This window comes from Lytechinus pictus, chromosome 9 (genome assembly GCF_037042905.1).
Source record: "Lytechinus pictus isolate F3 Inbred chromosome 9, Lp3.0, whole genome shotgun sequence".
NCBI lineage: Eukaryota > Metazoa > Echinodermata > Echinoidea > Temnopleuroida > Toxopneustidae > Lytechinus > Lytechinus pictus.
This window is the reverse complement of record NC_087253.1, coordinates 20,325,442-20,469,620: the sequence shown is the minus strand read 5'-3', so window position 1 is coordinate 20,469,620 and position 144,179 is coordinate 20,325,442. Positions and strand designations below refer to the sequence as shown.

Genomic DNA, 144,179 nt, shown 5'->3' with positions numbered 1-144,179 from the left:
CCGGTCAATCATGACCTTTGACCTTTGGGTACGCGGTAAACAGGAAATTGGATAATGGAGCGCGGGAAGCGATTTTAATTGGATAATGAAGCGCGGGACGCGATTTTAATTGGATAATGACTCCGCGTGGGGACGCCATCTTAATTGGATAATGAAACGCGGGACGCGATTTTAATTGGATAATGACTCCGCGTGGGGACGCCATCTTAATTGGATAATGAAGCGCGGGACGCGATTTTAATTGGATAATGACTCCGCGTGGGGACGCCATCTTAATTGGATAATGACTCCGCGTGGGGACGCCATCTTAATTGGATAATGAAGCGCGGGACGCGATTTTAATTGGATAATGACTCCGCGTGGGGACGCCATCTTAATTGGATAATGGCCAGCCACAACGTCACCATGAATCGGTATTACGACACAGTTACGCAACCACGGCCGTGATGTCATATCCCAGGGAATTACCCTTTACCCGGTATTGCACCACCGTGGCGTCATCACCGCGTATGGGTGACCTTTGGTCGACCTCATAACACGATGCAGCGACGTTGCACGGGCATATGATACGATGCACAAAAAACATTTATACATGCAGTTTCCTATCGAAAAAAGGATCTTTCTCCGCCTTCCAGCGGATATGTCAACCGCCTCGCATGACGTCACCGGCTACGTAAGCACCGTGATGTCATCCCAGGGAATTACCCTTTACCCGGTATTGCACCACCGTGGCGCAATCGTCACGTATAGGATACGATGCACGAAACAGACGTATGATTTCTACACAGTTTCCTATTGAAAAAATTATCTTTCTCCGCCTACCAGCAGGTATGTCAAGTGCCTCGCGGTTCACGAATCGATCGCCCCATGCACGACCAACGCCCGTCATTGAACTTGGGATATCCTATTCAAGGTGAAAGCCGGCTCTCTCTGTCTCTTATTACAACAATTATTGGTAATCCAACATGTGATTATAATCATGACATCTCAAGCTCTACTCATTCCAGACTTTCCCCCATCAAAACTCTCTGACTTTTCCATACCGTTTTGTACATACTTTTCCTTTAACTCACATGACCTGCACGGCTCTCTGACCCGCAAAAGTATGTATATTGAAACCCGTAGACGACTCCTTTCAATCAACTTCATTCATCCGCAGTACAGATGGTGATAACATGAAACACTATACAGTCAAGGATGATTCTTTATTATTACTATCATTTATTCTATTCCATTTCAATGTAGATAGGTTCAATTAGTGTATAAACAGCAGATTTTGATACAAAGGTAAAAATAATGTAAGATATGTTCTCAAATTACGTTGTCACAACAAAATAATTAACTGGTCATTGTTAATATTAAAGTGAAGTTCTCGTTTTTTCTTTTCCTTCGCTTAACTTATTGGATTGTAACACATGTCTATGGATGGCATTCAGAAAATATGAACACAATGAAGTTCAAACTGTCATTTATGCCCGCATTTATGTTGACGGCGTTTTCTTGGATTATTCGACAAGCTGATGTTTGTGCCTTTAGTTGTAGGTTCCATCTTCACCCTCCGTTTCTTCTCCACCATCATCATTATCGTCATCGTCACCTTGATACTGGAATAAACCATCGAATTGTGAACCATGCCTGGCTAACACTCTCTGTACGGCTTTCCGGAATTCCATGCCATTCTCTAATCTTTCCGTGAGATCGGACACGATTTCACGATTGATGTCAGCGTCTTCGAGGTACACGTTCTGCTGCAAGAACTGAGAGTACAGATCGAAAAAGATGCGTTTGACTGCCCACATTAGTTTCACGTGAGCCTTTGCTTTAGCGTCTTCTTCTTCCATTCCTTCTGAGATGTATTTCTGATATTTTTCGTCTCTCAAGTCCTTGGTGGCCGTCATGGCTTGCTCTAACCATCCTCGATAAGCGAGGTTGTCTTCAGTTTCTTCCATGTTTGCTGTCATTGACGATTCGTGTCCATCGCTTTCTGATACGCTCGTTTCGGAATCACCGTTGGATTCTTCAACTCTTTGCATTTGAGAGGATGGGTCGGATTCTTCATCTTCACTCGTTTCTTCTCCAGTATCATGCTCAATTTGTTCATGCCTCTGCATGTTATATTTCCTACTAAAAGTTTTATCGCATCGTGAACAAGCGTAACGGTTGGACATATCCAATATATTCATGCTGACTCGATGATTATTTGTTGGGAAATGAAGAAAATTAACGTTCAAACTTGTAATTATACGTAATCATGAAACGCGCGCGAAGGTACTTTGATTCTTACGGATGTTTACGCATTCTTACGGATTCTTACTCATTCTTACGGATTCTTACGGATGTTTACTCATTCTTACTCATTCTTACTCATTCTTACGGATTTTTTACGGATTCTTACGGATGTTTACGGATTCTTACGGATGTTTACGGATTCTTACGGATGTTTACGGATTCTTACGGATTCTTACTCATTCTTACGGATTCTTACTCATTCTTACGGATTCTTACGGATTTTTTACGGATTCTTACGGATTCTTACTCATTCTTACGGATTCTTACTCATTCTTACGGATTCTTACTCATTCTTACGGATTCTTACGGATTTTTTACGGATTCTTACGGATTCTTACTCATTCTTACGGACTCTTACGGATTTTTTACGGATTCTTACGGATGTTTACGGATTCTTACGGATGTTTACGGATGTTTACGGATTCTTACGGATGTTTACGGATTCTTACGGATTCTTACGGATTAATCAATGCTTTCATATAATCTCAAGGAAAATATGTTCATCCACGCTAGAATGACCCATGCAGCATGGGTCATTCCAAATAATCTCAAGGAAAATATGTTCATCCACGCTAGAATGACCCATGCTGCATGGGTCATTCCAACGTGGATCCGTAAGGATCCGTAAACATCCCTAAGAATCCGTAAACATCCGTAAGAATCCGTAAGAATCCGTAAACATCCGTAAACATCCGTAAGAATCCGTAAACATCCGTAAGAATCCGTAAACATCCGTAAGAATCCGTAAAAAATCCGTAAGAATCCGTAAGAATGAGTAAGAATCCGTAAGAATGAGTAAGAATCCGTAAGAATCCGTAAACATCCGTAAGAATCCGTAAACATCCGTAAGAATCCGTAAACATCCGTAAGAATCCGTAAAAAATCCGTAAGAATGAGTAAGAATGAGTAAGAATGAGTAAACATCCGTAAGAATCCGTAAGAATGAGTAAGAATCCGTAAGAATGCGTAAACATCCGTAAGAATCAAAGTACCTTCGCGCGCGTTTCATGATTACGTATAATTACAAGTTTGAACGTTAATTTTCTTCATTTCCCAACAAATAATCATCGAGTCAGCATGAATATATTGGATATGTCCAACCGTTACGCTTGTTCACGATGCGATAAAACTTTTAGTAGGAAATATAACATGCAGAGGCATGAACAAATTGAGCATGATACTGGAGAAGAAACGAGTGAAGATGAAGAATCCGACCCATCCTCTCAAATGCAAAGAGTTGAAGAATCCAACGGTGATTCCGAAACGAGCGTATCAGAAAGCGATGGACACGAATCGTCAATGACAGCAAACATGGAAGAAACTGAAGACAACCTCGCTTATCGAGGATGGTTAGAGCAAGCCATGACGGCCACCAAGGACTTGAGAGACGAAAAATATCAGAAATACATCTCAGAAGGAATGGAAGAAGAAGACGCTAAAGCAAAGGCTCACGTGAAACTAATGTGGGCAGTCAAACGCATCTTTTTCGATCTGTACTCTCAGTTCTTGCAGCAGAACGTGTACCTCGAAGACGCTGACATCAATCGTGAAATCGTGTCCGATCTCACGGAAAGATTAGAGAATGGCATGGAATTCCGGAAAGCCGTACAGAGAGTGTTAGCCAGGCATGGTTCACAATTCGATGGTTTATTCCAGTATCAAGGTGACGATGACGATAATGATGATGGTGGAGAAGAAACGGAGGGTGAAGATGGAACCTACAACTAAAGGCACAAACATCAGCTTGTCGAATAATCCAAGAAAACGCCGTCAACATAAATGCGGGCATAAATGACAGTTTGAACTTCATTGTGTTCATATTTTCTGAATGCCATCCATAGACATGTGTTACAATCCAATAAGTTAAGCGAAGGAAAAGAAAAAACGAGAACTTCACTTTAATATTAACAATGACCAGTTAATTATTTTGTTGTGACAACGTAATTTGAGAACATATCTTACATTATTTTTACCTTTGTATCAAAATCTGCTGTTTATACACTAATTGAACCTATCTACATTGAAATGGAATAGAATAAATGATAGTAATAATAAAGAATCATCCTTGACTGTATAGTGTTTCATGTTATCACCATCTGTACTGCGGATGAATGAAGTTGATTGAAAGGAGTCGTCTACGGGTTTCAATATACATACTTTTGCGGGTCAGAGAGCCGTGCAGGTCATGTGAGTTAAATGAAAAGTATGTACAAAACGGTATGGAAAAGTCAGAGAGTTTTGATGGGGGAAAGTCTGGAATGAGTAGAGCTTGAGATGTCATGATTATAATCACATGTTGGATTACCAATAATTGTTGTAATAAGAGACAGAGAGAGCCGGCTTTCACCTTGAATAGGATATCCCAAGTTCAATGACGGGCGTTGGTCGTGCATGGGGCGATCGATTCGTGAACCGCGAGGCACTTGACATACCTGCTGGTAGGCGGAGAAAGATAATTTTTTCAATAGGAAACTGTGTAGAAATCATACGTCTGTTTCGTGCATCGTATCCTATACGTGACGATTGCGCCACGGTGGTGCAATACCGGGTAAAGGGTAATTCCCTGGGATGACATCACGGTGCTTACGTAGCCGGTGACGTCATGCGAGGCGGTTGACATATCCGCTGGAAGGCGGAGAAAGATCCTTTTTTCGATAGGAAACTGCATGTATAAATGTTTTTTGTGCATCGTATCATATGCCCGTGCAACGTCGCTGCATCGTGTTATGAGGTCGACCAAAGGTCACCCATACGCGGTGATGACGCCACGGTGGTGCAATACCGGGTAAAGGGTAATTCCCTGGGATATGACATCACGGCCGTGGTTGCGTAACTGTGTCGTAATACCGATTCATGGTGACGTTGTGGCTGGCCATTATCCAATTAAGATGGCGTCCCCACGCGGAGTCATTATCCAATTAAAATCGCGTCCCGCGCTTCATTATCCAATTAAGATGGCGTCCCCACGCGGAGTCATTATCCAATTAAGATGGCGTCCCCACGCGGAGTCATTATCCAATTAAAATCGCGTCCCGCGCTTCATTATCCAATTAAGATGGCGTCCCCACGCGGAGTCATTATCCAATTAAAATCGCGTCCCGCGTTTCATTATCCAATTAAGATGGCGTCCCCACGCGGAGTCATTATCCAATTAAAATCGCGTCCCGCGCTTCATTATCCAATTAAAATCGCTTCCCGCGCTCCATTATCCAATTTCCTGTTTACCGCGTACCCAAAGGTCAAAGGTCATGATTGACCGGAAGGTGGGGTCACGGGGTCAACAGTGACCGGAAGTTGGGGTCAAAGGTCATGCGGTCAAAGGTCAAAGGTCAATTAGGTATGAGGTCTCTCCCATAACTACTCTGTGTATAAATAATTTTCACTGTATTTGATGCGGAAATTGTTTGAATTACACTACTACTTTTTTAAAGTATATAGTTCAATGCAATGATAATGCAATTATATGGAATAACTCGATTATGAAATAAAAAATAACTTTATTGTATTTCAGACAATGGCACAAAAAATGTACAGTAAAAGTATAGACGTAATGAGTTAAGGGATGTCATTTTAGATCATCCTCACAGCCTGATGTGTTTATAGGTACACCATTATTATTATTTTTATTGTTCTGTATATATTTCAATATTGTGAAAATTAACGAATTCAAATGAAACGGAAATAAACGAAATAGATTTTGACATAATATTCAGCATTATGAGATATTTAACAATGTAATTTAAAATGTCTGCATCGGATTTTCCCTTTTAAAGAGGATTCTCACTGAGTTGCCATTTTCTTTTAAAGTAAGCCGCTATTATATAGAACTACAAGAAACCGTTGATGGATCATTTCTTTCTCGTTTCTCGCCCATAAAAAGCATTTCGCTCCTTACAACTTTTTATTTTCAACTTTGCATGTAACAAGCATTATCTTTATCATGTTTATCCTGTGTGGGGAAATTCTAGTACTTGCATATCAGACATAATGTTGATAAATATTTCATGACAAACCAAATGATGCTATACTGTTTATGCGCGTATACTTGTATTTTTATACATAAGTTGGAATATATCGTGATTCTAGGCTATGATTATATCTAGACATGATTATAATGTGTAAATATATAAATATTACCTTCATGGAAATGGTCTGATCAACACTCTTCAATTTTTTGCGAAGTACTTCAATTTCAAAATCCTATTATATTGAACAACTTGAATGTGAAACACTAAAAGAAAAATATTGCCGGCATTTCAGAAAATGGCATAAAAATGCATATAAAAGCAATGTCAATTGACCTTAATTTTTTTACTTTGACCTTTAATATTATCAAGCATCATCTTCATTGTGTTTATCTTATGTTGGGAAATTTCTAGTTCTTGTATTTCACGCATAATGTTATTAGACATTTTATGAGAAAACAAGCGATTCTCCATTCATGTACATGTAATATGATATTTGACTTGTAATGACCATGGTGGCGGTAAGATGTTTACAATTGATATAAAAAGTGTATATAAGTGTTTATCTATGTATAACTCTAATCTTTGCAGAAATAGAAATAATAATTATCATAATCCTTACAATGTATTTTGTTTTTCTGGTAGAAGTACGTATATGGATAGGCCTAGTGTTTACAAATAAATTTACCTGCATTTGATACAGAAATGGTTTGAACTACACGACTACTTTTCAAAGTATATAGTTCAATTTGATAATGCAATTATTTGGAATAAGTCGACTTTGAAACGCAAAAATAACTCTATTTTATTTCAGACGATGGCGCAAAAATTGTACAGTAATAGTATAGGCGTTAAGATTTACATGTAAATAATGTCAATTTGGTCCATTCACACAAGTCTGATGTTTTTTTTTTTATAGGTACACCATTATTTTATTTTTAATATTTTGCTTTGTATATAGTTCAATTTAAAAAAAAAATCACGAATTCAAATGAAACTTAAATAATCGAAATAGATTTTGAAATAATATTAAGATTATGATATCTATTAAATAAGGCTTGACTTGTAATGACCATGGTGGCGGTAAGATGTTTACAATTGATATAAAAAGTGTATATAAGTGTTTATCTATGTATAACTCTAATCTTTGCAGAAATAGAAATAATAATTATCATAATCCTTACAATGTATTTTGTTTTTCTGGTAGAAGTACGTATATGGATAGGCCTAGTGTTTACAAATAAATTTACCTGCAATTACCGGCAATTTACAATTTCTAAATCAGATTTTCCCTTTTGTAGAGGATTTAATTTGATAGAAGATCCCGTTAGATATGACTTGTCATTTACACGGAAAAAAAATCAAACTGTATATCATTATTTGTTGTATTGTCTGCATGTAAACTTATTTTAGCAGAAATTATCTTTTATTAAGAATCGTGGAGTATAACCTGAATATCCAGGTTGAAGAGAAAACGATTTTAATTGGTCTTACCATTGAGAAGGAAGAGATTGTCCAACGAACGTAGAGGGCAGCAACACTGCCGAGGGTTGCTACCCACTACGTTCATTGATATGGTCCTTATGAATGCAATGTTTGATCCTCGCACAAATATGATCAAGAACAATGATATACAAATCTAGGAATAATAACATTCAACTTTTTAATAACCCTGCTCACATGAGCTCTACAGAACAAATTTATCCGTAGAATCAGTTTATTAAAAGATAAATCAATTATTACAATAATTTAAAAGAGATTCGATCACCAATTTGACAATTCCAAACCTGTGTGTATGATATTCTTGAATATATAATTTTTAGAAACTTGCTTTACGTTTTATTTCTTAAGATGTACGAACCCCCAAAATATATTGTGAATTTTTGAAATTTAATAAATGAAATGAAATTTCGCAATCTGGAAGAGTAATAATATGAAAAAAAGCTTATGTGTTATAAAACACAATTCAGATCCATATTTTATTTAATTTGGCTGTTATTATTACTGTTGTATTGAACTGTATTTTTTTTTCTCAGATTTTAATGAAATAAATACCTTAGATGAGGACATAACACATTCTTCTTATGTACTTGATAAATCAATGAAGTGTTTTTGAAAAATTGGTGTGCCGGTAGTTTAGTATTGACTTGTTTAGGAAAAAAAGGTAGAGACATGGAAGGAAAGAAAGAAAGAAAGAAAGAAAGAAAGAAAGAAAGAAAGGAAGGAAGGAAGGAAGGAAGGAAGGAAGGGGGGAAGGAAGGAAGGAAGGAAGGAAGGAAGGAAGGAAGGAAGGAAGGAAGGAAGGAAGGAAGGAAGGAAGGAAAGAAGGGAAAGAAAGAAAGAAAGGAAGGAAGGAAGTAAAAAGGAAAGAAAGAAAGAAAGAAGGAAGGAAGGAAGGAAGGAAAGAAAGAAAGAAAGGAAGGAAGGAAGAAGGAAGGAAGGAAGGAAGGAAGGAAGGAAGGAAGGAAGGAAGGAAGGAAGAAACGAAGGAAGGATCGAATAAAAGAAAGAAGGAAAAGAGAAAATAAATAAGGAGGGAGGGAAAAAAAGAAAGAAAAAAATAAAGAAAAAAGAAAAAAGAAGTAAAGAAAGGAAGGAAGGAAGGAAAAAAGATAAAGGAAGGAAGGATGGTAGGAAGGAAAGAGAGAAGGAAGGAAGGAAGAAGAAATAAAGGAAGTGAGGAAATGAATAAGGAAGGAAGTAAAGAAAAAAACAACGATGATAATCTATTGAAATGCCTGTCAAATTACATCGGACATACTAGAGGTCATTGTCGAAAGTTCGTGGACCGTGATAGTAGGCCTACATCGTCCTAAGACTGGGACCGGACGAAATATAACTAATGTGTCGTTTGCCTTTAAAGAATCCAGGACGACACTACTGATTCGATTCACCAATTTTCGACAAAGGTTGTTTTGTTATGAAGAGCTATGGTCAAAAGATTCCCTGTGTTATATAAAGCGTCTGCGATTTAATTGCAAGAATGCCCAATCAGGTGCGCCAGGGAGGAGGAACGCCTCATATGCTATCTCGTCTTTTTCCAATCCAACATGTCCAATGGCATTTCTCCTTACAAATACAGTTTGATTTGCTTCATTTTGTTTACCTCCTTTTCTTCTTTTATCATCTCTCTCTCTCTCTCTCTCTCTTTTAAGTTTCTGTTTCTTGCTTTTTTCTCACTCATTTTCTCCTTTTCTACTTAATCCCTTTCTGTTTTACCTCTTCCCTCCTATTCATCTTTCCCTCCTCGGTCTTTTCTTTGTTTTCTCTTTGTTTGTTACTCCTCTATCTCTATCCACTTACTATCCTTACTACTTCCACCCTGACTATCTTACAAAATAAGCCAAAATCAGAAATCAATCCCATTCTTAACATTCTTGGATTAAAAAATAAAGATTTTATACATTGAAAAAAATACACAAAAGCGGAAAGATGATATAATCGGCTTGATCAATGCACAAGACGACATGTATAAAAAAAAAACTGTTTCACCGAAATACTGCAACATTTAAAATGTCATAACGTTGTATTTCCTCGTGCGCTTTTGACGAGATTTCCAGTATGTTCTTTGTCTAAACTTCCCTTATTATTTTGTTCCAATCGTCGTATTTTAATCCTGGAGTATCACCCCTTTAAGAACTTTGAAGAATGATGTAGTCATCAGTTGATCAGGGGCGGATCCAAGGGGAAGGGGCCCAGTCGGCCCCGGCCCCCTATTTGGGGGCAACCTACAGAAAAAAGGTGTCCTTTTTAAGTAGAGAGAAATGTTTAAAACAGAAGGAATGAGGTACATACCCATGTTTAATTTACGACCTCGTAACGTCCGGCCCGACCCCACAGGCCTATACTTGCAATGGCACCGCTTTCCATTTGTTCATATGAACGCAAACCACGCTACCGGACAAAAAACACAACTTACTCATCACTAAAAACGTGTTTTTTTTTAAGAATTAGTGACATTATACATGTATATGACATGACTATATTGGATTTATTACATTTGAATATTTCATTGATTGACAGCATGCATGAATGTAAAGAAGAAGACTTGGTTAGTCACGCCTACTCTACCATATTTACATTGTATAATGCGTACCACAATCTGTCTTTTCTATTTCAGTCATCAAGCCCCTAGCGTCAACTTTAGGTCATCATAACGCCCTTTTCCTTATGAAATCGATTATTTTTGACATAGAGTGAATGATCTCAGAACGCTGAAATCGCGTACGATAAGGGGTTTAATTTTAACAAAATTGTCTTGGGGAGGGCCCCAGCTAGATCCCCCGGCAGGACGTACCTATGGTGCCTGTTACGCCCTCCCCCCCCCCCCCGCTTTAAAAATTATTGGGATCCGTCCCTGTTAATTCCATCTTGAAAAGACAAAATGTCAAATCAGGATTTTCAGCTTTATTGCCTCCAGCCAAATAAGATTAATTTCTGCTTTTTCATTTCTCTTTTCTTTTCTTCTTCTATTTTTCTCCTTTCTTATATTTCCTCCTCCTTTTTGCCCATTGTTTTCCTCTTGTCTCCTTTTATCTCTCACTTTCCCCTTTTTGTACTATCATGTTTGTCTTACTTTGATCTTTTGTTCCTTTCTCTTCACGTTTTTTTTTTATTTCATTCTTTTTTTCCCACCCTCTTTTTCTTATCAATGTCGACTCTGTTTCTTCTTCTTTCATCTTCTAATTGTTCCAGTTTTTTCATTTTCTTTGCATCTTCTCTTTATTATTCCTTTCTTTCTTTGCTCCTTTCTGTCTGTCTTTCATTCTATTTTTTTTTCTTTCTTTATTTCTTTATTTCTTCCTTTGTTCCTTTCTTTCATTCTTTCCTTTTTTACTCTTTCTTTCTTTTTTTTCTTTCTTTCTTTTTTTTCTTTCTTTGTTTCTTTATTTCTCTTTTTTTTTTAAAATTTCCTTTCTTTCTTCCTTCCTTTCTTCTTATGTTCCCTTTTCAGTCCTACCACTTATTTCATTATTTCCTACTTTCCTTCCTACTATTTCTTTCGTTATTTCTTTACTTTCTTCTTTCTCTATCTTTTTTTCGTTCTTTTCTTTTTTTCTCTAAACAAGTAAATAATATACTACAAACATTCCGATTATTTTCAATCAGGTAAACAAAAACCACACCATCAAACAACCGTTACGCTGAATTGAAGTACATGAATGCACAATTGAAACATGTCAAAGGTTACTGGGAATTCCCAATCACTAAAAATAGTTTGATATTGAACTAGAATTCGTAAACAACTGTAAATTTGCACACATTCAGTATGCACCATCATTATTAATTGATGTAGCCAAAATATCTAATACTGCTACTACTAGACCCCGTATAATATTATTGCTTTGATCAAACTGAGAAACGTCGTTTTTTATGGACATTAGCAGATTGGGGTAAGTATATTGAATAATTCATGTATTTTCAATTGATATTCTGTATCTATTTTACATATTGAAATACCATATCTATCAGAAACGTGTCGAATTTGAAATCACACTCTGATTGATATGGCTTGTTTAATGATTGTATCTTCAATATTATTGGATTGTCCTTTTTCTTTAATAATAACGCAAATATTACCAGTGAGAAAATTGTAATATTCCTATCTATGAACAGACAGGATCGAAACAAATAAATTCCATAAAAATCGGTGTTTAGGGGTGATCATACTTATTTTAAACCCGGAAGTAATGGGGGAAAATGAGAAGGTAAATTGCCGATTCGTCTAATGCCAATTCTTTCACTCATCACATGGTCTACCTTAATTTAGTCTAATGCCATTCCGTCAATCAATTTTTCGTCTAACAACCAATTGGTCCAATCATCACCTCGTTTAATCACAAGATCGTCTATTACCATTTCGTCACACAACCAGTTGGTCTAAAATCCATTTTATTTTTATTCATTTTGTCCAATTAACACTAAGTCCAGTTAGATCAGATGGTGGACTTAATGGCTATTGGACCAACTGGTTATTATATAACTTGGTGATTGAAATGAATTGCAATTAGACAATGTGGATAGTGGACTAACTTATGTTAGACCAAATGATAGTAAACGATTTTGGAAATTAGACGAAAGGACATTAGACTAATTGGAAATAAACCAATTAAATTACATACTTTTTTTTAAAGCAATATTATTCCTATTTCTCTTCTTCTCTTTTCTTTCTTTCCTTTCACCTTCGCAATTAATTCCCATCATCCCAAGCTCCTTTTCCTATTCCCCTTTCTCCTCTCCCCCTCCTTTTATCATTCCCAATTTCCCCTTGCTCCTCCCCCTCCTTTCCCTATTCCAAAATCCCAGGTGATCATTTTATTACTCAGTGATGTAAGTCAAATGACAGATTCTATGGTCCTTACGTGTTTATCATTTTTCATTGTGTTCTGTAATAATTATTTTTCAGTCTTATAAAAATCTAACCATGGCTGAAGCATTAAAGACTGTCATCTCCCAGAGTACAGAGTGTCCAGTGTGTCTTTCTACCTTCACCGATCCCAAGATCCTGTCTTGTTCCCATACGTTCTGCAATGCGTGCCTGGACAACCTCTTAGAATGCCGCGGTAACTCCCAGATCCGGTGTCCTGTCTGTAGAGCTGTAACGCAGGTCCCACACCAAGATGTTGGCAAACTACAGGTAAATATTGCTTTGAAGAGTCTGATAGATGATATGAAGGGCCAACCTCAGATTTGCACAAATTGCAAATCAGATGACAAGCCCCATGCTGATGTCTACTGCCAAGAATGCGGCAAGTATCTTTGCACATCTTGTCTTAATAAGCACTATCAGTTGGAAGGCTCCATCGGCCATGACGTCATTGCCATGAGCGATATCTCATCAGGCAAGGTGCCTGTACGTAGATACCGCAAATGCAGGAAACACCCGAAAAAAGATGAGGATTACTTCTGTTCCACCTGCAGGAGATTCACATGCTTCAGATGTATTGTTATGGAACATACGAGAGAAGGACACACGGTCATCGAGGGAGCTGCTTATGAGGACAAATACATGAAGAACATCGAAGATCTAAAATCAAAGGTGGACAAGAAAAGATCATGCTTTCAGAAGTACATTGATTTCATAGATGAAGAATGGAAGAGTGCTGACAATGCTAAGAAACGGTGTACCAAGGACATAAAAAAAGCATACGATGAAGCAGTCCGGCAGTTGACAGACAGGAGAGAAAGCCTACAGAGAGAAGTCAAGGAATCGACTGAAGGAGTAGAGACAGAACTGGAAAGTATGAAGACCACGGCCCAGGAGCACATCAATCAGTTGACGATCATTGCTGACATGGTAACGAAAAGAACGAAGACACCGTTAGATATGGATACTCTGGCTGTACACGACACTCTGTGTGAAGAGTTACGAGAGGTGTTGGATCAAGATGATCCTGACTACAAGCAGCCGAGAAAATCAAGCAAGAAGGGGAAAAGTGTATTTAAGAGAAACATTGGAAAGAATGAGCTAGGCCTTGGCAAAATTGTTAATGAAGTTGGAAAATATGAGCTAGGCCTTAGTAGGATTATTCATGTAATGATTATAATAATAGTAGTTAGTTTTTGTTTAGTTGGCCTTGGTAGGATTGTTAACCTGGACACAGCTGAAAAGTACGTCGGTTTGCCTACTTATAATATTGATAATGTGAAGAACGTTGCTTTGCCAGATAAGAATAGCATGAATTTCATGGTTAGTACACAAGACGGTAGGATGGCAGTAGTACATAGTACAGGTGGCATCTCCATCATCTCCTCTGATGGTAAGCTTCAGCAAACAGTTCTGAAGGATGTTAAGATTTTTGGGCTAGGGTTCCTCTCTGATGGTCGACGTGTTGTGATTGATACTTCAAACAACATCAGATTATACACACCAGAGTACACAAAATTGAATGTGATGTTTAAGACTCTAAGTCGAGATGAAGGTGGGATTCCTAGTCTCACTGTTGATGGTGATGATCTGATCTATGTAAGCTACAGGAAAGCCATGAAGATCCAGGTATTTTCAACAACAGGTGGGCAAGCAATCAGGGAGATACCATGCAACGGGTACATAGCACATCAAATCACTAGCTACCATGGATCTCTGATCATTTCATCAGGGTATGTTATCAGATTGATAGACAAACAGGGTGCTGTACAACATGAATTAAAGATACCGGGTAGCAACCATTACGCTGCTGTATCTCAGTGGAATACAATCCTGATAGCCAAGATGAAGCATGATAAAGGTTTGGTGAGCATTGACGAGTATACAAACGAACTAAGGCACATCCGAAACCTTGTTAATGATCTCAAGATTGAGAAGCCTGACATGAATTGGTATTACCTCCAGCAGTACCGATCAGGAGAGATCGCTTTCTGCACTCCGGATAGACTCTATATATTCTATTCTATATTATTGGATTGCCCTTTTTCTTTAATAATAAAGCAATAATTACCAGTGAGAATATTGTAACACCACTATCTATGAACAGACAGGATCGAAACAGTTAAATTCTATAAAAATCCGTGTTTAGGGGTGATCAGACTTATTTTCCAACCCGGAAGTAATGGGGAAAATGAAAAGGTAAATTGCCGATTCGTCTAATGCCAACTCTTCCACTCACCACATGGTCTACCTTAATTTAGTCTAATGCCATTCCGTCAATCAATTTTTCGTCTAACAACCAATTGGTCCAATCATCACCTCGTTTAATCACAAGTTCGTCTATTACAATTTCGTCACACAACCAGTTGGTCTAATATCCATTTTATTTTTATTCATTTTGTCCAATTAACACTAAGTCCAGTTAGATCAGATGGTGGACTTAATGGCTATTGGACCAACTGGTTATTATATAACTTGGTGATTGAAAGGAATAGCAATTAGACAATGTGGATAGTGGACTAACTTATGCTAGACCAAATGATAGTAAACTAGTTTGTAATTGGACGAAATGGCATTAGACTAATTGGAAATAAACCAATAAAAATACATACTTTTTAAAAAGCAATATTATTCCTACTTCTCTTCTCTTTTCATTCCTTTCCTTTCACCTTTGCAATTAATTCCCATCATCCCAAGCTCCTTTTCCTATTCCCCTTTCTCCTCTCCCCCTCCATTTATCATTCCCAATTTCCCCTTGCTCCTCCCCCTCCTTCCCCTATTCCAAAACCCCAGGCGATCCTTTTATTACTCAGTGATGTAAGTCAAATGACAGATTCTATGGTCCATACATGTATTCTATTTTTAATTGTGTTTTGTAATTATTTTTCATTGTGTTTCGTAATTTTTTTTTAGTCTCATAAAAATCTAATCATGGCTGAAGCATTAAAGACTGTCATCTCCCAAAGTACAGAGTGTCCAGTGTGTCTTTCTACATTCACCGATCCCAAGATCCTGTCTTGTTCTCACACTTTCTGCAAGACTTGCCTGGACAACCTATTAAGGTGTCACGGTAACTCCCAGATCCGATGCCCTGTCTGCAGAGCTGTCACGCAGGTCCCAAACCAAGATGTCGGCAAACTACAGGTAAATATTGCTTTGAAGAGTCTGATAGATGACATGGAGGGCCATCCTCAGATTTGCACAAATTGTCAATCCAATGACAAGCCCCATGCTGATGTCTACTGCCAAGACTGTGGCAGGTATCTCTGCACATCTTGTCTTAATAAGCACTCTCAGTGGGAAGGCTTCATCGGCCATGACGTCATTGCCATGAGTGAGATCTTATCAGGAAAGGTTTCAGTCCGTAAATACCGGAAATGTAGGAAACATCCAATAGAAGATGAGGGTTGCTTCTGTTCCAGCTGCAGGAGATTCACATGCTTCAGGTGTGTTGTTATGGAACATACGGGAGAAGGACACAAGGTCATCGAGGGAGCAGCTTATGAAGACAAACACATGAAGGATATCAAAAAACTTAAATCAAATGTGAACAAGAAACGATCATGTTTTCAGAAGTACATTGATTTCATGGATGAAGAGATGAAGAGTGTTGACAATACTGAAAAACAGTGCACAAGGGACATCAACGAAGCATATGATGATGCAGTCCGGCAGTTGACAGGGAAGAGAGAAAGTCTACTAAGAGAAGTCAAGGAAACTACTGAAGGAGTAAAGAAAGAATTGGAAAGCATGAAGACATCGGCTCAGAAGCACATCAGTCAGTTGACGACCACTGCTGAGATGGTAACCAATAGAACGAAGGCACCGATAGATATGGATACGTTGGCTGCACATGACACTCTATGTGAAGAGGTAAGAGAGGTCTTTGAGCAAGAAGATCCCGACTACGAGCAGCCGATGAAATCAAGCAAGAAGGGGAAAGGTGTCTGTTTTAAGAGAAATGTTCGAGTGGATGAGCTAGGCCTTGGAAAGATTGTTAATGTAGTTGTAAAGACCGTCGCTTTGCCTCCTAATAAGATTGTTAATGCTGTTGCAGAGAACGTCAATTCGCCTACCATCATGAATACTACTATTACAATGAATCAAAGGCACCGGAGGAGGATGCATAGGGGCAGAAGGAACTATACGTCGTTGAGCGATTATTGAAATCACAATGGCAATTATAGCCGACATTTGTTTGAAGGAATTCATGAAGAAATGTTGTTACGATATGCAACCAAAAAAATAGATAATCAAAAGCAGTTTTATAGTTTCTTCTTTCTTACATACAACAAATAGCAAATTATTAAAACAAAATAATAAGTTATCTTGCATATACTGAAGAGTCAGTATTGAGAAATGATATCCAAGTTGGCTGGCAAAGTAACATTCATTAGATTAATGTCCACAATGCTGGCGATGATGGATTAGATGTTGAAACGTGATGGATAATTAGAGCCCCTTTAGTGAGTTAAAATGTCCGTGAAGGCGAAGTTGATGATAATAAACACTTAATTTCAGCCATCCATGGGTTGACAGAATATGTTCTTAAGAACAGGTTGATAATCTTGATGAAAACTGAAAATTCCTTTCTCAAAATAACTGTTAATTGATGGTGTGCAAATAATTCCACAGTGCTCTGACATGAAGACTGGGGTGAAAATCTGTGTTCTGATATGATCCTCGGAGAAACTGTCAGCTTATAAATATGTATTTTAACTTTTCTGGAAGCTTCTAGTATTGTCTTAAAAAGATCATTCTCCTTCTTTCTTGAAAAGTTCAATGCTGGAAGAATCTTAACAATGTAAACAACAAAGCTAATCCTATTGTCCTACTAGCAGGCTCTATTGTCTGCCATTGGACATTTAAAAAATACCACACATTACTGAGCCTCATGTAACAAAGCTGAGACATTATGCAATGAACTTCCATAAAGAAAACATACCTACATGGATGAATGTATTTTCTTTTTACAATTATTCTTATACATAGCATCTTGAATCTCACTAATAAAATGCCAGCGAGTAGCATGAACTGAAAAATCTCCATACTGACATGAAACAGGGACAAAGCACTGTTTTGGTAGGATTGCTAATAAGATTATTTTAAAGAACGTTGCTTTGCATACTAGTAGCTTCACGACCATGGTTAGTACACCAGACGGTAAGATGGCAGTAGGATATAGAACAGGTGGCTTCAATATCTTTTCTCCTGATGGTCAACTCCCGGAGAAAGTTCTGAAGGATGGTGGACTTTTTGGTGTATGGTTCCTTTCTGATCGATGGTCGATGTGTTGAGATTAATACTTCAAGCAACATCAGATTATACACACGAGAGTACACAAAATTGAATGTAATGTTTAAGACATTAGGTCCCGGGGGGGGGGGGGCACTCAGTATATAATGCATAGTGGGTATGTGCCGCGGAGGGGATCGACCCCCATTTTTACACTCAAATTTCCGTTCCAAGGCATAGCATTTTTGTCTTATTGAGAAAAAGAACAAAGAAAGCCGCTCCAAGGCATAGCATTTTCTTCTTATCGAGAAAAAAAGAAGAAAGATACCCGCTCCAAAGCTTCGCATATTTTCCGTTACGCCGTTCCGGTCGCATTGATCTGCTACGATGAGCCGCAATTTTTGTGAAAAGCGACCGGAGAGCGCTGTGCAAGCATCGCCTCTGCGCTGGCGCCCGTGCGCCGTGCTAGCTGCATGCACGTATGCTCGTTCCATTGGGATGCACACGCAGGTGACCCGTTCCAAGGACCCCCGTTTTCACAAACATTTGTAGTTCCGAAGCCCGTTCCGAGGACCCTCCTTTTTACAATAAGCCCGCTCCAAGGCCCCCGTTTTTTGTCTCGCCCGCGGCACACCCCTACCACTTTTTTGGTCGAGTGCCCCCCCCGGGCATTAGGTCAAGGTGGGATTCCTGGGGAGCGTTTCATCAATATTTTCATCCGACAAGTTGTCAGATCTGACATCTTTCCATGATTTTGATTGGCAGAGAGGCACTGTTCCTATGGTAACTGTCGGATAAAATGGGACTTGTCGGATAAAACGTCCGACAAGTCCTTTCATGAAACGCTCCCCTGATCTCACTGTTGATAGTGATGATCAGATCAATGTGGGTTACAGGAATGCCCATAAGATCCAGGTATTTCCAGCATCAGGTTGGCAAGCAATCAGGGAGATACCATGTATTGGGTATCAACCACAGCAATTCACTAGTTACCATGGTTCTCTTATCACTTCATTAAGGGATACTATCAGATTGATAGACATAGAGGGTGTTTTACAACATGAATTAAAGAAACCCTATAGCAACCTTTACGCTGCTGTATCACAAGAGGATACAATCCTGATAGCCAAGGTGAAGCATGGTGAAGGTTTGGTGAGCATTGACGAGTATACAAATGAACTAAGGCACATCCGAAACCTTGTTAATGATTACAAGATTGAGGGACGTTGGTACATGTATTACCTCCAGCAGTACCGATCAGGAGAGATCGCTTTCTGCTCTCCGGATTGACTCTATATATTCCACAAAAGATAATGGATGACATCAACTCTGATGTACGATATTACAATATCACAGAAGATGGGGGGGGGGGGGGGGGGGAGTGATACCCACTGAATTGCCCTTTGCTGCTAAAGTAAGCCGCTATGTATATAAAAATGAAAAAGTTATTTGATTATTCCTTTCTCGTTTCTCACCCATAAAAAGCATTTCGCTGCTAACATCTTTTTATTTCCAACTTTGCATGCATTAGACATCATCCACCTCATGTTTATCCTGTGTGGGGAAAATTATCCTACTTGAATATCATACATAATATTGTTAGATGTTTTATGAGAAATTAAATGATTTTCGATCCATATACATGTATAGTCTGTCGAGTAATAATCATGGTGGTAGTGATATATCAACCATTGCTATTAAAGGTCAAGTCCACCTCAGAAAAATGTTGATTTGAATCAATAGAGAAAAATCAAGCAAGCACAATGCTGAAAATTTCATCAAAATCGGATGTAAAATAAGAAAGTTATGACATTTCAAAGTTTCGCTTATTTTTAACAAAATAGTTATATGAACGAGCCAGTTACATCCAAATGAGAGAGTCGATGATGTCACTCACTCACTATTTCTTTTGTTTTTAATAGTTTGAATTATACAATATTTCAATTTTTAAGAATTTGACGATTAGGACCTCCTTGCTTGAACCACAAAATGTTCAAATAATGGAATTCCACGTGTTCAGGGAGGAATGAAACTTCATTTCACATGACAATGACGAGAAAATAAAAATATTTCATATTTCATATAATAAAATACAAAAGAAATAGTGAGTGAGTGATGTCATCACTTCCCTCATTTGCATACTGACCGAGATGTGCATATAACTGTTTTGTGAAATGAAGCGAAACTTTAAAATGTCATAACTTTCTTATTTTACATCCGATTTTGATGAATTTTTCAGTGTTATGCTTGTTGATTTTTTTATCTTTTTACTCAAATCAAGTTTTTGTTGGGGTGGACTTGTCCTTTAAAGAGTGTATGTTATACTGTTTATGCGCCTATACTTGTATTTTCATGAATAAATTGGAATACAGTATGTGAGGAAATTTCTCGTGCTTCAATATCAGACATATTATTAAATATACATATTTTATGGGAAATCAAATGTTTCTCTCTTCATATGCATGTATATGATATTTGTCTAGCAATGACTACGGTGGCCATGTGATATTTACCATTAATATTAAAGAGTGTATGCTATACTGTCTATGATTTTATATATCGTGATTCTATGCTACATGTATTATTCTATCTAGACATGATTAAAATGTGTTAATATATAAATATTACCTTCATGGAAATGGTCTGATCAACACTCTTCGATATCTTTCGAAGTAGTTCCATTTTTAAATGCAATTATATGGAATAACTCGAATAAGAAAAACAAATATTGCATTTCAGAAAATGGCACAAAAAAAACCTATTCAATGGATCTCAATTTTTATTTTTTAGCTTTCCAATTATCTTTATCATGTTTATCCTGTTTGGGGAACTTTTGTTCTTGTATTTTAGAAAAAATGTTATTAGATATATCATGATAAATCAAATGATTCTCTCTTCATATACATGCGTATGATATTTGACTACTAATTGCCATGGTGGCGGTAAGATTTTTACCATTAATATTAAAGAGTGTATGCTTTACTGTTTATGCGCGTATACTTGTATTTTTATGCATAAATTGGAATATATCGTGATTATATGCTATGATTCTATCTAGACATGATTACCCTGTGTAAATATATAAATATTACCTTCATGGAAATGGTCTGATTAACACTCTTCGATATCTTTCGAAGTAGTTCCATTTTTAAATGAAATTAATATGGAATAACTTGAATGTGAAAAAAAAATTATTGCATTTCAGAAAATGGCACAAAAAAGCCTATTCAATGGATCCCAATTTTTATTTTGAGCTTTCCAATTACCAAGCATTATCTTTATCATGTTTATCCTGTTTGGGAGAACTTTTGTTCTTGTATTTTAGGCATAAGAAATCAAATGATTCCCTGTTCATATACATGTGTATGATATTTGACTACTAATGGCCATGGTGGCGGTGAGATTTTTACCATTAATATTAAAGAGTGTATGCTTTACTGTTTATGCGCGTATACTTGTATTTTTATGCATAAATTGGAATATATCGTGATTATATGCTATGATTCTATCTAGACATGATTACCCTGTGTAAATATATAAATATTACCTTCATGGAAATGGTCTGATTAACACTCTTCGATATCTTTCGAAGTAGTTCCATTTTTAAATGAAATTAATATGGAATAACTTGAATGTGAAAAAAAATTATTGCATTTCAGAAAATGGCACAAAAAAGCCTATTCAATGGATCCCAATTTTTATTTTGAGCTTTCCAATGACCAAGCATTATCTTTATCATGTTTATCCTGTTTGGGAGAACTTTTGTTCTTGTATTTTAGGCATAAGAAATCAAATGATTCCCTGTTCATATACATGTGTATGATATTTGACTACTAATGGCCATGGTGGCGGTGAGATTTTTACCATTAATATTAAAGAGTGCATGCTATACTGTTTATGCGCGTATACTTGTATTTTATGCATAAATTTGAATATATCGTTATTCTATGCTATCATTCTATCTAGACATGATTATAATGTGTAAATATATATATTACCTTCATCTGATACGGAAATGGTCTTATCTACACTTCTCGATATTTTTCGAACTAGTTCAATATGGAACTGCACTTTTATGGAATAACTCGAATGCGAAACACTAAAAAAATATTGTATTTCAGAAAATGCCCCCCCCCAAAAAAAAAAAAATAATAAATAAAATAAATAAATACATAAATAAAAATGAATAAATAAAAAAGGACAGAAAAAGCATAGTCAATGAATCTTTTTTTTTTTTAGCTTTCCAATTATCAAACATCATCTTTATCATGTTTATCCTATGTGAGGGAATTTTTAGTTCTTGTATTTTAGACATAATGTTATTAGATTATCATGAGAAATCAAATGATTCTCTATTCATATATTTGACTAGTAATGACTATGGTGGCGGGGAGATTTTAACAATTGCTTTACTAAAGAGTGCGTATATTGTTTATGTACATATACCTGTTTTTTATATTTAGATTGCAATATTTCGTGATTCTATGCTGTGAATCTAGACATGATTATAATGTGTGAATATATATATTATCTTCATCTGATACGGAAATAGTCGGATCTACACTCTTCGATATTTTTCGAAGTAGGTCAATTTGTTAAATGCAATTATATGGAATAAGTCGAATGTGTATTTCAGACAATGGCACAAAAAAAATGTATAGGAAAAGCATGGTAAATGGATGTTAATTTGGGTCATTATTTTAATTTTCTAGTTTTGAAAATGATTTCTCAGCAAACGGTATTACATTTTTAACATGATACATTGGCATCTGCATTAATAATATATAACTCAATTAATCTGTATGAAAAACTATTATGTAATAGAGTATAATTTCAAATAACTTCATCGGATTTTGCCTTTTAAAGAGGATTCAATTCGATAGAAGATCACGTCAGATATGACTTGCTATTAGTGTGATAAAAAAAAAAATGAAACTGTCTATCATTTATTTGTTGTATTGTCTACAGGTAAAATCATTTTCGCAGAAATTGTCTTTCATTTAGAGTCATGAAGTATAACACAAATATCCAGATGGAGGAAAAAGTGTCATTAATTGGTTTTCCCATTGAGCAGAAAGATATGACTATTAAGAATTGAATCGTTTATCTCTGCACAAATATGATAAAGAATAATGATATACAGATCTCCTGAATGTGATTTGGATCTTTACACGAATATGATCAAGAACAATGACGTACAAAGGTATAAATAATAACATTTAACTCTGCAATAACCGAGTTGACACTATATATTTACAATACGATGTCGAGTTAACACGTAGAATCAGTTCATAAAAAGATAAATCAATCATGTCCTTTATCCTCAGACTAAGATAATGATGTACAAATTTCAACAATGTTATTTTTTTTATCTTTGTACAAATATGATAAATAATAATGAAATATGGGTCTTCTGAATGTGATTTTGATCTTCATACAAATATTTATGATAAAGAATAATGAAATACGAATCTCCTGAATATGATTTCGATCTCCATACAAATATGATCAAGAATAGTTATGTATAAATAATAACATTTAACTGTTTAAGAAACCAGTTCACACACTAGCTCTACAATACGATGTCGAGTTTACACGTAGAATCAGTTCATTAAAAGATCAATTAATTATTTCATTTTCAAGAAATTTAATCGTCAAGTTGATCAATTCAAATATGTTTGTATGATATTTTTGACTATGTCATTTTTGTAAGTAGAAATTTATTTTACGTTTTATAGCTTATATCAAGATGCACGAAACCAAACACTATATTGCACACGTTTTTAGTGGAAATTGAATAAAGGAAATTGAATTTCAAAATCTGGAAAAGAGTAACAAGATTAAAGTAACAATATCAGAATATCAAAAGCTTCTGTATACTGACGATTTATATTTGATGCTTTTTGCTATTATTACTATGCTACTGATTTTTTTTTCTGATATTTTTAATGAAATAAATACAGTACGTCTGATGAGGACAAGATGAATTCGTCTTATCTAGCCTACTGTATTAATCCATGTAGTGTTTCTAAAAAAAATAATCGGTTTGACAGTATAGTATTGACTTGCAAATTGCCTGTACCTCGATGTTCGTTACTCAAAAAACGTAAAAGGGTTCGTTAATCCGAACATTTGTGGCGTTATTCCGAAGTTTCGATAATCCGAAAACGGAATAAGGTTTGATGTTCCGAAGGTTCGTTAATCCGAAAACGAAATAAAGTTCGTTGTTCCGAAGGGCTACACTTCGTAATTCCGAAGGTTCGTAATTCCGAAACACGCAAATTGCCTATACCTCGATGTTCGTTAATCCGAAAACGTTATTTAAGGGTTCGTGTTACGTTTTCTGGTCCTGACAAGCTCTTATTGTTACCTGTCCTGGACAAACTCCAACGTAAACCTCCTGAATCTTGTTCTCCATTCAGACACTCCTGAATTAGCAAACAAGCCACGCCGTGTCAAATCGTTTAAAAACAGTTTATTTACAAAATGTACACATGACGATTCAGATTCACCAGTCCGTTGTTCACATAGCGATATATCCTTTTTCTAGTCTGTCCTCCAGACTTAAACGTGTATTATTATCTCGTCACACTCCCTTCCTTAAAAACATGCTTATAATTTTTCAAAGAAATTGCAATAAGTATGTTCGCAACTCAAATTTTGCTTGTTAATATAAACGAACATTATCACAATGAATATAGCCCTTAACCAAACACAGTTAATGCATTAAAACATATCGAAATGCCTTATTTCAATTTCACGCTCTTTGTGCAGCAATTTTGTATACTTTGGCAAAGATAAGCATAATATAAAACATAGTATATATGAAATGAGTAAAACAGACATGTATTGATAGCGCATGCATGTAGTAAAACTTATTCATCAAAAGGTACACGCATGTTCTGAAATACATGTATGTTCGTAATAAACATAGTCATAAGAAATTTCATATGAATAATCAACAGAGAAATACATGATATTACTTCCAAGTGTTATGAGAAATGCAATATAAAAAGCATTGCTTCACTGAGTCCAAAAGTCAATAATATGAGAAATCATTCAAGATGTAAGTTCAAACTTCTGATTTCCAATATCTTCTTCCAATTATAGTTTCAGTTCAACGAAGTTCAACATCATCGCTTCAGTTAGGGTTCATTGAATGTTCATGAAGATTCACAGTAGGTTCAGATTACTTGATCCAAGATATAGTGTAAACATGAGCACAGTTGGCATCCAGAAATCCAGAAAAAACACAAGTTCAGTTCACTTTCAAATCAAACATGGTATAGAGTCCATTCCGGAGTATCCATTAAGTTGAGATGACAAGTAAGCATTTAGGTATAAATTCACATGATGAAATAAGTTTCAAGTTCCACAGTTCACAGAAAGTGCAGTTTCCAAATTTCACCTTGATTATACACAATATCAAACGTTCACAGTTCAAATGTCACGATGAATTAACACGCTGTCAAACGTTCACTGCTCAAACGTCACGATGACATAACACGATGTCAAACGTTCACTGTTTATCACATTGATGATATCAAACTTTCATTGTCCGAATTTCGCATTGATACACACGACGTTAAACTTCCATTGTCCAGACTTCAAAGTTCACACGAATTCGAAGTTATCAAATTGTTCAAAGTTAAGGATTCAGTTTACACTCGCGACAATGTGTCTGCAATAATGTTGTCTTTTCCCGGTAGATGTCTAATGTTCAAGTTGTACTCTTGGAGCAGTAGACTCCACCTTGTAAGTCTTTGATTTTTGTTTTTCATCTTACTTAGAAACGTCAAAGGATTATGATCTGTCCATATGTCCAATGCATGTTGAGATCCACTCACATACACTTCAAAGTGTTGCAGTGCAAAGATTAACGCCAAAGTTTCCTTCTCCACAGTGGAATAATTTCTCTGACTGCTCGAAAACTTCCTCGAGAAGAACGATATGGGCCTGTCTGTTCCCTGTTCATCTTTCTGCGTAAGAACAGCTCCGGCACCCACATCACTAGCGTCAACCATCAGAGAGAATGGCTGACTAAAATCTGGAGCCACCAGTACAGGATTGGTAGATAGGAGTGCTTTCACTTTGTCAAAAGCACTCTGACAGTCACTGGACCAGATGAACTTCACCTCCTTCCGTAGTAGATTGGTCAGCGGGGCGACGACATCAGAGAAGTTATGGCAGAATCGTCTGTAGTAGCCTGCCATGCCAAGAAACCTCATCAGTTCCTTCCGGTTGGTTGGAGTCGGGAACGCCAGAATAGCTTCTACTTTCGCTGAGAGTGGTCGAACATGACCTGAACCAACAACGTGACCCAAGAAATTAACAGTAGCACCTCCAAACTCACTCTTTGCCAAGTTGACTGTCAATTTGGCATCAGACAATCTCCTGAACAAATCTCTGATTCTTTGTACATGAACTTTCCAATCTTCACTATACACAATCAAGTCATCTATGTAAGCTTCACAGCCTTCAAGACCAGAGACAAGACTATTCACAAGTCTTTGGAATGTAGCCGGCGCATTTTTCATACCGAATGGCATCACAGTGTAATGGAATAGGCCTTGGGGTGTAGCAAATGCAGATATTTCTTGCGCTCTCTTAGTCAACGGAATCTGCCAATAGCCTTTAAGCAGATCGAATTTGCTCACATACTTCGCCTTGCCTATGCGGTCAATACAATCATCTACGCGCGGTATCGGGAAAGAATCGGTCTTTGTACTCGAATTGACTTTTCTGTAGTCGGTACAGAAACGATACGACTTATCCGGTTTCGGAACTAAGATGCATGGTGACGACCATGCGCTGCTACTTGGCTCAATGATGCCATTCTGCAGCATGTACTCTATTTCTTTTTCAAGATTCTTCATCTTTACTGGGTTAACACGATAAGGTGCCTGCTTGATTGGGGCGGTATCTCCCACATCAACATCATGTTCAACAACATCAGTACGAGATGGGATATCTGCAAATAACTGCGGATACTCATTCAACAGCTCTTTCACATCCCTCCTCTCCTTCTCAGACAAGTGGGTTAGTTTGTTATTGATGTGTGTTAGAACTTCTGAATTTTTCAATTTCACACATGGTTCATTTCTCTCAATGTTACACATCTCTTCACTTTCATCATTCAGCTCAGATTCTACAGCACTCAACACTGGTTGTGCTCTCTTTTCATCATCTCTTCGAACATAAGCTTTTATCATATTCACATGACATACACGCTTTTTCTTTCTTCTATCTGGAGTTTTGACGACATAGTCAACATCACCAACTTTCTTCATAATGGTATACGGTCCAGAAAATCTAGCCTGCAAAGCATTACCAACTACTGGTAACAAAACCAAAACTTCATCACCTGCCTTGAAATTCCTTTCCATGGACTTCTTGTCATACCAAGACTTCATTTTCTCCTGAGAATCAGACAAATTCTTCCTAGCAACTTCACAAGCACGATGCAATCTCTCACGGAAAGACGATACATAGTCCAACATATTCACATCTTCCTCATCTGACAACAACCTTTCACTCAACAACCTGAGGGGTCCACGGACTTCATGTCCATACACGAGCTGAAATGGGCTGAAACCAATAGATTCTTGAACAGATTCTCTCAAAGCAAATAGCAACAATGGAATTCCCTCATCCCATTGTTTCTCTGTCTCCAAACAATATGATTTGAGCATGTTCTTAAGTGTCTGATGACATCTCTCAAGTGCTCCTTGCGATTCAGGATGGTATGCACTAGAAACTACATGTTCAATCCCTAACTGCCCTAGCACTTGCTTAAAGACTTTCGACATAAAGTTTGATCCTTGATCAGACTGAACGGTACGCGGTAATCCTACAGTCGTGAAAAACTTGATCAGCGCCTTGCTCACATTGTTTGCGGTGATACGTCTAAGTGGAATCGCTTCGACATACCTGGTACTTGCGCACATAATGGTAAACAGGAATTCATTACCCGCTTTTGTCCTCGGAAGCGGACCTACGCAATCTATGATAATTCTTGCAAACGGTTCATCGAACGCTGGCACTGGTTTTAATGGCGCGACTGGTATTTTCTGATTCGGTTTACCTACTACCTGACATACATGACAACTTCTGCAATAGTTTGCAACATCCTTTTGTAAACCCGGCCAAAAGAAATGAGAAAGGATTTTCTCCCGAGTCTTATAGACTCCCAAGTGACCTGCAAGTGGTGCTTCATGAGCAAGACTAAGTATTTCCGGCCTATAAGTAGAAGGAACTACAATCTGGTGAACCTCTTTCCAAACTTCATCAGCAGGAACATCTATCGGCCTCCACTTTCTCATCAAAACACCTGACTTCGTATAATAACAAACAGGCACGGTCAATGCCTCCTCCTCAGAGATCGCTCTCTCAAACATGGATACTAACTGAGGATCTTTTTGTTGTTCCTCCAACAACTTACTCTTACTTATCGGCATTGGTTCACATTTACTTTTCTCTTCTGTACTTTGAGTTTCTCCTGCACCCTCATTCACATTTGATTCACATTCATCATCAATCAAACGACAAAAGAAAGAATCTCCCAAGTTAACCTCATCTATCTCACTAGACTTCGATTCAGATTCTACTTTCTTTGCCATCGAACGAGTTACAGCACAAGACGGAAACACAGTAGGAAATTCTGCAACCAACTGCTCTGTTTTACTACTCTCACACGGAATAGCACTCACAACTGGACATGGCACAACTTTATCACCAGCAAGATCATTCCCTAAAATGATGGAAACATCTGCCATCGGAAGTGATGGTCTCACAGCTATTTTCACACTACCAGAAACAAGGTCTGATTTCAAGTCTACCACATGAAGGGGTGCTTTTACAAAGCCATCTCCTATTCCTTGGAGCAAAACACTAGCTCCAACACAAGATTTCTCACCAAAAGGCAACACACTCTCCAAGATCAAAGACTGAGAAGAACCAGTATCACGCAACACTTTCACTTTTCTTGCTTCGACACTACCAGCTAGGGAAACATATCCTACAGAAACAAACGGTTCATATTGCTTTTTCAATTTCTCTAAGTTAACTGGCTCAATCCTACTCTCTGAACTTTGCAAATTTTTCACAAATGCATTTGGATGTGCATTACTTGATTCACTTGTTTTTCCTTTAAGTGTAGGACACTTTGCTTTAAAATGACCAACCTTGTGACATGCATAGCATTTCTTTTCTTGCTCGTCATCTTTAGATTGTGATTTTACTTCTTTCTTGTTGTGTGCTGAAGCACCATTTTTGTTTTTGTTTTTCCACTTTCCAGATTTGTTTGTCTCATCTGATTTTTTGTTTGTGATTTTGTGCGTTAGCGCATAATCATCTGCAAGCTTCGCTGCTTCATTAAGCGTTCCTATTTGCTGCTCTTCAAGATGCAACCTAACATCGAAATGCACACTACGCTTAAACTCTTCGAGAAGAATTATTTCTCTAAGCTTATCAAAGCTATCTGCATGGAGTGACGAACTCCATCTATCAAACAACTGTTGTTTGCGCCTAGCAAACTCAAGATGAGTTTCGGTCTCATCTTTGCGTGTTTTCCGAAATTGTTGACGGTACGCCTCCGGTACAAGCTCATAAGCACGCAACACTGCTGCTTTAACAACGTCATAACGACCCGCATCATCAACTGACAAAGCTGAATAAGCATCTCGAGCTTTACCCTTCAACTGAGATTGTAACAAGTGTGACCATTTTTCTTGTGGCCAACTCAAACTAACAGCTACCTTTTCAAAGTGAAGGAAATATTTCTCTATCTCCTCCCCCTCCTGAAAAACGGGAACCATTCGAACATGTTTCGCAACATCAAAATCAGACTTTACTTGCCTAATTTCTTCTCTTTCTCTAGCATTCTCATGCTCCCTTCTCAAAACTACTTGTTCTCGTTCAAGTTCAACTTTCGCTATCTCTAATTCCAACTCCTTTAAACGTAATTGCTCTGTCAAGTCCACATTTACAGACTCAATCGGAACCTTAGATAAAGCTTCAAGTGGCAGAACGTCTTCTTCTTTCACTAACCACTGAATTACAGCTTTTAGAATTTCTAATTTACGCCAAGTAGTCCTTACCTCAGCAACCTGGTAATGATGAGCAATCTCCAAGAGATGAACCTTCTTCAGAACCAGCAACTTCTCAACACTGGGAGAATCAACGAAATCGTCCAAAGAAAATTCCGCCATGGTCAACAAAAGACCCCTAATCTTTAACGCTGAAAAGACTAGAAACAGCTAAAGAAAACCTTTAATTCTTAGCCAAGACAATAACCAATATGGTTATCACAGTTGAAAATTATATCAACCACAGAAGAAAATGTCAACCTGACCTGGCTGACCCTGTAGATATGACCTCAACCTACAGAAACGGTAACCTGACTCGGTCACCCCAGTTGAAAATTTTTCCAACCACACTGTCAACTTGACTCCAGTCGACACTGTCAGTTTCCATTAACCGACACAGCAACCCTTAAAAAATGGTTAACCAGTTGAAATATCATCAACCCAAATTTCATTCAACACTACGTGAACAAAACACATCTCACAGCGAGACACACTGAAATACACGGAATTGCTTAAGGGACAAACGGCACGCCATACTCAACCTTGTGCGCCACCACACAGCGTCATACACAACACTGATAACGATATCCACACACTGGCATTACATCTACGTGTACACACACCCATGCAAATGTCTAATGACAATCCTCACGTTGAATACGATCGGACACGCATCGATAATACATACGTTCATGCGACTTTGGCTTTGCCGGCGCTAGCATTATACGGTATACGGTACTTCGATATAACTTACGCCGAGAGTTCTGGGTCGACTCTCATCAAGCCCCCACTGTTAGGCGGAGGATTGAATCTCGGACAAGCCCCCACTGTTACATTTGCTGGTCCTGACAAGCTCTTATTGAGCCTGTTCAGACCGGCAGAGATAGCGCGATCTAGCGCGCGCTAGATCGCGCTATCTCTGCGGTGTGGAAGGTACAACGTCGTTTCGGTCCGCCCAACAGCGAGCCACGGCGAGCCAAAACGGCGTGCCACTGGAGCACCTCTTGGGGGTGGTCCACGAGAGATAGCGCGGTCTAGCGCGCGCTAGATCGCGCTATCTCTGCCGGTGTGAACCCGAGCTACGATAGCACGCCGGAAGTCATCGTGCTGCGATCCTCCTGTGATCACGTCCACAAACACAGTTAAAATACAAGAGTCTAGAATCTAGATTAATCAAATTAGAAATACATGCACAATGTATACAACGCCATGAAATAAACGTAGGCCGGCTAGCATAATAGGCACAGCGATATCGAGCTCTCAACTAACTAGTACGGGTTCGTAATAGCGCGCGAAATCTTTGACCGCTCTGACCTCATGACGTCACGCGTCATGGCAACAGGACCTCTCAAAAAAGGGGGTGCTACGATAGACCGCGCTATCTCACTGCGGTGTGAATCCGGCGAATGCCAATGGGCGGACCGTGGATCGCGCTACGATAGCGCGATCCACGGTCCGCCCACGGTCCCCCCTTGCGGTGTGAACAGCCTCATTGTTACCTGTCCTGGACAAACTCCAACGTAAACCTCCTGAATCTTGTTCTCCATTCAGACACTCCTGAATTAGCAAACAAGCCACGCCGTGTCAAATCGTTTAAAAACAGTTTATTCACAAAATGTACCCCAGGACCAAAATCCAGTTTAAACCAATTAGGGCAATACCAATTGAAACCAGTTGGCCAACTGGTTTCAATAGGGAAATTGGAACAACTGGTTCCAATTGAAAACCAGTTGCCAATTGGTTCCAGTTAAAACCAATTGGTTCCAATTGAAAACCAGTTGCCAATTGGTTCCAGTTAAAACCAATTGGGCAACTGGAACCAGTTGGCAATTGGTGCAGTTGTTCCAATTTCCCTATTCAAACCAATTGAATCCAATTGGAGGCAACTGGTTTCAATTGGTTCCAGTTGAAACCAATTGGAGGCAACTGGATTCAACTGGAACCAGTTGAAACCAATTGGTTTCCAACTGGATCCAATTGGAACTAACTGGAATGAACTTAATTAGTTACAAATTAATTAGCATTTGCATTAACTATTGCTCATTTGCCAACACAGAAGCAGTGTTATATGTCTATTAATACCAATGTAAAGGGCATTGATAAAATACAGACTTTCATATGAATATATTGTATGGAAGATCTTCAAATATATGTATTTTTATTTGATGTAATTTGGTAACAGTTAGTGGTGTACTAATTATCCTTTAATCTGTTTTAATTATAATCTATAACATTTATGAACATGGTTTTCACTGCTAAGTATTCTAAATACTTATCTTTAAAAGGTGTGGCACTTGAAATTGAAAAGAATTAAATAGATACATTGTTAATGATGATGGATCTCATAAAACATTAATCTGTGCACACTGGCAGATATTATGCAAATTAACTGGTTTCAATTGGATCCAGTTGGGTAACTGGAAAATTTCCAATTGGAAACCAATTGGAAATCATTTCCAGTTACCCAACTGGTTCCAGTTTTATTTCCAGTTACCCAACTGGTTCCAATTAGAATTCATTTCCAGTTACCCATCTTTCCAGTTAGAAGTCATCTCCAGTTACCCAATTGGTACCAGTTAGGACTTCCAGTTACACAACTGCATGGTTCAAGTTAGGATTTCCAGTTACCCAACTGGTTCCAGTTAGGATTTCCAGTTGCCCAACTGGTTCCAGTTGGGATTTCCAGTTACTCAACTGGTTCCAGTTAGAAATCATTTCCAATTGGAAGTCATTTCCAGTTACCCAACTGGTTCCAGTTAGGATTTCCAGTTGCCCAACTGGTTCCAGTTGGGATTTCCAGTTACTCAACTGGTTCCAGTTAGAAATCATTTCCAATTGGAAGTCATTTCCAGTTACCCAACTGGTTCCAGTTAGGATTTCCAGTTACCCAACTGGTTCCAGTTAGAAATCATTTCCAGTTGGAAGTCATTTCCAGTTACCCAACTGGTTCCAGTTAGGATTTCCAGGTGCCCAACTGGTTCCAGTTAGGATTTCCAGTTGCCCAACTGGTTCCAGTTGGGATTTCCAGTTACTCAACTGGTTCCAGTTAGAAATCATTTCCAATTGGAAGTCATTTCCAGTTACCCAACTGGTTCCAGTTAGGATTTCCAGTTGCCCAACTGGTTTCAATTGGTTTCAACTGGAAATTGTTAAATTCCAGTTAAAACCAATTGAAACCAGTTAAAACCAATTGAAACCAATTGAAACCAGTTGGAAATCCAACTGGTTTCAATTGGTTTCAACTGGAAATTGTTAAATTCCAGTTAAAACCAATTGAAACCAGTTAAAACCAATTGAAACCAATTGAAACCAGTTGGAAATCCAACTGGTTTCAATTGGATTTTGGTCCTGGGACACATGACGATTCAGATTCACCAGTCCGTTGTTCACATAGCGATATATCCTTTTTCTAGTCTGTCCTCCAGACTTAAACGTGTATTATTATCTCGTCACAGTTCGTTAATCCGAACATTTGTGGCGTTATTCCGAAGGTTCGTTATTCCGAAGGTTCGATAATCCGAAAACGAAATAAGGTTCGATGTTCCGAAGGTTCGTTAATCCGAAAAATAAATAAGGTTCGTTGTTCCGAAGGTTTGTTAATCCGAAAACGAAATAAGGTTAGTTAATCATTTAGTTTTCGGACTAACGAACCTTTGGAATTACGAACCTCATTTCTTTTTCGGATTAACGAACCTTCGGAATTACGAACCTCACTTCGTTTTCGGACTAACGAACCTTCGGAATTACGAACCTCATTTCGTTTTCGGACTAACGAACCTTCGGAAATACGAACTTCGGAATAACGAACCTTCGGAAATACGAACTTCGGAATAACGAACCTTCGGAATAACCGAACCTTCGGAATAACGAAGCTTCGGAATTACGAATGTATGCGGTTCCGAAGGTTCGTTAATCCGAAAACAAAATAAGGTTCGTTGTTCCGAAGGTTCGTTAGTCCGAAAACGAAATAAGGTTCGCTAATCATTTCGTTTTCTTTTCGGACTAACGAACCTTCGGAATTAGGGACCTCATTTCGTTTTCGGATGAACGAACCTTCGGAATTACGAACCTCACTTCGTTTTCGGACTAACGAACCTTCGGAATTACGAACCTCATTTCGTTTTCGGACTAACGAGCCTTCGGAATTACGAAGCTTCGGAATATCCGAACCTTCGGAATAACGAAGCTTTAGAATTACGAATGTATGCGCCCCCACACACCCTCACACGCATACATCCACACTCACACACTATCTCACTCACCCCACCATCCCCGCACCCACACACACACATAAATATACATGGGTATATATATTTTATATTTCCCTTTCTTGTTAAAAGCACGTATTATTGAGGTGGCAAAACTAAAAGAAAGAGGGGGTGGGGATATCAGGATAAGCATGAAAAGCAGAATAAAGAATGGGGGAAATGAAAATAAAGAAAGAAGAGAAAGAAGAAGTAAAAGAAGAAGAAGAAGAAGAAAGAGGAAAAAAGATTAAGAAAGAAAGAAATAACGAAAAACGAGTCATAAGAATAAGTAATTGATAGAGAAAGGTGTGAAAAAAAAGAGGCTTGTGGGTGGGGAGGAACAGTAACGAGAAAAGGAACAAAAAACAGAAAAGGTAAACAAGAGGAAAGGAAAGAGAACGAATCTGAACGAAAGTCAGCCCGTACTTATTGAGGTGAACAAAAAAAAAAAAGAGGTGGTGAGAATATCAGAATAAGCATAATAAGCAAAATAAAAAGAAGGGGAAAGGGGAAAAAGGAAAATAAAGTACAGGAAGTAGAAGAAGAAAAAGCAGATGAAAAAAAAAAGATAGAAAGAAAGAACGAAAAATGAGTCATAATAATAGGTAATTGATAGAGAAATGTGTGAAAATAAAAAACAGAAAACAGAAAAGAGGCTTGTGAGTGGGGATCAACAGGAACAAGAAAAAGAACAAAGACAAGAGAGAAGGTAAAAAAGAGGAAAGGAGAGGAATCTGAACGAAAGTCATTAAAGGTCAAGTCCACCTCAGAAAGATGTTTATTTGAATCAATACAGAAAAATCAGACAAGTATAATGCTGAACATTTCATCAAAATCGGATGTAATAAGAAAATTATGACATTTTAAATTTTCTCTTATTTTTCACAAAATAGTTAAATGCACAATTTAGTCACATGCAAATGAGAGAATCGATGATGTCCGTCACTCACTATTTCTTTTGTTTTTTATTGTTTGAATAATACAATATTTCAATTTTACAGATTTGGCAATATGGACCAACTTGACTGAACCATAAAATGTTAAACAATAATCATTCCACATGTTCAGGGAGGAATAAAACTTTTTTCACAGAACAATGAGGAGAAAATCTGAATATTTTATATTTCTTTTAATAAAATACAAAAGAAATAGTGAGTGATGTCATCAGTTCCCTCATTTGCATACCGACCGGGATGTGCAATTAACTATTTTATGAAATATAATCAACTTTTTCTTGTGGTGGACTTCTCCTTTAAGAAAGAACCCTCACCTGGATATGGCTAATTATTTCAATGGTCATTAGTGTCTCATTGTCAAACATTAATGATAATCGGTCCTTTTTTGTTGCTAGAATGAAAATTCAGGGCCTGTGAGTTGTACCCATCCTGAATTTAGATTTCGATTTACACGAGAGGGAAAAATATTAAGAAAAAATAATCATCTATTATCCAAAGTCCAACCATTATAAATTTATATTCTTTGTCTTTATCATTACTCATTGTTATCCTATTATCCAATGTCGAACAAGTGCTATTTGCAATATAATTACAATTATTATTATTATTAAATTAATTTATTCATTTATTTATCTATATATTTCATTCTTTTGATTAATTCTCATTATTTTGGGAGTAGATGTTTTCTTTGAAGGTTTCGAAGGGGATCATTTTACCAATCGGTGCTTTAATTGGGATTCCCTCGGAGAGGACCTTAAACCTTCGGTTCTCTGGTGTCTTATTTACAATCAGCCTTGCTCTTTAGCAGTCAGGTAAAAAAAATTACCACCAAACCATCGTTCCGCTGGATTGGAGTATACGTGAATAAACCACGTCAAAGGTCGTTGGGAATTCCCAATCACTAAAAATAGTCTGATATTGAACTCGAACTCGTAAGCAACTGTAAATATACACGCAATTCAGAACACGTACGCTAAATATTATGGCTTGACGAAGCCAACTATATCAATAGAGCTAGACTACACCCCGTATATAATTGCATTTTACGGACGTGAGGAGAAAGAGGTAAGTTAGTTTTAACTGCACATACATTTTCAATATATATTTTCTATATCTGTTTGACACATAGACGTGTCATTATGAACCTGATTGACATGTTTGATACCGGGTGGGTGTTTCATAAAGCTGCTCGTAAGTTAAGAGCGACTTTAAGATCGACTGGTATCCTTTCTTGTGGTAAATAACGGTTCACCATTATATTCATTGGCAATGCTTTAGCGCGTAAGAAAGGTTCACCTTCTTAAAGTCGCTCTTAAATTACGAACAGCTTTATGAAACACCCACCAGGTTTTATAAACGTGTTGGATTTGAAATCACACTGATTGATTGACCTGTCTATAGGATTATCTTCAATATCACTGGATTGTTTCCTTAATACCAAAGGCAAAAAATTACGGGTGAGAAAATTATAATATCACTCTGTATGATCAGACCTCATATAAAAAATAATGCTATCCGATAGCCACCGGATAGTCATCCGATGGTTATCGGATAGCATTTGTTTGGTAGCTATCAGCAATCATCAGCTACCGGATGTCTTATTGCTAGCTTCTTTTTCAGTTATCAACAGGACATCGGCTAGTCGATGCCCTGCTGATAACCATTATAGAAACAAATCATTCATTGTAGTCCCATGCCTTGAGCTTTGTGTAGCTGTATAGTCATACCAGTGGAGTGTTGAAGTTGCAACTTACAGGTTACAGGTTACTTATGTGTGTTGCATGGACTTATGTATTGGTATTTGGGGTGTATGTGTGGCATCATATGCGATTTCGATGGTGCATTGCATCCAGTAAAAGAAAAACGGGCAATGAAATTAATATTCCCTCTTTAAAAACAGGATGAGTGAAAATATGACGCCATTCTAAGCTCTACACAAAATATTACAGATATGGGTAATTCCAGCGTTATACCCCGGCGTTATACAGACATTACATTTTGCGTTCAGCTTGGGGGCTGACTGTATCATCATGGAGCTCCACAGTAATCATTATCGTTCTTTGAACGTTATATTATATAAATCGTTCAGGGCTGATAACTATAATGGAATGAGCGAGAGACTCATGCATTTTCGCCCTTTCTCGACCCAATATGTTCTTTGAGATTGCATGCATTCCAAAGTTATACACGCATTTCGACCCTATATGGGAGTCTCGTGTAATTTCATTCACTGACATTGGCAGCTCCGAAGTGCACAGTTTGAATTTGAATTAGGTTTTTTTTATCTTTTGGTAGTTATATAAAGTTTACCCTTACATGTTTGTATACACCCGGTCATTGTGCCAGTGGATGGCTTGCCAATGGAATTGAATTATTTACATGTGAAATTGCCATCCGATAACTATTGGATGGCATCATCCGATTAGCCATCGGATGGCCACCTAGTTACCAGGATAGCCGGATAAAACACCATTGTAGATTAAATGCCTTGTTCACGGGCACAAGTGCCGCGCCCGGGGTCGCGGAACGGTCTTCAAAATGGGGGGGGGGGGGGGGGGGCTGACAATGCTGAAAATCACAATCATATGGTCGCTTTTACGTTTTTGTACACGGTTTTGGAAAAAAGTGGGGGGGGGGGGGCCTGCCCCGGACTTTCCATGTATAGCCAGGCGCCTTAGACCACTCGGCCACGGCACCACCACCACCATTGGATGGCACCATCCGATAGTTATCGGATGGCATCATACGATGGCCCACCGATGGCTAGCCGAAATCCATCTACAATGCATGTTTTTTTTTTGCTAATGGGACAGGATCAAAACCGTTAAATTATGTATTGACGCCGTTTTAAGGGGTTATCAAACTTTTTTTTTTACCCGGAAGTGGATTGAAAAAAAAAACGATTGATCATTAATTTGAATATGCCTGGGAACATTATTTGGTAGCATGTACTTTTTTGGAAGCACTAATATTTCTATTTCTCTCCCCCTTACTAAATCTCATCTCCTTTCTTTCCCATTCTTTCACTTTCACACTTTCTTCCCATCTCCCTGAGCTCCTTTTGCCATTCCCCCAGCCCCTCTTTTCTTACCTCTCCTTTTCCCAGTCCCCCGTTCACCTTCCCCCTTTCCCCTCCTTTCCCTACAATAATAATAATAATAATAATTCATGATAATAATATTAATCGCAAATACCCAATACGCGCAATCTATTGATTGACAGTCAAGCTGTGATTAATATTTTGAGTTGGGTAAGGTCGCAACTTTTCTGCAACAGGCCAATAGGGAAATGAATCGAATCTACGGAAATCTTTTCTAGTTTTAATTTGTCCCCCGGTGATCATTTTACTACTCAGTGATGTAAGTCAACATATTCTATGGTCCATACATGTACATTACTCTTCATTGTGTTTTGTAATAATTATTTTTCAGTCTTCTACAAACCCAGCCATGGCTGAAGCAATAAAGACTGTCACCTCCCAGAGTACAGAGTGTCCAGTGTGTCTTTCTACCTTCACCGATCCCAAGATCCTGTCTTGTTCTCATGCTTTCTGCAAGACTTGCCTGGACAACCTCTTAGAGTGTCACGGTAACTCCCAAATCCGATGCCCTGTCTGCAGAGCTGTAACGCAGGTCCCAAACCAAGATGTCAGCAAACTACATGTACATCTTTCTTTGAAGTGTCTACTAGAGGATATGAAGGGTCATCATCAGATTTGCACAAATTGTAAATCTGATGACAAGCCCCATGCCGTTGTCTACTGCCGAGACTGTGGCAAGTATCTCTGCACCTCTTGTCTTAATAAGCACTCTCAGTGGGAAGGCTTTATCGATCATGAAGTCATTGCCATGAGTGAGATTTCGTCAGGAAAGGTGTCTGTACGTAGATACCGCAAATGCAGGAAACACCCCCAAAAAGATGAGGATGACTTCTGTTCCACCTGCAGGAGATTCACATGCTTCAGATGCGGTGAGATGGAACATAAAGACAAGGGTCACCATGTCGTCGAGGGAGCTGCTTATAAGGACAAACACATGAAGAGTATCGAAGACCTGAAATCAAAGGTGGACAAGAAACAGTCATGCTTTCATAAGTACATTGATTTCATAGATGAACAGAGCAAGAGTGTTAGCAATGCCAAGAAACAGTGTACAAGGGACATCAACAAAGCATACGATGAAGCAGTCCGGCAGTTGACAGAAAAGAGAGAAAGCCTACTAAGAGAAGTCAAGGAAACGACTGAAGGAGTAGAGAAAGAACTGAAAAGCATGAGGACCACGGCTCAGAAGCACATCAATCAGTTGACGACCATTGCTGAGATGGTAACCAATACAGCAAATATACCATTAGATACGGATACATTGGCTGCACACGACACTCTATGTGAAGAGTTACGAGAGATCTTTGATCAAAAGGATCCTGACTACGAGCAGTCGAGGAAATTAAGCAAGAAGGGGCAAAGTGTCAGTTTTGAGAGAAACGTTGGAAAGGATGAGCTACGTTTTGGTAAGATTGTTAATATAGTTGAAAAGAACGTCGTTTTGCCTACTTATAATAATGCTAATGTAAAAAATATTGCTTTGCCAGCTAAGAATAGCATGAATGCCATGGTTAGTACACCAGATGGTGGGATGGCAGTAGGATATTACTCAGGTGGCATCTCCATCTTCTCTTCTGATGGTAAGCTTCAGCAGACAGTTCTGAAGGATGTTGGAATTGTTGGTGTAGGGTTCCTCTCTGATGGTCGATGCGTTGTGACTGATTCTTCAAACAACATCACACTGTACACACCAGAGTACACAAAATTGAATGTAATGTTTAAGACTCTAAGTCGAGATGAAGGGAGATATTCTGATCTCACTGTTGGTGATTATGACCTGATCTATGTAAGCTACAGGAAAGCCATGAAGATCCCGGTTTTTTTAACAGCAGGTGGGCAAGCAGTCAGGGAGATACAATGCAACGGGTATGAACCTTGGCAGATCACTAGTTACCATCGTTCTCTGATCAGTTCATCACTGCGTATTATCAGATTGATAGACAAAGACGGTGTTGTACAACATGAATTAAAGAAACCTGGTAGCCTGCTTTATGCCGCTGTATCTCAAGGGAATACAATCCTGATAGCCAATGTGGTGCATGGTGAAGGTTTGGTGAACATTGACGAGTATACAAATGAGCTAAGACACATTCGAAACCTTGTAAATTATTACAAAATTGAGAAGCCTGAGAGAGATTGGTATTATATCCAGCAGTACCGATCAGGAGAGATCGCTTTCTGCACCCCGGATAGACTCTATATATTCAAACAAAAATAATGGATGTCATCAACGCTGATGTATGATATTATATGAATAATGCACGTAAGCGCGTGCATTCATGCGGGGCCAAAATAATAATGAACGATGTGCGAGAAACGCCAATGGAATCATTCACCGCACCGAGGTCCGCAGGACCGAGTGCGGTATATCCATTTAGCCAGTCGAGCACATAATTCATTATTTAGGTCCACTACGTAAAAAAATGCGTGCATTTTTTTTTATACATCTCCTCCCCCATGTTACTGAGTTGCCCCGAATGATATTTTATCTAAATTCTAGATAATTCCACTGGCAGACCTCGCACCATCCTGCACTCTGACGTCAGAGTGCATGATAGTGCATTGGTATGACGTCAGAGTGCAGGATAGTCATTTTGATGCCATGGTGCAATTTGCTGAATATCGTGTGATCCGATTTGGACCAATCAGATTACAGAACTTTCTTGGGAGTTGTATATAACACTATGATGTTACTCACTGAATTGCCTTTTTATGTTAAAGTAAGCCGCTATACTGTATATAAAAATACAATAGACAGTTGTTGGATCATTATTTTCTTCCTCGTTTCTCACCCATAAAAATATTTCTCTCCTTACAACTTTGTTATTTTCAGCTTTGCTACTATCAAGCATCATCTTTGTCATGTTTATCCTGTATGGGAAATTATCACACTTGCATATCAGGCATAATGTTATAAGATAATATTTCATAAGAAGTCAGGTATTTCTCTTTTCATATTATAATGACTATTGCGGCTGTGAGGTTTTTACCATTGCTTTATTAAAGAGTGTATATACTGTTTATGTACGAATACCTGTATGTGTGCATAAATTGGAAGTATATCATGATCATTGCAATGTAATTGCTTTCTGGTAGACATATATTTAAAGGCCTGGTGGGTGTTTCATAAAGCTGTTCGTAAGCTAAGAGCGACTTTAAGAACGACTGGTGAACCTTTCTTACGCGCAAAATAATCCTTAAAGATTTTTTCTTTTTACCAAAAGGAAGGATCACCAGTCGTTCTTAAAGTCACTCGTAACTTACGAACAGCTTTATGAAACGGCCCCCAGCTGCGTGCAAATAACGTTACCCGGATTTGATGCGGAACTGGTGTGAAACTGACGCTGCTACTCTATCATTGTTTTAGTAATTTGATAGTGCAATCATAATAAACAACTCGAATATGAAACACTAAAATAGCTCATTGTATTTCAGACAATGACACAAAAAGACTTGTAGTAATAGCGTAGGCGTAATGAGTTAAGGGATATCAATTTGGGCCATTCACGCAAGCCTGATGTGGTTTAATAGATCCACTATTATTTTAATATGTATTTCATATTGCTTTTTATATATCTTTATTGTTTTGATATAATCGAAATGAAAAGAAATGAAAAAAATGAGAAGGCACACATTGCGTATGGGAGTAAAAACAAATCCTGAAAAAGCCGCGAGCGAAGCGAGTGAGCAAAAATTCTGATATTTTGGTACAAAAATCTAATTTTGTGATAAATTGTTACATGGATATTCAAAATTCATCATTTTAGTTTCATTTACTTTTTCCCCCTTGTTCGTAAAAAAATTTGAAGGAAGAACAATTAACTCAATCAAATTGTAATATTTAAGTTAGCTAAATTATTCAATAAGATAAAAATAATTACAATTTTTTTTTTCATAGGATTTTGCCTTTTGAAGAGGATGCAACTCGATAGAAGATCACGTCAGATATGACTTGCTATTATCGTGGAAAATTGAAACTGTGTAACATAATCTTTCTTGAATTGTCTGCAGGTAAACTTTATTTAAGCAGAAATTCTCTTTCATCAAGAGTCATACAGTACTACATGAACGTCCAGACTGAAGAAAAAACATCATTAATCGGTTATACCCTTGAGAATGAAGATAATTATGGTCCACCTGAATGCGATATGGATATCCGCACAATTATGATCAAGAATAATGATGTTCAAATATTCCATATCTGTTTGCATTATATTATTGAATATACAGTTTTTGTATGTAGAAATTTGCTGTACGTTTTATTACTTATATCAAGACGAACGAAGCAAAACATAAAATTGAATAAAGGAAATAAAATTTCAAAATCTGGAAAAGAGTCACAAGATCAAGATAACAGAATACCATAAATCAAAATCGTGTATATTGTAAACAGTGCCGATTCATAGCTGTTCTTATTACCATGTTATTGATTTGTTGTTGTTTTAACCGATTTTAATGAAATAAATACCTTTGATGAGAAAAAGAATCTTAATATAATTTTTTGTTTTATCCAGTTTTTTTTAATATCAGCATGACCGGTTTGATAGTGTAGAGATTGTCTGTGCTTGCATTTATGCTTGGGTGCGGCCATGGGCGGAAATCCCAGGGGGACAGGGGGGACGTGTCCCCCTACTCAAAATAGTAGGGGGACACAATATCAAATGTCCCCCTACTATTTGTGGTCTTTTTTTTATGATAAGAAATACATCATTTAAAATCGAAATAAAACATGTATTTTAGGACGAGATGGCCTTACTTTTGGGATGATAACCTTTTTTGGGGCTTTTCAAATTAATTTTGTCGAAATGACCTTAAATTTCTTAAATTTGGGCTGAAAACCTTTTTTTTTTGGCTTGTCAAATTCAGTCCAGCCCCTTGTCCCCCTTACCTTTTGGGAGAGATTTCCGCCCCTGGGTGCGCGGCGGCGATATTTCGATAATTCAAAGGCCAAGTCTAACCTAGAATGTTGATTTGAATCAATAGAGACGAATCTAGCAAGCATAGGGCTGATAATTTCATCAAAATGAGAAACAGTGAGAAAGTTGTGACATTTTAGTGCTTCGCTTATTTTTAACAAAACAGTTTTGCTCAACTCCTCTTTTTTACTGTTGGAATTTCCATTTTTACAGGTTTGATAATGATAATGACAAACATGACTGAACCACAATATTTTAAAACAATAGTAATTCAACATGTTTAGTAATTGGCCTAAATCGAATTTTAGGCCAATCGAAAAATTAAAACATTTCATCTTTCATAACCCAAAATAGTGAGTGACGCCATCGCTCCCCTCATTTGCACAGCAACCAGGATGAACATTTACATGATTCAGTAATTTTTTTAAATGACACCTCCGGAAGCTGCGTTTTTATGCTTCTTGGATTAATATTTCCCTTAAATTCAAATCAACTTTTTGTTGGGGTGGACTTGTCCTTTAATCAACATGAACCGTTGTGACCCAGTGGATCAATCTCCGGACTTGAAACAGAGGGATGTGGTTTCGAATCCCAGTCATGGCGTAATGGGGGGGGGGGGGGGGGGGGGCTCCAAGCCCTCATCCGTACGTCAGTGTGTGTGCGTGTATTTGTGTATACATGTAAGTTATGTGAGATTTGGGTATGTCAAAGACAGTTTATGCTCTTTTTGTGGCAGAGAAACCGAATCATACATTCATATTTTTCCAAATTGTTCCAAGGCAAAACCTTTATGGGAATTCTTTATTAAATATTTCTGTATGTCTGAATTAAGAGATTTAGAATGGAGAGATATACATTTGGGATTATCTGGAAGTACGAATAGAAATAATTGTGTAAACTGTATGATCTTTTTCATCAAATATGCCATTTTCCAATCCAGAACTAATGGTCAGGTTCCTTCCTGCCATAAAATACAAAAATATATTGCGGAACGTAGGGAGGAAGAAAAATGCTTAGCTATAAAATCGGGCAAATTGAGTTTGCATGTAAAGAAATGGGAAGAACTGAAGGTGAATGAGGCAGTGAATGCAAACAGGTGTGAAGCGTCTGCTGGTGCTGTGAGTATGTAATAGTACAGTATGTCCGCGTGTGAATGCGAGTGTGCAATGTATGTCCGCGTGTGAATGTGAGTGCTTGCTGCCAGGGATGGGGGGGGGGGTCTTCCTATCTCCATGGTTAGCAAAATATATGTTTGAGTAGATCCAAAAAGAAAGAATATTTTGTATGGGGTGTGGAAAAGGTTTTGTTTGTTTTATTTTGTTGATGTTGTGTTTTGTTTTGTTTTCGTGTGTGCTTCATATATAAAATCTTTATTCAGATTATTGTATACTTTCTAAATAAACATAGAGACTTTTTTTTCTGTATTGTCTTACAAAAGTTGGAGGAATGGATATACATGTATAAGTACTTTTTTATTATGGGATAACCTCTTCACTTAAAAAAGTCTGTACTTTTGATTTGTCATCATACAATACGGTATTATTATACAGTAAATACATGTAAAATTACGAGGTTTTTGTTATTGGTATTATGGGTTATGATAATATTTGTTCGAAAAATTTATATCAAGATGTATATTATTTCATGTGTTATATTGCTGTATAAGTGTACTTCACTTTAATTTGCATACATGTATTTGATTTATTACCCTTGTATGTATGAAAAATGTAATAGTATCTGAATAAAGGCTAAAAAAGCAAGAAAAAAAATTATGTATATATTTGAGTGTGTGTGGATACACATGCCCTCCTACCTGATATTTTATATGAAATAATATTGAGAGCAAGCAAAGCGAGTGAGGAAAACTAGGCTCGATATCATCGTATTGTGTTTAATAATATGAATATGTTTAATGATGATAATAATATTATTAATAATAAAAATAATAACAACAACAATAATAATATTAATAATGATAATGATGATAACAATGACAGTAATATCAATGATAACAATCATAATAATAACAGTACAAAGAATACCATACCACTTTAAAATTGAATTTTCCACCTAGAAACCGGGGAGGGGGATTATTGTAAACCCCCTTAAAGTTACAGTCGTTTATCACTTTTATGGAAGTTCTGGAGACGGATGTTGGAATGGTTTGCTGTAATATGTGAGACGTACATATCTCTTGCCCTCAAGCTATTCATTCATTTTTCTATACATCCACAGATCCATCAATTAATTGATCAATAAATTAATAAATCCCTCCATCCATCTTGTAATATTAATCTTTCTATTCATCCCAAATAATAGATTAATTCATATATTTGCTTATCCATGCACCATCATTCATCCATCCATCCATTTATCCATCCATCCAAACATCCGTCCATCCATCCATCCGTCCATTTATCTATCTATCCATCCATCAATCCATCATTTATCCATCCATCTGTCTGTCCACCCACCATTTATCCATCCACCTGTCTGTCCATCCATCCATCCATCCATCTATCCATCAATCCCTTCCTTCATTCATCTGTCCACCAATCCATCATCTGTCTACCAATCCACCATCTATCCACCGGTACCATCCATCCACCTGTCTGTCCATCCATCCATCTATCCATCAATCCCTTCCTTCATGCATCTGTCCATCAATCCATCCATCCACCAAGATCCACCCATCCATCCACCCACCCATCCATCGACCTGTCTGTCCATCTATCTATCTATCTATCCATCCCTTCCTTCATTCATCTGTCCATCAATCCATCCATCCACCGATCCACGTCCATCCATCCATCCACCCACCCATCCATCCATCCACCCATCCATCCATATCCATTGACCCTTCCATCCATCCATCCATCCGTCCACAATCCATCAATCCATCCACCAATCCATGAATCCACCCATCCATCCATCCATCCGTCCACAATCCATCAATCCATCCACCAATCCATCCACCCCTCCATCCATTCATCCATCCATCCACTCTACGTCACGAAATAAGTCGATTACGTAATCAGCCGTCCCAGGGTCGCGTGTAGTCTCGGTCCATTTCCAACAGCTACAGCACGTACGTGCAGTCGCCGCTGGCTAACGTCAGCTTAATGGACGACGCCATATTGCCAGATTCAGGCAGATTTGGCCCGCGCCCTCTCCGGCTAAAGCTCGAACGCCATTCACCCATACACTAATTCCCCTTGATTACCGTTGTTAAAAACCTCTGTCATATCTTTTCCAGCATTTTTATGAATTAGCGATTGATGTTTTTCCGTTTATCAGATATCCTTCATTATACACATATTTTTTTCATATTTATAACATTTTTATTTTAATCACAATTTTAGTCCAAACGCGGGTCAGTTTTTGTTAACCCACGTTGTTTGTGCATGCCCACGTATAGCCTTACGCGTATTGAAAGGAATGATGTTGGGTCGAAAAACAGAATTGTTATTGTTTGTTCCTTGTTTGTTGGGGATGAAACTATGATGGCGACCAGTCACGTTTGACTGTACCGCCAAATAGTTAAGATTAATTAATTAAGGTCAAGGTGAGATAAGAGAAATGAGCAAGGGGCATTGTGGTGGGGGAGGGGGAGGGGGAGAGGGAGAGAGGGGGGGGGGGTTACGAGGGCCGAGTGGGGATACAGTTTCATCATGCAGTACAGGGCGTCGATGAACACTTTTATTTTTTTCTCCAAAATATGGAAAGTGACAGAATAATCAGAAAAAGGTTGATTGGTTCTGATTTTGAAAAAAAACAGAATTTATCAAGATTGCTGTTATTCTTCATGGTTGTAGAATTTAATTTAGTTTCTCTGATAAGTATAATTCTTTCAAACAACTCAAATTTTGATTAATCGTATTTCATTTATTTCACTCTTTTCTTTCGCCTCGTTTTTTTTTCTTCCAAAAAACCAGGGAGCTGAAAAATATGAGAGCTAGAACCTAAAGATATGGGGTAGCTATGACGTTGGAGGGGGCGCAGCCTCATGCACTTGCAGATCCAAATCAATTTTCACAGGGGACACTTAGAGTAGCCCCTATTTCTTTAATATTATTTTTACAAGCAAAAAGAAGTCAATGAAGACATCAGGCCACCGACAGCTGCCTCGTCAAAGGGGGGGGGGGGCGGTCGATTATTTTGAGTATTTTTTTTTCATTTTGTCCTCAATAAGGGGGGGGGGTTCAATTAATTCTATATACACTTCTATTGTCTTTATATATGGGGGGGGGGGTCTGCTATACTGAGCATATTTTTAAAAGGGCTTAATAAGGGGCTTAATACAACAGAAATTGTACGATTTAATACAATAAAATGTATCATCGAGGTTAATACTAAATTAATACATAATTAATAATTGTTTTAATTGAAAATGAAAATAATAAAGGCACCCATAGATCTTAACATCTCATAAATACAGGCCTAAACCTGTATTGGAAGTTGAACAGGCATAAAGTATAAATGTTTAGCTATATATAGCTGATGCTTTGATCCCGCAACCAAATAATGTTATCATAAACTAGTAGATGTTATATCAGTCATGTCAGTGGCGTAACAAAAGTGAAAATAATTGAGGGTACTACGATATGGCGTACCAGGCAAAATTTATAAAATATATAGTTGCAAGCAAGCGACATAAGCATAATTTTGACTTTTGGTTACAAAAATCCAATTGAACAATTTCGCAAGATTCTCTTACCTTTTCCTTTTTTTTCTTGTTCGTGAATTGGGGGCATGCAAGACCCCCCCCCCCCCCATACAGCACCACTCTTTGTTGTCACTGTCTAAAATTTGATTTAAACTTTGAGAATTTGTATTTCTTATCTAAGTAATCCAAAGGGATAAGACAAAAATATTTGCAGATTACTTATTTCAAAGTATTTTTATACCTATAACTCCCCAACTCTGCTCTAGCTGCACTGCACGTTACCTAACGGCCTTCCACCAAAGGGCCAGGCCGACTCGCCCCGTGAGCAAGTGACCGCGTTCGCGTAAGTTCACCCGAAGCCAGGACTAAATTCTGACCATAAACATCACCTAACTAATCACTCTCTGAAAATATTTCAAAGTATCTTTCATTACAGTCGATTCTTTGGGCCATTAAACGATAATATTTCCAATGTTATCATGACAAACAATTTTAATGAGATAGTGGCATTGTAGAAAAAACAAATTTATAAGCACGAAATGGCACCAGATAAATCATCAAACATACAGCGCAGCGTTCGGGACTGGTGAGTGGTACGGCTCTCTTGGAGTTTTCGCCCCGACGAATTCGGCGAAAACGCTACCATTGCGCCGTGCGAATGTTCAATCTGCGGCTCTCAATCAGAGACTTGAATGTCTCTTTTTGCATTATCGAAAATGTATCATAGACTTTGTTTGATTTGTTTACAAGTAAGTTGCATATCCGTCGTGATAATTAGGAAAATCCATGATGTCTTCTTCTAATTCTGTAAAAATTACCTCTTCAAAGTGCCTGTGTCAGAAAATTGCCGGAAATCGTAAAAACTTGCCTAAAATGTCTCTTTTTGAAAGTTTATCCATGGTCTGGAAAAAAATGTTATAATTTATGTAGACGTATACCGTAAACAAATACATCCTCGATCACTGAAATGAAGTGTTTGCTAAGCTTTTATATCTCAGACCACGTTACCATGGCAACTTGGGAAAACCTTTATTTTTTACTAATAAAATTCTGGTTTTAAGGGTCATTTTAGAGACATAAAACTAACCATATTTTGAAGTATTGGGTTTAAATTTCACATAAAACTGAATTATCTATGTTTATACTTTCGTATATGAATATTCATATTTCTTGTAGAATCTTAGTTTTTGATTGGTCAATGTTTCAGTCATGGATAATAACTGAGCGTTAAAAAATCTGAAAATGCGCATTTTATCGGCAACCAACAAGCAAGATGGCGGAACACATTAAGTTGGCGCTATGCACGTACGTGACAGCCACAGGAACGAACAGGGACAGTGTATGCATGGTACGTGATGTATCTAGCTAGCGAGCAGGCGCGCGCTCAGCGCAGCCTTTTGGGGTACGGTGTTGCAAGAAACTTGCCTTTTCCCGGCTATTTTTGGTCCCTAAATCAGTCATATGTCTTGCAGTTAATAGCAAATTAGTGATTGATTGCTAATTTGATCCTTGAAATAAGAAGTTTAATCTCATTTGCTACAGCTTACATAGATCTATCAGTTGTAAAATTGCAACAGAATATTTGCAATTGATCGCAAATAGTTTCTTGCAGCACCCCTTATCTGCTTATGTAAATAATCGATCGTTCTCCACAGTTCGAATCAAGCCGAAACCAGAATGGCTGCCGCAAAACTCTCGTCAAAACTACGGCTTTTCGCCACAAACTATGGATCAGCCTCTTGCAAAACCATCATGGGATTGAGGAATTTCAGGAAGATTTTTCCAGGTGCTCAGTCGCATTTCACAAACTCGAGAAATCACCAAAAATCTCGGCCTACCACCACGGCACAATCCACGTATCCACAGGTGTTTGCCGACAGCATTGCGCAACCGGAGGAGTTCTGGGCGGAGCAGGCGGAGCGGGTGGTGTGGTTCAAGAAATGGGATAAGGTCATGGATTTGAGCCAGGCTCCAGCTACAAATTGGTGCGTATGCTGTTCCTTTGCTTACATTTGAACATAAAGTTAATGGTTTTCAGTGATTTTGCCCATTTGTTTGACAATCGTGTGTTTTGAGTTTTGTTTTGCCTGCTCGGAAATGGGGGGGGGGGGGGGGCGGGAGCACCCACTGCTACATCTCGGCCACTCACACGTATTGCAAGGTTAGTATTAGTATACTAACCTCGCACCACGGACCGCGTTTGGCAGTGGATTTCTAACTAGTGGGTCGCGAGTGCTGGGATCTCACTTCTTGGGTCCACAACACACGACTTCTATGGCTTGATTTTTCTGTGCGTGGTGGCATGTAATGAACCCTTGGGTGCATCTCGGCCGACTACAGAATAATTGAAGGCACGGCACATTCAACAAATAACGTTAATTTACGAAAAATCAATACGAGGACTTACGCGACCTTTCTAGCTCTCAAATTTTTCGTCTAATGAGCGAAAGAGGGCGCGCGATTATCTTCATATCAAAGACACTACAATTGAGAGACTAGACACAGAAATTATCTTACACGTAAATCGATGCAAAGCGTTACGCGAAGTCGGCAAAGTGTTCAATCTTTTTACTGTAAAGACTTTGGTGGAACGTTAATTGACAAACGAACGGTAGCACTTGCGGGGCTTTGTTCAAGATACATAGAATTTTCTATATTTTTTGTTTAATTTGTCATCGGTTTGAATATTTTCCAAAAAGTATTATCGTCAGCAAAAATAATAAAAAAGTACGTTTTTAAGTTATTGCATTTATTGGGGTCCTATTTTATCAAACAATCATTGGAATTGCGCATACAATGAATCATGAATCTAGTTTAAAAAATACCACCAAGCTGAATTAAGGTTGCGAACTGTATTAGCGCCACCAACGACCTTCCTTTTATTTCCGTGGAAGAGACGTGCAAAGCCACTTTCCAGGCGGAGGTAAGCGATTTTGCTCTTTTTTGTATCCTTTTTTAATTAAAAAAATATGTTAAAAATTGATAATGGAACTCTTTCTACCAGAAAAAGCCCTGGTGAGTAGCGGAATGGGTTTCGGCTAACATCATACACGTTATGAAGCGATGTTAAAGACAACTCTAAAATCCACTTCAAAAACACGTTGGTTGTGCGAGGTTCGTATAGCATATATACTAACCTCGCAATAGTGTGAGTGGGCGGGAGGGAGGGAAGGTGATTGTGATAGTAACACTACCCTAACGTTAAACAGTACATGTATGTACGGCTGCCAGAGGAGGTGATTGGAACTATATGGTTGCCGAAGTGACGCCATATTGTGACTATTTTAGGGACGCAGCTCTGCTATGAAGACTGAAAGAAAATAGTCGCGTTCGCTTCACTGAGGGATCGTACATGTAGTTTCACCAAACCTTGGTACTTTGTACCATGTACTTTTTATACATGACCAATTCAGCCATTTAGCTGTGACTCATGTTTTTAATAAACCTTGAATTGAATTGGGTCAACTCAGACCTCGGTCAAGTCCAAGTCTGGTCTTAAGTTATGGGAAACTTACATGCTTTTCACACTGCACTTATTTTCCTTAACCCCGGGAAATTGTTGGGGCTAATGGGGGGGGGGGGGTATTATTAGCCCCACCAATTCCCAGGGGTTGAGCTTTATAGCCCACTTCGTTTTCACACTATGTTTTACCAAAGTGGGTTAGCACGGGAAATAGTATGGTCCTATCTAACCCAGGGAGCTCCGGCCCGCGCAGCGCGCCGGAGCCCAGGGGCTTACCGTGTATTTGACTAGCGTGATTTATGGTCTAAATATTTCTCCAAATGAATTGTGAAAACAGAAATTATGCACTTACCACGATTATATGGATGAAGGTCTAACGAGTGGCAGTTTCCTGACATCAAGGCACAGACTGGAACTTCAAAAAACCAAAAAGTTCTCTCCTTCTACCGCCGTCTCGATCGGCCATTTTTGTTATGAATCGTAACAGTTCCCTGGGTTAGGTCCTATCTAGACAGCTGGCAGCCGTCTGTTTCGAGGAGTTTTTAAACATTTATTTTTTTTTTAAATTTCTCCTTGTACACAGACGGCTCTCTATCGTGCAGCCACCATTAGGCCAAGAGAATGAAAGTTTTAGATTTGCGTCCACCGCCCGCATGAAAATTTCATTATTTCAAAAAATTTCATTATTTAAAAAAAAATTACTCTCCATCACGAAATTACAAGTTACAAATCATCGCAGGGCAGTAAAACATGTATTTACGCTCACTTACGAAGTGCATACGGTATACTGCAACGCACCTTCAATCTTCGCACAGCAAGCTAGCTGTGGCAAATTGTCCATAAACTGTCTACAACAGATAGACCGTCTCGGCTCAGCGAATTGGAGATCGCTGATTGGCCAATCGCGCAGACTCGTCATGACTACGTGTCGCCAAAATAATTCCTTCGAACTGCGTGCGAAAGTATCGATAGCGTTAACGATATCCGGTCACATTGTCTACGCGAAAAATGATCTTGGTTCGTGATTGGATCGCTCCAGTATCGATCGAAAATTATCGAGACTCGGCAATTTCATGCATATTCACGCAATGCTCCGAAACCCGGAAATCAATTGACTTTGTACACGTTGCGATAGACTCTACAAACTCCAACGAACAGGATGCTATATTGACGCTAATTCGTAAGATTTTGACCGAAAAGCAAGAAGTAATCAAAATTCACTTACCTGTGCGGTATCGATGAGAAAATAGATCCTCCGAAAATACCTTTCATAATTCATATAAAATATAGGAAAGTGAAATTCTAGGTCGATTTGGTACGAGATGATAGAGAATTGCTCACTTGTTTTGGGGCTATGGTTAGGCTTGCAATGCGCATGCTTACTATATTTTCATTCATAAATTGGCTCTCGGCAGTGGCTGGATGATGTCATGTACACGCCCACTAGATAATGAATAATGAATAATGAAAAAAAGCCTCATGTCATTTGAAATATTTTCGGACGCAAATCTAATACCTTACTTCTCATGGCCTTAGGGGACTTACCATGCAAAATCGCCCCGTCGGGGCTCATCGATTTTTGTCTTTATTTCATAAAAATATATAAAAAGGACTGTACCAAAATAAAGATTATTATTCCGTTTTGGCCTGAAATGCACCAAAACGGGGAAAAATAAACTTAAAAGGGGAAAAAACAGTGACTTACTTTGGCTGTCGTGCAACTTCAGATCTCTGTTTTTTCTGAACTTAATACATAAACATATGGCCATTAAGTCCCCTGTACAGATCGCGCTAGAACTTCGGTCTCTGTATTTGGTGAGTGGAGCCAACGGAGTTCAGCGGAACAACCAACATAACAGAGACCGAAGCATTTGGTCTAGGTCCTATATGGCCTTGCAAGAAAGCAGGGTTAGCCAGCTAATTGTGGTGCTACATGTAAATGATCAAGTGTGAAACGAAACAGGGCTAAGGAAAAGTGGGGCTAAGCATTAGCCAATCACAAAAGTCGAAATCACATGTTAATCCTGCTCTGTGTGGCAAAATTATCAATATTCATGAGCTGTGCTTTAGTCCGGGGTTAAGGCGTAAACCCCGGCTAAGCAATTAGTACGGGGTTAAGAAAGACAGTGTGAAACATAAAAAAGATATTATGGGGTTAAGAATAGTCCAGGGTTAAGGATAGTATGGGGTTAATGAAATGCAGTGTGAAAAGCATATTAAAGTGTCAAAGATTTGTTTACGCTGTTTGCTTTTTGTGAGTTTACTGGGTTTCCTCTGACATATTTTCATGTTAAGATGGCTTTTGTTGCCAAATGTGATTAAAATTGATCATCTACATGTAGTCACCCGTCCGGCTGACCCCCTCCAATTTTCTTTAAACTCGCAGCAAATGTTCCCCTAAAGTCAGTTGTTTGACCATGCATTGGTTGCTAAGGGAGGCTGTATCATAGCAACCATTTGACCTTGGAGCAAAATATTTCGGAATTTTTTGTCAGATACTTACATGTACATTTAGGGTAATATTTGATGTGAGTTTACAGAAAATCGGAGGGTGTCAGGTGACAAATTATTTGAAAATTGGTTGATTTAACATGGATTGACCCAACTTTAAACCATGGTTGTCATCACACCCGGTGGCCATTTCATAAAGCTATTTTTAAGTTAATACAAGCGACTTAACAAATGACCGATGACCCTTTCTTAGGCGCTACCTGCAAACCAACACCAATGAAAATTCTACAAGAAAGGTCACCGGACGTTCATAAAAGTCGGGCATAACTTACAAATGGCTTTATGAAACACAAGAGTTCAGGATAAGATTGGTTATCATGGGACATTTGGACAATGAATATTGATTGTTTTTTTGTTGTTGTAATAAACCAGGTTTGTAGGTGGTGAGCTTAACATGTGTTACAATGCTGTAGATCGTCACGTTGATGAGGGGTATGGCGACCAAGATGCAATCATCCACGACAGTCCAGTCACAGGGACAGTGACAAAGATCACGTATAAAGAATTACAAGAAGAGGTGAGCGTCATAGCACACACGTTGAATTCTCATCGGAGATGATTTTTAATCGTATTCTGGGGGGTGTTTCACAAAGATTTAAGTACATGTATGACTTGAGTCGCACTTAAATGCTGGCACGTATCTCAAATGCAACACGCAATCTAATTGATTAATACGCAGTAGTACGCGTCCTCTTTGCATGATCTGACCAATGCGGTCTCGCCTTTTATATCCCACGCAACTTTCCCATTCGTCTAATGCCAATTCGTCCAATTGCCAGCTCGTCTTCTATCATTTGATTGATTGATTGGTTGGGATTTTTTTACCTGATGAGCATGATCGGTTAAGGGTTAGCATTGAGGTGAAAATTTTTTTTAAAGGTATTTCTATCAAAATTGCTTTTAAATTAATCTTTGATATCTCAGGTTTCAAAGAACTTAGTTTCATGAAGATTGATGATTCCGAAAGTACTGGAATAGTCCATTTTATTCATGGGGGTGCTATTACCTCTCATCACGGACGGACATTTTTACTCAAATTAAATCCACTCTAGTTTTGTTGTTTTTAAAGTTACTCTAATTTGGTTTGGATGTTCTTGCACTCTGAACATTAATCTATTATCAAACATAAATTAGTAGGAAAAAAATATTGGGAACTAATTTTTTTTGGTAGGTGTTAACATTTCCATTTTGAAATTTCCGTCCGTGATGAAAAAAAAGATGAAAAGTTTTTTTATTCTTTATCAGAATAAAAATAAAAAATAAAAAGGTGTAGAGGTATCTCACTAAACACTGTACATTATTTTATTTGAACATAGCTGAAATCCATACATTTTATCCATATCATAAACTCAATCCAAAATCATCACGGACAGACATTAATTTCATCACGGACGGACAAAGTAAATTTATTCAAATTCAATTCACTCTAGTTTTGTTGTTTTCAAAGTTACTCCAATTTGGTTTGGATTTTCTTGCACTCTTAACATTAATCTATCATCAAACATAAATTGGTAGAAAAAAAATATAGGAAGTAAATTTTTCTGGTAGATGTGTCCGTGATGAAATTAATGTCCGTCCGTGATCAGTTTTTTATATGGATAATATGTATGGATTCAGCTTTTTATTCTTTATCAAATAGAAACAAACATAAAAGTGTGTAGAAGTATTTCACTAGACACTGTACATCATTTTATTTGAACATAGCTAAAATCCATACATTTTACGCATATCATAAATCAATAAGAAATGATCACGGACGGACAAGTGAGCAATATACGCAAATACTGCTAATACTGTGGAATGATCCATGCAAATGGGAAACTTTGCTGAGCAGATTATGAATTTAACTTTAGTTTCAATTTGCAGTGAAAAATGTCACTGAGAATTATTCAGAACTCAAATGGATGGAAACCTACAACTCTTTCACAATTCTTTTGTGGTATCTTTGTTTGGATGTTATTGGGGCTAAATTGTTGTCAGGAAAAATTGTTAAACATAATTGGAATGCAGATAGAGTTGGAAAGGTACATGTACATGTGTGTCAAAAAAGCAGGAAATAAAATATGGCAAGAACAAGTCCAAAGCTGTAGATTTAATCTATTCAAGCTTGCAGAAAGTGATGGAAAAGAAGAAAGTAGAATGCATAATCTGATAAGTAGAAAAATCTTCAATTTTTCCATGTACAAACCTATGGATTCACAATAATTCTAACAGAACATGACATCACGGTCATGAGGCTTGTGAAAAGGACAAGAATACCTTTTTTCGAAGTCCATTTTGGAGCTAATTTTAAGCAAATTGCTTATCTGGTAAACTGTTAAAATGCATACTATTTTAAAGCTTGCACTGCAGTGTTTAGAAGCATAATAAGCTTTTGATTGGTATATGAATTATCAATTTCAATTTTGGATTCGGTCAGAGCCTAAATACATGAGGGCTGTTGATGTTATGGGGTGTCTCCACTTTAATATGGACAAAAGATGAATTTGAAGAGAGCCTCTGACAAGTGTTGTGGTCATACTTGATGAGTTGTTCCACCAAACAAGCATAAGGATCAGCAACCTTTGAATCTTTTGTATTTAGTTAATGAACCTAAAAACATCTTTGCTCTTGGAAAATTAATGCCTAAAAATGTATTAACATGTATCATCATGATATATCATAAAAATAGTTGTATCAATATGATCATTGATCAACTAGATGTTGATTTGGTACCTACTAGTATTCTATAATTTGAAAAGAAGACAATATGCATTAGGACATTCTTTACATTTGATTTTGACAAGAGCTGTGTTGAAAGCAATCATATGTCTAGATTATACTGTGCGTCTAGCATAGAAATCAAGTTGCTACAACTTAAATCAAGTTGTAGCAACTTGATTGTGCAACTAATACTGTTAAATCATATTTAAAAATGTACAAATCATCAATAAAATAGCATTTATTCCCAAAAAAAAGTAATAAGAACTTCTTACAAGGTACTTCCAATGTATTTTAATTGTGTCCGTCCGTGATGTCCGTCCGAGATGTCCGTCCGTGATGGAAAATATTTGCAATTCTCTCAGAAGTTTGATATTGGTTAAGAATTCAATATGCTGAACATAGAAGCTAACATACCTGAGTGTTAGTTGCATTAACAATTATTGGTCAATGTTAAGCTGTTTAGATAGAAACAATAAAAATGTACAAAAATTCTGAAAACCACATTTCTATCATGTCCGTCCGTGATATGGCACATTTACTGGATATCTATGTTTGTAGGTAACCATGGCAACAAACTTTTTTTATCATTCAGCATACTTTGTCCTACCCTTCTCTATAAAACGCAAAGGAACCTTGTTCATCTTATTCCTAATTTGTTACAAGCCTTCAAAATTTCCTAAATCTATCAAATGTCCGTCCGTGATGAACCGATCACGCTCCCATTGCTAAGAAAGCATGAATGCTTGTAAGCAAGCAACCAGAGGACCAACGGCTTAAAGAGAAATTCCAGTAGTTGCAGTAAACACTGATTTCATGAGAAAGTCTGTAAAACCAGGCTTAATTGTCAGTATATCATCGAGGATCTAGATCTGGTACAGTTACATAAACTGAACTTTGTGAAATCTTGAAATCTACGCTGAATAATGTTCAGACTGAACTTCCCCAACACAGATAAGCGCACGTGGGACAGTGTATAATTATTGCTTTGAGCGTCGGGCCCGACGCTCTACCCGAATCCTGTTCTTATTTGCAGATTTCTCAGCAATTACACAATTTCTTCCAGAATCCTTTGGCACATGCGTTTTATTCATACAAACAGACACTTTGGTGGTCATTTCATTGGATTCTGTACGAACTCATTTTGATATCGTTACCAAAACTAGCATTTACCTTTAAGGTCCTCTCCGAAGGACCTGGTAATGAGGATTCATGCCTTACCAAAGGGCAATAGCGCACCAAGTGTGAATCGAACCCGGGTCACCGGAATACGAATCCCCCGCTCTACCGACTGAGCTGGTCTACCATCGGTTTGTCCACTATCTACATGGTCAAATTGCCAATTTGTCCACTCACCATTTCGTCTAATAACAAGTTGGTCCAATAGCCATTTACATGTAATCCATATACCATTTGGTCTAATTGGACTAAGTGTTAATTGTGCAAAATGAATGAAAATTAAATGGATATTAGACTAAATTGTTATCAGATGAAATGGTCATAGGCGAAATGGTGATTAAACGAAGTGATGATTGGACCAAAAGGTTATTGGACCAATTGGTCTTTCAAATCTCTAATTCAATCAAATCAATTAAAAGTCTTATTTGTCTTATCTTCTTGCAGGTTTCCAAGTTTGCCACTGCGTTGGTCAACTCCGGGGTTAAGTACGGCGACCGAGTCCTCATCTACATGCCAATGATCCCCCAAGCAGTCATGGCCATGCTTGCGTGCGCGAGGATAGGAGCCATCCACGTCCTGGTCTTTGGTGGTTTCGCATCGAAAGAGCTTTCAGTTAGGATAGACCATGTCAAGGTACTGTATATATCAAGTGAGCCAAAAATTTTGAATTATAACATGATATCTATGTGCCGCGCCAAAGTAAAAATTGGTCTTAAAACGGGGGTCTCCGGAATGGCTCTTGGATCTACGATTGCTAAAGTTGCATTGCTCAGGAACTGACTACCGTACATAACAATGGGGGTCTCCAGAACTCATAAATAGATTGTAGGCGTAATTCGTATCGGCTATGTAAAAAAATGCGTACACGTCTTGCGAGATTCATATCGGGCCAGCGCAAGCTAGCTACGGGCGCTGGAGCATCGGGGACCTAGCGCTATGGCTATGCGCTGATCGAGCTCGCCACTCTGACCAGCTGAGTGCGTTCATGATGCCATGCACTGGAACAAGAAATCACAAATTTGAGGGTCTTCGGAACAGAGAAAAATGGGAATTTGTATAGCTTTCTGAATTGGTGATGCTCTAGAATGGAAATTTCGGCTGAAAATGGGGGTCTCAACCACGGCACATACGTATACAATTTTACTAAGTACCCCCCCCCCCCGACCTTATCTCATATTAGAGGTGTTGTGGCTCAGTGGATAAGCCTCCAGGCTTTGAACCACAAGGTTCAAATCCCACCATAGCACTCAGGTCCTTTGGCAAGGCATTATCTGCATTTGGCACTCTCCATCTACATGTAGGTGTAGTATACGGGTACCCGGTAGGAAGGAATTCCTTGAGTGCTCAAGCATTCGATCATCGTAGCCGTGCTAAAGCCGGGGGTAATAGTATGCAGCGCTATAGTAGAAACGTTTGTAAAAGCGCTATACATGTAAGTGTTGCATATTATTGTTATTATTCTAAAAATTTACCTAATCTTTTCTTGTTTCCTTCTTTCCTTCGAGCAGCCCAAGGTTGTAGTGTCTGCTTCAGTTGGTGTTGAGCCAGGGCGTATCGTTGACTACAAGAACCTCCTTGACAATGCCATTGACATGTGTGAAACCAAACCAAAAGCCTGTATCATCTACAACAGACCTAACGTAAGATTTCATTTAAAGATCTTTTAGAAATGACATAACCAAGATCGGCAAAAAATATTTGAGTGTTGTCAAGTCAATGGTTTATGAGGCATAAAAAAAGTTATTAAAGAGAAGGCAGATATCTTTGAGTGAGTATTAAGGGACCGTATTTTTATTATGAGGTCCGTTCGCGTGCAGGAGAACACTGGACAGATTCAAGAACGGGTTCCGACGATTTGTGGGCGTGGCAATGAACTTAGATTGTCGGAACGAAGCGGAATACAGAGCTGCCAACCATTACGTTTTTGCCGTAATCATTACGTTTTTTCATTCAAATTACGGCATTATGGTTTTTCTTTTCAAATTCCGTTTTTTGACAATTTTGATAATGTGTGTACATAATTGTATGTATGTAGAGTGCGTGTTGAGCCCACTGAACTAGAAATACGTATTTCTAGTTCAGTGGTTGAGCCCGAGATGAGCCTGGTATTTGCGCGTGCGTAGTCGCCTGCCAGCCGGTTTTCCAACGCACTTTAATAATTTGATAGCGTGCACGTACATATACGTTAGTTGAATATGCGAGCGGCATGCATGGTACGAATCGCGATGTATAGCGACTGGTAAATACGTCTGTAAGGATGATGACGTCATCCAAGATGGCAACTTACGATGACAAACGAAAGGATCGAGGATGATTATGTTTTGATCATCATTTGAAAGGAAATAACAGTAACTGCGGTCTAAGGTACGATATTTCTGATTCTGAATTTTATATATTTTATCTTAAATTTGCATGTAATTTCTTTCCTATAAAGTGATGTTTTATGTACAAAAAAACGATCCGAAAATTAGATTTCAGAATTTAGATCTAACGTTACTGCTAATACTAGGGTGTCTGGAGAAAAAAATTATTTTTCTTATTTCAAGGAAATATCACACTATCTTTGTGAATTTGAAGAGAAAAAACATTCAGACTGACAGAAATGTAATATTTTTTGAAAAAATCAAATTATTGGCTGCAAAAAAGAAGAATGAAATTAGGTCAATTTTCAGCATTTCCCTGCCATAGACTGTGTAGTTAAGAAATGGACACACACAAATCCTAATTTTTAGCTTTCGAGAGCTGTTATAAATTTATCATTGATGCCAAAAACTTGTCCATAAAGTGCCTAATAGGAATTTTTATGCTCTTTCTAATGGTATGATTTTTATAAAGATTTGGAAACCAGATCATAATGAAAAATTGCGACAAAGTGAAAAAATTTGTGCGAAACAGAAATTTCATTTTCCCATAGAAAACGCATGGGGAAATAACATTCTCGACACACACACAAATAAGGGTTTGCAATTTATCTCTAAATCCTTATTTCAAATAATCCTATAAACTTGTCCTTACTGTCAAAAGAATCCCCTGAATTTTCTCTTTCCATACATGCCAAAGAAAAGTTAATAGTCAATTCAGATCACATTTTTTTAGCAGCCTGAATTTCCCGAAAAAAATGTGCCATATTTTCCCCTAAATCAGCCTGTCTTATGCTGACAATTTTCAGTGTGGCTTCAGACACCCTACTAATACGTTGTCTTTACGCACGGGCCAACACTCTTCAGGTGATCGAGCCAACGTTTGTTCTTGCAGCGCAGAACGAGGAGTACGATGAATTGGGTAGGGTAATTCCCAAATGTAGTAAGAGAAGAGTCCATTTGTAATGGAGGGGGATTTGGAGGTTTGAGGGAAATTATTATTCCATTTGCAAAATTTTACAAAAATACTCATCATATATATTAAAGATTGAATCATCAAAAGATATTTTTCATATACTTTAAAATTAATTGTTGTGATAAAGAAATGAAATTTTGAGGCTATTTTCTTGAATTGATTAATATCAATTCCCTTCGGATAACGGTACTGTCTGGTTAATTTTCATCAACTCGTAATCGTATCAAACAAATACGATGAATTCGGCTTTGAAAAGACCTGGAAAGCTCTTCATTGTCCCTTGAAGTAATAATTCTGGGTGATATTCAACATTTATTGATAGTTTCACATGATTTATACTAGAGAGATGTCCTACTGCCTTTGGAATTCATTAAAAAAGTCGGCACTTTAGCATTCAGTTTAGCAGGAATGGGAAGATTTCTTCCCCGGTTCTGGCGGCCTAGATGTCTGCTCTATAGTGCCGTCACTGCTGGGGATGATTGAGTGTGCGTGCAGTGTGATTGAGGCTGAGCTGTGCACATCGTGAAGTGATTTACGATGGGACTTTTGTGGAATGATTTCAACTTATCTATAGATCTATTTGAATTTTAGATTAGATTGATTTATGAATAATTTTTCTATATTTGTGGAATGTTACATGTACACTTCCATTTTATGACACTTTAATTTTAAAGGGTACTGTTTGGCAAAAACAATGTTACTTGGGAAGAGAAGTCTGAATTGATGTCAACTTTTTTTTAAAATTTCTCTTAGTCTACAATTTGGTAGTTTTGTCAGGAAACTCAACATAAAACAATTAATTATTTTAGAAGTGGAAAGGAAGCCCCAGAAAAATGGGGCCCTAAAAATGTTCACCAGAACTGATTTTGGTGCCCCTGAAAGAATTTTTTCTCGACAGATCTTCACTTTGATAAGTGCCGAAGTAGGTTGCACTACAAAATGAAAGGCCTACTTGTCATTTTTAGAAAAATTTGCCTAGGTGCCCATTTGACTAGAATAAAAGTGGCCTTCATGTCCTTTAGAATGGCCTTGATACCCCTTGAAATTTTGGGGCATCCAAGGCCACTTTGCCGGTTGCCCCAAGCTGAAAGTGCCCATTTGAAAATGGCCTTGCCCCTCTCAATTCTTAATTCAAGCCCTGCTACTGACTTAATTAAAATAAGGGTCCAATTTGTAACGCTCCGTTACTTAGCCCAGACTAGGCCTAGAGATTAACTTTTTTTAAATTGTTCACTGCATACATACTTTTTGCATTGGATGTTTGTCGCATGTCGTTTTAAGGTTCGTTTTAACACATTCCTTTTTTTTGTTGGAAATTCCTTTTTTTGGCCATAATGATTCCTTTTTTTGCTTGCACAAGGTTGGCAGCTCTGGGAATAGGACCTAGTCACAGCGCATGCGCGATAACTGGCGAGGATCGGCGGAACGATGCAGAACAGCGCCTAGTTACAGCGCACGCGCAAAACTGGTGCGCCGAGGATTTCGGCGCCGGCGCCGGCCGGTATAGAATGCTCGCTCACAAGAAAACAGCGGCACGAGTATACGTAGAAGTGCGCTTGCCTTAATTTAATCTAGAATTAAATTATCAGTTGATGCTTACCACCATTATCAATATCCTTTCTTCCCTTATTCCTTTTCTCGTGCATGTGATATGTGTGACACTTGACTGAGGCTCGTACTTTGTTTTGGATTCGAGTACTAGTATGGAGGCGAAGTGTGTGTTCATATACCTCCATGTTTCAAACTACTAGCAGCTGTGTCGCGTCGGACGTGAATGAATTTGTATTGTTTTGGTTGTATTTTGTTTTTGCTGGGGGGGGGGGGGGGGTTCATTATATTTTTTTTCTCCCATTGTCAGCATTGTGATATGAAATGATTTTGGTACAATTATTTTCTGCATTTGATGAATTATTGTATGCCTTTCCTCGATTATTATTTTGACATGAATTCATATGAATGGTCTAGATTTACTGTACTTCAATTTATCGTCTTTAAATTAATTCCATGGTATGAATTGAATTAATTACCGTAAGATACGAATTGGAATATAGCGACATTCCATAAAAGATTTGACCTAACATACCGGTACTTAAAATATCTGGCTTCCAATGCCTAGAAATGGGCCACATCACGCGTCTTCCAAATGAGTGCCAGTTAGGATTAAAGGTTGGTAAACTGTCATAAAGTTATTTTCATAAGGTGTTGTTTTAAGTCCACCAATACGTTTTAAACAACCTCATACTAGAATACCCTTTAATTTGAAAAAAAAATCCGTTCGGCAGGAGGCAAGGTCAGGGCGACCTGACGGAGGGAGATAGAAGAGGGAGGGGGAAACGGGTGGAATCAACGAGAAGTGGTGTGATTTATTGATTAAAAAGTGACTTGTACAAGCCGATTCTGAGATGGGGCTGATTTATTATATTTTTGTGGGGGGGGGGGGTGACTGAGGTTGACCAAAGAGTATTAGACCCTTATACTATTTTCGTTAAAACGTAGTCCAACACGACTGCAGGATATATAAATGGGATATCAGAGGTTGACTAGAATTTTGTCAACCTGGGGGGGGGGGGGGAAGGGGGGCTGGGGTTCGGTTCACCAGCGACGATAATATAGGCTTATTTTGTCTTACATGTAGAAATCATTACCTTTTATTTACATCGCCAGAATGTTATCCAACGAGACTAGGGGAACGGAGCTATAAGAAAAGATTCCCTCGTAATAAAAAAAATATATTCCTTGATAGCAAACATTTCTAGTACTTTCAGCATAACCATGGAGTAAAAGCAAGGAGCTGTGTGGAAGCTCCTTGGTAAAAGTAGTTTTATGAAGACATCTCGAGCGGGAATTTCCAACCCCCGCCGCGCCCTCCCCCTCTCTCTCTTTAATACATCTTCAGCTCGCCCCTTGGAGTAGCCTACGGCTGGGGTGTGTATTGACGCAAAAATTCTTAATATCCATATAATTCCACACTCCGTCATGAAAAAGAGAATCAATCATAGTAGGTTTGTGTCGAATGAAACAAAACAAAATCAACATTTCGGATTATTCGGCCGATCGGACAGACCATAGATAAGCATAGCATACATTTTAACAAAATATTAAATCATATTCAAGAAATGCATGCAAATGAAACAAAAGTGCATGACAAAGCGTCACTCAATTATGAAAGCAGCAGCCGGGGGGGGGGGGGGGAGATACCCATTCCGCTGTGTCCAAAATACGTCTTTAAGTCAGACATATAATTTATCATATTCTGTCAAATGAATCTAAAATTTTGAAATAATATTTAAAAGGCGACAAAACCTGAGTGATCACAATGAGGGGTGGGGGGGGGTACGTGAGATCGAGTATCAACGAGAAATTAACCCCTGCGAGTGTGCTCCACATGCAATACTAGTATGTATTACACGTATATTACGAGTGTATCGTGTGTGCATGCATACAGCATGCAAAGCTGTGTATACGCGCTCTATCTATAAATAGAAAATATGAATACTAATTAGGTGAAATCGTATGCGTGTATTAGAATGTACACCGTACGTGTACGTACGACGTGCATATGCTATGATTGCATACAGAAGTGCACAGACGTAGATGGAGGGGTTTGAATTTAGTGCCCATGAATGATATGGGCATGGCCTGCATGAATTCGCCCTAAATTTAATCATGTATTCTATTTTGTTACCCCCGTGCACTACATTCCTAGTTTTGCAATAACCAAGACGTGCCATTTCACTTATATTCGCCCTTTATTGAATTAACTATAGCTAAATGCAAGTTTTATTACCCCTACAAACTGACACTAAATGTTCCTGTAACATGATAATTAATTTATGCACTAATTTATGCATTCTGCTCGTGCTTTGCGCTCGCATTATTTATTTATTTATTTTGAATTGATATTTCATTAATCAGGAATGTTGCACGAACAGTCCATCTACATTTTAACCTTAATTCATCGTCACTCCTATTTTGCATATACTATGAAAATATGTCGAATGGTTCAGTTGGACATTTTAACAGATGTAAAAGTAAAATTAAGGACAACCCCGCGATAATACTAGTATTATCGCTGATATATTTAATTCTTAAAATGAAACACAATTGTCTTCCATAGGGCCTTACTGAGGCCCTATCTTTATTTGCATACTTGTTCTTATTGATTTTAATTAATTTTCGATTTTTGTGAGATCTCATTTCATACCATTATCATTGTTGCCATTATCACACCATCCAACATTGGTCTTCACTAAGACCCTACGATGGATCATTGGTCTTAACTAAAGGCCCGACGAAGGATCATTGGTCTTAAGGCCTGACGAAGGATCAGATTGGCATTGATAAAGTAAGTACATGTACATGTATCCGATTAACCAAAGGGTGGGGGGCTGGGGGTGACATTTGTGTAATAAGAATTCACGTACGTTTTAGGGGGCAAGATGGCATATATAAAGGGCAAAATCTAGAAGCATGAAGCGCGCGATCACGAACATCATCATGATCACATTAGTTTATAATGAATGATTCACGATCGACAGTAAATTATAATGGGGGGGGGGGGGTATGATAACGCAGGCCTTCCCCCGGCCCCCATAAGATCGGAGGGTCGCGTCGCTAGTCGTAAAAGTAGAGGGTCGTATCGCTAGTTAAAGGACAAGTCCACCCCCCCAAAAAAAAAAAAATTGAATAAAAAGAGAAAAATCCAACATGCATAACATTGAAAATTTCATCAAAATCGGATGTAAAATAGGAAAGTTATGACATTTCAAAGTTTCAAAACAGTTGTATGCACATCCTGGTTGGTATGCAAACGAGGAAACTGATGACGTCATCCACTCACTATTTCTTTTGTATTTTATAATACGAAATATGAAATACTAAGTATTCTAAATTTCTCATTGTCAAGTGAAACAGTGATTAATTCCTCCCAATACATGTGGAATTAGCATTGTTTAATATTATATGGTTCAGTCAAGTCGGTCCCTATGGTCAAATCTGTAAAAAAAAAAAAAAAAAAATAAAAAATATTGTATAATTCAAACGATGAAAAACAAAAGAAATAGTGAGTAATGGACATCATGGACTGACTCATTTGCATGTCACCGAGTTGTGCACATCACTGTTTTGTGAAAAATAAGCGAAATTTTAAAATACCACAACTTTCTTATTTTACATCCGATTTTGATGAAATTTTCAGAGTTATGCTAGTTTGATTTTTCTATATTTATTCAAATTAACATTTTGCTGGGATGGACTTGACCTTTTATTAGGAAAGGAGGGTCGCTAGACAAATAGCAGAGGAGGGTCGCCAGTCATAAGAGTGTCGCTATAAAGTACGAGAGGACTGTTACATAAATAGTCATCATAAAGGGGGTCGCTATTCATATAATCGAAGAAGAGGGTCGCTAGCATGGTTAGTAAGGGTCGCCAGTAGTAAAACATGGACACGGTAGACTCACAATATATAGTCATAACAGAAGATGGTCGCTAGTCATTAAAGCAGAAGGGGGTCACTAGTCATTAATAGTATTATAATGCCAGAGGTCACCAGTCACAATATTTATGGGGGTGACTATATTTATTTTTTTCCCAATAAGACATCTCAAAAGGTCTAAGTTAGTTATAAATGCAAAGTCGAAGCGTGAGCTCTTTTTGGATACTTCATTTATTCAGACCTGAAAATTTGAAATAACGCAATTGGCCGTAAATTCTTATTCACAGACTTAAAAACATTATGAAGAGGATAACTTGGCCATTGATGTGAGCATGAAGAATAACTAGGGACGCACCATTAGATATCCAGGAGGGGGCTGGAATAAAAAAAAAAACTTGTTATATGAGCAAAAAAAATCTTGACTCACCAAAAATTGGTCCACTGACAAATTATCTGAAAGGGGCAAAAACAAATTGTCGCAACAGAATAAGAAAAAAGAAATTTACTAAAAGGGAAAAAAATGCTCTAACCCAAACTTCCGACCCCCCCCGCTATCTACGGTGCGCCCCTTTAATAGAAGAATCTGCTCTTAAGAAATACTTGTCGTCAGCAGATTAAATAATTTCTGCTCGTGCTTCGCGCTCGCATTATTTATTTATTTGAGCCTAGCATTTGGGGGAGGGGGGTTACTCAGTGTGTTCCTTATTTAAAGGCGCTTAACATCTCAAATTTTCATATCACAAAAATGGCTTACACTACAGGCTTCCCACTTGATTCAAGATATCAAATCCTATCAATGTCCTGTTTGGGGGGTCTAAACATAAAAAAATAGCACACGCTTTCCGCTCATATTAGTTCATGGTTACAAAACTAAGTGTTTATATATATGTCCGGTTTGTCAGGTCATGAAATCGAGTTTTCAAAGGAGGTAATTAAATAAGAAGGTAAATTGCCGATTCGTCCACTGCCAACACATCTACTCACGTGCGTCCATCAACATTACGTCTAACAACCATTATAGGTCAAAATAATAACCATTATGTGCTATCGACACTTCGTCTAATCACCAGTTGGTCTATGACCATTTCGTCTCATAACCAGTTGGTCTAATACTCGTTTGATTTCCATTCGTTTTGCCCAATAAACACTTCAGACCAATAAATTGTATAAAGACTAAATGGCTTTTTGACCAACTGGTTATTAGACGAAATGGCAACCATGCGGATATTAGACGAGTTGGTAATTTGACGAATTAGTATTGGACTAGATGAAAATTCCTTTTGACTAAAGCTACCTAGCGCCCCTCTTTTAGTATTATGAGCAATGGCCCTCTTAAGAGTGATGGCCCTCATGCTCGATTATGAATGATTCATTTTGCATTATGAATATCAGACCTTATGCTCTTTATTACTATGACAAATGACCCATTTTCTCTTTTATGACTAGCAAACCTTTGGTTATAAAGGAACTTACACATTATGAATAGCGGACCCTTTTACCAGCGGGCATTATGACTAGCGGTCCTCAATTACCAGCGGGCTTACCCTATTAAAATATTCTAACCTTACATGCGGTCAACGCAGATGTATGGTTGGAGGATTTTGAAGAGGGTACTGCAATAGATGTTAAAGGTCAAGACCACCCCAGAAAATTTTTGATTTGAATAAATAGAGAAAAATCAAACTAGCAAAACGCTGAAAATTTCATCAAAATATATGTGAAATAAGTTGTCATTTTAAAGTTTCGCTTATTTTTCACAAAAAACATGAAAAAGTGATATATGCACAACTCAGTGACATGCAAATGAGACAGTCGATGATGTCCATCATTGTTTTTTAATGTTTGAATTATACAATATTTCATTTTTTTAAAACAGATTTGACAATAAGGGCCAACCGTATAGTATTAAACAATGCTAACTCGACATGTTGACAATGAGAAAAAATACAATATTTCATATTTCATATAATGAAATACAAAAGAAATAGTGGATGACGTCATCAGTCTTCTCATTTGCATATCGACCAGGATAACTTTCGTAAAATTAAGTGAAACTATAAAATGCCACAACTTTCTTTTTACATCCGATTTCGATGAAATTTTCAGTGCTATATGCTTGTTTGAATTTTCTCTTTTTATTCAAATCAACTTTTGTTGTGGTGGACTTAATTGTCCTTTAAATAAAGATCATTAATTTCGTCTCCCGAAAAAAAAATTATCTTAAAAAATGACAAGCTCAACAGAGAGAGAAGGGAGGGGCAACGTCCTCCGTGACTCCGTCCCAAGTGAACGCAGTTTTGCAATCGAATGGGGGTATATTTTTTCCTTCAAATTTACGGGGTGTGCCTCCCCCCCCCCCCCTCTCCTTTGATCCGTGCCTACAATGGAATTTGTCATCTAGGGCAAAAAGATGTAGAAATAATAAAAAGTGCCCTTGTGAGCTGATGATTCCGAACATGAAAATTACAGGCCTTACCTTAGAATGTCCAGTGGAATCTGTGTCCCCGTCGTCGAACCAGGGACGTCTGTAAGTCCCTGTTCTCACGTCCCCGGTTAAGACAAATGTTCCATCGTAGGGCCTGAGTTCAAGCCAAGTAGAGTTCTGTTAAATTACCTTAAAAGTATACTTGGCGGAGGTCACTACCATTGGATAGTGGACAACATCCGCGAGAAAAAAAATCATGGACAAGGCTAAGCTGTTTATCGCTGGTAGGCGGGTGCACGAATTCAGCCAAAACACAAAGAATGAGAAAACAGCTCCGGGCTGAAAATATTTAGATCTAGATGAATAGAATAAAATTCAGAGCCAAATGCTGAAAATTTCATTAGAATCAGATAACTAAGTTATTGAACTTCAAAGATTTGCATTCCCCCCCCCCCCCCGGGTATTCTGGTGAAAGTAATTCTAGGCATGTCTTCATGAATATTCATTGGGTGGGCTGATGATGTCACATCCTTTCCTTTTTCTTAAATGTCATTACACGAAATCACAATTGTTTCATTTTTCATAAATATGTAAATGATGTGTCTCAATTATTATGAAATACGTTGCAGCAAGAAATACCTAATGTACGTAATCAGTTATCAGTCCAATTGTTTAAGTCCTTGGTAGAAAACTTTTGAATTTATAAACCTAATTTTCATATAATAAAATACAAAAGAACAAGACAGTGGGGCCATGGCATCATCAGCCCACCTAATTAATATTCATGAAGACGAGCCTAGAGCTGTTTCACCAGAATAATGCAAATCTTTAATAATAACTTTGTTATTTGTTATCTGATTTTGATCAAATTTTCAGCATTTTGCTATTTGAATTTTATTCTTTTTAGTGATATATAAATATCTCCAGCCTGGAGCATCCTTTTAATCACGACGGCCTAAACTGCAAATAGAGGACGTCATTTGCAAAATTGAGGGAAGCGTGGCATTTGGTTTATTCTCCCTTATACCTCGGTCACATTTTGCTCTACGGCGGCCGTCGAGAACGGCATTTTTATTCATACCACATGTGTAGCTATTCCAAAAAATGTGACCGAGGTATTAATCGTAATAATGGCAAAATAATCGAGGTACTAGTAATAATGCAGTACAGATGAATGAAATTATTCTGGTTGTGAAAAAATATGAATGATTATAAATTAAGTAATAAAATAAACTGATTGCTAATGAGATTGGCCCGCTTTTCTCCAACCTTCACCCTTTCAATCCATCTCCCATACACCTCTCCGCCTTCATCTCTTTTGCTCTTTTTACCTGTTAAACGACACCCCCCCCTTCCCTCTCCATTCGTCTTCTATGCGTGTTGCATTTTTTCCTCTCACCGTTTATTCTTCATACACATCTTATGGTCTTATCTATGCGCCCTTGTTCAGAGTTCAAAATGAGGTCAATCGGAGTTCATCTTCAACTCTAGTTATCTGGATTGCACAAACCATGGACCTATTAAAAATAGGTCCATGCACAAACTCATTGAGTAAGATTTGAGTGCACTAACTTATTGAGAAGATTTACCAAATGATACTAAAGCAAGCTATCATCGATTTCAGTACTTATTTGCAGACAGGAAAATCAATTAAATGAATTAAAGTGTTATTGTAATTATCAGTTCGTGAATCATCGGTGGAAATTTGAATCCGGATTTGAATGCTGCGGTATTTTTATTCTTCTTCATTTTAAAAATATAAGTTAACTGGTCAATATTTTGACCGGGTATATGAAATTATAACAATAACAATATTATCTATTCATATCGTGTGACCAAAGAGTATCTGTGCTATAGCTATCGAATTAATAATAAATTCAACATAGACAAAATGAAGGGGGGACCAAACCTATAAAGCCCGGGTATAAAGCTCAACACCGAGAGAAAGGGAGGGAGGAAAAGGACACAACATGATGATTAATCAAGTAGAGCTTCTAAATAGATCATTCAAATAAAAATATGGGCCTGTTAAAATCAATGAAGAGTGATGTATTTACATGTATCAAATTTGTAAAACACCCAATATTTATTTAGTCTTTACCCGGGTCTCTATCACTCAGAGGCAAATACCCAGCATGGCACGATCCATTTTAAACTAAACTAAAAATACGAGTGCCGACCAGATGAGATTCACTGATTTCACTCAAGACACACATGCTCATTACACAACAGTGGGTCTACATGCGTTTTAATAAGAGAGCATCAAAGTCCATACATCGTGACCCGCATCGTGGTTTGCCATTCACAGAATCAGGATCTTAAATACACGGAATTGAATAGTAAGTTTATTGTTACTAATTGATATGACGCTCAATTATAGCGCTGCAATCTTCCCATTTTAAAGAAGCTTCAACGAGCGTGTGTCACAGGGGCGAATCGTGTCCCGCTGATCTGCCGTAGCACAGCGCAGCAGCCGGCGCGGCGGAAAGAAGCGGAACGGATTAGTTCTCCTGCAATCGGACGATTTAGGCTCCTCCCCCTTTTCAACTCTGTCAAGGGGGTTGGGCTAAAATCGTTCCGCGTTCCGATGCAGGATCGTGGAGGATCGTGGAGCGGAACACCAGCGATAATAAAAATACGGTCCCTAAAGATGTGTAGATCAATCTATACCTTTAAAAAATAGTGGAAAATAATTTATCTGGGGGAGAGTTTCATGAAGATTTGTCGTCAGGCAAGTTGTCAGATCTGACAACTTTCCTTGAGTTTGATTGCCTAAGAAGTATTCTTACTATGGAAACTGTTGGATAAGATAACAAGGTTTTAAGACCATGTCTAAATGATGCCTTTTCTTGGAGGGGGGGGGGGGGGACTAAATTTGAGATTGGTGATTTAGAATCATAGATATACCTGCATTTGTTTGTAAACTTGTCAATGAAAGACAGCATGGTTATGCTCTTGAATACTAACTTGTCAAGTTAACAACAACCTTTATGAATTGGACAGAAATTAAACTTGTTTTTCATTAGACAGAAATTAAACTTGTTTTTCATACTATTTTGTTCATTGCATAAATATTATTAATGTAAGAACAATGGTGATATTAGTATGATTATAATGTATTGTTTGCAAGAAGGACCCATAGCCAGGGTGTTCAGTTGGGGGTTCGATTTTGGTTTGAAAAATTTGACAAGTAAAATAAAAGGTCATAGGTATCTCACAAAATTGTTGGACATTTTGTTTCTGATAAACTGTTTTCATTCCCTATTGTTTGTTGCTTTGGATTTTTTTTTTGGTTCAATCACCCCCCCCCCCCCTCCCCTGCTACAGGCTTGCACAAGTTCTACTGGTGATTTCATTTTACATTACATTTGCTCTGGGTGGGATAGCTCCAAAGGAAAATCTGCACTCTAGAACCCCCAACCTCTCCTCCAATCTCTACCCTAATCTACCTAACCTTTAATCTTAATCTAATCATTCCCATGGAAGCATTTAATAATCAACTTTTATCACCTGATCACAACCCAAACCCTCTATTTTCAAAGAAATTAGGGTGGGAGAAGTTTGTCTGGTTCTAAAAAGGGGATCGAATAGCAAATGATGACTCCTATATCATGCAGAGTAAGCCTGAAGTAGGCAGTTTATCAAGCAACTGTTTTATTAAACCTGCTTTCAATGGGGCTACATGTATAGAGACAGTGGTCCAGATTTCCCTATCTAGATACAGACTGACCCATTTCTGTTGAAGAAACTGGAATTGTTTGTATAATATTGCTATAATTTTTATCATGCCTATTCTTATTCAATTGTCAATTACGAAAATCAACATGTACATGCACACATCTATCTTATGTAAGAAAATCCAGATTAAATGCTGAAAAAAGTAGATATAGATTTCTTCATCCATTTCCAGTTTCTTATTGAGATAGATTCATTTTAGAACAACATTAAATAGTACATGTAATTTGTTAATCTATTTTACCAGCACCCTTGTTTTCTTTCTGCCAATAATCAGTACAGATCATATTTTCAGATATTGAATTATATATCATCATGATCATATTCGAAATCATTGTGTCGTTTTACACTCCCATCTATCTCACAAACATAATTAAAGTAAATGTGTATATATCAATCTGTAAAATCCTTTTGTTTTTATAGCACATGTATCTAGTTTTTCCAATATTCTCTCTTCTATGCATTTTATCTTCGGGCAGATGTTTTTCATAAGTCATTTTCAAACTTTTTATTCTCTTTTCACGCAAACATTGCAAAATGGCAATTTTGTACAATTAAAGTCAATAGTTGTATTGCATTTGTTATCATTCTGTGATGTTTTAGAAAAAAATAAGAAAGAATATTTAGGGCCTTTTCACATGTGAATCTTGAATCATCATTGTAATAATGATTGCAATTCGTCTTTAGAATCATCGGACCTTTCACACAGAAGATTCGTACCGTAATTTGATTGAAACTTAACTGGAATTCACCTCCGGATTAGAATTAGAATTTGTGATTGTGATTAGCGTTCATGATTCTAGTTTGGTGTCAAACGTGCTAAAAATTTGTCATTAGCCTTATTTTTTACTGGAATCATCATTCAAATTACATTTTTTTTAAACCGTACGAAAGGGCGGTTAGTCTTCTACTCTTCTTGAAAAGCTTACTGATGTGAATGGTGAGATAAACTTAGCAGGATCGAAAGGAAATAGGAAAAAAAGGTCATCATTCTTAATTTCCTTAACCCCCCCAAATTCAAAGAATACATTTATATGACATTGTGCACTCACAAACTTTATTTAACAAATATATTTTCTATTTGTGTGTAGTGTGTTGTTCCTGGCTGTGATGATTAAATGTTGTTCTGCGTAGTTATCCTTTAACATGCCAATTTATAGTCCAATGCTTACCACAGCGTCTTTTTATGTACAGTTCTTGATCCTAACATATATGCGTGAAGCGTCTTTTCATACATGTAGACCATAACATACTGTATGATCTGCCAACACAAAAGCAACAATTTGTCATCCAGGGAAGGGGATGTTCCAATAAAAGAAGAGTAAATTAGCTTATCTGAGGAATAAATGTTCTTCTTCATATTGTCAAAATTAGAAGTTAAGTTTTACAGAAATTCTTTGACACCACTTTTTCATGAGAGCTACATGTACATGTATGAGTGTCGCCAAGATTTCTCAGTATGTACATCTCATGCTAGAGCGAATCCAGAACATCATGTTCTTCTTATTCTCTGAAGCGCTCACTGAATCTCCTCTACATTCAGTCAATTGAGTGGGTTTTTGTTGATCCATTTTCAGATTATGCATCACTTTTTTTAAGGCTCAGGGTGTAATTTTTCAAGCTCAGGAAAATTCATATCAAATTCATTCAATTTTTATTGTTTGTTTTGTGATGGCAGGTTACACATGCATGTTGTGTTGTACTGTTTTCTACTTATTTAATTATTCCATTCCTCCCTTCTTCCTTTCCATACATCTCCCCCTCATCCCTACTCTCGTTTTCGACCTCGTGTTTATTCTCCATCTCATCATCATTATCCTCTCCCTCTTCCTTTTCTCTTCTGCTTCCTCTTCTCCTTCACTTTATCTGTTCATCTTCTTTTCTCTTCTCTTCTTTTCACCTTTCTGTTCCTTTTTAGCTCCCTCTTCCTCTTCTCTTCATTGTCTTCTTTTTTTTCTTTTTTTTCTTTGTCTTTCTCTTTTTCCTACATGTACCTCTTCTTTTTCTTGTCTTTGTCTCTTCCTTTCTCTTATTTTCTTTTTTTTGTATTCTTTTTTCCTTCATGTTGTCTTTCTCTTTCTTTTATTTTCATTGTCTTTTTTATCTTCTCCTGCTCTCCTTCTTCACCTTTCTCTTCCTTTCCTTTTCTCTTCCAATCTTCTTTTATTCTCTTTTTTTTTCTCTCTCTCTGTTTTTCGTTTTCTCTTTATTTTCTATTCCTCTTCTCTCCCTCTTTCTAAATTCTTATTTTCTTTTCATTCTCTTCTTTTTTCCTTCTTCACCTTTCTCTTTTCTTTCTTCTCTCCTCTTCTATCTCTTCCTTTTCTCTTTCTTTTCTCCTCATTTTCTCTTCCTTTCTTTTCTCTTCCTTCTTCCACTTCTCTCCCTCTTTCTTTTTCTCTTCCTTTATTTCTTTCTTTTCTCTTCCCCTTCCTGATGATTTTTCTCATCCCGTCCTCATCCCCATCCTCTTTGTCATCTGTATAATTCATCCACGCACATACACAGTTCGAACCTGCCACCTTTATACCGGGCAGAGATTTCTCCTGGACAGAGCTGACCTCCAGGGTCAAAGGTCACGATTGTGTACCGGTCAAAGCAACAGACGCCATCTTTATCCTTCACACGTCTGGCACGACGGGCACGCCTAAGGTAAAGATAACCTCGCTATAAATATATTTTGTCTCTCCACCGCCCCGCTTTCCACAGTTTGAAAGTGCTAACTTTATCCCTGGCAGAGATTTCTCATGGACAGAGTTGGTCTCCTCCGTCAAAGGTCACGACTGCGTACCCGTCAAGGCGACAGACGCCCTCTATGTTCTACACACGTCAGGAGCAACAGGTACCCCTAAGGTAAGGTGTCCTGTCGGCATGTGAAGAGGGAATAGTTATGTTTTGAAATTTGAATATATTTACACTGTGTTGGCAAAAGTTTACATACATCTGGGCCCCGTCTTACAAAGAGTTACGATTGGTCCGATCACTCGTAACTCTATGGAAATCCATCAGTGTCATAATTTTTTCCCAAGAAAAATTTGCACAATGTCCTTTGTATGCAAAGAGAAGCGCAGTGAATTTTCAAGAAAACTGAATGCATGAATATACGTCATAGCTAGAAAATATTTTGAACAAACATGCATATTATGTTGACGTTGCTGGCCGTCCATAGTTGCGATTGATCCGATCTCATGTAACTCTTTGTAAGACGGGGCTCAGGGCTTCGCAACACGAATATTTGCAATGGATTGCAAATATTAAAGAACCGCACTGATTGGTCTCTGGTCAGTATTTTAAACCTAATACGCGTGTAAGATTGATATTGATTGGTCAGTTCATTTGGTAATTGATCGCTAATGTTTGTGTTACGGAGCTCTGGTGTTAAATTATTTGCTTTAAATTTTGACACCTTTTCACATGCTTACTAACTTTTATTTGAACATAGTTTGGTAGGTATGGTATCTAGTATGCTTTTATTAAGAATGTTTTCATCATAGTGCTGGATTTATCACTCCATTTGCATAAATTAAGGGGGTCAATAGTTCCGCTGACAATAGGAAATTATTTTTGTCACGATTTGCTATCCATAGTTAAATTACAATTTTTAACCGAAGTTAAATTTTTTTTGGTCATGGTATTCAATGATATGAACCACAGGGTGGTATTATTATAATTAAACCCATCTTACCCTAGTCTAAAATAAATTGTTAAACCACACTTAGTTCTATGGAATGCTTTACTTCATAGTATTTCTTACATATTCGTCATAATGTATCAATTCTTGAAAATTATTATATTTTTGTATGTTCCTATTCTTTTCATATCATGGCTGAATTAATTTTTCTTTTCAGCATTTTGCCGCAGGCTAAGAATGATTTTTTATTGGTGTGTGAGTTGACAGATGGCATTCCATAAAAGTATGGTCTAAGCTAACCCAGGTTGAACTAAACCATAGCTACATATATGAGAATACCACCTTATGACTTTCATCTTTAAAACTCAATCCTCACAACATCCTTTAACCCTAACTAGGCCGGGCTTTTTTAGGCTGTTCAGTGGCCGGGGGTTGATTCAACCCCCCCTGAGATCTCGGCCGCCGATCGCGCGAGCACCGCAAAAATTTGCACACTGGTAGTGTGCGATGTAATCTACATGGCTGTATGGTAAAATTTTCCAAAATAATGAGATTTTATTTTATATGAATTAATTATGCTAATTTATGCATAAATCATACTTTTTGCTCTAATTCACTAAATAAAGCTAGAATGCTAATTTTTGTTAAAAATATTCTTTGTAGCATTCTCAACAATTGATGGCAATTGAAAAAAACTTTGATTTTTAAAATCAATTTCTTATGTATTTTATTGTTTTATGAATTTCTTATGTATTTCTTTGTTTTTCAACCTTTTGTTTTTCTTTGGTTTTTTCGCCAGATTTATTGCACAACCTTTTTAAAGCATAATTATGCTAAAATCAATTGCTTTCAGCTGTTTAAAGTAAAAATAATCATATCTTTATGAATATGATGAGAAAACTCAATTTGCATTGATTTTGTACACAAAATCACGTTTTGGAACAATATTTGGTCTGACATGCACTTACAAAATGTTGCATAATTTCAGAACCGCGTACCCGGGCGTCGTAAATTTGGTCTCAAAAGATGCGCGAGACTTAAAAGTATAATCTCTGCGAGTGGCGTGGTCAAAAAATTTCGTGCAGCGGAATGATCGCAGAAAATGTTGAGGGGGGGGGGGGTTGATTCAACCCCCCCCCCCCCCCGGCCATTTTAGGGTTAAGGGCAACCTAAAATTGCATTTGTTCATGTGCAGGTACATGTACTATGTTTGAAGACAGACATTTTTCCTCTATTGTAATTTGCCTTTTCTGGTAGTTTGTCTTTTGTTTTTGCTGTTTTCTTAAGCGCCTTGAGCATTTAATCAAGATGGAAAAGACCCTATATAAATCCTATGTAGTATTAATTGAATTTAACTTTATTGTCCATAAAGGAATTTTTTTTCACTGGTTTACACACATGTAGATACAATGTTTACACACTAAACAAAAGATGAAGAAAACATGTCAACATGAGGAAATGATTTCAACTCCGGTATGCATGGTTCACTCAAAATTGACAATACACAAGTATTTGAAATACAAGTCAAAGTTTAAGTCGGGTTAAGGAATAAATTCATAAAAATAGCTATACCAGTACTGTAGTTATCGACAAGAAGTACTGGATCAAGCTGATGCAAGTGCAATTGTAATAGAGAGTATTAAGGGAAGTGCAATAGTAATAGAGAGTATTAAGCGAAGTAAGAGAGGTGTGTCTGATTCTACGAAAATCTCTAATTAATTTAAGTGAAAAGTCAAAGTTATCTATTGTAATGTAGTGATTGTATAAATCAATACATACATATAGCCTAGACATCATAATGTAAAATACCCCTTCTCAGAACCATCCCTTTTTATGTCCATACCCCCTTCTCAGAACCCTTATTCATTTATTTAATCCACGCCAATAAAAACCCTTATTGTTAATAGTTCAAACAACCCCTAATCATAGAACAAAGAACTGCCTTCCCCTTCCCAATAATCAAACCCCCCTTTTGTCCTATACCCAAACACTTGGATTATAATTTATGTAGAAGCTTGAATATATATTGAGTGTACACCCAAGGGTGGAGGTTAGATAAGTTAAGATCATCACAGAGTTAAGATCTACATCGACGTACGTTGTGATACGCTTTTCAACTCTACATGTAATATTGCTGAAGACTGATTATTAATAAAGTTTCTTGATTGAATTTTACATCGATTGTTCCTGTCTGGTCATTGATGCTCCCAACTAAGATATGAACGATCCCAACACAACATGGTGGAGAACCCGGCTTTTACTTTCTAGTGCATGCGATAGAGGACTGACACATATTTCCCTTGAATTAATAATGAAATAGGAGGAAAGACAGACAGCTTTGAACCAGAGTCAGTGACGAGAACCCAAATTTTTTTTATTGAGAAACACTAGATCGTGATCATGGCTCTGTGCTTCCATAAAAGACTTAGAATTTCTCTCATGACAATCTCAGAGAAATTGCAGATATAGGATATAGAAAGAGTTAACTAGCACTAACATGAACTCGATCGGCTAACGAAAACTTTACCGCAAACATACGTGTATGTACGATGACAGAGACATTACCCAAGATGGATGGACAGACGGATGATACAGACGGAAGAGTAGAAGGACAAAACAGACAGATGGACAATAGGACAAGGACATCAATGGAAACATAAATGACAACTGGAAGCATGACAAGACCATCGTCAACACCACGACGCCGACCATCATCATGTCCAACTCTATGCTACGACAATATAAATCCCGAACTATATGGAATGAACGACTGACTTTCCCTGAATTAATATATATAAAAACACTGGACATTACTTTAAATACTGTGCTATTTCTTATACTCTATTTTAATTACTGTTAGAAGACATCTCCTTCATTTCTGATTGGTAAGTGAAACCATTTTCTTTGTTGTTCCACTAATGAATGAAAGTGTGAGAGAGCGACTAAATTTATTTTTTTTTTGTTACATGATAATTGTATTTTCATGGTTCATAATTTGTCTAATTTGTGATGATAACATCATCTTTATCCTATACTGCGTTCACCTTTGTAAGAACAACATTCCAAATTCGACAAACACTGACCTTTCTAACCATATTCTTAATTATCCTTTATGACTTAAGTTGAAGCCACTGATATTGATAATTCCAAGGAATATCGAGCTAAATAAGGATTTACCAAATTAATGCAACATGATGTTCCATCATTTCTCAAACAACGTTGCAGATGTGATGTAATCAAGGTAGATGATAATACGAAGCAAAAATGTTTTATATTTCAATCGAAATCATGACGATGTAATTGGTTAACATTAACATGTAAAGCAAAGCAATTTCCAGTGATAAATGAAACTGGACTACACATAGGCCTTGTGTGTCAAGAAATACGTTTTTATTTTGGTTTTTATTATTTTCTTTTAGTATTTCGCCGCTTTGTGTATAACATGAAATTTATCAAGTTTGAATACACTTGAAATAACCATTAAGATATTATCAGAGCAAATTAGGAGTGAAACTCATATAGAAGATATGGTGCGTAATCCTATTACAAAAATATACTTCGGAATTTGAAGTGAAAATAGAAGCACATTTCCCTATGATGAGGACGCCCACCGCTCAGAAATTGGTTGATTTGTATTATATTATTGTGAAGTGTACATAAACTACTTTGGTGACATCACTTCATCAATGAGAATGATGAGAAACTTCCAGAGTTCAATGCTGAGCAAGTTATGTGTACCCAGCTATCAGGCCCAATCAATGATTCAGATTACTTGCATGCAATAGCGGACAACAATGGGATAGCTGCCCCCAGACCTTTGACAAAGACCGACCTGGAAAGACAGTTTGAAATGCTTATGAATGCCCCCATTGATAAGAACATGACTCTTCATAGAGGACGTTTTAAGAATGGACATTTACAATTACTGACCTCATTTGACCAAAGCTTTAATAACACCACCAAACAAGTTAGATTTTGGTGGAATGTCGATTTGTATAGAGGCACGGACGATTTAATTAATGACATATTGACTAATAGACAAATACCAATAACAGGGTCCCCAGCAAGATTTTACAAGTCTTTGTATGTGTAAGCTTTAATCTCTTTACAATAGTGTATACCCTATTGTAATTTTATAGATATATTGTACCTTTGTTATTCCTGGAAGAGTTTACTTCCTAGATAATGTTATAACTCATAATGGTTTGAAGAAGACCCGTATAGCAATTAGTAGTCAAAATCTTGATGAAGGTATGTTTTATTGTTGTGTCGAATTGAACACATGTTAAAATGCATTTGTTCATGAACATAAAGTTATATATCAAAGTTCATCAATATGATGACATAACAGGGTTTGAATATACTCTTGTTAAGTGGTACTGAACAAGTTTGAATTTACTTGTTAAACTTTTTTTTCATTTAATATGATTATAAAAGGAAATTCATGACAGGTTAGGTTGTTAGTGACTCGAGTTTCTATGTTAATGCTTCGTATGCAGTATAATTAGGCCTATTTAAGCATAGACACACTTTCAATGCCTAGAGCGCACCTGTTTTTCTTATATATAATCATGTTGGAATATCACATTTGTATCTTTGATTTCGTTTATCATCAGAGTATGATGAGAATTTATACATTAATGGTCGATAGCAGTAAAAAGATAGACACACTAACTAACTTAGCTTATATATTGTTAATAAACTATTACATATACAGTTCAGTGGTATTTATACCTTTAACCTTAACTGATACCAGATTTGTTTAACTTATATTGTGAAAAGAGTTGTTATCCATTGCTGAATTGCCTTGGCTAGTAATAAGAATATTTGAAACATATACTAATTATTGTTATTGATACTTGAATTGTTATTCTAGTTTTTACAATTCTCTTCATTTTTACTTTGTCTTTTATGTGCATAAGTCTGCACAATTTATTATTATTTTGTTTAGTTTAAGTGCATAATGTGCACTGGTTTCTGAACAGAAATTGAGATTTATGTTTTGAATTTTGAGAAGGGTTAGCATTATGTCTATTTTTATCGTAATACCACAATTATGGAATGATTTATGCTAATCATTTAATATGAATTTATTGTATATATGTATAAATGTTTGAAGTATTTGTTTGGGAGAGAGAATGAGCGTAAGAGGAAATGGAACAATGATCAAATGTTTCATTTATCGTTTTCTTTTCTATTTCTCTGTATTCACTTTATAATGTATATAGTTAATTAACCCCAGGGTATTTATTCCTCTGATTTTGCTTTCTTTGATTTTTTTCCACATGGAGGGGAGCCTCAATTTTCCAAAGAAAGGGGATGTAATGTAGTGATTGTATAAATCAATACATACATATAGCCTAGACATCATAATGTAAAATACCCCTTCTCAGAACCATCCCTTTTTATGTCCATACCCCCTTCTCAGAACCCTTATTCATTTATTTAATCCACGCCAATAAAAACCCTTATTGTTAATAGTTCAAACAACCCCTAATCATAGAACAAAGAACTGCCTTCCCCTTCCCAATAATCAAACCCCCCTTTTGTCCTATACCCAAACACTTGGATTATAATTTATGTAGAAGCTTGAATATATATTGAGTGTACACCCAAGGGTGGAGGTTAGATAAGTTAAGATCATCACAGAGTTAAGATCTACATCGACGTACGTTGTGATACGCTTTTCAACTCTACATGTAATATTGCTGAAGACTGATTATTAATAAAGTTTCTTGATTGAATTTTACATCGATTGTTCCTGTCTGGTCATTGATGCTCCCAACTAAGATATGAACGATCCCAACACAACACTATCATGATTAATAACAATCAATTATTATTATTATTATCATTGATTGTAGGCGCCAATGAGGCCGACAGGGGGCTATGTGGTGACCCTGTATTGGACCATGAAACATCTCTATGGCATGGAACCGGGCGAAGTATGGTGGGCTGCATCGGATCTGGGCTGGATCGTAGGACATTCCTATATATGTTACGCTCCGCTCCTGCATAGGAACCCAACTATTATCTATGAGGTAAATAGTAGGGAGAGAGAGAGGGAGATAGAGGGGAAGGGGTGGCCTGGGTAGGGAGCAAGAGATTTGATCTGGTGGGCTCCATCGGATCTTGGCTGGATCGTAGGCAACGTTCTCGCCAGGTTCACTCTGACGCTTGGCGGCGCGAAGCGACGCAAGCCGCGCAGCGGCCTCGGTGCGTGCGAAGCACGCACGGGGGGAGGGTTCGGGAGGGGGGTGTCCCCCCTCCCGCGCAAAGCGCGGTAGCTATCGAAAATATCAATATCGACGAGCTTAGATTGCTGCTAAATGCACCACATTTTATGTCTATTTAATGCTTCTCCGGCCACACAGCCGTAACGGTTGCGCGAATTGCGATTGAAGCAGAAAGGCAATTACTGATAACTTAAAAATTGAAGTCAATCTCATTTTATACTTACAGTTTATAGACTATTTACATCGATAAATTAACTCCATACTTTCCAATGTTCAGATCGATATCGCTACATATCCTTAGAAAGTGCGATTAATTTTGTGAATGCGTGTTGTTTCTTATGTCAATGACCGACTGCATCTACGGACCGCATGCGTAGCCCTTTGAGCTTGCGCTGCGTCACGCCCTTACTAAATCCAAAGATTGTTCCGACTTTACACCTCGGTCTCATTTGTTCTACGGCGGCCGTACGGCGAGTCGAAAACAGCCGTTTTAACATTTTTTGTACCATAGGTGGTTACCGTGGTTTGAATAAAAATGAATAAAACGGCTGTTTTCGACTCGCCGTAGAGCAAATGTGACCGAGGTATTATTTGGAAGCCTCGGAAGTTTTCTTCCGAGGCTTCCAAATAATGGGCATCGGTATTCATGAGACGGGGTCCCCAACTTATATAATTTGCATGTTTTTTTTGTTTGGTTTATTCGATACTCACTGAAACTATAACTCTCATAAGACTTCTGTTGATGATGTTTATAATAATTTCCAATCGAGATTCTTTTATCACTGTCAATTATTGCTGTGTTCCTTTGTATTGTTCGTTACTCACCTATAAAATAATGAATGTGCTGTGCTCATCACGAGCGTGAGAAATATTTTTAGTCATTCATTATACTCTAATATTACGAATTTGTTTTTCTTAACTGCGATTTAAAATGTTTTGAAAGTATAGGTTAATTGACAGGAAATAAGATTTCTATTTTTACATAATACATTATGTAGGCCTACAAATACAGCGTGTGTGAAAGAGAGGAAGAGGGGTGGGGTTGTAGGATGGTCGAAGGGAGAGAGCGATAGGGGAGGGGTCGTGGCGTGGACAATGACAAGGGGATGTTGAGATCGTGTGTGTGGGATTGGTGAAGAAGTCAATATTCGAAGCGAATACATTTTTATAGACTTGTCTATACTTCTACCGATGATGACGGCCGAATAATCTTTCTTACATGTATATTTTGGTGAATTTAAAAAATATTTTCTTGCACCATGAGTGGGATGATCGAGGTACGTGATTCAATAAATTGCATCACAATATCACTATAGGTGTAGTTTGAAAATCACGAACAGTTTATTAAAAATGAATAAAAGAGAAAGATCTTCTTAATTTTATAGCCCCCATCCAGCGTAAACACCATGAAGAGTTTTTGAGGTCACGAAATCAGCTGATTCGCACTCTAAACAACAGGTTAACAGGTCACACACGTGGGACACATTCCAAGGGCGGGAATTCGGGGAAACCCGTTTTCAAGCACAATGATTGGCTCAACCCAGAAAGTGAATACTAATTAGATCACGTGCCATCGGCTTTGGGGCGTCTCGTTCACATTCCAACTCATTTCATAAATATCATCCACTCGCAGAATTAGGCTAACGACGTTGCCAAGATATAACTCATATATAATAAAAGCACAATTCCGATATAAAACATAAAGACATAAGTGAACTTGAAAAATTCATCCAACGATATTCAAATTATACTAGCAACTCATTGTGGGCGTGAAAAAACGATATACATATCCGATATCCTCTAAAACGTTCACACATATCAACTTCAATAATTCGTACTTGAAACGAATATCTGTGAATGAATTGCCAATTCCACTTTGTTGAATGTGTACTTCTATCGAAATCTATTGAATCACGTACCTCTCCCGACCCAAGGTGGATTTTCCAATCGCCATAAAGATTATGCAGCCACAATCACAGTAGACACATCCATACATGAATATTAATTTCATTCGCTACGAACTTAATCCCCTCCCCACAAAGTCACAAACATCCCATCATTTTCATCTACATTGCCCACGGCCACCCCCATTCTCTTTTTTCCCTTTACACAAATTAATTTCAAATGATATTTTGTTTTAAATCGTAGTTAAGCAATTGTACAACAAATTCATAAAGCATTCACTGTGATGACTAAAAACATTTCTCAGGCCCGCGACAGGTGCGCTCATTATTTAATTGGCAGGCAAAGAGTAATAAAGAACAATGCAAATGAAAATACACTGTACGTATAACTCACATTAAAAAAAAGAGTCGTAATGATAAAAAATGTGAATAATATTGATAAAGATTATTAATTATGAAAATTATAACAGATTCAATGAATATATGAAAAAAATCAAATTAAATTAGTTTTGGATCCCATCTAATTTTGGAAGACTATCGGATCCCCGGATCAAGGATTTTGATGCCATGTGCGATTTGTATTATGAATGTGACCGGCGCGAGTGCAGTGGCACAGAACTTGGTAGACACGCCGTCGCGAAATTAATCAACAGTTTCAAAAGATCGACGTAGAGATCAAGACTTTGGAAATAATGGAGTAAAATCGGAATTTAAATGTGAATAAATCATTTTGATGTAAGTAAATGAGTTGGACATTATATCAATCCATTCCATTGGCTTTGTCATTATTAACGTGATCTTTGAATAGTTTTTCTCAATTCGCTCTACGGCAGTGTCATCAGAAATGCATTCAATGAATTCATGTAGATGTAGCTATAAAGGCTGGGGCCTGGGACGAGATGAAACTATATTTCGATCGAATTTTGATAGTAATTTTGACACACTTTATTTTTGACATAATAAGTGACAATATCAACTGAAATTCGTAATAATCTAAATTACATTGCCCAAGCCAATAACCCACGACACCCCTCTCCCCTCACTTGTTTTTGAGCGTATTTACTACCATTTTAAAGACGTAAATAATGTGAGCAATGCGATACGCAAATGCGAGGTAAACATCTTCGCGCTTCCCACAAAAGAGATTGGGCCTCGAGTCGAGGTCGTATCGTATATAGCGCACTAGTAGTAGTGAGTGAGTCAAAGAAATCCCGGGAAGAAATCGTGGACGAAATAATCGACATGTTTATTTTAGGATCTGAAAAGCAGATTATTTTTTTATATATTATTCAGTTTTTGTGTAGATCTAGGCCTGCTTTACAGTTGTCGGCCACGGTTGTCGGGGAAGTTCAGGGTTGGCGGATTTGCCCTGAAAATTTTCAGGCTTGGCGGCGCCCGCCAACCGTGACGCGTGGTAGCGAGAACGTTGATCGTAGGACATTCCTATATATGTTACGCTCCGCTCCTGCATAGGAACCCAACTATTATCTATGAGGTAAATAACAGAGAGATAGAGAGGGGAGGGGGTGGCCTGGGTGGGGAGCGAGAGATGTGATCTGGTGGGCTGCATAGGATCTTGGCTGGATCGTAGGACATTCCTATATATGCTACGCACTGCTCCTGCATAGGAACCCAACTATTATCTATGAGGTAAATAGTAGGGAAAGAGAGAGGGAGATAGAGGGGAGGGGGTGGCCTGGGTAGGGAGCGAGAGATTTGATCTGGTGGGCTGCATCGGATCTGGGCTGGATCCTAGGACATTCCTATATATGTTACGCTCCGCTCCTCCATAGGAACCCAACTATTATCTATGAGGTAAATAACAGAGAGATAGAGAGGGGAGGGGGTGCCCTGGGTGGGGAGCGAGAGATTTGATCTGGTGGGCCGCATCGGATCTTGGCTGGATCGTAGGACATTCCTATATATGTTACGCTCCGCTTCTGCATAGGAACCCAACTATTATCTATGAGGTAAATAGTAGGGAGAGAGAGAGTGGGAGGGAGAGAGAGAGAGGAAGGAAGGGCAGGAAGAGGGAGGTGGTGGGGAGAGAGAGATTAGATATGGTGGGCTGTATTGGATCTTTGCTGGATCGTAGGACATTCCTATATATGCTATGGTCTACTCCTACATACATATAGATCCGCTCCTGTATAGGAACCCAACTATTATCTATGAGGTAAATGACAGAGAGAGAGGGTGGAAGATGGAAAGGGGAGGGGGACGGAGGAGGGAGAGGAGGGGGGTGGGTAGCAAAAGATTTGCTCTGATGGGCTGCATGAGATCTTGTCTGGATCGTAGGACATTACTAGGCTACGCCCCGCTCTTATATAGGAACCCAACTATTATCTATCATTTGCATATATAAAATGAGGAAACATTTTGTAAGGGCCAGACATGGCCAATGGGGCAAAATTTCTACAAAACTGCGAGTGAAGCGAGCAAGCAACATTTTTGACATTTGACCTATTCAGAAAGAAATTTCCTATTTCACCCTTTTTTTCTTCCATGATCTTGTGTTTTTTTCCCCTTTTTCTGGGTGGTGAAATTTTTTTGGGGGCCATGCTCCAACCATCCCCATCCCCCAACCCTTATCCCCCACCTGTACACCAGTGGGGTAAATAATGGAGAGAGAGAGAATGAGAGATATTAGTTAGTCCTTGTGCATAAGACTGATCTTGGGTAGGTCATCGGATGTCACTATAAATGCTGTATAACTCATTTCCTTCCTGAAAATTCAAGAATTGAACAAAAGTCAGGCAATTTATTTACTCTCTTTATTACACTCTTTCTCTCCCTCAGGGTAAACCAGTCGGTACACCCGATCCTGGAGCTTTCTTCAGGGTTCTGAACCAGCATGACGTGGTGTCCATGTTCACTGCTCCAACGGCTCTTAGAGCCATCATCAAGGAAGACCCAGAGGCTGCCCTTGCTAAAAAATATTCAAGAGATAAGTAAGTTGAAAGTAGGTCAGGGCTATTAAACTTATATAGGTATTACATTTAACCAGCATGATTTGTGATGACATCACAAAATTGGTGATAATTGAAATATGAAAGGATATTTGAAGCATTTTGGATGAAATCTGGACAATGACTTTTAGATTCTGTTGACAAGAAACTAATACTGATATCATAAATACTGCAGGCCATTCTTGGGTATTTGTTTTTTACATGTGAATGATTAATTCAAAATTAATATGAACAAAATGAAACTGCGAAAAGTGAGCAACTTTTAATATCTGAAGTGTACCTTTATAAAGAAAGGAAGGAAAGCCGAGGGAACAGAGGTTACATACAATGCACATAAGCATATATCAGGAAATACGCATATATCAGGAAATGTTTTATCTCGAGTGTCCCAGAAGAATAAAGTCTAATGGCATTTCCATCTGCACAGGGTATTGTTTCATATAGAGCTGTTATAATAACATGTTCACCATTTCTGTAACAAGTAAACTGTCAGCCAATTAAATTGAATGACTTCAGTAGCTTTAAACTGTTATTGGAAACTTGTTATTATAACAGACTTTATGAAACTGGCCCCAGGGTGCGGTTTCACGAAAGATGTCAGCACTGGCAAGATGTCATTTTCTTACAGTTACCATGGTAACAGTCTCACAGTTGCCATAGAACGGTCAAGAGACTAGTGCTACTTAGCCAGTTGGATTTCTCTAAATTTTTTAGAGCTGACAGTTACGTCATTGGTGACAAACTTTTATGAAACTGTCCCAGAGGTTCATGACACGAAGCTTTATAGCATTTATAGTACATTGTTTATGATTGATTGCATTGATTCCAATATACAGTTAATAATCATGAAAATCAAGTGTACAATTAATCGCTTTTGTGTTATGGGACCCTGACCTCTGTTTGGAGCCCTGGGGCCGTATTCTGAACATTGTCTTTTCTCCATATTTTATCTTTTCTCAGAGATATGACAAAATCGGTATTCTGGTTGATGTCATTACTTTTGTCCCAAAAATTGTCATAAATTTTGTCTCTTCTCTTTAGTGCGCACCAAAAATATGCGGCTTTAAATGCGCCTAATCCTTTTATACAAGCAAAAGATATGACAAAAGTTATGACACGGGGGTAGCAGTCATAAATTTTGTCATATCTTTTAGTACCAAATATGCCGATACCCTGCCGACTAAATGTCAAGCAAATAATGATATTATTTAGATTAGATTGTGGTATTAGTTTCACTCATCATCCATGACAATTTTCAAAATTATTTTTTCATGCTACAATTAGTTAGGCCCTACATATTTATTCCTCCTTTTTTCTCTGTTTTCCTTCTTTTTCTACTTCTCCTCTAAAATCCTTCAAAGCTCCCTGTCTCTCTTTGTAATTAAGCGCATCAATATATGCATAGTTGCGCGATGCCAGCAACTGTTTTGGGGATACGCCCTACCTGCCACGGGGCCTTCCTATTGGCTAGAAGGGCTCCCACTGGGAACTAGAGATGATTTTGATTGGTTTGCTTCCGAAAAGATGGGCGGGAACTTTGACAGATATGACAGGGAAAAGACAATGTTCAGAATACGGATTTGTGACAATCATAGCGGTGTCACATCTCGGAGAGAAATGACAAAATTTATGACAAAAGTTATGACAGTGTTCCAGAATACCACCCCTGGGTCCTCTGGTCCTTCAAGACAACAAATAATAAATAAAGGCTTTAAAAAATGCAACACCCGACCCCTGAGCATTTTGTTTCACTACAGATTATGGATTGTGTGTAGTGTAAAATATGATTTCTATTTTTCAAGTTGGGTATTTTTGTTTGTTTTTAAATTTGCCTTGTTTTTGTTATGCAACTATTCTTTTGCATGTCATTGTAGTACAAGAGACCATAAATGTAATCCAAATAAATGTGTGATAGCACCACAGTGAGTTAATATATTAAGGAAAATACATCATGTAATCAATCAATCAGGTGACACTGTGTCTATTGCCCAGCTCTATCTCAAAATAAAACGAGCCAAGAAACACTATAAATGTAACTTTTCAATAGGAAGCTTATGGTATTGATAGCTTCATGGCAATCATATATTTCTCTTGTAAATCTAAATTTTAGATATATATCTAGGCATGTTTGTTACCTACTAGCAAGAAGTGGTCAATCATTATTTACTTCATGAATATTTCTTTTTATCCAAAATTTTATTGAATATTTGCGTAATTGCCGTTTTGGACTCCTCAGAAGACCAGCCACTTGGTTGAAGAGGGCTTATCCCCTCATATGGAGAAGAAATATAAAATTTTGGATAAAAAAGAAATATTCATGAAGTAAATAATGATTGACCACTTCTTGCTAGTAGGTAACAATCATGCCTAGATATATATCTAAAATTTAGATTTACAAGAAAGAGAAATGATTGCCATGAAGCTATCAACACCATATTAAAGCTTCCTATGCTTTTTTAATAGTTGGCCCTTCATACCCTCATCTTATTGATATATCTGTCTCCAATCTGAATGTTTGATTGTATAACATTTGTCTTATTTATCATGAATAATGGCGATGTATTGAATGATTTGTTACTAATGATTTACTATCTTTTGATGGACGTTACATTGTATTTGATATTTTGTGAGATATGAAAAATAAACCAAACTGAAACTGAACTGAAACTAGCTTCCGTTAGCATTGTCAACACAATTCTGCTTTATTTTTACTGGCATTAATTTGGCTGAAGAGGATCAATCCAGCTCCTATGTGGAGAAGCGATGTATGAAAAAAAAAAGTTTTGGCAATATTAACCTCAGTTTAGCATTTCCAATATGACTCAAACTAACAAGCATTAATTAATTCTTTTGGACCTACTGGCCACCAATATAAGTTTTGGTTCTGCTATCATTGTCATTATAATTCTGACTATAAAAAGGCATGCATTTGGATTAAATGAAGATGGTAATTTTAGTTTTGCATCCTTTATGTTTGTAGATTTAGAATATTGTATGTTGCTGGGGAGATCTTTGACCGGGAATCGCTCCATTGGTGCCGAGATGTTTTCAATGTCCCGATAATTGATCACTGGTGGCAGACAGGTCAGTTTTACCGAGACCCGTCCTTACAAAGAATTACAATTGATTCGATCAACCTCAAATATATGGAAATCCATCATTGTCATAATTTTTTCTTCAGGAAATTTGCACAAAGTCACTTGTAAACAAAGAAAAATACACTGAATTGTCAAGGCTACAATAAATGTATGAGTATGTATCCTATGTTGAAAATATTTTGAACATGTATTTTAGATGTTGAAGTTGCTGGCTTTCCATAGTTGTGGTTGATCGGATCAATCGCACCTCTTTGTAAGATGGGGCCCATCATGAATGTTTGCTTTTATATTTTAATCTTTTTATTATCATCATTATTTATTGTTCATATTCACAGCCTTTGAATTCTGTTTTTGTCAGGATTTTTTCTGAGTATCCTACATGTACATGTACCATTTAAAACCAAACTTTACAAATTAATACTCAGAGATTTATATGATACATTGTGTTGCTTGTGTCATTTAACCTCAATCAACCAATGAAGGCCAAATCAAAGGCTTCATCCATCCCATTTCACTATTCATTACAATTAATCTGTTAAAGCCTTTCGTAACTTTTGGAGAGCCACCACCCACCTCCCCCTCTCTCCCTCAAAAGAAAAAAAGGGCTCTCACTGTCCAGTTCATACTGTATGTCGCCTTGGGGCCCCATCTTCTTGCAATAAGATTTGCGATTCAAATTTTATTTGAATTGCAAATAAAATTTGAACTGAAATTGAAGTCGAATTTGTACCTCTTCATTAAACTCACTCATTTAGGGCCTTTTCGCACGTGAATCTTGAATCATCATTGTAATGATGATTGCAATTCGTTTTTAGAATCATCGGACCTTTCACACGCTCACTCGAAAACTGTGATTTGAATTTGAATTCCCAAGGGGAGGCGGTATGTGTCCTTGATGACTTACCAATCAAAGCACTGCATCGCAAATACAAACTACGATGAGTGCATGACAATTGTGTTATCTACAGAAGTGCATAAAGGTCATGTATTATCACATGTTAGTCAGTCATTGACAGCGGTTTTAAATCCTGTTTACTTTGGATCAGACAAGAATAAATATAAAATGAATGCATGAACTCTTTGCATCTTGCAGTTGCAATATTTATTTTCCTGTTCTTGAATGTACACATGTACATCTACATGTATAGTTGCATGCACTAGCTGATCCAGGGAGGGGGGGGGGTGCACAGCCAGCCCGTGCCCTCCCCCCCTTTGAGAGGCACAATCAAAATTTGTAATGTAAATATGCCGTTCTAGCACTAGTGTCCCCCCTCCCTTGGAATATCCTGGATCCGCCCCTAGTTGCATGCTAAATTGTCGAGTTAACAGTTATTTATGTGCAGTTCATGACATGTCCACATGCTACGAGTACAGTGGTGCTAAAAAATCTGGGAACCCCACCAGAAAGTCTTAAGTTCTGTTATGTTTTACATGTGGATAGTTAATTGTGAAGGCAGGCAATAAAATATTACATTTAATCAAGTCTGTTTCTCTAGGCTTGACGAACATTGTAGTGTTGTTGTATACACTCAACACTCGGCATGAAGGAGTGCATTTTGTGGTGGGGTTCACTGACCTTTGAGCACAACTATATATATGTACATGTATACGAAAATGTGCAATAGTTCACAGAATAATGGTCAATCACCCTTCAAACCCTTTTGCCTTTTCCAGCTCATCATGATGTGAACAAATACATGTAAATGCAACTTTTGGTATCATTCTATTGTCATTATACTGAATATATGCCCCCAAAGTTAATTTGATTTGATTTATTTGATTTATTGTTTACATGTACTTCTGCATTCATAACATTCGTATACAATACAATTTTCATTACATAACAAACACAATACAATGGTAATTGATTTTAGTATGGATCATACAGAAAAAAAAATATATAAAAGTCATTCTAAACAAATATGATCTACTACCAACGAAGAAAATTTAACATTTGGGCAATTCCAGCGTAACGGACATGACGTTCAGACAAATTTTTGTAATTCAAAGGTTTATACAGTAGAATTAGCAGTCTTTTGATAATTGCTGCTGAGCTTATCAGACACATTTAAGTATCAGTTACATACACATGAAATTTCAAATCGTTTCGTTGAACAGTTGCAGAGAAATTGCACTCTTTGTCAGCGTAACGGACATGACACGAAATGGACGAAGCATTTTTACCTCCTATTGCTTATCAAAATTCCTGTGAATTCTTAGATTGCATGCACCTGACGCTGGTGTTAATTTAACCTTAAGATCATGCTCTATCCATAAAATGGTGTTTAACAAAAGTTTTACAGTGCATTCTGTATTCATAGCTCAAAATGTAGCGTAACGGACATGACACATGAAGCGTAACGGACATGACAGTTTTGTCCACTTTTTGTAAGCGAATATAATTATTTTATTACAAGATATGGTACAAGTCTAATTGGTTACTTGTTAAGGCTAGAGGTTAGAGACACACATCATAACTGGTAATCTGTAATATCTCCTATTATTTTGCAATTTGAGAGGGGGGCTTTGCGTACAATATTTATAAAACAAAAAAATATTTGGAAAAATTTCTTTAACACTAGTTAACAACAGTTCATGATTATTTTCCAGTTACTACCATCCGCCACATCTAATTAAAAGAGAAAAAGTTGATAGTAAAGATTATTTGTTATTCATGGCTTACTATTTGACAATATACACTAGCGTAACGGACATGACACCCTTCTGAAGTGAACTTCATCAGCACTTCTTAGTTGCAAAATGAAAGAAATATGAATAATGAATGTAATTATTAACAGCAAAGTACCTTTACTAACATTCTTAAGAAAAAAATGTAGATATTATTGGCACTTTTGGCAGGTATTATTAATTTAATAGCTATAGCCCACATGATAATTTTATATAGAATACAATGCTTTAATAGTACCATAGGCACACTGAGAAGAGCAAATCAGATTTTTTGTGAGAAGAAAACAAAATGTACCAGACCTGATTAAATCCAAGATGAACATACACCTGTATTATAAAATGTATTTTATGATAAAGAATATGTACTAGTATTAATGTCAATTTTAAGATTAAAAAAATGATATTAAAAAGTATTTTAAATTTCAATAGCAGTACCTGGAAACCAGTCTTTCATTATCGATTATGTACGAGTTATAAGGTAATCGGAATGTTTGTAATTCGCTTCTGAGATTTTTTTCATTCAAAATAAAGATCCTTGGTATAATCATCCTTTAATCAAATCTTGGATGTACTCAATCTTACGATCTTGCTTGCTGACAAATGTGGCTGTATCTTATTTCATTGTATTGTCTGCGCTGCTTGTGTACAAACGAAGATACATCATTCAAATCATGATTATGGCTGACCAAAATACTATGATGACATAATTTATTGATCGCGCCACATTCCTTCCACAGCCTCTTTGCTTTGTGATATTAAGAAGTGCCACTGTAGATTCATGGATTCATAGAGCTACATCATGTAACACAGATATCTGAATATTTACAAACTTGTTTTAAATGTGAGCCAGTGCCATCACTGAAGAAGTTGAGGGTTGGTGAAAGTCAGATACTTTGCAGCAATGTCATCAAAGATCTCATGAATTCACAAGTTGGAGTTTTATCATGCTCCAAACTGTCAGTGCAAACACCTAAGATAATCAATTATTGTTCAAACACAAATGATGCAGATTGTGATCCGAGTATGTTGCCAGATTTAGCTGCATCTTATCCTAATATTATGTGGCATACCGTTAATTCTCAGAAAAATATACCAGAACAAGAGCTGAACTTTAATCATTTACCAACTTCTAAAAATAGCTAGAATGACATGCAGATTCTAGGAGTTATTACATCCAGCTATCCTCAAGCAATTGAGACTGACCACAGTCTGTGACACTGAGCCTAATATTTTGTTTTTGTGAATGCTGCCTTTTGTCATATATTAGGTGTCATGTCCGTTACGCGAATTGTCATGTCCGTTACGCCATTTTTATGAAAATGAGAAGTGGTCAGGGAAAATTATTGCTACACATGGTAGGGGGTTTAATTCTAACATAGAATCTGAATCTGCAGTACCTTCAGACAAATTTCCTGTAAGCTGTGAAAACTTTAGGTGAAAAACGTAACGGACATGACACTGATAATGGTAAAGAAATCACATTAATCTGAAGATCGATTTCTCTAAAATTGATGAATGGCATGAAATATCACAATGATTTTCTGTTGATTTAAACATTAATCATCTATACAAAAGTTAAAAGAGACCTGTGGGACCTTATTTGCTTTTAGTAGAGACAGGAAAGATGAATTGTTTAAAAATAGCCACATTTTTTAGATTTTGCAATTTATTATTTTATTTTTTTGATGATGGAAAAAAACACAAAATTTTATCAATATTGTGATTTTTCTATTGGAATTTGAAACTTTATAGATTACTTTTTAAGAAAATTTGACTGCTTAAGTGAAATCTGAAACTTCATTTTTTCTCGAAAGTGAACATTTTCCATGGAATTGCCCATTTACAGTTTGCTGGAGGACTGTCATTATAGCAGATTGCTGGAAAAAAAAATGATGACCCCGGAATAAAACTCATTGAATTAATACATACATTTATATAGCAGAATGGAAATGTTATTTTGTTCAAAATCTTATAATGATGAAGATGGATGCGATATGAACGAGGATGATGGTGATAATGGTGAATTATCTTATGAGGTCTTTTATTTTGTCGACAACTGCTCATTAAAGGTCAAATTGACTGTACAAAAATGTTGATTTGGATCAAGAGAGAAAAATCAAACAAACATAAATTGAATGTAAAACAAGAAAGCCATTTCATTTAAAGTTATGACATTTTAAAGTTTTGCTTGTATTTCACATAACAGTTCTATGCACAACTCAGTGCAGGGAAGAATAGGGATTAATTGAGTAGATAGAAGTACATGTACCAGTGATATTCCAAAAAACTAGCATTTAATTCTTTTGAAATAGAAACACTATGATTGATTAGTGGTGTTGATGACACTGTGGTCGACCAATCTCTCAGGAATGTCGTGAATGAGTGACATCATAATAAGGGCGCTACTTGAATGAGAAATTGTAAAGGAAATCTATGAATTGCCATACATGAAACAGGTAATTTTCTCTGTTATGAGAAAGACATGTAGTACAGTGTATCATGAATTGTATGATAATAATCATGGCTTGCGACATTTATACAGTTTAGCGCTTAATACATATGTTTCTAAGCACTGCCAGGGAATAATTTTGCTTTACAAATTTGAAAACATTTTGGTCATATTAAGAGAAAAGCTCTCAACTACAGTCCTATGTAAAAATATGCTATACAAAAGACTTTATGTGTAGCAGTCTTAAAAAAATGTAGAGCAAATTGCGATGCGATACCAGGAAAATGATTCCCTGACTGCATATTATGAGCCCTTTTGGCACAGCTACTCTGATCAGACGCTCAAGCATTCAAGGAATTTCTTGCTACCGGGTACCCATTTACTACCCCTGGGTGGAGAGTGGCAAATGTAGACTTGCCGGAGGATGGGATTTGAACCCCGGACCTTGTGGCTTAAAGTCCGAAAACTGAGCCACCACACCTCAATTGTATGAATTGCCACATTTGGAATTGATAACTTTCTCTGTACAACTTTTGAAACAACATTTTTTCTTACTTTATTGATCAACTAGAAACTGGATGGGCGATGACGCATACAGCTGTAGGACTTGGAGAGGATTTATACCCAAGACATGGAGTCACTGGTAAACCTGTGCCTGGATGGGATGGTAAGCTTATACACCGAAACCTTTTCTTTTTTTAAATTTCTAAATTGTGTTGCTACAATACACAAGTCAATGGGACAATCATGGTTTTGTGTGGTATGTTCGAATATCTTCCATCAGAGCTTCATTTTTAACATATCTTTGCTTTTTAGTTGTATGGGATGAATTTGACCTTAAATGTTCCATTTGAATGATTTATTTTGCCCATTTTACTGAATAAAATCATGATAATTGGTTCAAATCTAAGTCCAATATGACACTTGTACCTAGTGCAAGTTACTAACTCATTAATAGTATAAATTATTACAGTCCTGTGATGAAAAGTTGCTCTTGAATTATTTTTGCTATGATATGAGACCCCCCCAAAGAAGAAAATATATATATGCACATCGAGAAGTTACATTTTTATTTTCATGAAAATAAGATAATAGAGGTGGAAAGTAGTATTCCATACATTGGTGGACTGAAATTCTGGTTTACTAGTCGTCTAGAATTATAAAGCTATTTATGAAATGGAAAAAGGAAGATAGGGGAGATAGGAAGGAAGTCATAGATTGAGTGTATTGTGAATGAAATTTGGTTAAACTTGTTTTTAGAGGAAAAATAAAAATCAGACAAGTGGATATCATATGTGAAAGTTTGAACAATATCTGACAAGCAATAAGAAAGTTATGATGTAAAAAAAGTTATAAAAGTTGGTAAATAATAACTCTACCCCTGGAGACTTGAAATTGGCTGCATATATGTGATGTCACGTGATGTAATGCAAGGACTACTTTTCCATGTACATTAAATAGCTAAAATGCATTTTTTATATTTTTTTATATAATAAGTTACCGCTACATAAAAGACAAGTCAGTATAAATCAACCAAAATGGGTATTAAAGAGAAAAATATAAAGTATATTACAAAAAAAAATCAATATCAAATAGGTGTAGAATTTTCATTGCATGTGTGTTCAAATAAAAGCCAACTCATTCACCCCCATATCTTCATGTATAAGTTTTATAAACATGGAGGTATTGGAAATCATACAGAGCAAGAAATCTAACATTGTTATTACTGTTCTTCTTTCCTTTAATAGTGAGAGTTTTAGATGAGACGGGCCAAGAAGCACCTCGCGGTGAACTAGGAAATATTTGCATCAAGTAAGTTTATTCACTCTAACCTTTTCTGTAGTTTCTTTGCATGGTGACAAAAAAATCCATGCTTTCTGGCCTGAAGGAATGTCAGTTTTCATTCAAGTTCTAGTAATTGGCAATTGTTTTCATGATCTAGCAGATGAGATAATGCCTTCAGATATTTTCTCCTCCTCAATTTTGGATTAAACAGTTGTAACAATTCTCCTTAAAGATAAATGCCAGTTGTGTTAACGATCTCCAAATCAGTTTGATAAAATCCAATGAAATGACCACCCAAGTGTTTGCATCAATAAATAAATAAAAAAGCCAAAAGGCTCCGGGAAAATATATGTAATTGCTGAGAAATGAACAAAATATGCACGGAATTCCATAAATTTCGGGTATTTTTCTGAACAATATTAATGCACTGCCCCACATATGCATTTTTGTGTTAGTAATCATCAGAATTATCGGTTTTCAGCTAAGATTCCATGATTTCACAAAGATAAGTTTACTTCAATGTACCAGAACTAGATCTACAATGTATGATAATATTGTAGCATTTAACCTTGATTTTAAAGACTTTCTCATGAAACAACAATTGTTTGCTGCAACTACTTTCTTTTACCTATAATTTTGTTTCTTTTTTTGTTTATTAGATTGCCACTCCCACCTGCTGCCTTCACAACACTATGGGGCAGTCATGAAAGATATATCAAGACCTACTTTGAAAAATATCCAGTAAGTACTTGCAGATCTACTAGATCTGCTTTTTTCACTGGTTAAAAATTTCCAGATGCAACCACAATTTTGCTTCCAAAGGGCATACAAGGGAGAGCATGACTTGATTGCTATGCGAACCCTTTATTTGAGGAAAGTGGTCTGAATATGCAGCCTAAGGTCCCTGTAATTGACTTGTGTACTTCTTCATTCACAAATTAAAACAATTTCATATGAGCTAGTCTTGTATAAAGACCCAATTGTTGATAAAGTTTCAATCAGGGTAAGTGCCTGCAGACTAAAATTACTATCACATTTGATGTTTTTAGACAAGTTATCACTTTGTAAGTGATCTAGGTAAGCTAGTTTTTCATAGCAAAACAGCAGCAAGCTTCAAGGCTGCTGTTGAACATCAGTTCAACCATTCCGAGTTGTTTTCATTAGCCCTCTGTCTTTCCTTTACATTTTCATACAAATAATGCACAGGAATTAGTGGTGATGTAGTACATTTGAGGTACTTACAAGCTGTGACCACCACATGGTGCTAGTGCCAAGTGCTTTTGCATAACAGTTTTAAGATCTGAGATGCCTGCATTATTTATAACATCACAAATCAAAACCTGTGCATTAGTTGTTTTATTTAATTGTTCAATTGTGATTACCCCCTCACATCACTACTTTAGGCGTGTGCATTGTTTGTTTTATAATACAAGTTTATAGAACAGGCTGTACAAATTTTTGTGGATTGCACATTTGTGCATCTGTTTTCTTTTTATATGACATTACAGACTTAGCCATAGATTATGAGGCATGGCTGCGTAAGCATGCTTTTGGTAGTGGAAGAGCAACTTCCACAGCATGTACATCGTAAAGCGATACTTGATGATTATGACTAATTATTATTTTTCTCTAGGGTTACTACGACACGATGGACGCTGGTGTCCATTCTGAAGACGGTTACATCGCTATTCAAGCTAGAGTTGATGATGTCATCAGCGTTGCTGGACATCGTATCGCTGCAAGTGCTATTGAAGAGGTATTAATTTTTCTTGAATTGCACAAAGTACCCTTCCTATGCTCATTTACTAGTTGAAGGTCAAGTCCACCCTAGAAATATGTTGATTTGAATCAATAGAGAAAAATCACACTAGCGTAAGGCTCATTTGCATACTGACCGGGATGTTTATATAACTATTTTGTGAAATTAAGCGAAACTTTAAAATGTCATACATACCTGCCAACCAGTACGTTTTTTCTTTAAAAATATGTTTGTTTTTTTTAAAAGGTAACTTGTTTTTTTTTTCAACCATTTTGTTTAAACCAGGGTGAGATATACATATGTTTAAATGTTTTTTTTTTCATCTGCAAGAGCAGTGCGCATTTTAGCTTGCATGCAGATTGAGCGCTGCGATGAGCGAGTGCGCCACACATTTTATTATGAAATACATTTTTTTGGGGAAAAATACACTTTTTTATCACAGAATACACTTTTTCATTCCCAGAGGTTGGCAGGTCTGGTCATAACTTTCTAATTTTACATTCGATTTTGATGAAATTTTCAGTGTAATGCTTGTTTGAGTTTTCTCTTTTTATTCAAATCAACTTTTTGTTGGGGTGGACTTGTCCTTTAAGTTGAATATATTGTTAGGGAATTTTATTTTGACAGATAATCTTTTAGTGTGGTAATGAATTCAATTATTGAATGGCTGATTTAGCAATTAAATTAAATACATGTACCTGATATGCAGCAAAAAGACTGAAATTATTCATGTTCACAATAAAAATATAAAGTCTATCAATGGGCAACAAAGAAAAACATCATATATAGGTACATGGAAGAAGTTACAGTAAGCTTATTAAGTAAATAAATAAATACATTTTCTTTTAACCCTAATTCTCCCGGGGGGGGGGGGGGCCATTATGGCCCCCCCCCCTCGACAATTTTTGCGATATATCTGCTGCGCAAAACTTTTTGACCTCGCCGCTCACTGACTTTTTACTTTCAAGTCTTGCGCAAATTTTGAGACCAAATTTGTGACGCCCGACGACATTACGCAACATTATGTAAGTGCATGTCAGACCCAAAATTGCTCATAAACGTGATTTCATGTACAAATCCAATGCAAATTGTGTATTTGGCCAAAATTCATAAATGTATCATTATTTCTACTTTTAATGATCAAACTTAATTAATTTTGCCTTGTTTATGATTAGAATTAAGTCTGGAACGATTTCCATTGAAAAAACAATAAAAAACAAAAAGTAAAAAAACAAAGAAATACATAAGAAATTTAAAAAACAATAAAATACATAAGAAATCGGTCTTGGTACCAGAATTTTTTTCATTCACAATTGTTAGGAATGCTATAAAGAATATTTTCACCCAAAAAATAGCATTCTAGGAGCTTTATTTAGTGAATTAGAGCAAAAAGTATGATTTCATGAATAAATTAGCATAATTAATTCATATGAAATAAAAATATATGAATTCAGTGAAATTTACCAATGCAACTGCGTAGATTACGTCATTCTCTACCATCATGCAAATTTTCGTTGTGATCGCGCAATCCACGGCTGAGATCTTAAGGGGGGGGGCCATAATGCCCCCCCCCCCCCCCCCCGGAATGAGATGAATCAGAATACCCCGGGAGATTGAGGGTTAAGTAATTGTAAAGCTATTCAAAATGAAATAAAATTGAATGTACAAGATTAAAATACATATTAAAATGGCTTGATAAGTGTGATAATTCTATGTTGTGTTCTTATTTTTTAAAGAAGGCCTAGACTATATCTAACTAAAAGCAAGTAATCAACAAAACTGAGTGTTCTTTAATAGCCAGACTTTAATAAATCACCTCATTGTAGTCACCTAAATACTATTTCACCGTTTAATGCTTTTAGCTAGCGTTGAACAGGGGGTTATAGTAGAATGCTGTACCATTCCAAGTCAATGATGAAACTATTTCACTGTTGTGTTTTTAGGCTATGGTGGAACAGGGGATATAGTAGAATGCTGTACCATTTCAGTCAATAATAAACACTATTTCACTGTTATGTTTTTAGGCTATGGTGGAGCAGGGGGATATAGTACAATGCTGTACCATACCAGTCAATAATAAACACTATTTCACTGTTATGTTTTCAGGCTATGGTGGAACAGGGGGATATAGTACAATGCTGTACCATACCAGTCAATAATAAACACTATTTCACTGTTATGTTTTCAGGCTATGGTGGAACAGGGGGATATAGTACAATGCTGTACCATACCAGTCAATAATAAACACTATTTCACTGTTATGTTTTTAGGCTATGGTGGAACAGGGGGATATAGTACAATGCTGTACCATTTCAGTCAATAATAAACACTATTTCACTGTTATGTTTTCAGGCTATGGTGGAACAGGGGGATATAGTACAATGCTGTACCATACCAGTCAATAATAAACACTATTTCACTGTTATGTTTTCAGGCTATGGTGGAACAGGGGGATATAGTACAATGCTGTACCATACCAGTCAATAATAAACACTATTTCACTGTTATGTTTTCAGGCTATGGTGGAACAGGGGGATATAGTGAAATGCTGTACCATACCAGTCAATAATAAACACTATTTCACTGTTATGTTTTCAGGCTATGGTTGAACAGGGGGATATAGTGAAATTCTGTACCATACCAAGTCAATAATCAAACTATTTCACTGTTGTGCTTTCAGGCTATGGTGGAACAGGGGGATATAGTGGAATGCTGTACCATACCAGTCAATAATAAACACTATTTTATTGTTATGTTTTCAGGCTATGGTAGAACAGGGGGATAAAGTAGAATGCTGTACCATTCCAGTCAGTAATAAACACTATTTCACTGTTATGTTTTCAGGCTATGGTTGAACAGGGGGATATAGTGGAATGCTGTACCATACCAGTCAATAATAAACATTATAATATTATATTTCGGTGCCTCCAATAGTACCATTCACTTCGGGGCTGCGCCCCTCAGTGAATAGTACTATTCTGGAGTCACCTCTTGCCCATAGTTTTAACCAGAAACTCTCAAAGCAAAGTATATTTGTATACTATTTCATTGTTATGTTTTCAGGCTATGGTTGAACAGGGGGATATAGTAGAATGCTGTACCATTCCAGTCAATGATAAACACTATTTCACTGTTGTGTTTTCAGGCTATGGTGGAACAGGGGGATATAGTACAATGCTGTACCATACCAGTCAATAATAAACACTATTTCACTGTTATGTTTTCAGGCTATGGTGGAACAGGGGGATATAGTACAATGCTGTACCATACCAGTCAATAATAAACACTATTTCACTGTTATGTTTTCAGGCTATGGTGGAACAGGGGGATATAGTGAAATGCTGTACCATACCAGTCAATAATAAACACTATTTCACTGTTATGTTTTCAGGCTATGGTTGAACAGGGCGATATAGTAGAATGCTGTACCATACCAGTAAATAATAAACACTATTTCACTGTTATGTTTTCAGGCTATGGTTGAACAGGGGGATATAGTACAATGCTGTACCATACCAGTCAATAATCAAACTATTTCACTGTTATGTTTTCAGGCTATGGTTGAACAGGGCGATATAGTAGAATGCTGTACCATACCAGTAAATAATAAACACTATTTCACTGTTATGTTTTCAGGCTATGGTTGAACAGGGGGATATCGTGGAATGCTGTACCATTCCAGTCAATAATAAACACTATTTCATTGTTATGTTTTCAGGCTATGGTTGAACAGGGGGATATAGTAGAATGCTGTACCATTCCTGTCAATGATAAACACTATTACATTGTTATGTTTTCAGGCTATGGTTGAACAGGGGGATATAGTGGAATGCTGTACCACTCCAGTCAATGATAAACACTATTTCATTGTTATGTTTTCAGGCTATGGTTGAACAGGGGGATATAGTGGAATGCTGTACCATTCCAGTCAATGATAAACTCAAAGGACAGGTGCCAGTCGGACTCTGCGTCCTCAAGAAAAGTAAGTGATATAATATTGTTTTGAAGTAAAAGCCATTTCGCATACTGCTGTCCATGGTATGATTTTCTCTGGCATCAATCATTCAGGACCAAGAGGGAACTGATGCTTTATCTTTTTATTTCCAGTAACTAACAACATTAAACCACTTTTTAGAAAATATCGACTTTGGAAGAACACTTCCTATTCGGAATGTGAATTTTACTCGCGTAATAGCAGCTGATTGCATGTTGTTTTATTTCAACTTTCCAGATCAACTATTTCCCAAACACGAGCATGGCGTCTTTGCTTTGACTTAAAAAAAAATTATTTTAATTAAGAATTCTATTTCTACCCTCATTTCTTATTTATTTGGATGATTCAGAAGCTGAAAAATAAATTTTACCAATACTTTGTCAGTTATGAGTAGGAAATTTACGTCTTGTCTATTTACTTTGATTAAATGAATAACAATTATGACTGATTACAACTACGATCAATTATTGCCATATACTTCCAGATCGACTATTTTCTGAATGCGGTCATGGAGTTGCTTTGCTTAACTTTGACTTTTTGATCTTTTCTGTTTCTTACAATATTTTTACCCTCATTTCTTTTATTCATTTCAACATTTCAGGGCCCTGTTGCATAAAATTTACTATTATGGAAACTTTGCCATCCAATGGTAGCTACCATGGTAACACTGACCAACAGCCAATCACAATCAAGGATTCCATGCAAGTTATAAGTGTATGGCAAGTTACTATAATGGTAACTTTTATGCAACGGGGCCCAGAAAGTGAAAAATGAATTTTATTATTACTTTGTCAGTTATAAGGAATGAATTTTTGTCTTGTCTTAAAAAACAACCAATTAAAACTAGATTAATTACGGCCAAATACGTATTCATCCACACTGTTATACAGAGATCTGCTTCAAATGTCCCCCCATTCTTTGAAGAAAAAATAAAATAAAAAATAAAAAATTAATGCTTATAAAAACTTTGGAAGTGATAAGAATCGAATCACAGACAAGGCTAATGCTTTCGTATTGGATTTATAAATATTTTGTGTGGAATTCTTTTTGTGCTTAATCACAAACCAATAAAAAGTTTATTATTTTATGTTCAAATAATGGTTTCCCAATCAATTCAGTTTGTGATCAAGGGCACTTTATACTGTACATGTAAATGCGCCTGGCTTGATTTGGTTTGGTCTGGTTCTGAAATGCCAAGTTCAGCGAAGTTCTGTTCGCTCCGGCCGTTCGCTTCAGCAGTTTGGCTACAGCACTACATGTAGCTGCAAATTATTTAATTACAAGGGGGACTTGTTTTTATATAGATATGAAATATTTTTTATTTCATGTAATAGCAAAATAAAAACCAAAGTTGGGAGCATTACATCATCAGCCAACCCAGGGGTGGATCAAGCATTTTCCAAAGGGGGGGGGGCACATTTTCCTTACAAAAAAAATTGACAAGCAACAAAAAAATAAACAAAAATTAAAAAAAAGTTTTTCAACCTAAAATAACATTTCATCCACGGAAATTTTTGTCTAGCCTGCATAGCAGAGCGAGACTATAGTCGCAGCTTTTCCGACGGCGGCGGCGTCATCGTCAACAATGAAATCTTAACCAAGGTTACGTTTTTTAAGGGCCATCATAACTTCTGAAGTAAATGGACCTAGTTCATGAAACTTGGATATGACTTACAAATTTTGTGGATTTATTTTATGAAACTTGTACAAAGAGCAATCAAGTATCCCTGAACATCCTGTGCGAGATTCAAGTCACATGACCAAGATCAAAGGTCATTTAAGGTCAATGAACTTTGGCCGTGTTGACAATATTTGTTGAATCTTTAAATAAACTGAAGAGTGAATAGAAAATTAAGTAAACTTACACTCCCTTTTTGTCTCGCCTGCATAGCAGAGCGAGACGATAGGCGCCGCTTTTCTGACGGTGGTGTCGTCGTCGTCAACATTGAAATCTTAACCAAGGTTAAAGTTTTGAAATGTCATCATAACTTAGAAAGTATATGGACCTAGTTCATGAAACTTGAACATAAGGGTAATCAAGTATGACTGAACATCCTGCTTGAGTTTCAGGTCACATGACCAAGGTCAAAGGTCATGTAGGGTCAATGAACTTAGACCATGTTGGGGGAATCAATATTGAAATCTTAACCAAGGTTAAGTTTTTGAAATGTTGTCATAACTTAGAAAGTATATGGACCTATTTCATGAAACTTAGACATAATGGTAATCAAGTATTACTGAACATCCTGCCAGAGTTTAGGTCACATGACCAAGGTCAAAGGTCACTTTAGGGTCAACAAACGTTGACCATGTTGGGGGTCTTTGTGGCAATGTCATCATAACTTTGACATTTTATGGATCTAGTTCATGAAACTTAGACGTAAGAGCAAGTAAGTATCCCTGAACATCTTGTGCGAGTTTCATGTCACATGATCTAGGTCAAAGGTCATTTAGGGTCAATGAACTTTGATAATGTTGAGGGTTTTGGTGGAATTATCATAACTTTATAGTTTATAGAGCTAGTTCATGAAACTTGGGAGTTAAGAGTTACCATGTATCCATGAATATCTTGTGCTTGTTTCTGGTCACATGACCAAAATCAAAGGTTATTTAGGGTCAATGAACTTTGGCCATATTTGGGGTATTTGTTGAATTTGCATCATAACTTAGAAAGTGTATAGATCTACACATGTAGTTTATGAAACATAGACATACATGTAAGGGTAATCAAGTATGAATGATTGTTATGCACATGTCTTAGGTCACATGATCATGGTCATAGGTCATGTTGGGTCAATGGACATAGTATTCTTTTGTGAATAATTATTTCATAGCTGTTTTCAAAGTCAGCACTGCTACTAATCGAATCGCGTAATGCAGGCGAGACTGCCAGAGGCATTCCACTTGTTTAGATGGTAGATCAGATTGTTTTATGTGACAGAGCCATACGGAAGATATTTATGAAAAAAGATCATCTAAATTTAATACGAGTATTTTCTTTAGAATTACAGTCTAAAGCCTTTTTATAACCATGTCTGAAATCAGATATAATGCAAAAGCCGGTAGTCTGTTTAAGAGTTTAGTGATTTCTTTCCAATTTCCACCAAGTGATAAAGCGGGAAGAATTTTTAGTATTTTTGTATCATATACATTCCTGTCCTATTTATAGTGTGAAGTCCTGGGTTGTTTTTCAGTGCAGTGGACATGTATGTTAAGTATACATGCATGTACTGTATACACAAGTTTAGACACAATTCCAGCATGGACTTTCGTCTAGAGTTGATATGTGAATTTTAACTCTTTTGACCATCGATAGGAAATCTGCATGTTTTTCTTTTTTTTGCATTCTTACATACATGTATGTTGCTAAGGGTAATTGGAAGTGCCTCTGGAAATAATTGGTCCATGATATGAGCTTTATTACAAGAACATAGGGCGGGGGTATTAATCATCTTCAGAAACGTGTTTGTCTCCCTCTGCTGATAAGGCCAGGACAGTTTGTGCTAGGATATAATATTTTTTAAGCCATTAAATATGAAAATTAAATTATGGATTGTAAATGAGGAGGAATGGCACCTCTGCCTCAAGATAAAAAGGTGTTACATTGGTGATGGTCAGGTTTAGGTCAATTTGATGGCCAAGTTGAAAATTAAATGACCTTTAGATTTGTTGGGTAGCAAGAAATTACAATGCCTTGCTGCTGTTTCATTATCATTTTGTTCATGTGGTTCTTAGTTTTGCTCCCCCCCCCCCCCATTCACCATCTTTGTCGTCTTCTTCCTTTCCTTGTTTTTCTTTCACTTCTATTTTTATTCTATTTTTTTCTCTAATGAAAACTAATTTTTCCTTCTTCTCCATCTTCCTCCTCCAACTTCTTCTTCTGATTGATTCTCTTCTTCTTCCTTTTTCTTCTTCTACATCTTCCTCTTCCTCTTTTCTTCTTCTTATTCTTATTCTACTTCTTCTTCTTCCTCCTCTTCACTTCCCCTTTCCCTTCTTTTTCCCCTTCCTCATCCTCAGAGTCAGAAATGAAACGCTCCAAAAGGATTAAAAAAAAAAAAAACAATGTCTCTATTTCTGGTGAAAATGCAATGCGTTTTGAAATTTCTCTTGGCAAAATAAAGTTTGCTTGAAGTAGAATCTCTCATAACTCTTATGTGAAACAAACAATGAAATCAAGATCTCAAATTGTTTAATATCTTGATATTTGTTGAAAAATTAAAGAGTAAAACATTATTCCATATTAAGTCCATTATGCATGAGATTACACTGTATGTGGACTTATGCTTCAACAGATCACCATCATTCAAATTCTTTCCATCTTCAAATTCACCTTTTAAAACAACAAAATTTAACAATATTTCATTTTAGACAGTGATGAATATTTATCAGGATTGGACATTATTATTTCATTAGGACAACAACTGGCACATCATTGTTAAAAGGTATGATACTATATATTCATATACAGTGTATGATGCTGGAGCAATAAGATATAGATCTGTTAACTCATGAAACTTGAGTCGCGGAACTTTATCTTAGGGGCTTGATAGTGATGCATCAATGGAGGAGGAGCCGTGGTGTGGTGGTTCTGACTCTCGCCTCGTAATCAGAGGGTCGTGTGTTCGAATCCCACCGTGGTCTGGCATCCTTTTGCAAGGCATTAATCCACACTTTGCCACTCTCGACCCAGGTGCTAAATGGGTACCCAGTAGGATGTGAAAGTCATTGTAGCTTGTCCAGTACTGCGTGTGCCTCACCGGCGAATGACTGGAATACTCCCCAGGGAGTGGAGTATGTGCACACATTGTTTGCGGGAATGACTGATAGAATCTGATGACCTGGGTAATAATAATGTATATCTGAAAGCGTTTAGACACGTCGTTCCGATGTAAAGCGCTATATAAAAGCTGATTACTATCAATATGTAAACTTTGTCTGCTCTGCCCCACCCTACATTGCAACCATGAACTTTACTGGTTTAACGCGCCACACCCTCTTGTTAATCCTGCAATAGGGTAGCTTCTCTTTAAAATTCATGTTTCCCTGATAAAATCTGTCTGTAAAATGTTTCCTGTGGTAGCTCAAAAAGCCCCCCCCCCCCCACCCACCATATCTCCCATTACATGTAGGCCTATACATTGTTTTTTAACCTTGCCCTAAAATATTTCTCAGCTCTGGCATATGTTTGCTTTTTTTCACTTTTTTTCACTTTTTATAGATCTTTAGCTACCCACTCTTTTTGTTCTCTCTCTCCCCAGCCCTCTCTCTTGTCCTCCCCCTCTCCACCTCTTTTTCCTTTTCTCTATCTCCATGCCCCCTCTACTCTCAGTCACTCATTCTTCCCATACCTCCTACGTGTACCCCTCCTTCCCTCCCCCTTCCTCTCTTTGTTTATTTCTCTCCTCCCCCTCTTTCTAATTCTCCATCATTCCCTATTATTTAACATACTGTACTTCTCCACCTTTCTCTCTCCTTCTCTTTCTAATCATCTATTAATCCCAATTATTGTACACTGTACATTCTGTTCTCCACCCCCCCCCCTCTCTTTCTCTTCTCCATCACCTTCTGTTATTCTGCTAGATGTACCCCTTCCTTGTATATGTACCTACCTCAATCATTTCCATTTTTCTTCATTTGATCTTTACTTCCATCTTATCCTACAGTATTTACAGGACAAAATACAGAACACGCTGCATATACATGTAGGTCTACCCCTTCCCTTGGCTCCGGTTAAACAATATGAAACATAAACATTTCAACAAAGTGCAACTTTGTAAAAAAAAAAAAAAAAAAAAAACTACCGTATTGTTATCACAAATGCTTATTCCTTGTATTAATCTTGAGGAGTCTATGATGTTATCACTACCAACGTGCGTACATTATCTCTCCCTAACGGTGTTGGGAGATGACAGTTTGCTTGTCAAGATCGCTATCTCGTACCGTCCCTGGTCTTTGGAGGCTCCAGATGCCTATCAATCGGCAACGTAACAACAGGGCCGTCTCACAAGGCATTGCGATTGATCTGATCAGTCACAACAATGGGAAGCCAACAACCCCAACATCTAAAATGCATGGCTTATTTTCTAATTTTAATTTTGATTGGTCTAAAGATAATTCGTCCAAATACCAACAAGTATTTGGTGTACCATCACTCCGTCCACTATCCGCAGTGTCTAATTGCCATTTCGTCTGCTCCCCGTTCCGTTGAATAACCAGTTGGTCCAACCTGGGGTCCGTTGCAGAAAGAGTTGCGTTTAAACGCAAGTCAAAAAATCAATCGCAAGTCCCAAATGCGCGCTGTTGATTGGTTGAAAATCAAGTTGCGCATGATTTTTAGAGTTGCGATTGATTGCAACTCTTTCTGCAACGGGCCCCTGTTATGATAGAAAATAGTCATAGACGAACTGGTGATTAGACAAAGTGAATATTGGAATAGATGCTTGTCAGACAGATTGTTGGATGGAATGGCATTAGAATAAATGAAAGTAGACCGTGTGGTGAGTGGACGAGTTGGCAATAGATAAATTGGAAATCCACTGAATGCATACATGTACACCTATTAAGTGTTTCCTAAATATTTTGTATGAAATCATTGTTTTATTATTTAAAACATACATGTATCAGTGTTCTCCTCATTGCTACCAAAGGGTCCATTTGTAAATTTGCTTTATGAAGAATTATGAGATTGATCATGTCATAGTTGAGATTGATTGGGTCAATCTTTAACCTTTTATAAGTCAGCGCCAAGATATAATTCTTGATAATTTTCTTTAACCATTTCAGACAGGCTGTGCACTGTTTTATAAATGCCGAGGCTTTCATTAAGTGTTCTTAAAATATTGAGATCTGTTCTCTTAAAGGGAAAGTTCATCTTGTTTTTTCTTTTAAAAATGAGCATAAGAGCAGAAAACTGAGGGAAACATATCAATTGATTTTGTGTAAACCCATTGATGAATTGGATAGATCTGGAAATTCAAAGTTTTGTTTTTTGACAACTCATTAAATATGCCAGCAGCTCCCCTGTACATGTATGTACTCTGTATAGTGTCAGTGATATGGATGTGATATACTCTCAGTATATTGAAAATATACTGAAAATTTTCTACTCTATTCTAAGTACATTGTATATTGAAAATATACTGAGAAATAATTAAACCTCGTATTTGAATAATTTGGATGTATTACATAACTGATTTTATCCAAATTAATGACCAAAATGGGGTGATTATTTTGTCAAAATGATAATTGAAGTTAAAAATTATAATTTTTCTGTCTCGAGAATTCAGCCAAATGCACAGCCTACTCATAAAGTTGTCAATTTAGGATTTTTCGAAACTGACATAATTTGTTTATATAGACTTGTAGCTTATTTCTGGTTAGATTTCATTCAAACTCATCAAACAGTTTTTCGCCTTTCTCTCTTGCCACCCCGAAGCCAGCAATAAATCGTTCAAAATGCATTTTGAAATTTTTATTGAGCTTGAAAAATAGCTCATCCTCAGCTTCAAAATTATATGAACATGTAGATGTAAATAGCTTGTCAAAATTGATCAACAGCAACTCGTTCAATACTTGATTGAATGTAAATTTAAATTTAGAAGAGAGCTTTAAAGGATAAGGAGAATGAACGTTTGAAGTTTCTGGTTCACCTGAGCATGAGATGTTCACACTGCAATTGTGACACATCCGAGCAGTCCAAAGATTCCCCATTAACTCTTAATGTGCCATTCACTGTAATCAGCCATTCACTGTAATCAGCGAGTGCCACATTTTTTCAAAGAGTCTATATTTGATTGTTTCATTTATAAAAAAGGGAATCAAGCTTGAGACAATAATGCTAAACCTCTTGACCATATTAAGCTGAACTGAACAATGGAATCACCCATGCATGCAATGCACTCCTCAAAATGCAATAGGCATAACAATAGCTGTATGACCATTGCACAAAAATGTGTTCGTGGCACTTCAGTGGATGCACAGATATGTGTTCATGGCATGTTAAGGCTTAAATTATCAATGCCAGTTATGGTAATGATCTCAAAATTAGTTCAAACAGAATCCAATAAAATGACTATCCAAGTGTTTGAATGTATGATAGAAAAATATGTGGCAAATGGCTCGGGAAGAAAAGGTGTAATTGCTGAGAAATCGCAAAAAGAGCACAGCATTCAAGATTGATTTATTGGTTCATTAATTGTCTGGTCTTTTTCCGAGCAATATCAATACACTGTCCTACATGTATATACTTTTCTGTGTTAATGATCTTCATAGTTATTTGTTTTTCAGCTGAGATTTCACTATTAGAAATTAGGTTTATGTAATGTACCTGATCTAGATCTCTGGTGATATGGTGACAATTCAATCTTGATCTTAAAGACTTTCTCATGAAACCAGTCTTTACTGCAACCTCACTTGTTTACCTTTTGCCTTTAACACTAAATTTGTCTTCCTCTTTTGAAATGATTTTTTCTCAGACGTCAACAAGCCGGAAAAGCAGATCGTTGATGAGGTGATTGCCATTGTACGCTCTAACGTCGGACCCGTAGCATTCTTCAAGAGGGCTGTCATTGTTAGTAAGCTACCAAGGACTAGATCTGGAAAGATTACTCGAGGAGTACTCGCTAAGATGGTCAATGGCGAAGAGTTCAACGTAGGTGTTACGTAATCATCATTTGTTTTGCTGCAGGATTGTTAATAAATTGAAACTTGAAAGTTTGTGGTCTGTATTCTCAAAAGAGGTTTCAATTTTACCATATGCAAAACCATAGCAGATCCTAAGTATTGCGCTTCAATGAGGTCTCTTCTCCAAAGCGCCCATTTATCAAAATATGTAGTTTTAAAGGGATGGTCTGGGCTGTAAATATTTATAACTCAATAAATAGAGTAGAATTCACTGAGCAAAATGTCGAAATTTCATCAAATCGGATAAAAAATAACGGAAGTTATTGAATTTTAAAAATTTTGTGAAAACGGTCGTCATAAATATTCATTAGGGGGGCTGATGATGTCACACCTCCACTTGTTCTTTTGTATTTTATTCTATGAAATAAGGTTTATTCAAATTTTTTCCTCCAAGAACTAGAAAATTGGATTGACAAGTGATTTAGTGCATTAGATATTTATTTCATTTATTTCATTATTATTTCATATTTCATTATAAGGGAGACATATTATTCACACAAGTATGAAATAATGAAAAAATTATGATTTTATGTAATAACATAAGAAAACAGAAAGTGGAGGTGTGACATCATCAGCCCACCTAATGAATATTCATGACGACTGTTTAAAAAAAATATTGCTAAACTTTAAACTTCATTAACTTTATTATTTGTTATCCGATTTAGATGAATTTTTCGGCATTTTGCTCAGTGAATTCTACTCTATGTATTAAGATATAAATATTTTCAGCCCGGACCATCCCTTTAAGTGAACCCCAAACTTGTTTCTCAGTCTTAGAAGTTCTTTAAAGCTCTCACTGATTTTTTTCTGCATTCAAGAAATTGATTGTGTGTTTGATTATTGATCAATTATGGCAAGTCATTATTATATCAATCCTTTGGATGTGCTTTTTCAAGCTCATTGAAAATCTCTAAACTCACTATGCAAGTAGGTGACTAATACCTCAGTCACATTTCCCCTACGGCAAGTAGAAAAAACAGCTGTTTGAACATTTTTTGTACCAGCTACAATATAACGGTTGTTTTCGACGTGTCGTACAGCTGCCTTAGGGGAAAAGTGACTGACTCGGGTTTGGGATGGCGGGTCATAGTTGAAGTTAGATGTGATATTTGAATTTTTATCTCATTTTCATCCTTCAGATCCCCCCAACGATCGAAGATGCTACTGCATACGAAGTAGTGAAGACTGCTTTGGTAGCAGATGGGATAATGAAGGAATAGACAGCACGAAAGTCAAGGAGTGAGACAGTGTCTTATCATTGACAACAAGAAAGTCAATGAGTGGGACAGTGTCTTATCGAAGACAGCACAAAAGTCAAAGAGTGGGACAGTGTCTGACCAAACGCTGCAGCTGGTACATATTTTCAAATTTTAAAATGGCGGAATTTATCCTCTTATGCTTTTTAGTGTCTTGCAGAATTATATTGATGTACATACATTATAGGCACACGTGTTTGCCAGTTTAGAGTCATTAAATAAAAAATTTGATATAAAAAACATGGTTTATAGATTATGCATATACATGACTCTATACCGATTGCTAAAATTTGATAATTCTATTTTAATTTTATTTTTTTAATCTCTAAGCAATTTTCTAAATGGCTTTGATTCAAGGAGGAATTTTGCGTAATATCAATGATTTCTTTTTCCTTTCTTGGTTTTAATTATGTTCTGTTAGATGTTTATATTGCCAAGTCAGGGCCATGTTGCATAAAAGGTACTATTATGGTAACTTTGCCATCCAATGGTAACTACCATGGCAACGCCGATCAACAGCCAATCAAAATCAAGGATTCCATGGAAGTTACCATTGCATGGCAAAGATACCATAATGGTAACTCTTATGCAACGGGCCCCTGGACATTGAAGCCTCACTCTTTGGTGTGATCACTCCAGATGACTAATTTTGTGTGCTAATATGTTGCTTGTCTCTGGCTAAGTGGATTGTAACGTGACATAATTGAAGTTATCGTTGATAATCATTTTAAAGTATCACAGACTTGTGTTTCTAACGATATTCTTCACTTCACTGAAGGCTTACAATATTTCTTAAGGAATGCTTTGTTTATCTTTGCTCTCTGCTCATGTTGGCGTTTGCCAGAGGAATCTGTATTTTTGGGTTGTCCATTTGTCTTTCTGATTCGATATCGTTATAAATCATTGAAAAATATTAGGTACTAGTTGACCTTTGTCTTTGAGGGTAATACGTTTTGCAAAAGAAGGTTTACAAGGATGAGGAATGCTGTATGGATTGTTATCATGCACCCCGTCTGCCGTACATGTACATTTAGGTGGTTGCCATGGTATTTTGTGTCTTTCGGGTATTTGCCCGTCTTAATTGATATTGCTTGGCTATATAAACTACATGTAACTTCAAAATTCAACTCATGTATGTTCTTGGGAGTGACAATTGTTTTGTTACATTTTTGGTTTACGGGGTCAAAGGTTAGATATCACTATAGCCAAGAGTGGTTTTAGGGATAAACTTTGACCCCTGCCTGTACATGAGCAAAGAAGGGGTCATTAAATCTTAGAGGTCAGGAGGTCAAAATCCTAAGGTCACTGAGGCCATATTATAATTGGCTTTGTCTATGCAAGAAATGAACTGTTAGACAGATCAACTTTTAACTGTTCAACAGATCATCTTTAAACTGTAAAAGAAAGTGTAAATATGGGAGCGGGGATACTCTGACTTGATTATGTGGTAAAAAGGTCAAAGGTCACAGAGCCTGAGACGTCATTGTTTGCTTGAAAATGACTTCTTTCAATAAATAGATAACCCTTCTACTGATCAACTTCAGGTTGACTCATCAACATGTACATGAATCTACATGATAATGTAGATTTGAAAAGGTCAGAGGTTACATGGTTCATTCTCACAACAACTAAACATCAGTGTGAACTTTGCTGTCATCTGATGCAAATTAGAGGTCAAAGGTTATGAAGAGTATATCTCGCTGTAAAGATGAATCCGGATTGGACTTGGTTCATGAATGAAATTATTGGAGATACCTAAGTATTATAATTTATGACTATGATATCTGATATGAAATTTTGAATTCCTTATTTGGTCATGCCAGTTCTTAATAATTTCAGAGAGCTGTGTTTCTTTTTTTTTTATTCTCTAGTATGGTGCTGATTTGAGAATTCTTATGATAAATATAACAATATATAAATAAATGTAATATGAATCTATGTGAAAGTATATAATATCCTATATACAGTGTATATATATATTTTTTTAATTTTTAATTCAAAATACAGCACACAGTGAAGGAAAAGTATTTGGTAGTACATCCAAGTATTCATATTCTGTCAGTAGATATACCTTTGTCAGCTCCACTGACAAAGGTTTTAGTAGTTTTACCTGATGAATTAACGACCTCCTTTTCCATGGAGGATGTTTTATATCTTGTACAACAACCATTTACAATTTCTTTATGAGTGATATTTTTCCTTAATTGAAATATGGTGGCACAAAATTTAACTTTAAAAAAAATATTTTTTTTTAAACAAATGTTTTATAATGTACAATCATGTGCAGAAAGAATCTGAAATGTAAGTGACAGTAAAATTTTGAAGAAAACATTCAATGTTGAGAAAGCTCAAGGAGAGAGAGACAGAAAGAAAAAAGAGTGTGTGTGTGTGTGTGTGTGTGTAGGGGGTATTCATTATATCTAAGAAAGATTCATCACATCTAAGAAAGCATACCTGCCTAGTATTAATAATAATAATAATGGTGGCTACTTATATAGCGCACAGGTCCACCTTTCGGTGCTCATGGCGCTTCAAGGAAAATAAACACAAAACACAACAATAGAAAACAAAAAAAGAATAGAATTTGTATTGATGTTAATATACGCCCAGATTTTTAAGCCGGGTTTAACTTTAATAGACCATGGTCTAATTATTAGGGGAAGCCAAACCTGTCAAAATTTGTTAACATTGAATGCTTCTTATACCCCTTTCATAAACCCATCCTCCAATTAGCCGCCTAAGAGTAATGCGGATAATTCAATAAAAATTGTGTTCACAAACTCCGAAAATAATCCGCACTATTTTTACGAGTGCCCGTCCTGAAAAAGGCGGATAATCGTCATGGCAACCGCACACACCCCCTCCGATGTGGTTGTAATGGAAAAGGGTGACCTTGTGACCGCACCATGGCAATTATCCGCATTACTTTGGAATGCGTTCATAAAGTCAAAATCTGGTCCCGATGCCGCTATTATGCGAATAATTGCAGCATCAAAATAATGCGGATAACTCTGGTCCTCCTCCGATTTTACGACAAAATTATGCTGCTATTAGCCGCATAATTGGTTTTATGAAAGGGGTATTATGTTCACTGCGCCTTTTCCTAATTCTTTAATGGTGAAGACAACTATCTTATTTTATCTTTCCAGACAGTTAAGAATGATTTGAGAGTCAAATGAGCTGATACTATGAACCTCTACTGTTATGGATTTATGTCACAATTGGCTATCCATAGTTAAACCACAACTTTAAACCACAGCTTAAATGAAACCCGACTCTAGAATACGGGTCATAGAGTATATATGATGAAATGATTTTTCATGTAGATGCTTCTATTAGCACAAATCCATGTGTAATTGGTCACACCTGTCCAGGCCAAACCTGGTTCAACAAAGTTGGACTTGCTTGGCAAAAAACATGAATAAAACAAAAGGGAGTAGATGAATGATCAGTTCAATAATCCATAAAATCTTGTGGATGACATTATTTGTGAAGATTTTGAAAACTATGTAGATGTATTTAAATGGCCGTCCAATCTTGAAATAATGTACTTCATCTAGAATTGAAATTACCTTTTATGTGATGTGATTGCAAATATACATATTCTTATCTTTTTAAGCTATTTTACCTGTCATGGTGTATGTGGTATGCTGTCTAGAGAAGGGGTGGTGGAAGGGGCTGGATAGATTTTCCAAATCTACCCTGTTCACAAAATTTGGACTAATATCTACTCAAAAAATCTGTGCCAGACTCGGTTTTAATTTCTTTGCACGCTGAAAACATGGGGGATAATGTTGACAATTCTTGTGCATCAGGATTTTTGTGTATCGATTCTCTAGATGTTACCCATGAAGTTTAGGCAGTTTTTTTTCTTTCCTATGCTGCAATTTTGCACATTCCTGCAATCTTAACAATTATTTTTTGGCTTTTTGATACAGAGATTAGGAAGGAAAGTAAGTTTTATTAAGATTGTGAAATTTGTTTGGAGGAATGTGAAAAATTTAAGCTTTTGCGTGCATAGCGTTAAAATAATCCCAAAGGTCGAATAGTATTATAAGGCTTGGATCTTTCCTTTCCTTGATTCTTTATCTTCTTGACCCCCCTCCCATGGCCCTGGGAAGCAGGGGTGTTGGGATGCTGAGGCACCCCCCAAGATTTGCCTGGGGTGATGTGCGTGTTACTCACAAAAGGTAGCACCCCCTTGAAATTTGGTTAGCTAAAACAGCATAAAATAGAAATTTAACAAAAATGTCCTTCATTTTTTAGTGAAAATCTTTTTTTTGGTCAAAATTTAAACCATCACCCCTTAAAAACAAAATTATTTACAGTGCCCTGACTCCCCCCCCCCCCTTTAAACATCATGCATACTGCTATTGTAGTTATCAACCATGAATTCTCTTTTAAGATGTGATAATTTATTACGAAATGTTTATGAAATGTACGAGATTGCCAAATTTTTGATATAATTATATTCTAATGATTTGTTGTGAATCCACAATGTAAACTGTGTCAGTATTACAGTCCATTTCAGATTGTGGAATACAATTCATCTTGTGATCTAGATCATTGATCAGTTTTTCTAATTGTGTATTTGATTAGAAGCAATATATGTCTGGCTGGTCAACCCCAGCATGTGTCAATTGCCAAAATAATGTTGAGGGGCTACATTCTATTACTGCTGTAAACACTGAGAGAAAATGAACGATATGAACCATATTTTGGAGTGGGGGAATAGTTTAGCTATGTTTAGTACCCTATATCATCGGATCTTCATGCTTTAATTGTTAAAAGATTATAACTTCATTAACAAAATGGATTTGCGTTACAAAGTTTGTTTTACACCACCCGTGATGATAAGGAAAAAAATAACTCATTTTTCTGATATCAACATGATGTTATGAATCAGCTTTAACAAAATACAAGATGAATTGAATGATTTTTTCACTTGGATTATTCTTGTGTGTTGTGAGGTTTCTTGTGCATATAGGGGCTGTTTGGAACAGTATGAAAATTGGATTGCAAATATTTTCAAATTTTATATATCGCCTGTAGCTATCGCCAATCAGCTTCAAAATTGACAAATCACTTGTTGCTTGTGCAATTCCATTATATGTTGTTAAAAAAATAATTGACCAACGATCCAGTTGATTGTAATTATTGGTTTCTTGTGACAGCCACTCTGTCCAAGGCATGCTTCAAAAGGATATATTATTAATTGCAACTAATAGTTAATTTTGGTATTTTACTTACACTTGAATTACAATCGCTTCTAAATATATTGTGAAAGCCCCAACGTCTGGGGCACGTTTCATTAAAAATAAGGTTGATTATTGCAATTTTGCCATTATTAGAAGTATCATGGAAATCGTAATTTTGATGTGCTTATGAGTCCAGTTACCATGGTTACTATGGTAATTATTGTGACAAAGTTACCTTAATTGTGCATCCTTTGTGAAATAGGCCTCAGATGTTCGCTCGGTTCAAGATTGATCTTTGACCCATTGGATCGCACAGTTTGTGGTGCGTAGGCTTGAAGTTAATATTTAATGAACCTTGTATTGAATCGACAATTTTATCACTGCTTAATATGTCTTCCAATGGCTATTGATTTTACAAGACAAAGTATTCTGCCAATTATTGATACAAAATTATTTCTATATTTCATATACGTGTGAGGGGTTCTGTAGTACTTTTAAAAAATTGTGTGCCATAAACTGCCTTCAATGAGGAGAAGTGATGTGATCTTTTCTCTCTTTGTTTGTTATTGTCATGTATAGCGCATGTATTAATGGGTTGCATGGTTTAGTATGAAAGTAAATCCTGCCCAAGGAGAAGTAATAGGGAGAATGTTTTAAATGTTGGGGGAAAAGAAGAAATACATGTACACCTGTATATAGTTTGTGGGTGTGTGCGGTTTGGCTAGGTGCAGGTGTTAATTTGTGTGGGGGGGGGGGGGGCTGGTCATATGAATAAGTTTAAAATGCCTATTAGATGACAAAATCAGTAACATACATTTCCATATCTCCGGTATAAGCCATGTGATTTCAGACAGGGTTGGGCCGCCCAAGGGCATTTTGCTAGGGGACCAGATGACCTTTTATTACTTAAATTGCATGGGCAATAATAAATATTTATATAGCGCCATCTATCTAAAAATAATCTATTCCGAGGCGCATTGTTATTATAACTATTACCCCAGCTTTACCTCAAGCTGCCTTTCAGCGCTCAGTGCATTCAAAACATTAATTAGCACAAGGTGGGTACATTTCTTGCTGAAGGCGGTGGTTTGATTCGAACCCACGTCCCTCTGATTGAAAAATGAGAGTCGTTACCACTAGACCACGGCGCCCCCACAGATATAATACAGATTTACAAGACCTATGTCCCTTTTTTCTGCCTTTTGACATCTTTTCCTAGTATTTCTCTTCTACCTCTTTTTTTTTTTTTTTTTTTTTTTTTTGGGGGGGGGGCGGGGTCTTCACTACTTGCAAAAAAAAACTAGAGGGGCGATTGCCCCTGCCCCTATAGCGTCGCTTCTCCTCGCAGATGAGAAACGAGCCCTATCGAAGAAAGACACATCTGTCAAAAGGTGTCAGATTTCGGAGAAAATTTTAACTTTTTTTGGTTAATCACGCTTCCTTTTTTTTTTTTACTTTAATAGGTTATATTAAATGACACTGTTTGCAACAAGCTTATTGAAAGAAGGCTAGATGGCCTGACTATCCATATAGTTCAGCAATTTGTATCATAAACAGGAACGGACTATCATGACTATTGAATGGCAGAACAGTATGCATCATGCGTATTCAATCAAATTACAGACCGGATTAATAAAGCTGAATGGATATTACTTCTATTTCAGCTAACACGAACCAGGCATCTTGATCTGAAAATCGATCAGAAATAAATCTTGGACAGCTTACATCTCTTTTGGAGTCCCTTTAAGATGTGGATTGATTTTTCCATTACAGTACCGCGTGATCAATTTTATTTACTTCCGGTGCAGTGCGCCAATCGAATAGGCAGCTGTCATCTTGGTTTGGAGAATTTCTTTATTTTTTCGGGAAGACTGAAAGGGGGTGGGGTGAAGTCAAAGGTCAAGAAATATTTCAGAGGAGAGAGGGAGTGAGAGAAAGAGAGATCGGCTGTGGGAGAGAAAGAAGAAAAAAAAGGTTTTTTTTTTTTTGCAATTTAGAGAACAAAGATCTATCAATTATTGGAATCCATCTCCCTCCCGTTCGTGTCCATTGCAAAGAAGTGAGTGCAGTCGAGGAGTCACCCAATCATGCCAATGGGCGTTTCATGAAAGTTGTCAGCACCGACTAAATGGTCAGATCTAACAGTTTCAGTCAAATCCTTGGTTTTGATTGACCAACAAAGTCTGGCCTCCGACTGATACTACGGCAACAGTCTGAGCTGAAAATTTGGTCGGTGCTGACAACTTTCACGAATCACCCCCACCCCACCTCTCCTGGTGAGCATTTCATTAATCAAGTTGTCAGATCTATCCCAGTTGATTTTGATATGGCTAAAAAGCACAGTTTTATTATAAAACATCCTACAAAATAATGATTTCATGAAACGTTCCCCCGAGGAGTCTGCACTCATATGTCAACAAGATATAGTATTGCCCATTGGCATGATTGGGAAAGCTAAACACGCTGATCTGTATTCAGAAACCTTGGACGTGGTTCAACTTCGTGTTTAAAAAAGGTGTGCATTTTATAAATAAGAAATTTCTCTTTAAAGGGATGGTCCGGGCTGAAAGTATTTATAGCTTAATAAATAGAGTAGAATTCACTGAGCAAAATGCCGAAAATTTCATCAAAATCGGATAACAAATAACAAAGTTATTGAATTTTACAGTTTAGCATTATTTTGTGAAAACAGTCGTCATGAATATTCATTAGGTGGGCTGATGATGTTACATCCCCACTTGTTCTTTTGTATTTTATTATATGAAATTAGGTTTTCTCAATTTTTCCTCCAAGAACTAGACAAATTTGATTGACAACTGATTAGTGCATTATATATTTATTGCTGCAACTTATTTTATTATAAGGGAGACATTATTCACACAAGTATGAAATAATGAAAAAAATATGATTTTTTTGTAATAACATAAGAAAAACGAAAGTGGGGATGTGACGTCATCAGCCCACCTATTGAATATTCATGACGACTGTTTTCACAAAATATTGCTAAACTTTAAACTTCAATAATTTTATCATTTGTTATCCGATTTTGATGAAATTTTCGGCATTTTGCTCAGTGAATTCTACTCTGTATTAAAATATAAATATTTTCAGCCCGGACCATCACTTTAAGAAGATGACATAATGCAAGATGTAAAAAGAATAAATCTAAAAAAAATTATTATGAAATGTGGTACACAAATAAAGGTGACGAAACAGTTGGCGTGAAATCCCCTTGAGAATTAATGACATTGCATAATTATTCAAGATGACCTTTAATAATGGAACATTATAATAAGAATTGATAAAGAAACAATACACTCTACAATAATGCAGTTTACTCCAATTTTAATTTACAAGAGTGGTGCTCCACCTACCTATTAAAGATAGTTTCTTGTCAGAATGAAAAAAAAAATCCAGCCATATATAGAATGAAATAATAATAAAGTATTCGTTATCATATGAATCTATTGTCATATTGAATATATATTTTTATCATTAGAAGTGCCCTTTAGACAGTGTATTCACATATGAATGTATTTTTCTCAATGCATGTATAGTCTGTGGAGTCTGCCTGAAAAAAGGCTTGGTCCCACTGCACTTACGGATGCAGAGAGGATGAAAAACGGAAAATAATCTTGCCATCCGTTGAAAAAAAGTTATGTATCCGTTGTGTACTACAGTAATTGCATACGTGTTTCATACGCTCTATATCCATCGAATATCCGTCCACTGTGATTTCATTGTTCGCCCATTTTGTCCATTGTCTGGAGCGGATGAAATTTTGCTTGTCCGCTGTGTCCGTTATGAATACGTTTTGCGTCAGTCGGCCAGTGGGACCAAGCCTTAGCATTTGGATGTTCCAATAAGAGAGTTATATGAAATATGATGTAAGAATTACGTCACCGTCAATCAATGAACGCAAAACAAAGAAGTTTCCAAAAATACTTGGGTCTATACAGTGCATTATAGCGAAACAGAACAAATATATCTCATGGCAGTGGCGTACCGTGGGTCACGGCATTGGGGGGGGGGGGGGGGGGGCACCAGCACAAATTTTGAGTCACTTAAAAGTGACTCAGTTGTCAGGTATACTGACCTAAGTAATAGTGAAATTTCAAGGACAGTGCCATTAAACGGATATGTATCTCACTGATCACATAATGCGAGCGCGAAGCGCGAGCTGAAATTTGTTGATATTCAGAACTAAAAAGGGACATTATAAGCAAATTTTTCAAACCATGATACGTACCTGTCCTGCTAAACGAACAATGCGAAGCGCGAGCTGAAATTGTGTATATATTAACCCCAAACAGGGAAATTTTAAGGACTATATTTTAGGAATCCATTAAGAGTATACATGTCTCACCCTAGTCATCCAATGCGAGTGCCAAGCGTATGCTGATTTTGTTAGGATTACATCTAAACACATGAAGCACTTTTTGTAGTCATTTTAATCATGATTATCATACGCATCTCACTAATCAAATATTACGAGCGCAAAGCGCGAGCTGAAAATTTAGGAAATTCAGACCGGTCTTAAGGACGTTCCACAGTTATGTTTGTGCGCATCATGATCTGCGCATATTTTACACTGTGCGCGCTGACGTCACAATGGATGAACTTGTGATTTAATCAGCTGTAGGTATAATTATGTGAGCTGATTTTTCTCCTTATCTAAACTTACTGCAGATCTGATGTGTTATTTTATGAAGCTATAATAAACTGGAATTATTCCAGGGACCATTTTTTGTATTCCTCTACAATTTCAAAATTGTTTCTCTGTAGTGCTGCAAAGTATGATGAATATGGCCCCGAGTATGAATAAATGGAAAAGTGGTTCGGAATTTTTCCTCTCATAGATAATGCTTTTGGCGCGTTTTCGGGTGTTTTGAGAAGCAAATTTGCTCTAATAAGAGTGCTGACAGTTTGAAAACAAGCACATAAACCCACATTTTTTAATGATTGCACCTCTTAGGTATACCTTCCTCTACAACTTTGCAAAGTTTGGTGAACCTGACATGGGTTTTGAATAAAGTGCAGCATTTATTTTACTTCTCAAGTTTGTTATTGAAATTTGAAATTTTTGAGGTTGAGTATCTTTCCCGCAATTTCTAAGAACTGAGAGTGTTGTTAGACTTAAATGAGCGAACAATTGACAGCAGTATAGATAGATTACCCATCTTACGGATACAATTATTAATCATATTGCAAAATTTGATGAAATTTTCATGGATTTTGACTGAATAACAGGGCTTTAAACTCAATGTTGTGATCTCGTGAGGTCTAAAAATGCCAAATTCTTTTGGATGCGCACTTTTTAAGAACATCATCCATTTTTGGTCAACTTTTAAGCTCTATAGCAAAAAAATCACGCACATGGACCCATGTTAATTTTTGCATATTTGGAATATTTAGGTGCTAAAGTATCTATGTGCAAAGTATGATGAAAACGACATAGATTTTCAATGTTTGGGAGCAAGACTACGGAACCATTCGCATTTTAGACGGTATTTTGCTTGTTTTCGGCGCATTTTGGGCTGTTTCAAGCCAACTCGCAATACTTTGGACAATGATAATGTGAAAATGAGCACATGGACCCCATAGTTTAAATGTCTTAACTTCTTCAGAATATATTCCTCTACAAATCTAGAGAGTATGATGAAAATGACATGGATTTTGAATGTTTGGGAGCAGGACTAAGGAACCATTCGTATTTTAGACATTTTGGACGGTATTAGACTTTTTCCCGTTTTAGGCGCATTATCCCGGCGCATATAGACTGTTTCAAGCAAACTCGCAACACTTTGGACACTGATAGTTGAAAAACCAGCACATGGACCCCATATTTCTAATATTTCAATGTTTTCAGAATATATTATTTTACAAATCTAGAGAGTATGATGAAAATGACATGGATTTTGAATGTTTGGGAGCAGAACTACGGAACCATTCATATTTTTAGACAAAGGACGGTATTATCAGACTTTTACTTGTTTTCGGCGCATTTTGGGCTGTTTCAAGCCAACTCGCAACAGCTTAGACACTTATAGCTTATAAACGAGCACATGGACCCCATGTTTTCAATATTTTAACGTCATCAGAATATATTCCTCTGTAAATCTAGAGAGTATGATGAAAATGACATGGATTTTGAATGTTTAGGAGCAAAACTACGGAACTATTAGAATTTTAGACGGTATTATTAGACTTTTGCACGTTTTCGGCGCATATAACATGTATAAGGTGCATTTCAATATTTTCAAGCCAACTCGCAACACTTTGGACACTGATAGTTTAAAAGCAAGCACATGGACCCTATATTTTTAATATTTTAATGTCTTTAGAATATATTCCTCTACAAATCTAGAGAGTATGATGAAAATGACATGGATTTTTAATGTTTGGGAGCAAATTATCGAACCATTTGCATTTTATAGGGTATTAAGAGACTTTTGCATGTTTTCGGCGCTTTTTAGGCGATTTTCAAGCCAACTTGCAACACTTGGGACACCAATAGTTTAAAAACGAGCACATGGACCCCATATTTTCAATATTTCAATGTTTTCAGAATATATTATTTTACAAATCTAGAGAGTATGATGAAAATGACATGGATTTTGAATGTTTGGGAGCAGAACTACGGAACCATTCATATTTTTAGACAAAGGACGGTATTATCAGACTTTTACTTGTTTTCGGCGCATTTTGGGCTGTTTCAAGCCAACTCGCAACAGTTTAGACACTGATAGCTTAAAAACGAGCACATGGACCCCATGTTTTCAATATTTTAACGTCATCAGAATATATTCCTCTACAAATTTAGAGATAATGATGAAGATGACATGGATTTTGAATGTTTGGGAGCGAAAATACGGGAACCATTCGCATTTTAGACGGTATTATTAGACTTTTGCATGTTTAAGTCGCATTTAGGAGGATTTCAAGCCGTCTCGCAACACTTTGGACACTTATAGTTAAAAAAGGACCACATGGACCCCATATTTTTAATAGTTTAACGGCTTTAGAATACATTCCTCTACAAATCTAGAGATTATGATGAAGATGACATGGATTTTGAATGTTTGGGAGCGAAATACGGGAACGATTCGCCTTATAGACGGTATTATTAGACTTTTGCACGTTTTCGGCGCATTTAGGCGATTTTCAAGCCAACTCGCATCATTTCGAACACTGATAGTTAAAAAACGAGCACATGGACCCCATATTTTTGATATTTTAACGGCTTTAGAATATATTCCTCTACAAATTTAGAGATTATGACGAAAATGACATGGATTTTGAATGTTTGGGAGCAAAAATACGGGAACCATTCGCATTTTAGACGGTATTATTAGACTTTTGCACGTTTTCGGCGCATTTTAGGCGATTTTCAAGCCAACTCGCAACAATTTGGACACTTTTAGTTGAAAAACGAGCACATGGACCCCATATTTTTAACTTCCCAACATCTTCCATATACATTCCTCTACAGTTTAGCCGAATTTGATAAAAATGACATGGATTTTGAAAAAAGTGCAGCTTATGAAATGCTTTTTAAATTTTTGAGTAGATTCACGTCTTTGAAGATTTGTTTTTTCCGAATTTTTGCACCATTCTTGCCAAATGAGGGCGCTGCTGACTCCAAATAGACATAGTTTTACCAATTAAAATACTTTCTCCTACTTTGGTATATACTAAGTTACACATCCTGAAAGTTTTATGAAGTTTGATGCGATATTGAGATAGTAAAGATGATTTAAACTCATTTGGTGAATTCGTGAGGTCTAAGAGAGGCATAATTCTCATGATTGCGCAACATTTCATATCATTCAAATACGGCAACTTTGAAGTCCCATAGAAAAAAAACAAGCACATGAACCTATATTATTTTTTGCATTTTCATAATGCATAGATACCAAAGTAACTCTCTGCAAAATTTGGTGAAAATGACATGGACTTCATTTTAACTGTGGAACGTCCTTAAGAAGAGCATTCTAAGGCTTGTTTGTTGGAATTCACGAAGACCATGCGTATTTCACTAACCAAATGATGCGAGCGCGAGCTGAAATTTTATTATATTTTGACCCCAAACAGGGATATTTTAAGGACTGTTTTTTTAAGGAATCCTTTAAGAGTACACATATCTCACAATAGTCATCTAATGCGAACGTAAGCACGGAAGTGTTTTATATTAAGACCTTAAAATGAGGCAACCACTTTAAGTAGTCATGAAAAAGGAAGCATATGTAACTTCATAAAACAATACTAATTCGAAGTGCGCGGAAATATATTTGGTGTATATTGAATTGAAAACGGGAGGTTTTAGTACAACGGAATTATATATCTCGTTAAACAGACAATGCGAGCACCAGGAACAATGAAGACATAGGCCCTGAACAAATTATGTTTCATAAAGTTATTATTTTTTAATGCAACATATCATAACATAATTATAATATAACATTATAATGAACAATAATTTCTTCTTTCCCTTTCTCCCTCTTTTTCTCCTTTTCCCCTTTTTTTTGGCCAGCCGATTGGGGGGGGGGGCACGTGCCCCCCATGCCCCCCCCCGTAGTTACGCCACTGTCTCATGGGTACACTGTTAGACAATTTCTACTTTAAAAAACCCAAAAAATTCCTGCAGCAGAGTCTCGAGAACACCTTTAATCTTACTGCACTGTGTATGCATTTGTGCAAAATTACAGAAAATAGATATTTGGTGTATGTAACCTTACAAATTTATTGTAACAAAGCTGTTTTCCCCCTTTTTAAAACAGACCTTTTCTGTAAAATTCTATAAAAATTGTATAAAATCTTTCCTGTTTTAACAATTTACAAAATGATTTGGTTACTTCTTTCTGTAAAATCTGGGTTTTTTTCTTCTGTAAAATCTTCTGTTTTTTCTAACAGTGTAATAAAAAAAAACTCAAACACAACGTTGTTTAGGTCTCTCACTCTGACAAAGATGTTTTTTATCTTTTAAATAGTTGTTTAAAAAGATTGAAGCTGTTTAAATCTGCAGTTCCTGTGAGAGTGGCGGGCTTAAACAACGTTTTAAACAGTGTTTTTACTCTATTGTAGAAGAAATCGTGAACAATGCAATCACCATGATCACATTGAATAATTAAAAACGGGTTTACAAAATTTATTTCACAACCGTTAAACAGCATATCTAATGACATACTTTGTAAACAATATCAAAACTCAAAATGTAATACAGCTGGCCGTAAAATTAGAGGGGATTTAATAAGCCAGCAAACAAGATTTAAGTTAGTTATGTAGTTAAAATTTGACACTTCAATATCTTCAGTGATATTTTACATTGGTTTCCTTCCGGCCGGCGCGGGGTATCCTACTTTTTGAATAAAACTTTAAAATTGTGAACCTTGGTTATATACCCTATACTAGTCAGGTCCAGATTTTAAAATATGTGCTCAGAAAAAGTGCTTTAGGCATTTTGTGTTAATGCTGATTTATCAATTGTTTTAAGGTAATTCAGGGGAGCTGAATCCAAAAATGCTGTTTGCCAAACTTGATTCTGACGTTTTCATCCTCAAATCGGCACAAAAAAAATGGCAGCATTTTTAATGCAGTTTCCCATATTAAACGATTTTTATGGGTGATTATATTTCAAAAATTGGGATCTATGCGTTATTTCTGATTCCCAGGGTTGCAAACATAATGTGTCCGATTGATTCGTCAGCCATCTTTAATTCCAAGATGGCTGCCATGATTCACAGCTGCTGATTTGATAAATAATATGGCCAAATGTTTGATAATTTCGGGGCGATGCTGGCATATTCACATTGTGATATCTTTAACGTGTCCGCCATTTTTTCCTCCCCTGCATAGCAGAAGCAAGACATGAACGTCGCTTTTCCGACGGCGGCGGCGAAGTCACCATCAAATCTTAACCGAGGTTAAGTTTTTGAAATGTCATAACTTTTAGGGTATAGATGTCTTTTTCATGAAACTTAGGCATGTTAGGATTAAACAAAGTCTGTTGACACATCTTATAGTTACAAAACGTTGTCAAGGTTACCTGGAAATCCAACATAGCGTCCACAACGGCAGTCGTTGTACCATCAACTCCAAAAATAAAGTAAATCCTCAAAATCAAAATCATCAAAAAGCTTTCAAGGCAAATAATGAATCAGGACATGTTTACAAGATAGTCAGTGAGTGTGTCAGAGAATCAAAGGTGACCTTCCAAAATGGCGTCTATAATGGACGTTGTAACTTTGAAATGGTCCAAATTCATATAATATCCACCTGGTAGAAATAACTTTGGGGTCTACCGAGAATGAAATAAAACATATAAAAAAATCATGGTTCCGAAGGGAAAAATTACATTGGAAAAAATTCAAGGTTTATCAGTGGTGCAGTTTTGCCAAAAAAAAATGTTGATGGCTTAAAAAATAACTGCTATTTCTTAAAAATTTGGCTGCAAAGTTAAAATACTATCTACCTACAATGTAGGAACATTTTTGTGTCTTTCTCATGATTTCAAGGGTCAAATGATATAGGTGAAGACGAATTACAGGGATACACTGTTGTCCATTTTGTAAAAAAACAAATGAAGAACGCTCCAAAAATTACATTCAAATTGGTCACCATTGTTACAAAAATGACAATACTTCATATTCAATCTAGTGCCACTATTTTGGTGTCTCTGTTTCTAAGACTCATAAAACACATGTTTTACAAGAATTAGTGACATAATTTGATGGTGGTGCAACAATAAGTAAACATCCAAAAACAAACTTTAAAAAATAAAGTACACTTTCACCTAAAAATGTCCATAATTCACTCATAAGTATTTCAAGACGCGTCATGTTTGTGCTTAAGACTATCCTATGGTTTCATGATTAGGGGACAGCAGTAATTTTTTACGCAATTTTAGAAGTCGCTTTGGACTTTTTACGACGAAAAGGAAACTGACCATCCTTTTTATTTGTCCCGATTTATTATTGTAGCCTTTAAACCACAATAGTGTAGATTTTGTTCACGTAATTATGACTATGTTTAGGTGATGGAAGTCTTTTTAGACTCATTTTGAAAGCCAACTTTAAATAATAGGCAAAATTGACAGCTTCATACCATTGTAAATAATCTAAAAGTATTATTTAACCCTTGAAACCGAAGTGTAGACACCAACATCATATTTCCCAGATGGATTCTAAATAGATTTTGTCAATTTTTAAGTATCAGCAGCCATTTTAGACTCCTTAATATGAAGCCATCTTGGATTTTTAGACATACAGGATCATTGAGTGTCCTTGTAACTTATCCTAATGTATTACTTGACCATTTAAACCAAGGGTTAGACAATATAATAATATACCCCAGGCGGATATTAAACAAACTATGTCAGTTTTTAGGTTACAATCGCCATTTTAGACTCCAATTTTGGAAGCCTTCTTGGATTCTTGGATATCCTGGACCTCTGACTGTCCTTGTAACTTGTCCTAATTTATTACTTGACCCTTTAAACCATGGGTTAAACACCAAAGTACCCCAGGCTGATATTAAACAAACTATGTCAGTTTTTCGGTAAGAACGGTCTATATAGACTCCATTTTTGGAAGTCATTATGGATTTTTGTACATACTGGAACCACTAACTTTCCTTGTAACATGTCCGAATCTAATAATTGACCCTTTAAACCATGCGTTATACTAAAAAATCATATTCTCCAGGCGGTTATTTAAAAAACTGTGTCGGTTTGTAATTAAAGACAGACATTCTATACTCCATTTTTGTAAACCATCTTGGATTTTTGGAAATGGAGGACAATAGACTGTTTTTTCGCTTGTCCCAACGTACTTCTTGACCCATTAAACCAGGGTTTAGACACCAACATGATATCTCCAAGGCAGATATTAAACAAACTTTCGGGTTGGGGGGGGGGGGTGGGTTAGATAACAACAGCTATTTTAGACTCCAATTTTGAAAGCCATCTTGGATTTTTGGACATAGTGGACTGTTGACTATCCTTGTAACTTGTCCCGGTTTACTTCTTGACCCTTGAAATCACCAATGAATAAAACCCAGATAAAAGACACTAAAATACATAATAGATGAATTATGAATTTCTAGGCCATGGCAGCCATTTTTACGCCATATCAGCTGGATTTTTAGGTACCCTGGAGTGCTTATGTTCACTCTTTACTTTTTTGCCCTCCACCATTCAATACATGTATGCACCGAAAAGGGTGTCTAGGGTAGATAAAGTGCCGGTTATTTTAATTTTCAATTAATGGCGGCCATCTTAGACACCATCTTGAAAATAACCACTTTTCCGGTTACGGATTTTGGTGGATTTTTAGCATGTTATTTCTGAGATCAAATAGTACCAAAAACCGTTGACAAACATTTTTGTTACAATTTTTTTTGGGTCAGAATAGAGTAAAAATGGGTGTAGAATGGCGGTCATATTGTTTTGCCAATTTGAGGATTTTAGCATTAAAATCAAGGTTGGCAAACAGCAAATTTGGACTCAGCGCCCTCAAATTATGTTAAAGCACTTCTTAATTCAGCATTAACACGATTTGCCTAAGGCAGTCTACTTTTCTCAAATCTGGACCTGACTATACTGCCAATGTTTTGTCTCCAATCCCAATTTGACGAATTCAATTGATAACAATTTGGAATGAGATCAGAATGGACAGCAGCCATATTTGGAGGATCTGTCTCATTCCCGTACATGGCTCAAACATTCCGAACTTTTCGCATTTACTATACGGGGAAACTCTCTACAAGGCACCGATTCCTTTGGAAATGCAAGTCAAATCACAATGGAGAGCAGAGAGGCTTTTGTCGAAAGTCGGTGGACCGGGACAGCGCGACTCTGGGCAACGATAGTATTTGTTCGTCCGATGCAAATCATCGGATGGTCTGCTGTCCCAGTCCACCAACTTTTGACAAAAACCTGTCAGCTCGCCAATGTGATTTTTATTGCATTTTCGAAGGAATGGATGCGCTGTAGAGAGTTTCCCCGTAGAAAATGCAAAAGAAAAATCTCTATTAATCATCACTGGAAAATGGTTGACCTGGAGAATTCAAAGTGTTTCGAATGCATCTATCACCATTATACATGTATATAATACTTATCAGTAACGGTGTGGAGGATAGGAAATAAAAATGCGTTTTACAGGATGAGCTGTGAGATTTTACACTTTGAACTTATTTTAATCGGGTGTCTACATTTAATGAATGAATGCAAAAAGTGATTCGATAAATAAGTAAACAAGTGAATATCTAAACATAAATAAAGAATTAAAGAGCCCATGCAATAATATTAATCCGGTCCTCTGTCTACTAACTGTTATGACTTATGAGTGATTTCGTTGGTTATTACATTTTCTTTTCTATTATGCACATTCTTCGTCTTCCTGTTTGAGAGCAAATACGGGATGGACATCGTGATCATCATGATCAAGGCGGCATACACAGAGAGATCTTCTTACGTCATCGACGAAAGTTGGGTACCTTTGCGGCATAGATGAAAGGGTTAATACAGAAGTTGACGAATCCGAGGACGACGAAACTACTGTAGGTCGGACCGAAGATATAATTATTCAAGATCAACGACACCTAGATTGTATAGAAAGAAAGTGACCTGAGTAGGCGTCAACGTTACGACGAAAGTGATGACGACGATGAGCAACATGTGTAGGATGTGGGTTTGGGCCTTTCGGAGTGCTGTTGCGCGACGCTGGCGAAGAGTGAAAATCGCCCACGGATTCGCAACGATCATAACAACGACCGGGAGGGCATACTGAACGAGGAATATCAAGACGCCAGAGAATCGATGAAACCCGACGGGTATGGAGTGAACGCATTCTACATTGACGACGTGGACGGTATACAACCCCCAGGAGTTGATCAGACCGGAAAGAACCCATATGGCGATGACAGCCAGTGAGGTGCGGTTAGGGGAAAAGAACCGTTGGAACCAGAAAGGAAACCTGACAGCCACCAGTCTCTCAACCGACATGGTTGTCAGAGTGATGATAGAAGCGCAGGCAGATGTGACCATGAAGGACAACCTTGCAGAAGATCTTCCCCCAAGTGTTGTCCGGATACCTGCAGGCGACGGTGGGGTGTGGTATGATGAAAACTGAAGTGAGAAAATCAGCCACTGCTAAAGCCCCGATCAATGTGTCGGTGGAACTACGTTTCGGACGTTTCGGCCAGAAAATGACCACCATGACCACCATGTTTCCCATGATGCCAATGATGGCGAGAATCAACTGGATGACCTGCCACCATGCCCAGGGCACAGGCACCCACATCCATTCATCATTTATGGAGATATTGTACAAATAGTCATTCGTTGTAGTGGTAATCAGTTGCGGAGTGAGAAACTTTGGACAAGTTTGCGCTTCAAGTCGCAGGCTCCACATGGCGAATGACTAAGTCTAGTTAATACCATGGCTGTATACAGCGGGATGCAAGGGGGAGGGGCGGTTTCCCCCGGAAATTTGGAAACATTTTTGACTGAACATTTTTTCAAAAATCACTAAGAAAGAGCAGGAAATCCTTCAAATATACTTTAGTTTAGACATAGAAAATGCAAAAGCGCCCCGTGAATGCTCAGTCGCTTTGCTCACGCGCTTTCTTGCATGCGGGGGGGGGGGGGGGGTATGCGTACGGCCATGACTCTCAAAGAGATAACCTGAAACCAAATCCTGAAGTTCAAATCCACATTTATGATTCAAGGGTACCAAATAAGATATGATTTATTTTCGACAGCAGGATAAAGAGCAAAATAGAAAATGAAAGTTTAACCTATAAAAATTAAGGAAAATCGAAATATGATTTTCGAAATAGAAATCGTTGAGTTTTTAAGTGCTCTTGATCAATACCATCAGATTGTATTTAAATCCTGAGTGATGTCGGTCTCGGAACACTTCTCAAATGACAAAGATAAAAACGAAAGCGAATGTTGAATGTCAAATCTTTATTCAAGGGCAATCAACTCTTGTTATATTTTTGTGGAAAGCAAAACAAGAAGAAACAAAGAGAAAATCAATGAAAATGATTAGTGAAAATTCCTAATGAATCAGACATACAAGTGCATAAGCCTTTGACATAAAGAAGAATCGATATGGAGCATGCAAAAGTGAATTCTTTGAAATCAATTATTCCACTTTAAACCGTTTGTAGCTTAAAACCGAAATGACAAAGAATACAAAGATAAAATGCAAAATGGAATCCTAGCTTCAATTTCACTACTCAAAAGATCACGTTACGTACGTAACGTGCCCTATCTTGAAAAAGACATCCTTTTTACGTGTATTTTTTTGTTCGCGCATTGTATCCACTCGTCAATGTAAGTGCCCCCCCCCGGGACGCAAGGTTTGTATGAAACGATGTGACAGGGCCTATATATTTGGATATTCTGTTAAAGGGATGGTCCAGGCTGGAGATATTTATATCTCAATAAAAAGAGTAAAATCCAAAAAGCAAAATGCTGAAAATTTGATCGAAATCGGATAACAAATAACAAAGTTATTGAATTTTTAAAGATTTGCATTATTCCGGTTAAACAGTTCTGGGCATATCCTTATGAATATTCATTAGGTGGGCTGATGATGCCACATCCCCACTTGTTCTTTTGTATTTTATTATATGAAATTAGGTTTTCTACCAAGATTTTCTACCAAGAACTAAAACAATCGGATTGACAACTGATAATGTGCATTAGTTATTTATTGCTGCAACTTATGTCATCATAATGGAGAGACATCATATACACATGTATAAAAAATGAAACATTTATGATTTTATGTAACAATATAAGAAAAAGGAAAGTGGAGATGTGACATCATCAACCCACCTAATGAATATTCATGACGATGTGCATTTAAATGTTTTCATAAAATATTGATAAATGTTGAAATTCAATAACTTCGTTATTTGTTATCCGATTTTGATGATATTTTCAGCATTTTGCTTTGTGAATGTTACTCTATTTTTTTAGATATAAATGTTTTCCGCCCGGATCATCCCTTTAATCATAGAAGAAATAAACACAAAGTACAAATAAAAAACAATGAACATAAAACTTAAAGTTTTCTAAAGCGCAGTCGGATTCGAATGTGATTGAAAGTGACCATTACCACCCAATTCATTCACATTTGTTTGAAGATTTTTGTTTCTGTTATATAATTTTGAGGATATACAACATTAACCAATAACACTTGATTGGCAGCTATTCGAATTTCACCACAGTAGTTATCTATAACGATTCAAAAGTTACGATGAAAGAGCACAATATTATTATTGAACAAGACCAAATTAAAGAAATTTATCATGATTAATTTGATGTTTATCTGTAAGGCTTATGTTAAATTGATAATTGAAAATAAAGATAAGAATGCCAAGCTTGTAAAACTGCTCCTAACAGAAGAGTACATTTTCCGTAAAGTATATATGTGTAAGTGGTAATTTGCAGTGTTCAATAATTTTATTGGATTTGCAAACTATATCACTCTCGTTCAGCCATGTTAAAAGTGCAGCTAACACGATTCAGTTACTGAATATAGTAATGATTCAAAATAGTGAAGGTCAAATCCATCTCCATAAAAAAAATATTTTTTTAATAGAGAGATAGTGAACAAAAAGGAAACACGTAAAACATTGGATAACTCACGAGCATTGAAACTACCATAGCTAGCGGTTTCTCGGTAATTTCCAAAAAGAAATGTCGTTAGTACGGATATAAAATAACAGTGTAGTGTACTCAACCTACTTTAAAATGTCTTTTTTCTATATTTTTATTTATTTATACATATCAGCGGTTTCTGTTTTTTCTGGAAACTGAGCTTGATAGATATTTATTACTAGGCAATCTAAACTTTAGCGGGTTACAATGAAAATCATCGGCATTACGTGAAAATGTTAACACATTTGTGTAAATGCTAAAATTACGTGGTAATCGAACTCATCCCACGCATCACGGCTTTTTGATACTGGAGAATAGTGGGCAGTCGAATGTAGGGTTTTTCCGTCGGGACTTCACATGGGGTTGTTTAATGTGTTGTGCGCATTCAAGCCAGAAATTGCATCACATGATATTTAGATCGCCATGGAAACTTGTATTGAAATTGTATATACTTGTATTTTATCAGTGCATGTCCTCACTCACCCACCGATGCCCACTCATTGACTCCAACGCAGGGTCACTAAAACACTCACCCTCTCTTATATACACACCCACATACACCTTTACTTCAACATAACGTTTTTAACAGACACATACCCTTAGACACACGCTCTTTGGAACTCCAGCACACCCTCGTTGTACAAACGCACACACCCGCTTTAATACAACATAATCTCTCTAACATATTCATACACCCCCATACGTAAACACACATACCCCCTCACCCACGCATTTTCTCTAACACACAACCTTTACACTCAACAACATACACAGCCATATACCCTTTTAGTTCGATATTTCTTTTTCTAACACACACACACTAATCCACCCACCGTGACACACCCCTTTTGTGGCACTCCGAACCACGGTCTTTACAATACCCACCGTGCGTGGGTCGTTAGTGTGTAAGATAAATTATGATGTGTAAAATGAGGGTCCCTCATTTTACACATCATACTTTATCTTACACACTAACAACCCACGCACACACTCTCATGTAAATTAACCAAACAGTTAGTATCCATTTTTCTAACACCCACCCTCGCCCGTGCACACACACACATCCATGCACACAAACACCCATAACCTCCAGGCAGCTACATAAATACACACACATTCTCCCACCTACATGTACATGCGCATCTCATTAGTCCATTTCAAGTGTTATCATATAATAATAGGCCTAATATTGATAATAATGATAGTAGTAGTAGTAGTAGTAGTAGCAGTAGTAGTAGTAGTAGTAGTAGTAGTAGAAGTAGTAGTAGCAGTAGTAGTAGTAGTAGTAGTAGTAGTAGTAGTAGTAGTAGTAGTAGTAGAAGAAGAAGAAGTAGTAATAATAATAAAAAATAATAGCATTAATAACAACAACAATAATACTACTAATAACAACAATATAATAACAATAATAATGCATCTATTCTTATTGACAACTTTTCCTGATCTCATGCAGGCGTGATTGCAGATAACATGCCTTTCTCTAATATAAATGGACACATTCGTAACCTTTATGACCAATATTCTGGCCCAAACAAACAACACAAACAAATAAACAAAACCCTACCATAACAATTTTTTTAAATTTTTTTTTGGGTAAAACAACCAGAGGGTCTTGACGCCTCGTCCACGCCATCTATCTTGTCAAGAACTTCCATGAATCGCAGCTTGTGATGTGGTCAAGAAGGCAATTGACTAATCAGCTAGTTAAGGTTATGACTTCTTCGTTTTGATTCAACAAGTTCTATAATCATGATAATTGAATGAGTATCGATACCACGTTCTCCCTCAAGGCTGTGATTTTTCACCGTTGCTGTTTAGACAACCAGTTATCTACTCACCGAATGTACTAACATGCAGGGAAGTAACAAAAGGAGAGCAATAAACGAGGCCTGAGGCTGAACACTAACTCTTGATAAAAATCGAATGCACAACTCTACAACACAGAAAATTAATATGAAATTTTAGAGATTCGCTTGATTTCACAAAACAGTAATATGAACATTATCATGATCCTGTTCGGTATGTTAACGCAGGAAAGAATGACGTCACCCATGTATTAAATCCATTGTTTCCTTTCATATGAAAATTAAAAAATACATTTTATTTCTCATTATCAATGTGAAACATGATTTCGTTCCTCACTGGACATTGTGTAACTGCCAGTTTGTAATGAAGACCTTTCTTCTTGTCAAATCGGCGAAATTGAAATATATATGTCATACCGTAAAGTACAAAATAAATAGTATGTGACCTAGCTATCAACTCTGTCGTTTTCATATCACTGTGTTGTATTAAAAAATAAGCGAAATTGAAAATGCTCATAACTTGTTATTTGCATGTGTGATTAATATTTTCAGCATCATGTCGATTTGATTAAATAATTCTTCTCATTTTTTTCTGTCGGGATGAACATCCCCTTCAAGAATGGTCAACGACTGAGTAATTTATGCGGTATGAGCTTTTTGGCAAATAGAGTAGTGTGCATTCTTTGAAAAAGAGTTCATATAAAAGTGGGCGATATTCCTTTTCACACGACTTTTCATGGAAAATTGATCTATTATCCTCTTTATTGAGTATTCCTTTACTAATTGAATAAGTAATATCTATAACCGATTACGCGTGATATATTGTTTAATACAAGAAAAGGCATCACTAGGATCAACAGAACATAATCTATGGACAGAGCGAAATTCTAAAAGAAGCGGGAAACAGAGAGATCACCCACCATTGCTAGATGCGGAGCAAAGGAGAGTCAGATAGAGAGAGGGGAGAAATCATCATAGATTGAAGAGGAAGTTACGGTGAAGATGAAATATCTTGTCACTTTATCTCTCTTTAGATATCTTTCAAGTTAAAGTACATTCTTGGGCTGATGACGTCCAGAAATATTACCCCTTGGTGCGATATTCCCTGTTTTGTACATCGGGAGGGAAACGTTTTATTCGCGGGGCGAAACGGGCAGCTGTTCCCTGAGCGTACCGATACACAAACACTTCACTCGCGCCAGGTGCTGACGAGGAATACAGCTTTGCACGAACACCAAGAACCAAAGAAAATGAGCACTTTCATTCTCGCACTCACACTCGCACTTTCACCATTATCATCGTGATCATAATGAGCGTTTGCAAAATAGGAAGTGGTAAAGAGCGAGAAAGCCGCTTTGATGATACTAAACAGCCGGTTTCCCGCGGTTGGTTTGGCGCTGTTCCTGTTTCCAAAACGGCTTTCTGCAATTTTTTCATATGATATAAGAAGTATCGGGCATTACGCCACGCATCATTGTGCGTTCATAATGCAGTAGGGATGAACATAGATAGGATGGATGAAATTATGATCTGAGTGACTGGCGGGGTGACAGAAAAGGTAGTTTTCGTTTTTCTTTTATTATCGAAAAATGATTTCCATTTATTCGAACGTCGATTGACAAATTGGCATCATGTAATGCTTTTATGCAATAGAGAAACATGACATAACATAATGCGACAATATGCGAGAATGACTGCAAACATTACAGTTCATGAACACATTGTTCGAAAAAAAAATCATGTGTATATGTGATCGGTAAAAGGTTAAAAAAAGGAGAGAGAGAGAGAGAGGTAGAAGGGCGGGGTGGTGGTGGATGTGGACAAAGTCAAAGTGGGAAGCCAGTAGCTCGGTTCGCAATATACAGGTTCATATTTAGGATTTCCTATGGTTAAATACCACGTTTTAAGTATGTTTAATGAAGGAAAACCCCTCTTATAGGAGTTTCTGTGACAGATTAAACGAGCAGTATGTGTGTGTGTGCGAAATGAGCGTGGGTGCTTCTGTGTGAATTTACATAAATGTGACATATTGGTAATGGTGATGATGATGTGGCTTTTGTTGGTTTTGATGATGATGACGATGATGATGATGATGGTGGTGATGGTGATAATGATGATGATGTTGATGATAATGACGGTGATGATGATGATGATGGTGATGATGATGGTGGTGGTGATGATGATGGTGGTGGTGATGATGATGATGATGATGGTGATGATGATGATGATAAATATGACGATGATAATGATGGTGGTGGTGGTGATGATGCTGATGACAATAATGATGCTGCTGCGATGATGACAAAGTTTTCTAGTTTTAGTGATTGTTAATACAACTGCAATGCTGGTATCTGCAGAGAATATTGGCAAAATGAAGAGTGACATAGAGAGAGAGAGGGGGTGGGGGATAGAAAGGGAGAGTGCTAGGGAGATAACCTTTCTTGATTGATGTAGATATATAATAAAGTTGGCTGTTATATTATATTATCATGTTGATCGTAATACGTCAGAAAGGCGTATGTCAGTCCATGGCAGGGGAAATGAGTGTATACTACAGGGAATGGCGTGGCAGCGTTTCGCGGTAAATAAGAAAACAGAAATCGACTCGCGCTATGAGAGAACTTTATGAACATAGCAACTTTGTCGTGGGGTAAAGCCGTCACCTTCGACCATCATCTTCACAGCAGTCTAATCTTAGAAACGTGTAGTAGCTTTTGAATCTTTTATCATTCATGGAATAATGGCTCGTACCGAGCGCGCTCTTCCATAAGCGCTGGTACATTAGACAGCAACATACGATGACTATAATTATCCTGAAAATTTCAGATTTCATAAACAACAAGTGGTTTTCATTTAAAAAAAAAGACAGATGACCCAAATATTTCATTTGATCAGACAGTTGCAAAATTATTCCAATAATATACATGATTGTGGCATATCCTTAAGACCATTGTGTTATGGCATATGCAATTATTATAATCTAGAAACGAATTTGAATAGTGACATGTACTTCTGGAGAATTTACAAAATCACAAGATTTGGCCTTTGTTTTGGCCACTCTTTTTTTATTCTCGTTTAGTTTGACATCCAAATAGCATGGAGCCATCTAAAACAGTTCTGTAATTTCGATATTATTGTTCAGCCTCACTTCTGAATAAATTGTCTCGTTAATCACAATCTCGTTAATACCTCGGTCACATTTGCTCTACGGCGGCCGTACGGCGAGTCGAAAACAGCCGTTTTAACATTTTCGTTGTACCAGCTACATAAAGTGGCTTGAATTAAATTTAATAAAACAGCCGTTTTCGACTTGCCGTGTGGCCGCCGTAGAGCAAATGTGACCGAGGTATAAGTGTATTCAAGTATAGGTTAAGCCCCTGTAGCACAATTCACCGTATAGAAAGTTGCTCTTGGAACCATTATGTTTTTTTAGATGAGGATGAAGATCATTGAGGATGATGATGACGATGATGATGGTGGTGGTGATGATAATGATGATGATGATGAGGGAGAGGAGGAGGATGATGGTGATGATGATGAGGATGATGATGATGGTGATGATGATGATGATGATGCTGATGATGAGGGAGAGGAGGAGGAGGAGGATGATAATGATGATGGTGGTGGTGATGATGATGGTGGTGGTGATGATGATGGTGATGGGAATGATAATGATGATGGTGGTGATGATGATGAATATGAAGAGGATGATGGTGAGGAGGAGGAGGAGGAGGAGGAGGAAGATTATGAGGAAGAGGATGATAGTGATGATGTTGATAAAAAACGAAATAAAAATATAGTTGACTATGAACATAATACAGTCCCAGATATTCTTCAAATTCAGTACAAGAATCAGAATAACATTTTTAACAAGAGTAATTATAGCACTTGCCGGTGAACAAAGTTACCTAATATCAGGGAGTAATATCCTTCTTATGATGCAGAATACCATACACCCTGAAAACAAAGGTATATCTGAAACCAATATGAATAGAATTCTGTACGCTGCTGCAGAATTCAAATTTCAGCTGACATAATGCTGACATAAGACTGAATTCGTCTTTCTAAGGTGTAACGTCAATGATCAGATAAAGAAATTTAGAAGGCAGGTAAAGAGGAGAAAATGAAAGTTTCATGAGATGTGGTAACCTATCGGGAATCAGTAGTGTGGCTGATTTGCTTATCTTGAACTAACATCTATTCTTATCTTAACATCTTGCAAGTCTAGAGAAACGGTTTGCTCAGATCCCTGATATACAGTGCGTCCCAGAAAATAGGAAACCGGGTTTCCCATGTCTGTTTTTCTTCAAAGCAAAATGAATTATGATATTTCATTTACATCATCATACAATGCAATCATTCCTCTGTATTTTGATTTATTAGACGAACAAATCACGCATTAATGAGCGAGACGAGTTTGAAATATAAATGTAAAAATCCGGGTGCGCAGAAAAGTCGAACAAGATTGGTTCGTAAAACGACGACCCATGCTTATTCGACTCATTAGCATTTCTTTTGTATTCTTTGATAAGTTTCTGTCACTGATCCCTGAAATGAGAGTGGATTCGGATTCACACGGCTTGAGTTTCTGCGCAAATTATTTCTGACATGCCTCAATACTTATTGATCGTAGTAAGTACAGTAAATAAGCGAACGATTTGCTCAGATGTTGGTCTCATATTAATGATGAGATTCCAATCTTACCATAAATATCAAATTGATTATAAAAAACATATTTAATAATTGTGAAATCTGTCTCTGAAAACTGTTTCTTTTTTTGTGGGACGCGTGTACTATATTTCATTTGACAGAAAAAAAAAATCCGACACGTGTTTTTTTACCTCTCGGAATTGACCAACTGGGCCCTCGTGGCTTCGAAACAATGAAGGTTTGAAAGTAGTATGCAAGCACCGACTCATTTCACACCTTAATCAATTATTCCATGTCTAAAGGGAAGACTAGCTGTCAAACTCCTTGTCTGTGCCAAAGAAGAGCCAGCCACGGTGTATAGTGAAACTAGTCTCACTTCTTCAGACTCTGCATTATGCACTGTGTGCGAATTGCGAAAACCAAGGGTCTGTACCTGCAGACTATCTTAGAAGCAGGATGGGGTCTCTAATTCATCATATCACATGAAAGCAAATCATTCATTTCCACACCAATATGAAGAAAAACCAAAATATTATAAATATATAATATAATAAACTGTAACAGCAAAATATGAACAGAGTCAGTTTCAACCGTAATACAAAAAACATAATATATATCATCGTCAAAAAATGGCATTAAAACTTGGCACCCAACATGAAAAATATATTTAAAGGGGAAGTTCACCCTGTCAAAAAGATAATTGTAAAAATAGCAGAAAAAAATATTGCAGTAGGTTTGAGAAAAATCCATCAAAGAATGACAAGGTTATTAGAATTTTAATTATTTGACTTGTGACGTCATATGCGAGCACCTTTTCTACATATCGTATGGTAACAATGAACTGTCATTTTCTCCGAAGATTCAATTTTCTTTTTTTTTTACTGTATCTTCATTATATCAATAGACAAATCATTTCACACCTGTTCCTAAAAATAAAACACAAGTCATCACAAACCAACAGAAAATTTAAATTTATGCATTTTGTATTACATAACATATGGGCAGCTGCTCGTTTATGACGTCACAAATCCAAAATTTAAAATTTTAATATCTTTTACAAATTTTGATGAATTTTCATCAAACCTTCACCTATAATTTTTAATTCTTTTTCTGCTAGTTAAAAAAAAATCTTCAGGGTGAACTTGCCCTTTAATAATAACCATTTTTTTACTAGGTGAGTAAACGAATTTGGATCTCGTTCAGAACTTTAAGGAATAACAGTTTAAGAAAGTCAACACGATGATATAGATATGATAGTATAGTCAACCACCTAAAATAATTACATAAGTATATTAAACGTAAACATCGCAAAAGAAAAAAAAAGGGAAAATTAATATAAGTTTAAGCTCTACTTTTATTTGTGAATAAAGCGGTTTCTATCGAGTACTTTTAAGAATTATGGTGAAGGAATGGAGTGGTACTGATTTTTAACTTTCCTTTTGATAAAGAACATACATGTAGGCCTAAAAGATAATCCTCTGATTGCGATTTTTTAAGCATGGTAACCGCCTCCCCCACGTGCTTCCTCGAAAGCATAGATACAAATTACAACAAATGATTCGGCAAGGACTTGGCATAAAATACGCATTAATATTATGAAGCGCATAAGGTGTTAGTGACTGTTTAACATAGACCTATTTTACTCTCCTATACATGTCACTAAAGATGACAATATTTGGTTGGAAGAACCATGTGATTCTTCAGTGAGATATAATGTAAAGTTTACTTTCTTTTGGGGTAATGCAAAAATAATGTTTTAACACTCCCTGTTTTGTTTCTAATCTACCTTTATCTAATAATCTTTCGTTTCAAGGTCGGCAATGGCAATTAATAAAAAAGAATTTATATTTACAGATGTATCACAAATTGTATGGTCATTTGAATTTATCTACATGGGCGCTAGGAATGATTTTTTTAAAAAGAATTCCTGGAAGTTTTGAATAATCTGAATGTATACTGTCATCGTAAGAGTTGTGAATGTCACACTACTGTAAAACATACATCGCGTTACATCCTATGAATGTCCACCGCAGGCACAAACGAACATCTTTTGCTTTGGCTTGTTAACCGCCGATCATATGTCAGCCATCGTAAAAAAGTGTCAAGTCCCGCCGTCTCGGGCGGGGTGGCAAAAGCTAGTGACCCGTTAAATCGAGTTAACAGGAATAGCGAAAGCTGACAACATCAGAGAATGATACTGTATTAGAGTTCCATGCTCAAAAGATCATGAATCATCGTTCATTGATTAAATCTAGGGTATAGGAGCGAATGGAGCAATTGCTAATAAATTTTGAAGTGGTCAGAAATTCGGTGAGCCACACTAATTATTTATTAAAAAGATGGCAATTAAAGATAACATGTGAAACGTGCCGTTGACTATCATGGAGTAATGTTATGGCACAATCGGAAAATATATATATATAAATATATTAACTATATATAACCGAAATGTGTCCGTAGTGCAACTGACACGAAATTTTGTTACCAAAATGTGTAGTTAAAACGTTATTTGCACTGGCGTAAGTCATTGCGTCGCACCTAATGTTCAGGGAAAGGGCGTTTGATCTACAGTATTGTTCCACCCCCACGCTTGAATAGTATGACGTCACGGATTTACGCCCATGGTTGTTTTCTTATATTTGGTAAAATATAGAAACCTCGGCCCGTATTCTGAACTACATGTAACTCGGATTATGTTTAAAATCTAGTCTGAATTGATGGTTTTGCTATGGATTGCCTATTGTGACACAAACCTCTTCCCATGTTCAAATTGTCAATACATTTGGT

The 144,179-nt window shown here is 36.9% G+C and overlaps 4 protein-coding genes and 1 pseudogene across 7 annotated transcripts; 3 read left to right on the top strand and 2 right to left on the bottom strand.

The window, feature by feature from the left end:
* The first annotated feature begins 11,492 nt into the window (after nt 1–11,492).
* LOC135155527 (transcription intermediary factor 1-beta-like) lies at nt 11,493–19,283 on the top strand. 2 transcript variants are annotated; one of them, XM_064104900.1, is made up of 3 exons: nt 11,553–11,647; nt 12,661–14,354; nt 18,876–19,283. In XM_064104900.1, exons 2-3 carry the CDS (start codon nt 12,679–12,681, stop codon nt 19,144–19,146), a joined length of 1,947 nt encoding a protein of 648 aa, XP_063960970.1. In that variant the 5' UTR covers nt 11,553–11,647; nt 12,661–12,678; the 3' UTR covers nt 19,147–19,283. The 2 variants fall into 2 exon arrangements, with proteins under 2 accessions (XP_063960969.1, XP_063960970.1); XM_064104899.1 differs by lacking the exon at nt 18,876–19,283 and having other exon boundaries at nt 11,493–11,647; nt 12,661–15,583.
* A 6,234-nt stretch (nt 19,284–25,517) lies between these two features.
* On the bottom strand, nt 25,518–30,065 carry LOC129278695 (uncharacterized). Its single transcript, XM_054914839.2, has one exon. It carries the CDS (start codon nt 30,063–30,065, stop codon nt 25,518–25,520), a length of 4,548 nt encoding a protein of 1,515 aa, XP_054770814.2.
* Nucleotides 30,066–36,141: 6,076 nt separating this feature from the next.
* On the top strand, nt 36,142–42,686 carry LOC129268141 (transcription intermediary factor 1-beta-like). 2 transcript variants are annotated; one of them, XM_064104338.1, is made up of 2 exons: nt 36,142–36,210; nt 38,577–42,686. In XM_064104338.1, exon 2 carries the CDS (start codon nt 38,595–38,597, stop codon nt 40,461–40,463), a length of 1,869 nt encoding a protein of 622 aa, XP_063960408.1. In that variant the 5' UTR covers nt 36,142–36,210; nt 38,577–38,594; the 3' UTR covers nt 40,464–42,686. The 2 variants fall into 2 exon arrangements, with proteins under 2 accessions (XP_063960408.1, XP_063960407.1); XM_064104337.1 differs by lacking the exon at nt 36,142–36,210 and adding an exon at nt 36,481–36,602.
* A 6,521-nt stretch (nt 42,687–49,207) lies between these two features.
* LOC129268142 (acyl-CoA synthetase short-chain family member 3, mitochondrial-like) lies at nt 49,208–118,801 on the top strand. Of its 2 annotated transcripts, XM_064104898.1 has the most exons (16): nt 49,208–49,229; nt 49,483–49,812; nt 54,174–54,318; nt 58,125–58,313; nt 59,189–59,320; nt 75,119–75,262; nt 82,106–82,282; nt 87,181–87,332; nt 90,331–90,434; nt 96,157–96,252; nt 97,334–97,397; nt 98,030–98,111; nt 99,004–99,126; nt 103,012–103,111; nt 111,601–111,776; nt 112,948–118,801. In XM_064104898.1, the coding sequence occupies exons 2-16, from the start codon at nt 49,505–49,507 to the stop codon at nt 113,026–113,028; spliced, it is 2,073 nt and encodes a 690-aa protein (XP_063960968.1). In that variant the 5' UTR covers nt 49,208–49,229; nt 49,483–49,504; the 3' UTR covers nt 113,029–118,801. The 2 variants fall into 2 exon arrangements, with proteins under 2 accessions (XP_063960968.1, XP_063960967.1); XM_064104897.1 differs by lacking the exons at nt 49,208–49,229; nt 75,119–75,262 and adding an exon at nt 75,320–75,463 and having other exon boundaries at nt 49,255–49,812.
* Nucleotides 118,802–131,735: 12,934 nt separating this feature from the next.
* On the bottom strand, nt 131,736–132,673 carry LOC135155437 (apelin receptor-like; annotated as a pseudogene).
* Between the last annotated feature and the right edge of the window lie 11,506 nt (nt 132,674–144,179).

Excerpts from the sequence above, each read along its gene's own strand:
- LOC129268141 (XM_064104338.1), top strand. The coding sequence starts at position 38,595 with ATGGCTGAAGCAATAAAGACTGTCACCTCCCAGAGTACAGAGTGTCCA.
- LOC135155527 (XM_064104899.1), top strand. The coding sequence starts at position 12,679 with ATGGCTGAAGCATTAAAGACTGTCATCTCCCAGAGTACAGAGTGTCCA.
- LOC129268142 (XM_064104898.1), top strand. The coding sequence starts at position 49,505 with ATGGCTGCCGCAAAACTCTCGTCAAAACTACGGCTTTTCGCCACAAAC. Across the intron at positions 75,263-82,105 it reads GCACGACGGGCACGCCTAAG|GCGCCAATGAGGCCGACAGG; the intron begins GTAAAGATAACC and ends CATTGATTGTAG. Across the intron at positions 90,435-96,156 it reads TGATCACTGGTGGCAGACAG|AAACTGGATGGGCGATGACG; the intron begins GTCAGTTTTACC and ends TTGATCAACTAG.
- LOC129278695 (XM_054914839.2), bottom strand. The coding sequence starts at position 30,065 with ATGGCGGAATTTTCTTTGGACGATTTCGTTGATTCTCCCAGTGTTGAG.